We start from the raw sequence: 144179 nt of genomic DNA on the forward strand, positions 1-144179 counted from the left end.
AAAAAACATTTCATTACACTTTGCTACTTGATTAGCATGGTTCTGCTCTTAAAACTCCTGCCAGAATCATTATTTCCTATTTTGTCTAAAACCTTTATCATTACTCCATTTTACTAAAACCCTTAATATTCAGAGGCACTTAGTATTTTAGGAAATTTGCCTGCACTGCAGAGGTTTTGAGAACTGAAATATCCTTCTGAATGCATATGACAATTTGAAAAGAGCAGCACCCACATTCCAAAGCAACAGACAAGCATGCCTCCAATTGTACATTGAAGAATAGCTTATTACAAAAAGGACTTGGAAGTACATTCAAGTGTGTTCTAAGATTGCTCATCTAAGAACAAGAAAAATAATGTAGCTCTGGGTGGTTCTTTTTAACACTTCACAAATCATACATGTTAAGCTTAAAAAAAGCAAATAAAACCAAAAAACATATCGCAGCGCAGAATGTAGACAGAACAGCAGCTGTTCACGGATAAACATGTTTGTTCACATCAATTTAAAAGTTTTCCAGTTCTGCTCATTTGCAGTGGTGCTGTTTGAAGCTGCTAAGATGTATGATTTTGCCTGAATGATAGTACAGCATTTTATAAGCTTTCTTTTATAAAAAAAAAACATAGGAAAACACTAGTGGCTCAAAGATCTAAATTATATCTCTACAGCTTGTGTATGTGTTATCTTGACATATTGTGTTTGCACCAGTTTTGAAAAAAAAAAACTGCAAGATGTGATTTTGCAAGCAGTGACACTAATATAATGCCCTTCATGTGCTTCATGTGACCTGAGCGGCAGCTGTACTTCTCCCACAGTTCTAACACATTCATTTAATGGAACAAAAACAAAGCACAAGTAATACACTGTAATTCAAATTTATTGACAAGGTCTATAAAGCAGCACACTCGCAAGTCTTGTACAATCTTACAAACAAGAGTGTGAAGGCAGTCAACGATTTAGCTCGCAAAGAACAAAACAAAACAGAGTTAGTGGTGGTGGTGGGGGGAAGCAAATGCATTATTCCTTCACAGAAGGATAAAAATATTCCTATCTGACCTCTTAAAATGACCGAATAGTGCAACCTTTACAAAATTACCAAAAAAGGGCACACAAAAATAAATTAAGGATTTGAAGCAAATCGATAGATGTGTTCTAAGTTGAAATGGAATTCTTAATTTTTCATCCTTTCTTAATTATGTAATCTCATTTAGTGTAAAATCTTTGTATTACCTATTTTTTCCCAATGTCCTGTATTGCTCCAGTATATGGCTAAAATCCAGAGAGTGTTGGAAAATCTGCAAGTCTGTCTCTTTAGTCCTTTGCACCCCAACGAGACATTTTAGGCAAACAGTCAAAGCCAGATTCAGTTTTCATTGTATACATATATAAAACCCTAACCGATACAATGCAGTTTTTTTTTAAACAAAGGAAACACTTTTTATTGGCATTAAGGAAGAAAAGAAAACATCGCATCAACCTGGCAGTCACCACGTTGAGAGTATCTGCCACAAGCACCGGCTTGTTCCTGACGAACTGCAACATAATTAGCATTCGCTCTGTTGAAGTGTTGAGGCAGATCGAGGTTGTTGTTTAATAACTCTTTTCCCTTGGGATCCTTCCGAAGAGTTGCTCAGGAGGTGCTCGTTTGCAAGCCTTTAGAAGCTGCCAGCATAGCTCGCACTTTGGCCATCAAATCCTGGGGGACAGAAAGACAGAGGAACATCCGTTTTGAAGAGGAAAGAAAAGTTCCTAACCCTTCCAAAACAGCTTTTAAAAGATTCTAGATTTGCTTCAGGTCCAGGGTTCACTGAGACACAAAGCCCACAAGGTAGACACTCCACAGATCAAATGAGTGCCAAAGAGAGATTTACATTTCTGTGTAAAAGACATTTAGTGTGTTTTTACTTCTTAATGCAGTCCTACGGTGACATACTGAAATTCTAGCCATTTTATTTTTATTTTAAAGTTAATGCTGAATAAATGTATTCTGCACTGCAAAGCTAAGGCCTTTAGCTTTATGGATTTGTAGAGAGCAACAAATGATATTAATAATGATGAACACCTGACAAGTCAATTAAGTTGAGTCAATTAAATTTGATCGGAAAATATAATGGATTAGCTACAAGAAGACTTCATATTGACTGCTAATGTTTAATTTATCTTGAGTTGATGCACTGAAATTTCTGAAGATAAAATAAATTGATCAATGAATTAAGCACTGCTAAATGGCAGTGTTTCTTCTCACCCACTCTGAGCTCTATTAATAACAGCCACAGTGCTTTAATAAAGGAAACTTTTAGTGGAGGCTTTGATTTGTTAATGCTCATAACATACATACATTGTAACTCATAGTTGTGTCCAAGATGTGAAAGACATTGACATAAGCGTATCTATTTTCTGAGAAGTATAAATGAACATCCACCCTAACTTAAGTCAACAGGATCAAGACGTTCAAGAAGACAATGTGGTAGGTAACAAGACATTTTTCAATGTGAAGATCATGGCTTTGAATGTGATAGTGTGTCTGAGACACAATCATATCTACATGTTTATGAAACAGTACTTGAGAGAAGAACAACAGCATGTTGTACAATAGCTTCTAAATCAGGACAGAGATGTCAAAATAAAACACAATAGTCTTAATATTTCCTTAAGACCACACAGCAGTTCCACGTGTAATATATGTACACAAGTGGGAGTTCTGTGATAGATAAGAGGATGGAGCCTCCACTTCTTCTAATTTAACATTTGTGAGTCATCCAAGAAGTAAGGAACAACTGCCATCATAGCAACCCACAAAATACACAGACTTGCTTTAATTCCAAACACATCCAAAGTAAAGCCATAATTCACTTTAAACATGAAAAAAAAACTTTCTCTGAAACCTGTGGCTTGGTTTAATTCTGCTATTAGTGTCTTTTTAAGAGGCATGCTAACAGGAAATAGAGATGCAAGGATTTTACACTTAAGCAACATGAGGAAAAGCAGACCTTAAGCAATCCATATTACATCAGCTTTTCACTGGAGAGATATGCTAATCTTAAATCTAAAGAAAAGAGAGCTGCAACATTCATTTTTCTAGAGGGTTAATCCTAGAATCATCCATCAATGACACACTGCAAGATTTTATGTGTACAAAAAAAAGTTTTTCTCATAATCGGGTATTGGGTTATCTTTCAAATCTGTCAGTAGTGGACAGCTTAATGCATTTCCAACTATTTATGCTAGTAGGCTTAGGAAACATTTTTACAGCAGGCATATACTGCAGGCCTCATTAGATGGGTAGTTTGACTTTGGAAAAATTCCAAGTTACGGATAGCACTTGTTAGTTAGATATTCAGTATTTCAGAAAGACATATAATGCAAAATGAAACCTTCGCCCTGAAATCAAATCATACTGTAAGATACTGGTAAGGAACATTTGTACATATATGGATTTTTTGGAAGGAAATCAATCAGTGGTGTCATATATCCTTAAATTGCTGTTGGGTCCTGTTGATCCAATTCAAGGAATATAATTAGTAGTTAAACTAAGCAAAAGAGTCAATCCATCTTTAACAAGAATTCATCACAATCAAAAGATGTAAACAAACCCTTAGAAATCTGCTCTATGCTCCAAAATCCCTGAAATGGAAAATACTCAAATACTACATTAAACTACGAAAGCATTAAAACATACCAGGTCCAGGTAAATGAAAGCATAAATCCTCCAGTTAATAGCGGGAATAAACTGCCTTCGTCCACAGAACTGTGAGCTTCAAATGATTCACATTCTTATATGCGTGACTAACATTTATCTGCAATTTACTTGGTACCTACCTCTAAACATGCTTCCTTGGCAAAGCAAGAAGAGTATCTACTCACAAAGGTTCAGTTGTGACTCTTTAATGCTCCTTTGAACAGTTTTATTGGAATGAGCAGTAATAAAGCCATTTGAGGGAACCATTAAAACACTAACACACAACTCATGCGACTGCCCACAAATGAAAGTATTTCAGGGGATTTAACTACCCAGCCACGTTAGTTATGAGCCTGAAAGAGCACACTTCGAACATTTTAAGTATTCAGAAATGCCTGCTCATTCCTTCTGCCTTGCATTCGAATTCCTACAAATTACTATGGTTGTGAAATAACATGCCGTGAACTGTAGCAGTTCAATTATTAGCTTTTACAGTAGATCACTGTGTCCCATGGACCTAAATAAAGAAAAGGCCTATCTTTTTCCCCCTTTTAAATTTTATTTAAATAAAATAATGTTGCAAGCATTGTGATGACCATCGATTCAATTATCAAAGAATCTAAAAAAAAAAACCAGAACATAAGGGACTAAGAATATAACTTTGAGGCTTGAGGCTTTGCATGTTTGGCAATGTAGCATATTCATGATGGTAAATAAAATTTGTTTCACACGAGAAGATGGAGACCATTTATGATATGCAGGATTAAAATTAAAAAACATCATATAAATAAACCACAGCTACGTTAGCAATTCCACAGGAACAGGGAAAACTATTACCGTAAATACAGTAATCACATAATCTGTGAAAAAAGAAGGACTGTAAAGGCAATTTCATTTGAGGGAATCTCACATTAATCTTTCCTTGTCATCATCATGTTATTTTACATCTGGGAGTAGGGCAGAGGCATACCAGAAAAGGCCGTTTTGAGATCAATGGTAATCCTGATTTAATAAGAATATTTACTGTATGTTTTCAAGAGACTATTCAGTATGAAATGCCAGCACTCTTCACAGTTAGAGATGATTTTCAGAGGTTACTGCACCAATTTTTTATGCTCTTCAGCTGGAAATGGGATTTATCCATTGCTTGAGGTCAATACTTTATCTCAGCTGCAATATTGAGCTTTTAGGATAAGGTTCACGAATGAAAACTATTGACTGAAGAAATCTAAAAACCAGCTGTTTTACGTACTTCAGGCAAGTGAAACTGTGGTCGAAGCTCTTGGCCAACTTTATCTTCAATTTTCCTCTCTCCATATCACAGTTGCAACAAGTTAAAGAACACATGCTGAATGTGTCCAGAGATAAAGTGTTATGCTTCAAAACCTTTTAATCATATTAACAGCATTTTAATCAGATCGCTCCCTGCCTTTTCTGCAGATAAAGTCTCAAATAAATGGGATTTATACCATCACTGAGTATAGATTTTATTGTATACAAAGCATTGGAGATGCTAGTTTGCCTGTGGATGAACATGAGACCTACACTACATCTCTATAAGTGGACCCACAATGTGCTTAAGAAAACTTAAAATAAAACTGACCAATAAGTTTGATAGCTAATGGTAAATTAATAATGGGAGAAAATGTGATGTTACCTTAAATAATTAAACTGTCAAACTATCAATCATGTGTCATAGTGTACTTTTATGGACAAAGCTCCCTTACTGAATCTTAATTTAAGTGGGAAAAATAGTTTGTTCTACTCCCTCAAGCAAACATTGAACTATAAAGCTGAACACATTTGCTTGCCAAGGAGATGCCTTACAGCACAGCTGATGGCTAGTTTCTAATCCCATAAAGGCAAATGTACTTTAATCACATACAAAACCTTAGGCCCACCTGGATGCCTGACGGATTTTCGGCAGGCAACGAGCACTAATGTTTTCAACTTTTAGATCGAACTGCTCCAGCCTCGGTATGCTCCAGGTAGTGCTAAATCTTTGAACCAGTATACTCATTTAACAGAAACTGAACCTGTTCACTGCAAACATGTCCAGGCAAGGCAAGGCTAATTTCTCAAATAAAAACTGGATCCTAAACTGCACTGGGAAGTGCATTTGAAGTGTTTCTGCACTGAGCTGTACTTCATGGTGATGGTGGATGAAGACTTTGCTAATCACTTCACTGTGCCTAAAAAAAAGTCAAACAGCCCAAAATCATGACAAATTAAATCAGAATTTATTTGACCTTTATTTACACATTGCAACACACATTCTCCAAGTGACAAGCAAATGCTCAAACATTCTGAAAAGTAATTAAAAATGGAAACAAATAGAAAAATAGGTTGGATAAGTGTATACACTCCTCAGTAACAGCAACTGTCAATTAGCTCAGGAGTAACCAATAGCCTTCCAAATCACAAAACAAGCTTACTTCGTACACTTATCCAAACCATGTTTCTCTATTTTCATTTGCAATTACTTTTCAGAATTTTTTGAGCATTTGTTTTTCATTCTTAGGGTTGTTTGTGACAATGAGTAAGTTGAATCCAAAACCTTACAACTTACAAAAAGTTACTATCATTCTTTGAAAAATCTGAAATGGGAATGCCTTCAGCCTCCACTTGCTGCAGTCATCTGGGAAGAGCCCTGTGACTAGCTCTATACATCACAGGAGAAACTGAGCATGAAACAAAGAACACCACAGTGGACTGGTGTTGTAAAATAAACTCGCAAATACTGCGTGGCCATTTGGGGTAGGTCTCAGCACACTGCAATCCTTACAATGTTTGTTACAACATTACAGAAAACATATTGCTGTACTGGAATTAGTCCAGAGAAGAATAACCAGGTACAAACTGGGACTAAAGGAAATGTCTTTCAATCTTGAAAAGGGAGAAGTATGAGGGGACGTGATACAAGTATTCAAAATCCTCCAAAGGAAGTGGCAAAGTCAATAGAGCAGCTTCAATCAGAGCAAGCTAAAGAACAGAAACGCGAAATAGAGGACACAAGTGGAAACAATGTGAAAGTACATTTAAAACCAAGGAAGCACTTCTTTACCCTAAGGATGGTGAGAGTCTGGAGCAGCCATGTTATTGAAGCCAATGACCTGGCTTCTTTCAAGAAAGAAAACAGACTATCATAAATCTTTAGCCGTAGGCACCTTAGCTATATTCATCCACTCATTTGGTGGCAACACTTCACAGCAGCACCTGCTCTGGAATCACACAGTAGATAACTGTACAAAGAATCATCATACAAGTCAGACACTGCAAAACTAATATTCACATCTACGAATTAACTGTGAATTTCAACTGCTGCACAGACCGGTCGTATAACTCTTAACAGCCTACAGCAAAGAAAAACATGTAACCCAATGAAAGCTACGTTTGTCTTCTGGTTTTGCCCATCAAGTGTCAGGTTTGATACATTTACTTTAATCAAGTTTCTCTACTTTTGTAAAAAGACAAATTTCCACCCTTTTGGACAGACAAGAAAGTTTTATCTTAAAAACACAACAAAGCCATTTGTTGTACTCAGGATCACACTCAGGATCTAGACTTCCTCTCTGCATCAATGCACCTATTAAATAATTCCACCAGTCATTAGTACCCCTATAGATTTTCAGATTACCACAGTTATAGATGCAACCTGTTATAGCAAATACACTGAACAATGTAACACCTTTGTCAGAATACAATGGTTCCGTCAGATCCATCCTCCATACCTGAGTTATTTTTGTTTGAACCGAGGAGACAATGGCGGAAGATACTTGTTTGTCTTTTTCCAGAGAGCCTCCCCTAGAAAAAATAAAAAAACACTTCAAAAAGAATCTTCATGAACTATTTATGTTGAGCATTCAACCGTGGAATAAAAACAGATGACTCACAACTAAATGCTATTTGGTTAACTGGCTTGAAAGCGGACATACTGAGGTCTAAACATGGGTACATAACAGGGAAGAACGAAAGGACATATTTTGCACGCTCTCTATAATATTTTACATTAACAGGGTTTTGTTTTCATTGATTTAATCTCTTTGCGCTGAATGTTCACAATGGAAAATGATATTTTGTGCAGATAAGTTATATACGTTCTTTTTTTAAAGAATCCAAGAAGGCCACATCTTACTGTTTCTGAAATTATACATTTTTTTTAATTTGTAAGCTTTGTACATAATATACTAATAATAGCAATTATAATAATAATGGTCATTATACTAAGAATTTCTTGTAAAGGACTTTACATGTGTGAGGAGACATACTTCATCCACTGCTGAAATGCAGCAGCCCCACTGCACAGCACATCAGGTGGAAAAGTGAGAAATGACTTCTCCAACTACACTGGAGGGAATTTTATGAAGGTCAGATGATTCAAGCCTGAACAGGAATTTAGCCTGGATTTAGGAACGACTCCTCTACTCTTCCGAATAGCACCATGGGATCCAATGACAAAGTACGGGTCATGGACAAAAATATGGAAACACTAACGTAAAATCACTGGATAGGGCGTTGTAGATGGCGTAGCATCCATGAGTGTCTGGATGTTGGCAAGAGGGGTGTGACACCATTCTCCCTTGAGAAAGTCAACTAACTCATTCCTGGCTGGTGGAAATGGAAAGCACTCAGGTGTGGATCTGGCGACTGAGAATGTCATGACGTACAGATAGCATCAACATCTTGCTCGTCAAACCACTGAGCCACCACCTGACCTGTCTATGGGGACATTGTCATCTCGGAAGAGACAAATGCTGCAACGTGGGGTAAATTTGATCATCCGGCATCATTAAGTATAAATGATCATTGACCTTGACTTCTAAGGGAATGAGGGTACTCAAGCCATGCCAGGAAAACAGGCCCCACATTACAGAACCCTACTGCTGGAAAAATGCATACAGGGTTACAGAGTTCACTAGGAACACGCTGAAGGGTGATTCATCTGACCCTATCCCATCGTCTCTCCACTGCTCAGCAGTCCACCGCCTGTGCTCTTTGCACCAGCTGTAATGAACAGTTTGTACACTGTACGCATAGCCTGTGGATCAAGGCAGACCATTTTTGATAACCCGCTCCTGGTTAGCCACGGTGAAAAATGCAGCAAGCCGATTTGCAGGTGGCTCGCTTGTTTCGCCTTGCTCTTAGAATTCATGCTCGAAAATCACAGTCCTGGAGTGTGTGATTCTATCCACTGTTGCCCTCTGCTGAGGATATCTTTGGCTCGGTATTCTATGCTGCCATCACCTTCAAGACAGTTGCTTATGAAGTACATGCAAGTTGGTCACTGAAATTTCTGCCAAACATACCCCAAAAATCATCCCTTGTTTAAAGTCACTGAGGTTTCCTAGTGCTGCCATGCCAGTTAAAATTGCAGGCAACCAGGCTTGCCCAGAATTTTTATATATGACCCTAAGTATGCTGGGATGTTATTTGCTTAATTAACATGAGCCATACACCTGTGTGGGAGCCCTTGCTTTCCATATTCTTAATGTCCCTCATTTACCCAAGTGTTTCCATTTTTTTATCTACTACCTGTACATCAATGTCTTGGTTTAACATCTCTTCTGCAGGATGGCACTGAGGCATCAGTGTAGAAATTCTGATCATGAGTGAAGTGTGTCACCTACTGGTCTCTTATCCCAGTACAAGCTTTAATTCCGAGAGAACTGAGAAAATTAGATAACAAGGTGCTAATACGATTCACTAAGCTGAGAAAAAAAACATTTCTAGCCTTAATGGGGGGAAATAAGGTCCACAATTACAGCACGATTGGGAGCTATGGAAGATCTCAGAAATGCCTGTGTGATTTCAAGATGGAAAGAATGGCTGATTCCTGCTGTACCTGGATCGCTCCTGACTGGAATCCCTGCTGCCTGCCGGAGAAATGCTGGTGGAACGTGCTGATGCTGGCTTCTTGTGTGAAGCTTGATTAGGTGAAGATGAAGGTGAGCAGGACTGGGCTTTAGATTTTATCTGAGATTTTGAACTTCGTTTTCTCTTCTTTTCATGTGGAGATCTGATAAAACGGTGGGGGAAAAAAAGCTTTAAACTTAAGGCAGTTCGGAAATAATCTTGTGAATGAGCATCAAATCATTTAAGACAAAAATGCTAGATTCTTGATGGTCAATTCACCATGTGCATTAATGTAAATGTTTCTGATGTCCTGTCACTCCAGATGAAGGACATTTTGACTCTCTGCCTGTTGAACTTCCAAGGTGTGTGAAATGTGGAAATTTCTCCTAGAAACCAGATACTTAAGCAAAATTATGAAAGTCATTAAAGTCCAAAGCAATTTACAGCTCTCTCCATCTACCACATATCCTGAAGCACCATCGTGCCACCTTGTTCCCAATTTCAATTACAAGGAATGACATGAATGCTTTTAAAAGAAAGTGATAATGTGGACCTTCGTACATGTATAAAAATAAGAACTGCAAAGCTAACATTGACAATCAGAACCAAAGATATTAAGACAGTATGACATTATACTCCTTGTATTTGTGGTACAGCTTGTCACCTTTAATTTAGTCTTTTCACCAAAAAGCTCATTCATAAACTGAGTACCTACACCTTAGATGACAAGTTCCCAACCATGTTCTGAATTCACTGATCCATTCAATGCCCTATTACTTTCAAAACAATTCAGTATCTTGTAAAAAGAAATTGACATTTACTTTAATGTTTTTTGTGAGAGGAAAACAACTGAAGAAAAACAGGCATATTACAAAGGGCATATAGGAAGGATTTTTACTTTTCTCGTTATACTGCGTTGCTTTGATTTACAAAGCATTTGTTGAAAAGGAAAACCTCAAGCAACATACTGCAATGCAAATCTTTTTTTCTCCAGCCTCCAGGGGCACTGACAGTATTTTCTGCATGTGGGATGCGACATCCTACATCATCTCGTTCCATATAAAATACCTACCTGTGCCATTTTTCTGATCATTTAAACAATTGGACTCATTCCTCTTCAGAGACAGCAGGAATTGTGTAATAGCACAATTATGTAAGTTGTTTTTACTGCACATGCAACTTCAGAGCTGTTGGTAACTAACTTATCTGAGGATCTAATACAGCTGTTTCTTGAAAGAACAGATGGTATTGGCTCCAATAAGAATTAAAATGGCTGAGTGGCGTGTTCCAGACTCCCACAACCTTTTGTGCAAAGAATTAGCTTTAGATTTTTCACGTCTAAATGCAACACTGCATAGCTGTACTTTTTGTATGGTGGTGACCACAACTGAACTCTAGATTCTACTATATACTACCTGCATGTAATACACTTTTTATATTAAATGTATTCTGCCATACCAAAAATGACCTTTGCAGAAGCAGTACTGTTAGCTAACCCCTATTTTGGGATCATTTGTGCACTCTTTTAGTTTACCCCCAATTTCAGCTTTCACAGGTGTCTTAACGTAATAGAAGTATGACTAACTGCTGAATAATTGCTTGATTCAGCTGACAACCTTTAAGGATGGGTGCTATATTAGCAATTGTGCTGTCAATAGCTACTACCATTATCATGAATGACTGTAAGAACTGGCTTACGAATACCATCACTTAGTTCTGTTTAAGTACAACTGGCTCTTAATACTATCAGGCCCAAGATATTCTGGTGTTTCTAATAGTTTTAGCACTTCTACCTCTTGATGCTAGTATTCATCAGATTTAAAAAGTAATTTATTCAGACATTTCTCATCATAAAACTTCCCCATTTTTATTTGAGATGCTTCACTTTATCCTTTATTGTTCTCTTGCTTTCTTAGTGTCAGAAATAAATATTTTAGCCTATATTGTAATATTCATTATTTTGCACCTGGTCTTGATTTTTACCCATGTCTGCCCTTAATATATTCATTTTCTTTGATTGCATCCCATTCTTTTTTAGGCATTTTAAAAACTGCTATCTTTTTGCATTGATTTTTCTTAACTGATTTCTTAAACCATTCAGGTCACTTTCTATCATTGTATTTACTTACCCCTGGAATGAATCTGTTCTTTCCCTCAGGCAGAGCATCTTCATACTGTTTCCATCCATTCTCTAACAAAACCATATTTATCCTATCCCATTCTACTTCTCTTCAACTCCCTTTCATTCCTTCATTGTCTGTTTTCCTGAAATTATAAACCTATATGGTTTGGGAGTCTACTTGAACAGTTTCTAAATATACCTCAAAACCTAATATATTATGATCGCAGTTCCCTAAAGGTTCTCTCACCTCTTCTTTCCTCCCTGTATCTTCTTGTTTGTATCAAAACACTAGATCAATACAGGCATTCCCTCTAGCAGGTGCTCTGACAAACTGAAAGAAGCAGTTGTTAGCTATATCTACCATTTCAGTTTCAGCTACTGACATCCCCGATGGATTTTCCATGATTACAATGGGAAAAAAAAAAACATTATAAGCACTTCCTTTACACATATGTTCTGTATTACATTTTTGAGACTGCACTGTAATTAATATCTGAATTTGATGGTCTGTAGCAGATCCGAAACACTAGGCCCTTTGAAGGATTTTATCTGCAAGTCTGACCCTTCAGGATTGAGATTAATGTCCTGTGCTTAAAATGTGCTTTTGGATGTACAGAGCTAAGCTTGCATCTCGTCCATCTTTCCTTTCTCTTTGGAATGCTATGCATCCACTAATGTAGTATTTGTCTCCATTACTCTCGGCTGGCCATGTTTCTGTGATCCCAATTTCAGCATTTAATTTCCTGCAGATTCTGTTCTTTTCTGTTCTTCTTGAAGCAGCCAAATCTTTTCTCGTATTTTGCTCCTAATGCGGCAGTCCTCGGACTTGGGTATAAGTATTTAATGACCTGGTGCTTTGACACTGCTGTTCCCCAGGCTGCTCTGTTTTTGGCTCCTTGTAAAAAGGATCAGATCCCGGCCTCGTTGGGCGTCCCCTCTTGTTAAAAAGTTTTTGAACTTCTCCGTAGATCCTTGCCCCGAGCCAACACATTTCAAAGTCACTCAAAACAGGGACGCAACACACTTTCACCCAATTTCTCAACACATTGTTCTTACGGCAATAGAATAGGCCAGAAAGAAATGGACCCTGAAATTTCTATTTTTATAAGACATTAAATATAGCGGTGTCAAAACCATTTCCTGTAGGACTACATGTTTTTTTTAGTCAGTTTAGTTCTAATTACAAGCTCAATTAGCCATATTATGAATTTTTCCAAGGCTTTTAACAGTTGAAATAAAAAAGATGCACTTCATTGAAGTAGGTATTAAAAGAAATTGTTCATCATGGATACCTACCTACATTTGTTTTTGCTAATCAATTGGTGAAACTCAGCTAGTGTGCGTCTGTGTGGAACACAAGCCAGAAGATGCTGTAATAAAGCCTGTTTTTTAAATATAATGTTTGCAAGCACATATAATTGGATATTAATTCCGGCTTTTTTTATACACCCTGTCAGAAATGGCAACAAAGTATTTCAGTCAGAAACACACAATTAGAGCCTCTCTTAAGAGTAAACAGTCAAATGGAACTGCTTTGCAAGCAAGCTCTAGCATCAAGAAATGACCACAGCCCACTTTAACATAAATAGTCCAGGTATTATTATCATCGACTTGAGTGGATTTAAGGAATCAGACATAAAATAAGTGTTTGAAAACGAATATTTTCACATTATTAACCATTTTGCAGGCCCTTTCCATTGCTAACTGGGTCAGACATCAAGTACTATATATACGTGTTCCTCATAGTTCTGTGTCTATACAAAACATACTAGTCACCAAAATTTGAAAGGATACATTAAAAATGTATCTACATATTAAACTACATATTAAAATAATAATTGCTTACGCTTATATAGCATTCTGCTGGACACTCCACTTAAAGCGCTTTACTGGTAATATGGACTCCACTCCACTAGCACCAATAAGCAGCCCCCACCTGAATGGTGTAATGGCAGCCCTAGCGCACCAGTATACTCAACACACATCAGCTATTATAATCAGTATAATATATTAATCAACTATTATAAATTAATTTCTCTGCTTTTTGGTTTATATTATTCAAGAAGGTATTGTGCTCAGGATTCATTGCACTCAGGAAACAAAACCTTGCTAAATGCTTTACGAGTTTTCCTGTGTTAGTGAAATATGTCCCTAACTGAAATACAGATCCTTAGGTTTACCTGAACTTTAAAACAGAGTTTGGAAATGTTTATTTGCTTAAACGTGGTACAATAAAGCTTAATAAACTATGCATAAGACACTTGAACCATGAAAGATGAAAGCAGCATTATTTTAAACAGACCCAGAAAACTCTGAGGTTCAAGAGAAGAAGGATTTCATTCTTTGGTCTGCCAGTTAGCCGTTTTGTCTCGCAAACTATCCAGAGAAAAAACAGAAAACTATACTCAACCTTTAGCTGACTTCAAAATATAGACTGGTAGACTTTCCAGTAAACATGCTGTAGAGAAAATTTACATTATGTTTGGTCACTATTGAGAAAAGTGGCGCCCAGCACCATTCATCTTTACTTTTGGAGATTACAATGAGTCTCTTCTATGGTGTTACTTCCAGGCCCAGTATACAGCAAAATGTGTTAGTCTATGCATATAATTTTCTTGTCTGACGTTTTCTAAATGCCAGCAATAATTCTTTACAGATAAGCTTGAAGCTTTCTGAAGCATGACCTGCACTGAGACCTGCTTTAGTCTCCTGTTCAATCACTGTTCAAAACAGAAAGGAAATGTGAATTAGGCCATTAAGAGGATTCTTCATCTTGAGAAGCACTCACTCTATTATAGTTTTATAATATGATATTTGACACAAACTTAAAAATCACTCTGATACTTAAAACTACGAACCAACTAATATTGTCTAGAAAAAGCTTTATATAGTGCAATCACAGAAACCACATTGCTAAAGACTGAGTCAAATGATTTGTAACTAATTTTGATATTAAGAGACTGTTTACCATAATAAGACACTTTCTGACAAATGCATGTCAATGTCGTTCAATTGGATAATTGTGAAATTCCACATATTAAAATGAATTTAGTTCAACGCCTTCATATCAAGAATGAGCATGGGGGAATCAGACTTTAAGAAGCACCAAGAAAACTGCCCCTTAGTCAGCTGTAATGGTTTAGTAATAAATAATAATAAGACTTTATATCATGTAGCACCCTTTAAAGTGGCTTCTCAAAGCACACAAGGAGGGAAGACAGCAGAAGTAACAATTACAACCAGCACTTGGAATGCAGTAGGAATATAAAGGGTCAGACACAGAACCAATTAAATAAAAGCCCTTCAAAAGGTTTTGAGCCTTGATTTGAAAGTGCTCAGAGAAGGTGATACTCTGATATCCTTAGGGATATCAATTCCTAATTCCAGGAATTCTAGATTTAAATCCATTTCACAGTGCACCACTGAAACAGAGATAACGTCATAGCAAGTTCATATAAGTGAAAAACAAGTGCCCTTATCTCATTGAGCCCAGTGCTGATCTTACGATGTGTATCCATTTGTCTCAACTGATGTAAAACAAGCTTTGCAAGTACATTTTAGCATTCACACAACAAAGACCATTTATAGCCCAATTAGCACTGAAAAAAGGAGATGTGAAAATGTTTAAAAATAAATGCTTCCTAGTAATTTCACAGGTGTATAACTGAAGTTGCATAGATAGCAAAATCATTATTCAACAGGCCTACATTTTCTGCTGTTTTGGACTTACTCTTCATGCGTTTTCATGTGAAATATCTTCATGAAACACTAAGTTTTCACAAGGGTCTCAATTTATTTTCAAATGAATTAAATTTCCAAAAGCATTATAGCATTTCAGTCCTATGAAGATATACTGTCAAATGTCCAAGACCATACCAAGAAGACCACAGCTTTGCAAAAATGTACTGAAAAAAGGAAAAGCCCTTTTTTTTACCTTGACCTTGACCGTTTCTTGCTAAAGCTGGGGTTGTTACTGATCCGATATGCAGTTGGGACATAGCGCTCTCTCTCCCTCTCCTCACGTCTTCGCTCTGGAGAACGAGCTCGTCTCCTGCTGGGTGATCTCGACCTAGATCTAATCAAACAAATATACAGTGAAATTGTTGACTAGATATCTTGGGCTGGCGTGTTCAATATCAAACATCTTAACCTCCTAAAAAATATACATCATTTGCATACAGTGCAATTGATCCCCAAGGATGTCAAAAATCTCACATAAAGGAGACTCCCTGCCATCCATTACTTAAGTACATTATGCATGGACAACATCCCGAATGTACTGATGATTTGATGGAGAAGTGAGACATTACCACCTGAATTAAGGCGAAAATCAGGAAGGCCAAACTGTAGAAGCCCAGAGCAGAATTGAGCCAGGCCACTGCGGTTCACACACCTACAATTACAATCTGTCTGACCAAACCAAGACCTCAGTTTAACCATTTAATCTCATGCAAAACACTGCACCTCCTACAGCGCAGTGCTACTGTCCCCTTACTACAGAGCTATGGCAGCAATCTAGCTTTCCTTAGAGATCAGTACCAGTACTCACCAGGCCAAACCTAGATGAGCTTCCAAGATTTGACAAAATCACTTAGAAGATGGTAATGCTGTGTTTAGTTTTAAATCTGTGGCTCTTCTTGGAGTTATGTATTTTCCAAGTGACATGCCCTTGTTTCTTAATCCTAAATTTATTCATTGCTGTATAACAATATTTACAGGCAGTGGGACTTTGAAGTCCCATTAGGGGTGTCTCTGCTCCCGTGTTGAATGTACCCATGAATATTCTGATGTTATTAGCTTGTCAAATGATTGTTTTATTAGATACATAAAACTATTAGTTTTATGATTTCCAGGGATGATCAGTGCAATACATTCATAGAGTAATGATTCATCTATAACCAATATCTCAATGTAAAAATCAGTTATTTTTTAATTTACACTAAGGAAAACTTTACAGAGCATTCATCATGAATGTGGCTGAGGTTAAATTTTGTAAGTGTCCCACAATTCACATCACACTTTAGGAGACAAACTTTGTCCACTGTCCACCTCAATTCTTTAGTCTCATGTCTTCTGACATTTTGCAGTCCTGGCAGGGCAGAAGCCCAGATTCATTCAGCTCAGAGAGGTTTTCTACTGGCAAGACCTTCAAGTCCCAACAGGACCTAAAGGGTTAAGTGTCATCTCTGCAGCAAAACATTTTTTTTATTTTCTTCCCTTAAGTATTAGTTTAGCGATGAATATAAATAAACTAACTTATTTTGTATGAACAGTTTTCCACTAAAGCTTAGATTTATTTTTAAGTGCCTGCAATCACTCAAGGTTATATAAATTGAGATGGGAGCTTTTGTAATGTGGTTATAATGAGAAAAACACTTATCTTAGGTGTGAGGTAAAATAGTGTACTTCCACCTAGTTCTTTCAAAACTAAATTAGAGTATCTTTCATTTATGTTTCTTTTAAAAGCCTGAGGGTTGATATTTTTCTATAGATTTTACACAGTCATGGACTTCTCCTATAAGAAACTTATTTACCACTGCTGTCATTGCTTGATCTAAAAATATTTCATATTTTTCCTCAATGATTCCATAATGCAGTTTGGGGCGTGACAATGTATTTACATACTGAGGTTTTTCGCAATTATCTGGGACTGATCAAATCTCTTTTTTTTCATATTTAATGAGCCTGGGCTATGCCACTAGCAGACTGTGTCCAGGGTTTCCCAAACAGCAGTGCAAAAATGGCTGTGTGCAGCTGAAGCAGAAAATATGGTCAATCATAGCATCCTTATCTAGCTGTATCCAGAGTGACCACAATTGTAACTGTGAACTTGTTAGTTCAAGCTCCCTTTGCCTCTCTTCAGCACTAGCACTGCTGTAGGTGCTCTAGGTTCTAAAGAGGAAAACCAGGGTTATAATAGTACAATATTTGATATATGCGACTCGAAGTTAAGAAGTGGAGGAAACAACTTGACAGGAAAAAGAGGATTAACACTGTTCCTAACAAAAGTGTAGAACGGGGATAGGGATCTAAGACAACTTGGAGACTGATCTAAGAAGCTCCAGGACTGAAATGCCAAATCAGGTAGGCTAAAGGACATTTTTCATTTGGCCGCATGAGCCATAGCTGTGACTTGCATTTTAGAAACCTTAAGTGAATTACACAGATGACAAAGGCACCCTGATCACAACAGCTTTAGTCTGCGTGAGTGTGAACGCTCACCTCAGAGTGAGGATGTAGCCTATTAAAAATTCAGTCAAGCTGGAATTTGAATTTGCACAATGCAGATTCTAAAATACTCAACTTAAATTGTCTACCATGCAATACTGAGCAATGATTCAGAGGCTTTTGGTAACATCTGTACCATATTCAGTTTTCATATTTCATTGACTTTGTGGAAAACAAACTAACAAACCTATCATTCCTTCAAATCAAAGCAAGACTCCAAAGCAATACTTGGAGAAGAAAATAAACCTTTGAGCAAGAGATAGACTACTACAGGTTCAGCAGTCCTGCCATACATGCCAGAGTTTGGCATATGTGTACTTAATTATTGTCAACAAAAATATGGGTTAGATATTTGAAAGATTCAACCAGTGTTTATTGAGGTAGCCCCCTGTATTTGACATGACACCTCCTTCTTAAGCAAGGTACAATTTGAAAAGCAGACAGTGCCTTTTAATGGCACTCTGCCCAAAAACATTAATGACCCTGGACTACACACTAATGTATCAAAGGCAACATTAAAAACCTGACAAAAGCAGCTGAAAAAATTACTCCAAATACACTTATTTCATGGAAATGACAAAATAATCAGTACTTTCATATAAACCATCCCTGTGCTTAAAAATACTTAACAGAGCTGCCTTTATACTGAAACAATTTCCAAAAGAAAGGAAAATTGATTCTTACATGAATACAAACAAATCTTTATTCCAAAAGCCAAGTCCATGTATGACTCAAGACTATGACAATCGGCATGTATATTTAACCAAATCCAAGCTAAATGCTTCACATATTCACATTGAAAGAGGACAGGTCAACTCGCATCCTGTCAGCCTGTCCTACAGTACTTCAGCAGTTTACAGATGTGACTGAGTCCGCTCCATTATTGTCTGTGCCTGATGTTTTCCCTTTTACATCTTAATTTTAATAATTGCACGCTGGCCTAAGAGCAACCCGTAGCAATAAAACCTGAACAGGAAGCGACATTTTAATACGGCTCTGGTGTCTAATGGAGATGCAGAGGTTGCCATTATAAGGCTGTCATTATTTATGAGGTTTATATTAAGAAATTAAAGTCAAGTTGTAGATACTCCTGAACCAAACTGACCCTTGAAAATGGGGTTCAAAGACCCTTTCTAAAAAATCCATTATCACACTGTCAGCATAACGTGGGATGTAATGCTGTATTTTTGACAAAGTTTGCATCATGATCAATTAATATATGAAGCTGTCATGGTCTTTACAGTGCCCTCATTAACCTTGAGGCTGTCTCTTGATAGATTTAACAGAAATAAAGTTCCAAGACACTACCAGGCCAAAAGGAAAATTAAAGGTTAATTTAAGAAAAAACTTTCCATGATGCTTTGTAACATGTATAATGCTATACTTTGTGTTTAGGTAAAGTACACTTTAATGCAAAGATAAATGAAAATAAACAGGAATGTCTGTTATAACAGAAAGAAAAATACATGTTTTTTAAATCATACTTCACAAGGTCAGCATGTTTGTAAATAGCTTAGCTTATCTTTTAAAATGAGCTACGGTTTCACTCAAGAACATGTGTTTTTTATTGATTAAGTAATTCCTGCTTATTATTGCTTGAAGTTAATAATTAAGCAGTCAGTGTTGCATGTGAGAACAATTCTCAGATTATGACCATCTTTAAGCTTCTATTAGCCAGGTGCCAACATGGATGAAAAGAAATGTGTTTCTCTTCAGTTTGATGGCTACAAAGCCCACATGTAATTTTACAGCATGAATATGTTATGAATATCAAGCAGAATCAGCTGAAAAATGACAGTCTACAATTGGGTTATAAATAGAAATTAGGTTACTGGCAAATCTGAAAACGATATTTAGATAATTAGGTACACTAATTCAAAGAAAAAAGGCTGGGGTTCTTTGAATTATAAGTGTAAAAGCTTGTCATTTATTGATAATTACTGTACTACAAAGGCAAAATGCTGGATCAGTGACTGTGATGGAATCTAACCTTCTGACTTCATCAAATCCTCACTAGCTAACACTTGATCCCTAATGGTTCTTCAACCAATTATTTACAAGATTCTGGGAGAATCTCTAAAACATCTGTCATTTATGATTACGGCATTGACACTGCAGTCACACAAAATATTGACAGGTACCATTGGGGAAAATGTATCCTGCCATCATTAAGGTATTCATTTCAGCTTTTCTAGATGGAGAAGACCACCATTCAATTTTTTTTTTCCATCTTGCAATTAAATTCAGACCATATCACAGAAAGCAAATGCATTAGACACTCTAAAATATTTCAATCTTATCTCAGAAACCGATACAGATTCTACTTCAATTTAAGCTTTTTTAATTACATAGGTGACTTAAGCAACAAAAAAGAGGAAATAATTTAATCTTTGCAAATTACATTTTAGCCAGTCAGGCTGATATACACACAGAATAATTACCACTTCTCTAGCAGCTGAACATTACAGCACTGAAGGAAAAAATAATGAAAAAAGGATGAACCAAATATCGATCTACAACTATGATCGTGCAAACAGGATTTCTTTCATGGTGTAGTGATCCTTACTGCTGCTCCTGGAAAAGCACAGGCTTGCATATCATGATGCTGCATTTAGCTGCGGTGTATTTTTGGCCCTCCAGTCTCACTCAAAGACAATCTATGGAATTAAACATTCTGCGACATACATTACAGTGAAAACAATAAAAACAGCAGATTTTTTTTTTCCTCAGGTGTGACCAAAAACAACCTGAATAGTTGAATTCTGTTGAAGAACAATGAAAGGGCCAAGACAATTACCCTGGCAAGCTGCGTCCATCATGACGGCTACAGTATATGAATTAGGTCCGCACTACTGTTGCTCACTATCCTGCACAGGAGATGAAAGCACAGGCAGAGGAACGGAGCAGCAGTAGGTATGTTTAAGGTGTGCATATTTGTTCATAATGAAATGCAAATGGCAAAAATTACAAAAATAAATGTTGGGGTATGTAGCTCAAAGTAAATAGGACTCTGAAATTAACGCATTGAGCTCTATTATTAAACAAGTTTCTACATCCCAGCTTATCAGAAAAGGCTTTCCCTCTATATTATGACATTGCAGAATCTGACATTATGGTGTGAGTGAAAATATTGCCGCAAAAACGCAAAAAACGAAGTCAGCATCTACTATGTATTCAATAAAACAGGAAAGAACAGTGAGCAATGAATTGATATAATTGATTCACTTAAGTCATTAAAAGCTCAGCTGGATCCCCAAGAAGGTGTCACTGTTGTAGGCTTGACCTTGAGTGACCTCATACAACCAAGATCTGCTTTATCCTTTGTCAAGACAAGGTTGCTTGCTGTCTGTGTGAGTGAGGCCTTCTGGCTTTATCACCAGATACATATGTTAAACACTTGACTAAAAATGAATATATTCTAAACAAACGAGTTAAGAGTCTCCCTTTGGAGACAAGATGATTGAATGCCTCCTGCATGATGGATGAGCACGGACCTGTGCACTGATAGCTCCCCTAGAAAAAAACTGAAAAGGATGAAGTTTAACTTCAGGTGGCTCTCTAGTTTGAGGGAACTGGACTCACCTTGACTTTCGGACTGTCCTGTAGGCGCTGGGGAGGGCGTGTTTGGCTTTGGAGCGGGAACAGGATCGAGATCTGGAGTGATGCCGCGTACGGGACCTCGACCGAGAACGGGACCTTTTCTTGTGCTTCTTCTTTTTCTTCTCCCTGTCGTGGGCATCGGAAGACTCGCGGCTTTTGCTTGCTGATTTTTCAGAGGCCTTTGACTCAAAGACTGTGGAAACTTTTGAGGCGACAGGTGTGGCAGTAGGCACAATGCTGATCTCAGGCAACTGGCGAAGACACAAGAGACATGAAATTCAATTTTAGAGTTCAGTTCAAAAACAAAAAGGGATTAACTACATGTGTATTGAAGGAAAGTGCAGAAAACATACTGTCACAATATTGGGATTTATTATAAGAAGTGAGGAACTGAAGCCAAGGCTCCAGAGCACTTACTCAAGGATCATGGGTTCAGAAATTGCTGCTACACAATTTACCTAGGCTGCTCCAGCAAACCTAACTGTACAGAAGAGTTCTAACACTGTACATGTGAAAAAAGGCGAAACGTTTGCTGGTTTACCAATTTAACTTACCCGCAAAACATTCAAAGACATCACAGGTCCTTTGAATAGCACATTTAATATGTAATCCCAATTCACCCACCAGAACACAGTAACTGTGTAGTATCTAAGAATATGTGCTAACTTAAGTATTAATACATTCATGTTAGGAAAATATCCATCACACGCTTGGCAATATTTTATCTATGGGGCAGTGTATATACACGATTCTTCTAAATTTAGGATCGACATTTAATATACACCCCAGTGTGCAATAGTCAGTTGTGTGTTTGTCATGTCTTGGCTCAGAGCTACAAAACCCGTGACCGAGGAAGTGGAGGCAGACTCTTCCTCTCGGCCCACCTACGAGCCGTTCGTCTCGTTAACACGTCATGGGCTACGCAGCGGAGGTTTGTGCGAGACCCAGGCTCAAACTCGTGATCAACCTTTCCCAACTGAACCACTTGGGAGGCCTCCGTAGGAAGGGGGGTTTACCACCGTTTCCATGTTTGTAGCTAATGAAACACTTCCAGGTCTTATACAGTTACATGAGCTACTGAAGTGAATAACTGAACCATTTTGCTACAGAGGAAAAGCACCCAAATTAGATTCTGTACTCTTCTGAGAATCCCTTCTTTTATCTCCTTTCACAACCCTAGAAGACATGGCATGAGAAGGACCTTTCGCATTTATGTGGTTCAGACATCATCAGACAATCTCTGGTTGCTTTATCTAGCAGGCAGAAAGGCAACTACTCCCTTCAGGGGGTATTATTTTTTATGCGAGAATCAAACACACATTTTGCAATCTTTTGTGTTTATCTGACATTTATTGTGAAGCAAACAGGTTAAGTGTTAAGGTTAAGAATTTCTCACAGAGCTAGTGTTCTGTGACAAGCAGGACTTAAGAAACTTAAGAAACAACTAAACAATTTTTCATTTTGTAAATCATCTTAACAAGGAAAATAAATACTGTTAAATGTCAAAGGGGAGCAATTTTCTCATAGCACTTGTAAGTTCTCCCATGAGTCACTTACAGTACTATTCTGCCACGCTGGATTTTTAAAATTTGTCCCAATTAAATTTTCACACAGTTCACATATCGTAGTGGGAATGACTTCATCTTCCTCATGTGACACATTAACAGTGCTATACTGCAAAAAATATGAAGACAAATGCTATCTGTTTTCTGGAAAACTTTTCTTTTACAACAGCTCTCATATTCTCCACATTCTATATAGGTTTTAAACAAGATAACTGAGCCTCAATTTTAAAAGCTTTCAGTTAAAAATAACTGTAAAGACTGTCAGGCTTATCCCTGAGGCTATAGGAAACATGTTGATTCCCCACATCTGTTCAGATGAGATATCTGAATCCACCAGCTCTTACCTTCTTAACATAAGATTCATGAAGGCAATATGGAAAAAAAAAAACCTACAAAGAGTAATACTCAGTTACAGCACTGAAGTCGAAAGTCTGGGTGGTAAGTTATTATGTACAGCATAACATTTCATGAGCTATGGACTCAAGTTTAGACCATGACTCTGTATGTATTTAATCCCATTTACATGAAAACACTTGAAGAACACAGCACTAGGAGGACTCTTTGACTAAAGAGCTAATTAAATACTCTGACCTGAGAGATACAGTACTTGCACAGGCTAGAACACTCTTCAGGCCTCTAAACTTACACACTATTAAGGACTAAAGTTCTGAAATTAACCACATAAATGCATCTTAAATTAAAATACATAATGGATGGGTAGTATTGTACAGAAAAAATAAAGTTTACTGCGGGTCTCTGAAAACTGACAAATATACATAAACCACTTGTCATGTAAAGAGTAATCAAGTAATTCAATATTAAACAAAGTATGCCAATTTAAGGGAACAAAAATCAACAGTATGTAAAAATATCCTCAATTTGAATCATTTTAATTGATCATTAATCTTTTTCAGGTTGCTACAGCCTCACTATTGACTTGGCAAATGAGGACACTTTGCAGGATAGCTGTGCAAGATATCCAAGGTCATCAAAACTACCCAGAGGCAGGAGCTACCCCTGGAATCAGTCACTGCAGTGCAGGGCTCCTGCAATGCCTGGAACACAGAGTGTTCAACACTCCTCTGGTAAGTGCTACCAAGTTGAGTGGAAGGGAATCTTCTGTTCAAGAACAGTGACTGACTACAGCTGGGAATCGCACCAGGAGATGCCGTGAGGACTAAACTCCTGTCTACCAAGACAAACTGCTGAAATGACCAAGGGGTGAGGAAGAGTGTGGCGGCGAATTTGTAACGATGCATCTACCTGTTAAACTGTACGGCCTTTTCTTCTTTTACCAGTTTCTTTGATTCTAAAGTTAAAAAAAAGGATGAGGAATGCCCACTGGGAACTAAGCTAAGACCATCTCATTTTGTCTCTCAACACTCTGATGAGAGCTGAACCAAACCAGTCAAAGGACAAAGCACAAAGACTCAAAAGACTTGATTTAATATTTTCTCCCTTCATTGTGCACATGCAGAGAGCAGAATTCATCTGCTGCATTCTCCACTATTTTTTTTTACATTATAAAGTATGTGATATTAAGAGGCTTAAATGTAAACTGATGCAACTCTCTTCCTGGAAAATAAATGTCTAAAGCACATTAAAATGTTTCTGCATACATTGTGAAGTCAGAACTCAGAAGCTAGCTATGAGCTTTTGAAATTGATATTCCTTTTAAAAAGACCTTACCTAGACTTTTGAATATATTCCCGAAACGTCTGAACAAAGTGCTTTATTTTGCATTATGAAATGCATTGAAGAGGGAACTAATCTTTATTCTTCTTTGCTATGTCGGCTTCCCTGATTTCAAAACCTCTCCTCTGCACCAGAACTGACCCGTGCTATCAGAACTGATTCCATAATTTCATTACTGCCTCTCCTTAAGACTCCAGCTCTTCTGCCCTGGGATTTGGACTGTGACCTGCACAGCTGCCAATCTAACTCTGAAACAAGTCAACCACAACAGTATAATACCAGAAAGCATGCAGCCTTGCCAATCTTTCAAATACCACTGTAGGAATGCATCTTCTCCTATAGCATTGCACACAGACACATTACATTAACTCTTTTACCATCACATATTAAGTGTCCAGAAAACAGATAGGGCTTAACAAAAATATATTAGATGTACTTTGTAGCTGAAGCAGCAAAACACTGAATAAGATTACATCATCTTATTTGACTTTCATAAGCATTTCTTCTCTGTACCTGGCAAGAGCCACAAATTTTGTCAGGCATTTAGACAGATCATTCTTTGACCTGTTACAAATAAAAGACAGCACTGAGAGCTTAATCTCATCTGGTTTTAACTCGGAATATTAGGATATTATTCTCTGGAATGGGACACGTGTTAAATTGGAGTGCCAGATGATGAAGGGATTTGCAGGGTCTTGAAAGCTTGCATGTTAAACTTCCATTACCATGCATATGGTCCAATAACAGAATTACAAAATTCTTGTTTCGAATCAGCGGGTCCAAGCTTGTGTTGCAGGATCTTTTTTGGAGCAGGCAGAGAGAATCTTAGAAGAAGACCGTCATTTAAGACACCGAGGAAACCCTCTTAAAATTCTCTTTGAGTCACAGACTTCAATAATAAGTTCAGCTATTATATAACTATTATTTCAGGAGACAGTTTTTGTAGAAATGTTACCTAAGGCTCACATGGACAGCTGAACACCCACCTTTTTTGTTGGGAAGGTCTTCTGTGGTTTTCTTGGCTGAACTGGCGAAATGTGTGGCTGGCACATATAATCCGACACGTCACAATGTGCGAACTTTCGGATATTCAGGACATTCATGGGACACTGAACAGGATGTCCACTGGACAAAAAGGTTCAGGCCTTGCCTAGCAATTGGCAGATCTCTTAGTTCAAGGTTGAGCAGCATTCCCAGAAAATGGGAAGGAGAATGCAAAAATTACTGCTAAACAAGCAACATAAATTAACAGTGCTTGCTTAGTTTGATAGGTAAATGCTTCACTGATGACAGTTCAATCCCTCTGTACTCTAATACAATCTTTATTTTAGAACCATTTAAAATATGAAAAAAGAGGACAACACAAACTAAGAATTTCCTGTGGTGCAATATCTAAATAAATTCAATAAGAGCTTTGGAAAAGTAATAGCTGTAATTAAAATCCAATTGCAAAGCAACTGGAAAAATTGAAAGTTTGTGAGCTATTTCTACATGCAGGCTTGAGTACAATTAAGTAAAATTATACAGTAAAACAGGGAAATCATTAAAGATTTAAAGTTGCTTGCACGTGTAAAGCAATTAAAGTCAATGGATCAAAAATGCTTTTCCACAACAAAAGGACAATATGACTTATTTTTGTTTCTGCATTCTATTTTAAAAGGACTATACTCATGTTTAAGTAGCTTAATATTCCAGCTGGATATAAATCCAGAAAGATAACACAAGACATACCAGGATTCAATAGCCATTGATAATATGCTAAATCCAAACGAATCCTGATTTCTCATTACTACTCTAGTATTAAATAACATGCACATTATCCTTCACTAAAACGCGTTTAAAATAGAAAAAGAGATAAAAGAAAGTGGCATGGATTATTAAGCTTTCTTTGCTGTATTAAAATTACCTATGTGTAATAGAAGAAATTAGCTATTAAAACATCTCCACAGGGGAACACTGCTTTAACAAAAGCATGAGAAGTTTCTGCTTTTAATTCTGTGAAGCAAATTACAATACAAAGCACTAATCAAAATATTATGAAATGGTCTGTGGTTCTAAAAAATAGTTAACCTTAACCTTAAATAGGCTCAGACACTGCAGTGTTCATAACACACATAGAAAATATAAGAGATTTTGAAAAGGGTATTTTTCCCTCCCATTCACTACTCAGCTGAGGAAAAAAAAGTTGTTTTTTTGCCATTTAACCAAATGATATGAAAAGAAAAAAGCTCACTAGAGAAACTACATTTAAAAGTAACTTGTCGATTCTAAGACAAAAGACCTAAATCAATTATATAGCACAACAAAATAAAAGCACACAAAAACGGGTTTTGCTTCCGGCAATTGGGGAATTCAATGCAAGAGCTGACATCAAAATAAACCAGCAGGCCCTGAAATGCTTGACAGTTATTTTCTACCTCATTGTGAAGATCAGCCACTCAGAAAATGGCTACATTTCTTGCATTTCCTCCATCCGTTTAATAAAATCTCTATTCTGTCATTGTATTTTAGTGACATATGTAGTTCTCTGCATCTCAGAATGGTGAAAAAATGTATCAGTTCCAGATCATAAGCTTCCATTCAAAGACAACCATGTGAATACACTATACACACACATGCATGCAAAATGCACTGCAGGATCTAAATGACATTGAATTAAAAAAAACACTTGTCAGAATATCAGAAGAAAACCACAGAAGCAACCGTCATATGTCTCCAATCCTGTTATATTGTGCTAATTGGTATAGTCACAAGGGAGCTATCCCCTTGATTACTTGTGTGGAGACACCTGGAAGACAAAGCCTCACTTCATTTCCTCTAATGTTTCCCTCTGTAGGTTGATGTTACTGCTCTTCATCAAGCTGTCAGAGCGAGGTCAACAGGAGACAGGTGAGGGGTTCAGAGTACACAGGCTACTTACTTATCAAATCTGGAATGAGAGAAGCTGCGCAGGCTTTAAGCAGAGCCAGGTCTGCTGTGCACCTGCTGCCTCTTTAGTAAGGAACCCTAAATCCAGAACAAATTTAAATGATACCGTTAAGTAAGATCTGCTCTTCCTAAAAATATTCAATGTCTTAAACAAGAACACAATTAATTTATTTGCAATGAATATTGTTGATGCTATTCTACTTATGCAGAGGTACAAGGTTCAAGTAACCTCTTCAGGCAACTGATTAAAAACACTTTTGTATGGATATCTAAAGGCTCGGGTCTAGTGCTATTCAACAGCTTTGTTCTGTTTTCAAAATTCAAAAAACATTTTTTTGGAGAGGTACAGATATTCATTCTGAGCGTTTTACAAATAGGTGAGGTGTATTTGAGACAAGGAATTACTTAAAGTTCATTCTACTGCAGACCTCTTCAATTGTGGTATGAAACAATGAACACTTATATTTTGCTGTACCGCCACATGTATTAAAACATTTATAGAATGTCTCTGTGAATCTGATGTAATTACAACGTTCCCTCATGAAACACTGCACTTTCAAGCTTATAAGAATTTATGGTCCCTTTTATAGAAATGTACTTCCCATTGCTAATGAAAAACACATTTTCTTTTCAATTTTCAAAATAAAGCTAGTTTTTTTTCTTTTAGTGTCTAATGAAAATGATCCCCTCTATCTGCAATAAAACTGACGTTTTTTTTAATTCTAGGTTCACTGAATGGATATTTTTTTAATTTAAAACAGCTTTTAGTGAAAGAGTACTTAGTGATTTTCTTTCCTGGGCCATTTTCCTTCCAACAGGAAGTCTGAGGGAATGGTTTTTAATTGTAATCTGTGCTCAAGTCTTCAATCCTTGTTAAGCCTGTGGTTAACATGGGCATTATTGAAGATTATGACATAGATGGCAATCACCATGGGGAAACATGACAGTCTGGAACTACCGTGAAATAAAAATGCCTTTTAGGAGGTGTTGGGAAACAGCTTTGCTACTTTAAAAAGAAAGGTTTTTTATGAATTTTTCTGACAATCTCTGCAATTTGCACATAGTTCCATGTCTTATAGTAGATTTTCACAGTGACCGATTTGACAGATAAATTGGTTGGGATTAAAGCAAAGGTTAAAGGTTAAAGCTACAGTACGAAAACCGGATGCTAGAGATTGTAATTACGGTAATGACCCTTGATGTGACCAGCAAAATGTAATTTACATTTCTGTAAAAAAGGAAATCACATCTTTTAATCTTTAAAGATGGAACATTAAGCCTACACAGTTCTTTCAGTTTTTTCTACAAAGTAAATAAAAAATAAAATATGCAAAGATGCATTTTACTGGGATTATCATTTGAAATATACCTTATTATTCAGGAAAATGATTATTTGTACATTAAAATCTCTCCTAAATTTCATCAGATGTAATCCAAGTATGATCACTCCCACCACAATACCTTCAACAAAAAGACTGTGATAACTAGATACATTTGGAGGAATAGCCAAACAGAGATTTGACCGACAAACATAACTAAACACTACTAAGCTTTTGGAGGGCTGGTTTCCTAATTTTGTATTGGCTGGTATCACTTCACAATGAGCAACTGAAGAAATGCTTCTTAAGATGATTAATCCAGGATCTATTATTTTCTGCTCCCAACAGCAGGACTAGTTTCCTTCCAATCCACCCAATCCTCAAAAACTCATTAGTCTCCTGGAGCAAAGTCAACTGTTTTCAAAGTCAGCCATCTGACATTTTCATAGACTTGAACCTATATGGAATAATTTCCCCTTACTGGATAGGTCCTCAGCGCTTTACCCATCCAATTTGGTCAACAAAAACGATTCACAATCTGGATGACCTTGGGTGTCTCTGGGTGCCTTGGGACACGAATTTAACCTCTCAGGTTCTCGTCTTCTCATACAGCATCAGTTCTCTCCTACGTATTGTTTTACGGAGTAGAGAACTAGGCAAGCTGGCTTGTAGCCCTGAAGGGGAGGCATCTTGCAACAATGATTTCTCTTAACACACCACGTAACCCATTTTACACTTGCAAAACCATACTGGCTGTTTTTCGTGAAATTTACTCTTGACCTTCCATCTCACAGAGAACTCAGGATGCTCCTGGTACTGATATAATATTGCTGGACATGTCCAGTGATGAGAGTATTTTCTTGCTTGTGAGACTAAGATATTTTTGACTACACCACCAAGTCTTCGATTTCAGGCACCTTGTCCTTTGTTTGCGGGTCTAACTAGAAACCTATTTACAAGGCTGGGAGAAGAGGGGAATGCACCTTAAACTGTAATTGGCTGCATTCATTTGCAGAAATTGTATTCTTAACAGAAATATGGCTAGAATACATTTAGCAAGTGGCAAAACAATGACAGTGTTTTCTCTCATCTTCAAAATATCCAATAAATCCTTTTTTTGGGGGTTTCTTGTGAGCTCCCATTTTGGGTTTTTATGTCTGTTTTTAATATTTTAACATAATTCAAATATTGTTAAAAGATATTAGATTGCAAATGAATGCAATGCTTTTTTAATTTTGGTTTGACTACTGAGCACAGACATTGTTAAATAGTTTTAAACAAAAATAAGTGCTGCTAGGCATGGAATATATCTAATTGCAATGTCTTTTTCAAGATAAAAGTCAGAAAAAAATACATCAATAAGAAGAATCATAATTCATTCCCCAAACTCCTACGCATCGTATAAAAGAGGGAAAAAATAATAATTACAAGACCTGGCCTTTGAAAGATACTAAATGAAGTATCTTCTTCCTATGTTTTTTTGTGAGCATCTCATGTACATCTCTCAAACTGAGCTTCCACAGCTCTCTTTCCAAAAATTTCACCAAAAGTATACCACCTAGCAGAGAAACCTTTCTGTCTCAGGAAAAATATATTAAATAAATAATGTATATAATAATGTATGATTAGTCTTAGTAACTTTAGAACCATAAGATTTAGGAACAAGCAATGCGACTTTGGAAATGTAGGGGTGAGAATCCTGGTGTTCTGTTTTAGGTTACACACAAGAAGTCTCCTTTAATTCAATCAGTAAAACAATTTCTTACTTTTCCTGCGATGTACTGAGTTTTTGGGCAGCTGGATCGTAATGACTGTTGTGTGGCATCCTGGTGGGTATTGCACTTCAGCTGCGTGCTTTTATGTAAAGTTCTGAGATACTTTGGAATTGAAAGCTCTTTATCATTATGTCAAATTATTCATGCAGTTCAAGCTTTGAGTTCTAACAAGCAGCAATTCCAATTTCTGGATAGAAGCAAACATAACCACAAAAAAGTCAATAGAAAAGTGGTGCTTCAAAAATAAAAAATAAACTCTGATAATTAAAGTTCTGAGAAACATGACAGAAGTAGTTTAGTTTATTAATAAAATGCAGTAACCTACATTAAAAAGATAAAAGAAAACAATCATTTGTAACAGATCTTTGCTTGGGAGATAAAATGTCCATACATTCCTTGACCCAAGAAACTTTTAAACAAGTAAATGAACAGAAAATACAAAGGTTATATATAATCCTGTAAATGTCAAATATTTAACTGTGCTTTGTAGTTTTAAGCTACTGTTATCTGTACCCTTTGCATCTACTAAACGTGATTTAAGTCACATTAGATAAAAGCCTACTAAATTAATAAGTGTAAATAGAGGGGCAAAACCCTGTATTACCATTCTGGACTTCTAACGCCCTGTAAACATGTTGCAGTTTCTCCCAAGTTCAAAGGAAGTTCAGGATAAAAGTAGAGAAATTCAGATCCACTGAAACAGAAGTTATAATTAGGCCATTACCAGTCTTCACCCAAAGTTCTAGCAAACATAGTGCTGTAGAACAGTTCTCCCAGATAGTGAAATAACTCCACTGGAATTATTCTCCCCTGTAGAGTTTCTAGTTAAGTAGTGAATTACTGTACATTTCCTCTACATTATTGCTGTATATACACATAAAGGTGGGGAAAAGCTAAAAGGTAATAGGGTAAAAGGGAAAAAACAATGTAATCATTAGGAACACTATTCATGAGACTATTTGACTCAGATGTAACTGTTTCATTTAATCTACAAATACAATTTACCAGAATACAGTGTGGAAGAATTCTACAATCTTAAAGTCCAGCAGCATTCAGAATGTCATTCAGCAATACTTTAACTCTCATTACAAAGGGGAAAAAATCATAGCTCTGATACACATCCTAATTACACATATTTTCCTTTCTCAGCCTCATTGAACTCATGCTGAATTCCATAGATACTGCAATGTACAATGACTCATTTAGCACACAGGACTTTTAACTACACTGATTAAACATTTTAATTATCTTCATTTAATTAAAAAAAACTGAGTTTTGAGATAATGAGATTGAGAGAAATCAATGCAGAAATATATTTAGCCTAACCATTTTACACTCTCAAAAGTCTAGGAACTAAATGAACACCAATAATAACAGAAATACTTATTTGCACCAAATAAGCAGTGTTGTCTGCATATATACAAGCAATTCACTGTGGTCAAATTATAAAGATGACTGTTAGTCTTTTGCTTGGATAATATAATGGTACAGGCAGGATACACAAAGAAGCAAACACCTACTGAAGGTAAGTGAAGGACAAGTGTTACTCGTGCATTAATTAAACAAATAACATCCTGGTGTACTTAAGTGTCACATATAAAACAGTGACACTTGGTTTCTGTAATTGTGGTTAGCATAGCTACAGGAGATCTCTTTGACCCTTGAAAGAGGGGTAATTGTTGAGGCAAATCTGCAAGGAGATTCAGTGATCAACCTGCTGATCTTTCACAAGCAGCAAAGTCTAAGGTGATGTCATCACGAAACCCCGCGAGAAAGACATCATTAGCCAGGGAAAGTGCATCCTCCAAGACTGTGATATTTGAGCATTAATTCAAAGTTGAAAGTAAAACATGCAATAGACTGCAAATTTCAACCTAGGGCATGAGCATCCAAGCAACCAGGGGCAAGTCAGACCATTTTCATGAGAAATGCAGTATGGTTAGATGAATCATCCTTCAACATGTATTCACTGAGGATTCTGGTGGTTCCATTAATCGCCAGGTGTATTTTCCTGTCACGGTTTGCATGCACCTAGTATCACTGAGTAGCAAGCATTAACATTGCCTTCCAAGAGAATAAGTGATCATCTGCACAATTTCTACATCTTTGGCATTTCTTTCCTGCAGAGAGGGTTATCTTCCCAGATTATAATGCCCCCATTCATAGAGCATATTTAAGACAGGACTTTCCACTCCATTGTGTGAGTGACTCACATTCTTGTGGAAGAATGCATCTACCTACATAATTATACATGTTGTTAAACTATGACATGGTGGCATACCATAACATGTTTGTAGACAGCATACATAGGCCATACTGGCCACATCTAATGGCTGAATGTCCTATTAACTAAATTTAAATGCCAATGTAAAATCCTTTGTCCACTACCTGTGCCTTTGCCACAGTAATGCAGCTATCAGGAGTAGGAACAGTAGATTCAAATGTTTATCAGCTTAAAATCTTTTATAAACTAAAATATGCAGAAAAGGTCCATTCCTTACATCTGTTGAAGGATTAATTGGCTACACCTCATCTGAACAGTAAGGTGGGAGTCAGAAGTTTAGGAACACATATGAAAGACCTGACAATACCATTAAAAGTGCCAGACAAGATGATAGACTTCAAACAGCTTCTCTGAATCTTATTTCCACTTAAAAGAAGTCTTATCTGCCACAGCTGCTTTATCCTGTAAGGAACCAACAGGACAGATTTTCCATAACAGATTGCACTATTTAATCTGCAAAGTCATTTCAAATAAAAGTTAATTTCTGAGTTTTTGTCAACATCCTGTTTGACTTAAACCCCAGATGTATTTTCCACCCTAGTTTTATCAACTTTTAAAAAAGTTTAACCTTATTCTTCTAGGCAAAAATGATCACTATAAACACAAAACCAAAAGAGGCTCAATATGAAAATGCAAAAAATGGGTGTAATATTTTTTCCATAAGATTAAGTCGTAGTAAATGGGGGGAAAAAAGTTTGTAAAACATTTATCAGTTGACACAAAAATAGTCAAAGACTATAGACGTTAAGTTTGAAACATTTTACAGGCTCTGTATCACTAACAACTTCTAATGTCTTCTAAAATGCTTTTTACAAGATACAACAGTACAATTGGAAAAGGTACTGATAATAACTTGTGGTGTCAGCAACATAGCAAAGATGCAGTAAATTATCTGATAATACTAGTATTATTTATAGTCAGTGAAACATTTTATGATGGAATTTTAAGTTGCAGATGATTTTAATTTAAATCTGTCTTATAACTGTTTTCCTAATAGTTAACCATGTTTTATATGCAGATCTCCATAGAGATGATTATCTTCTTGACACAAATAAAAAAATCACTAATAAAATATTTTATTGGGAAATGGTTTTAATAGTATACTTCTCAATAATTTACATTACAGAGAAGCACTGAAAGTTTTCCCTCCGTGAATTAAATAAAACATCAAGTGAGTGCTTTAAAAAACACATATGAATCGCCTTCATAAAACAATCAACTTTCCAATAATTTTCAACGACAAGTCTGCACTCCCTACAGCAGAAAGACAGGATATAACATATTGCATGACAGTTGTGAGCAGAAGATAAACTATTTACACAATGACCAAAATATTTGTACCTCAACACTGTTCATTTACCATGTTTCTATGAGCTGCCTCATTCACCTCCTTGACTCCGTTTCAAGTAGCATGTGGACAAGGACAAGTGAAAGCTTTATACTGAGACCTAAAAAACCCAGCTAATCTGACGTATGATGAACCCTTAAATGCATGAATATAGAAAATATGCTTGTTTTTTTAGATGTTTATAATTCAGTTGGAATTAATAGGATTCACGAGTCACTGAAATACATGAAAAGTTAGTTTTTTGGTTGACTTTCCAGGTAGGTTTCCCAGGAGAAGAGATGGCAATACATTTCCACGTTTCAAAGGTACTTATAAATCGGCAGTAAAGGACAAAATCAATTCAATTGTTTTAGCCAATAAAGAGACAATTTAAGACAACATCATCTTGACCAAATTTAATGGCTCCTAGTACCTTCCAAATCAATGGAAAGAATAATTCAGTGAACATGAAAATATATGTATTATGAGTTTCAGAAATGATTTTCACCTTTTAGATGTATACACCCACAATAAATGTTCATATTTTGACCAAAATAGAAGATATTGCACATATAAATGTTCTAAATTACACTGCCAGCAACTTTCATTTAGAATCGTATTCAACTTTTTTTTTAAACTTATTAAAAAAATTATCTCAATTTGATACTTGGCTTAAATCAATCAGAAACACACCATCGGAGAATTCTGCCAAATTCAGAAGAGTGTAGTTTGGGTTTGCATTGACATATAAAAAAATACAATTCATTGCCTTAAGGTGGATGAAGACAATAAAGATGCTGATCACCATCACTCTCCGTCCGGATGCCCTGCTCTTTGGAGATCAATACTCCATTATTTTCCTTGTACAACAGAGGTATAGAAAGACTTACAGTCAACATTCTCCACAAATAGCAGCTAAAACCTTGACGGCGTTTCATTTAGTGCCAGACTTACCTTTTCAACATTCAACTCCCTAAAACGCAACGGCAAACCGTGTTCCTCACAGAACAGTTTTCTCCTCACCTCAACCAGCAGGTTACAGAATTCAAACTTAATAAACCAGATACAGGCCTACAGCTTGCGAAGGAAATAAAGAGGTATTTGTTAAAAGCTCCCCTTGGCAATAACGTGTTAGAATAACTCGTCTTGGGCTTTAATGCCCAGGAGACTTTTGACAGGTTTTGTTATCAACTAGTATGAAACTGGTGTAATGAATCTGGTTACTGTTTTTTTTTCTTCTGTAGTTGCTTAAACCATGGCTGCTTAGAATAAGAGGTGAATTGATGGTGAGAGGCGAAAGCAAGGGATCTGGTACCTCTGATTGAGAAGGCATCTCTTCTAGTTTCTTGGCTTCCGCCTCCCCCAGCGGGTGTTTGAGGTTCTGCAAGAAGAGAGCTGCTTTCCTCTTGCGTTCCGCCTGCAGCTGCTTCTCCTTCGACTCCTTGGAGGCCTGGGCTAGCTTTTCCCTGGCCGCAGCCGCCAGCCTGTCTTCCAGCTTCTGTTTAGCTACACCAAGAACACACGATTTGTTATTTATTATGACTGCGCTGACAACTCAGACTAGAACAAAGCATTGCTGAGAAACCTTGCAGGCTTTTTTGCTTGGCTTCAGTGTGGCAAACTCATTTCACACACAGTTGGACAACAGGATCCCATACAGCCAACTACTGAAGCCATTATTAGTCATCATGACCCACTTATCAACACGACGCTTTCTGTGAAATATGCCTCCAAAACTCTAATACTGTGTGTTTATGTTTCACACCTCTGCCCAGTGGAACTGATCTCATCCTCAGAATTAAAAAAAACATTTAACACAATTAACATAATTATGGCTGAAAACAATTCTGAGGGTGAATACTGTGGTAGGCCTTTAGGCTAAGTGCTGTTTCTTTAGTTTGACATGATGTGCTGTGAAGAGGTCATAGAGAAATTCCCTTACGCCTCAAACTCCAAAGATCTTTTTTCTTAGAAAAGGAACACATGGATTAACCACTACAAATACACTGGAGATAAAGACCGTTCATTTAGGTGGAAGGGGCACATACAAAAATATCAGAAATCTATAAAATCTATGCAAGAGCACAATTTACCACTTAGTTCAATGCCTTGTGTAAATTAGACAGAATTGCTAATCACTGCAGTAAGTGGGAACTATTTCATCATTACAGACTAATCACCATCACAATATACATGTGAGATCTTAATGCTTAGATTTGATTACTGTTGTGGAATTCTTACAGTCAAATGCTATTTATTCTTCTAATTTAAAAAAGTAAAGTTTCTCCATCCTGAGACAATCATTAACGAACACAATGAGATTTTGACTCATGCAAGGTCTTGTTAGAACTTTCTATTACTGCAAGCTATCCATCTGTCAGTATACATATATATATTTAATAATATTCTGTAGGTTTCTAAGCAATTATCAAGCTACATTCAAAATTGGCAACAAATTGATTATTGAGCAAGCAAATACACTGGGTTGGCTTGGCTGCAGATACCTCAATTTAAATTATAACTACATTACTCGGATATTGTGCCAAGAAATACAAGCAAAGCTGTCTCCTTTCTAACCTGTTATTAGCAATGTACTTCAGTAATGAGAGGTTGTGTACTCACTTGTGACATCATAAAAGTTTTCAGAGGAGCTTCCCCAGCCATAAAGTACAAAGTAATCAGTGATGAAACTATCAAAATTTGTCATCACAACTTGTATTACGAAATATACAGCATTTACCAGAACCACTACAGGAAGGGAAAGTGTAGAGTGACAAAAATACTAACTAAAACAGATCTGTAGGATGTTTTTTAAACTACAAGTCTACATTGATTAACTGCAATTTATCTAAATGGACCTTATTTTCAAGAGTCAGGCGTCTACATCTCAAGGTGAATAAACAGACAGTCCACTGCATTTTTAAGAGATCACCGTTTTATGCTTTGTCATTTTAGACAGAGAGGAACTGGTAGACAACTTAATCAAAGTGGGTCACAGGAAGTCTTGGCAAGCCATTACATTAATTAGAAAGCAACCCATATTCTCTACTATAACAATGAAACTTTCCAACCTTTAAGACAGATTTACTGTACTGGAGCAAGTATCCCTGTAGAGCTAAGGAAGAACATGCTTTTAGGAGACACAGAACCAATTTAATTTCAAGATATTCCTATAGTGACAGAAGCATATTTAATTGATGGATAGCCTACATAATACAGCCCACCATGTCTTTGTAGCAGGGGTAAAAAGGGCATCTGGTCAACATTTGAATTAAGAGTCTTCGTTATATCAAAGCAAAAGTGCATCTGTAATCACAACAAGCACCTCTAATCCTTTTAAACTCCATCAATACAGATTAGATTTTGGGTCCTGGATCAATACCACACAATCTAATTGAGTTAGTGAGTAAATGACTGCTGCAATGCTATTTATTTTAGGTATTGAGGTCCTTTACTTTGTCTCATTTTATCATTCTAACTGCATAGATGTTTTGATATTACTCACATCAAAAAGTGACAATCAGTTTACTAAAAGTGTTAAGTTTGTTTTTAAATATATTTCTTCTTAAATATTTTTCTCTCAAAAATAAATGTTAAGCTAGTCCCTTCATTAAGAACACAGCAATTATAATTAACTAATGATAATATCAATCAGCTATGAAATTCAATGTCTTTACACTTATTCAAAAATAAAGATCCAGAGTTGTGCTGGTTCTACTACATAGAAAACGTTTCAATATGACAAAAACACATTTTAAGATTTGCACGAGACAAGTGCAAAATTCACATTTCTAACTTACACATTATTAGCAATACTATGACAAGTAACAATAATACACCAAAATATAATATCTATAGTCTTACCATAATGCCCAGAGGAACAGAATGATTCAATATTTTTCACCTCAGCATTTAGTGCTCTGATATTCTACCATTGCCCACACACTGCCTGCCTCTAGGAGATTAATAAGGTACTTCTCAGGTGATGTGTGATCAGCAATGGCACATTTATGAATAAGAAAAAAGCTGCCAAGAGTATTTATTTCTTTGCATTGTGCATACACGATGCTGGTACTAGTTTTCTTCTCCAGGTATACAGCATTCAATTACTGTACTCAAAATGGTGGGAGCTCAAGTTATTCCAATGCATATTTTATGGTTAGTCACATTACTGTTGATGTATTTAACATCCATGATGAATTACAAGGGTTAAAATAAAGCAATAAGAATTGCATTTTTACAAGGATATCTTTATACATGCATGCTAAAAACAAAAACAGCTAGGTTTTATTCCTGATTTATTAATATCAAGTGTACATATCCAGTCAGAAAATGATTAATGGGATATTCACTGAGCTATGCTCAAATCAATAACAAAAAGAACAAATGAATGTTGTACTTTTATTCTAATCTTTGACAGTGAAAGAAAAAGAAATAAATACCTATCCTAGAAATCAAATCTAAATTACGGTTTTAAAAAATGAAGTAATAAACATGGCAAGTTTTTGTAATTACAGAGAGGAATGTGGAAAATACCTTGCATCAATATCTTTTTGATTGTTAATGTCTTTTAAAATAAAATGATCATCTACAAAATTAAGATTTTAAGCATTATATGAATTATCCATCTTTTGTAATAACCAGTTAGCCCCACTGACTTTTTTATTTCAAGTTTGGTTTATGACAACTTTCAATGTTCAATGAAATCAAACTGCTCAGTAATTTGGTGTTTTATAGGGATCTGTGATCAGGGCTTATCTAGGAAATAAATTCTTTCATGCTAACCTAAAAATAATAAGATACTCTATTCCCCCAAAGTCTGTTAATCATATCTGTAATTGCACAATACCATTGTGAATGAGACTAGTAAAATATTTGAGATTGCACCCCTTTTGTTTTCCAAGAAAAATATGCAACTATCACATACTTACATTAAAGTGATATTCACAGCACTACCTTATAGGGGTACTGAGTGCTAACTTGTTAGGCTAATTTGAATTCAAGTTTTTCTGAGAAAGCAAGATATTCATCACTCACTAAACAGACATCCCAAAGACTTTTCTAGGGGAAGGAAAATCAGATAAGCAGTGGATTTTCAAGGTTTGTATATGTCTGAGCAGAACAAAACAAAATTGTATAAAAAATGCCACAAGTCCCCTTTTGAAGTCGTGGTTGGTAGCACGTCACAGCATAGCAAGTTCCAATTACTGAACAGAAAAGACTTTGTATGATTTCCCTGCGGAGCTTGTTTTCAGAACACTAGGGATTACTTCCAAGACAAGATAAAACAACCTTCTTGATCTCAGTTGCCTTATTCTCATTGTCCGTTAAGAAAAAAAAAAGTGAAAATGTAGCATCACTTCAGTGAAATGTTTATACCTCTTTATGTTTATACTGCAGACCTAAATAATTAAGCCGGAGTGTCTACCTGACCCTAACAAACTACCATGATGAGTACTGAAGAATGAAAGGAATGGCTTTTCCTAAGAACATTATGTAATTCTTTCATCTCCACCCAAATCACTTCAAAAACAGCACAAAGGCTCTTAGGAAAATATGAAGACTTGTTCCTTCTAGCCTTCAAATACAAGGCACTGGAAGGAGTCCAAACCACCGGATCATCTTTGGAAGGACTTCCACACCACTGGCGGGTAAGCTGGTACACTTATAATTCCCTGTGTTCACAGAAACTATATCTGGCACAATGCTCAAGATATGACAGTATAAGCTCTCATTATTTACCCTGCTTTGCCTCCAGCTCCTCCTGAGTCAGTTGGGGCTTCTTTTCCTCAGGCACTGGGGCCACAGCCTCCTTGACTGTAACACTGCTAGTACTCTCCTGATCTTCCCTCTCCTCCTCATCCGTGTCGTCATCCAGCTTCACGCGGTTCTTTTCCAGAGGAAGGAGGTCATTCTCTTTCGCTTTGATCGCAAAACAAATCGGGGCAAAGGAAGCTACCAGAAACGGGGGAAAAAAAAACGTATCAACAGTCAAACTATTTTTTGTAAAGAGTCTGCTTCAAAAAAGCAACTTTCTGAAACAATGTGATGAATTATATGTGTACCTTAATGTCAATATTTCCAACTACAAAATTATTAAGTGAGGCAGATCCAATAGAGTACTGGCAGTGTACTTCAAAGTTAAAACTTTGTCTCGTACGTAAGTAGTTAAAAGGAAGTGTATTTGCAGAACAAAAACAAAAGCTGAATTGAAAAAGCTAACAATAAAACAGATGGGAGACCATAAGAATAACATTTGTTTTTTAAAAACATGTTAAAATTAGGATCTATCCCACCAAAAATCAACGTTTAAAAAATATTTAAGCCAACAAAAATTCAAGTAATGAACATATGTGCAAATAGCAATTTAATCAGAATAACCACACCAAGCCGATGTGAGATTCACTTAATCTTAGTTGTTTGGACTGGGTACTCAAACATACTTGTGTCTTGATTAAATGAAAGTTGTTAAGAATTATATTTCAAAATTTACAAAGTGCAACTGAAAACAAAGTAAGATCACAGCATGTTATATCAAAGATTAAATAGCATTCAGAAACGTTTTATTAGGATGTGTCTACAAAAAACAGAAAGGTTGTTTTGATAACTGACAGTGAAATGAAAAGGGAAGATGGATAACCTACATTGTTAAAAACATTGATAAAATGCAGGACTAAAAACGTTTTTGAAAGTTAGTCACACTATAGAGTTTTCATACAAAACTTCACATTCTTACCTTTAATTAGTCTCCCTTCGTTTGGTGGATTGTCAGAGGAGCTGTTTGCTGCCTCAGTTATCAAGTTTTCCGTTTCTGAGGAACCTTTAGACACAGCACTCATATCATTTGTTTTTCCGGCTTCTGAAGAAGACAGATTCTGGAAAATTAAGACATTTGTTGTCAATATCACATACAAAAAAGAAAAAAATCAGATTAGACAAATAATTAAGTGCTTTTAAGTACTAAGATGTACATTTTAGGATACCTAATGCATCACTAACAAAGTTGACATTTGTAAATGAAAAGTTAACTTTCTAAGAACTTCCAGTTTGAATATGGTTTAAGTTATGTGGAACTTTCTCCATCTGTACTGTTGTTTGCTAATTTGAATTCAATAAACAATGAAGACTTTTCTTGCCTGCACATCATTCAACATAGACACTGACTGATGAGTGTAATTGTAAAAAGATTTGCAGCACAGAAAATGTGATGTGCTTTTCGAACTCAGAGCCACTGCCTGTTCAAGTCTTGATTTTTTGTGTATAGCAAGGATGGAAGAGAAGCCAACTGAAAAAAGATGGATAGTGAATTGAGTATCGCTGTCTTAGTTTCGCAAGGTACTCAACATTCAAAGCACTTTGTGGATGCAAGAAATTCATTAAAAAATTATGATGGCTCATCAGTAAATTTAAAATTTTATGCATGATATGAAAATCGATTCTGAATATGCAATATATGACATAATATTCTATAAACATACCTTTATTTGTAAACAATTCCTCAGTGACTACTAAAGTATGACCAGGGCAAATCAGCACTTTTAATGAGGACAGTGAGAAAGAAGAGTTCTCAGTTTTATTAATGGAAGTTATTAGTATTATTCTATTTATTAAAATGTCTTCTGATGATTTTATACCTTTTCTCAAAAATTCTGAACAGTGTTTAAAAAACCCTTGCACACATTATATAAGGTCCTATAAAACTTAATAGCATAGGAATCGGTTTATCAAGTTCAAAATTCTTTCATTTCAGCTGCAAAAATGCAGGTACATCATTGTACTTCTGTGTGTTGATACCACTAAACCATTACACAGCCCATTTTAGATAACAAAACAGTTTTCACACTTAATCTTCATGTCAAAAGACAATGCAGGACGAACCTTTTCAGAAAGACTTTTTAGTACATATCGAGCCTTTTCACACAAAATCCCAGTCACTCGGCCAGTGAAGATAACATGAAAAGTCTGAGACAGTGAAAGACTTCAAGTGGCACGCTTGCAGAGTTTAAAGTTTAGCTGTAGAAGCAACAAATACAGCAATAACAGTGCCAGCTGCCTAAGTGATTTTGAACACTGATAAACTGTTCACCTATATTCATGGATTTGAAAACGCAAAGCAAATTGCACACTATTTCTATATTCCTTAAGGCCTATGATATCGTAAGAACTTTTAAAACAAAGTCTGATTTTCTGTAAAAGGAGCAATCCACCTAATGGCCTAAATGTCTCACACAGAGCAAAAAAGGCTTTAAGGAAACTTATCATAATTTCATAAATACCCAGGTAAAGTATTAAAAAAAAAGTTTGATCGGATTTATAGACTCATTAGTGAATCCAGGCCACAAATTCTAGAAAGTTTCCATACAAATGTGGGTTAGTATCGGGGAAAAAAGCCAAAAAACGCCATGACACAGGGACAAATTATGTACATATTAAAAAATGATAATTACTTCTCTGTTGCTAAATTGCTTTTTAAATAAGCCAATGTGCAAAATGATGCATTGGATTTTTCCCCCAGGCTCTGTTGGTGATCTTATACATTACAGATCTTTCTCCATCATTAGGAAAAACAAAGGATTCTGGAAAAACCATGATTCTTCATGCGCTTTGGCATAAGAAAGGCCCAGTGCTCTACAAGCAATAGCCAACGTCTCAGTGACCTTCCGAGAAACAGAATGCCATGGGAATTATGAGAATTACAGGGTCTGACAATTGACTTGAGCAGCATTTGTATAAGCTTTAATTTAATTTGTATTTAATCTGCCAACCTTGGATAAGTAACAGGACAACCCTGCATCTTCCATGAATAAGGCTTTTCTCAAGCAGTGAAAGGCAGCATGCAACTCATTATTCTCAACATAAAGTAAATCAGCGCTTCCTTTCTCGGAGGCACACCCCGAACATTACAGAAATAACTGACTTAACCCTTTTTTTTGTTGCTTTTTGTGTAGAACTCCATTATGCAGGTCCTGCTAAACATTAATTCTCTGGTTAACTGTCACGAAATATTACATCACAAACACAATTTAAAAATACCATTGCTGTCACTGGCATTGTCACTACTCCTGATTTTTCATCCTAATAACCACTGAATTGTTTTTACTTTGGAACAAGGAACGTTATGGGATTTTCTGTAGAGATGTGACTCATCTTATACAAGATTTTCAAAGCTTGTACAAAACCACCCCCTACTCCCACCAAATAGAGTAAAATTAGATTTATTAAGCAGTTTTTCAGTAGGCTACCTTTACTGTAATTCTGTGTAGGAGAGGTCAAACCACAAAACTAGCATCATGAAAAAAATTAACTAAATCTCACATTTTCATCCTGAATCTTCAGTTTAAAGTATCAGATGGTACTAATTCGTAAGCATTTATCTATTTCCTTTTAAATATCATTCACTAACCTCACACCCTTCCAACAATTTACAACAATTAAGCAATATATAAGTGGTCATTTAATTAATCCATTCATCTATTATCGGAAAGTTGCTTGTTCCTGGATAGGGTTGCAAAAACCCAAAGCCTTCCCTGAGGAATAGAGTGCAAGGCTGGACTATACCATGGACACAGATGCTTGTCAATCTCTGGGGGCAGACACAATCACCCAGATGCAATTTACAAATACCATTTAACCTAGTCAGCATGTGAGAGGAAACTGGAGCCCCCAGAGAAAACTTGGCTAGATATAACCCAAGAGCTATAAGTCAACATCACTATCTGCCAAGGTATTGTGCTTTGCTATATTTATTTCACCCTTTGAACAGTTTTTTATTTTATGGAAGAAAAAACATTCATAGCAGTTAATTAAGACGAAATAATGTTTTATATATTGCATAAAAATGCTATGCCAGTTGAAACAGCTGAGGAAAGCAACCCTCCAGTCACTTGAAGGGAATACAATGGAATACTCATTGACAACACTTATTTACTCATTGACACAGTTTCTAGTGGCTTGATGTAATACAAGTCTTCTCAGACTCTTTACAACAATCACCCAGATCCAGAATTGTAATAGTCTCATGTTTATGCCAGATTGATTTTTGTTTACTCAACCAGTTTTTACTTTCAGAGTACAGAAATGGCTGAATTATCAGATTTTACCACATACCCCTTATAAGCTGTTAATAAACAATGGTTGGTAGTAACTCTGACATATATACCACCCCCAACAATCACTTTTACACAAGACAACGAACGAACCTTTGAACTGAGACTGACTTGTGTATTTCTGGTGATATGTGTACCATAACTATTTCTGATAGACTATAAAGTCTTTTTTTTCTTTATCTTCTTTTTCAACAAACAACTCAAACACTTAATCAAGCAAATAAATCCCAAGATAAAAAGAACTAAAAAACAGGCCAAAGAAAATAGACAATAAACAATACAAAAGACAAGAAATAGGAAAAGAGACAATGAGGTGGAACAAAAAACTAAATGTGAACCACAACTTGTTTTTGAAAAGTGCTGTAAAAAAAGACTTATAGACACCAGAAGATCAAAGCAGTGCCTTACCTTTAAGGCCAAAACCACTTATTTCCTAACAATATGTTTAAAAAATCCATTAAAATAGTAATAAAAACAGACTGATTTGCTATTACTTGCTGTACACAATAAACCAAAATGTTTTGCTTAAGGCCCTATATTCCTATAATTATTTACATTAATGAAGTGATTATCAGCATGGCATATTGCATATTTGTTAATCACAAGGGACCTTAATCTCTCTCCCTGGAACAGAAACTGAAAGTTAACATCTGTCTGTAATTCAGGAGGGTACTACACTGCATTTGGAGTGAACAAAACAAATATTTTTAATGAAAGTGGTTTTTACAGGAACAATTCAATTTCATGATAGATCCTATAAGAAATGCAATTGAATAATCTTTAGGTTGTCCAAAGTCATTGAAGACAAGATGCTGTGCTAAAAAAAGGAACCACTTTGATGAGGGAAAGCCACAAATATATCCTATACTAAAAATATCATTTATGTGAAGAAAACTCTCAAATTTAATTTTTTTAAGAGATAGCCCAGGTGACAAGATTTCTCAAAGAAAACAGGAAACCTGCAGCAGTAACAAAGCAGAAGACTTTTCCTTTCCGAGTTAATCCTGCATTAGAGGCTAATGGCAAATGGGAGAACTGCTTTATAATTTTGATGAAATGCCAAAACAAACTGAGAAGCAGCAGCTCAAATTAAAAAGGAGCTCATAAGCAGCATTTCCAAGCCCTGTAAGTATAGTGAATAATCTTAAATGAAATTAGTGAATAAGGGTAAATAATCTTTATTAAATAATAATGATATACCCAGTAAACTGGCATTATTAGCAATAAAACTTTTTCAAATGCAGATCATCAAATGGGGTGGGGAAACTTGGATTCGGAATCTTTCCAGGAAGGGACCAAAGCAAATATGTTCTATTAAGAGTACAGAAGCCATATTTGAATGCTTAGTTGATCTCGATTTCACGTAGCAAGTTCTCAATTTCTTCTATTGATGGCTTTTTTTTTAACACAACAATAACAAATTCACAACATGTCTGAAACTTGCACCGCCTCCATTCTGGAGATCAATGCATTGACAGCAATGGTGTTCCAAGCAACTGCTTCTGTCATATTGTGAATGCTGATCTGCTCTGGTTGTCTGAGCTAATAACATTATTCTGCTATGCCAGATTTGGCCTTAAGATAGCCCTTCCTTTTGTAACACTAGCGTTGGGATAAGGTCGGCTTAACAGAGAACTCTCAGAGAACAGCTCGGTTCTTCAAAATGGTGAAATGTTAGCATACACTGTACGGTTCTCAGAAATGAATTAATCCGAGCAGATGATCCTTTTATCATTCCAAGAGAGGTGCAGAGCGAATAAATGATAATTAAAGAAAACAAAGCAAAGCACAAGCTTACAAAGAATGAGAAAAGTACATTTTCTGAGGCAGAACCTCCAAAAAGATTTAGTATAATTATATTCATTTTATAATAAATCTAAGCTCTTGAGATGGTAATATACCCCAAGAGATATCTACTTTACAGCTGTATTTCCAAATACATCTAAAAAGCTTGTTAAACAAAACATTCAGATTTTAGTATAATGCTTTAATGTGAACTTTTTTTCTAGTTCTTTCTTCCAAGCAGCTTCTCTAGAAAGAAGTAAGCATACTTCTGGGTAAAAGTGTCAGAAAAACTACTAAAATCTAAAAAAAAAAAACAGTCCTTCATACCCTAATGACAACCATCAAATTACTGTGATTTCATATTATTCACCTCATTTCATTTTTTGAAAAAAATATACTCACTATTTTTTGGTGCTTTAAAAAGCATCAAACAGCTTGATAATTTTATTTTTCATTTTAGTATGAAATGCGATTTCTCCTACATCATCCCCAACCATTTATAAATCTTACCGGAAGGAGAGAAGGATAACAAACAATCTGTTTTTTACTTGCAGGAAATGCAAATAAGAAAATCCTTTCGGAAAGAGTGACATTATATTTCCGAAAAGGAGGGGGCTGAGGTTGTGTGCTTAACCCTGGAATGCAGAAGCCGTTTAATTAAATCACTTTAACAGTACCTGTCCACTTCTACTTACTTTGCCCTTACTGATACTAAACTGCAAAAGACCAGAACCTCAGAAATATAATTTAAAAAAAGGCTCTAGGTATAAGTTATAATGTGAGCCATAACTGGTAGCCATAACAGTCTCATACAAAACACTGAAGCCCACCAAAAATACTTAAATACTCATGAGTTTTATTTATGTATCACTCGTAATGGAAGCACAGTTTTTGACGATTGTTATTCTATGATCCAGCGCAAGGGCTTTCCCGTTACTTAGCAACAACATACATACACTGCAGTCACACAATAAAACGAGATTGCGTTCAAACATTGCTCTGTTCCATTACAGAACAACACTTCGAAGGCCTAAACAGTCACCTTTAGACAAAATCCACTCCCTCGTGAGAACGAATCCCTTAAATCGAGTCCATTCGGTTCTAACAAACCAATCAATTTTGAAGGTAAAAGCTCTGGAAAACGATTGCACGGCAGTCATAATACGAATTTAAGGCAGTCTTCCAGAAATGACCAGAAATCGAAACAATTTAATCCAGGAGTGTCATCAGACACTCCTTTTTACTGGGTGTCAAAGGTCAGTTATTTTGTCCTTCTGTCTCTGGTGGCTTTTGTTTCTTGTGCAGATGTGTCAATAGTAAATGGAAACCTACGATTTTTCTATCTTTTCAGTTTCTGTGCCTTCTGGTTGTAATGGCTTATAGTGCTACTTCATCACCTCAAAGAGAACATTTTCTGGGCAACAGTGGCCTTGATCTTTCTTCCCTGTCTGGTGGCTAACCTAAGCACTACTTCGACAATGAAAGGACTGACATTAGATCTTAATGTCACATTTCAACAAAAAGATTAGTTTTGGAGAATACATTTGCCACAGGTGCATTAAATACCACAGGGTTTAGCAAGAAAAGGAGATTTCAGGACACCTATTATTACATATAAAGGTAAGAATAAAATTACCTATAAAAAATATAAGGAGTTAAAAGGGAAAAATAAACCTTGATAGCTACCCTTCAGTTTGGGGAACAATTTGATATTTTCCAAAATACATTAACAAACACCTCCATGTTTCCAGTCCTGTACCCTTTACTTCCCATTAAACTATCACCCAATATACCCATGGAGTATTTTTATTACTGAATCCAAAAATACATAGTTAATATAACCTGACAGAATGCACGTGATTCCCAAACAAACTCCATTCCTATCAAACAAATGTTTGGGGCATAGTAGTTGTACAGTATTCCGGGAATCTACAACTGCAACTGAATTTCCAAATAAAAGCTGAGCTCATTACTTTAATAAGCCAATAAACAATCTTTCAAACCTCAAAGGAAGACAAAGCAGCCAGAGGATAGGTGCTATGAATCAAACTAACTGCATGATTGGTATCCAGTTGACACATCACTTAATTGAACTGGATGCTTAATTAAAGTTTAGAGGCATTCAAAATTAATTAGCTAATTGTGAGCATTAGGCTATAAATGCCCTGATCGGTAGGAAAATTACTAATTTCAGCAGAACACGAATAGCTTGTTCATTTAAAAAAGGAACAATTACAAACATTACAAAAAAGGGGAATGAATCTCCTCTGATGAAACTGGTGATCATTCAGACATATAATTCGTATTTCAAACCCCACAGATAAACAAGAATAAAAGAAGATAATATATTCGAGGCTGACATTTACTGAAAACCGAACTAGCAGGAAATATAAATCAGACCACTAAGAATCAGAAGGAAGGTTTTTTTGGGGTCCTAACTATAGGAAAGGTTTTGGTTATAGATCAAGTGCATTTCGGCAAGAGGTGTGAAGGCATAGAAAACATCTTAGAAAATTAATCCAGAATTACAATCAGAGAGAAAATAAGAAATGTGCATCTGAAGTGCAGCTGATAAGGTAATGTTTTCTTCCCCTGAGGTCTAGAATATCCTAGAGGGGACAAAAAGCTCTAAAGAGCCCAGAGCAATATACTGTATGATTAACCCTCAAACAGGGAACAAGATTATTATGGTTCTAGTTCAAGAATTAACTTCCAATTACCTGAGAAATCACATAAAAGCTTTCCTTGATCTCCTGAAAAAAACAACTTAGGAATAAAATGTCAAATGAAGGTGGTGGAACCTGCTGCCATTATTAAAAAACATGGTCTTGTGCACATTTTCTGCACCTGGGATGAAATAGAACTGTTCTGTCAAATGTATTAATGTATAGAGGTGAATAGAAGTTTAAAATAATTTACATAAAATTGTGCATTTTAGGCAAAATTGTTCAAATCCTTATGCAAAGGTCTTGATTTGTGTTAAAGGAAATGCTAAAGTGCAAAAGATTTTTACAGGCATTGTATCTTGAAAGCGTAGCAAGTTAGACAGATGAAAAAATATGGTTGTTTATTTAACATATTCCCTTATGATTGAAAATGATGCCACTGTGCTGACACATTCTTTGGAGTCAAACTCCTCAATCTTAACAGGTAAATAATCTAGCAAGTAAAGATATGCTTAGCAACAAACTGTTTGTGCCACATTGCTCACCACATAAATTCAAATTGCCCAGTCCAGTTGTTCATTCTGTCTCTTTTTAAACTTTAGTTGCTGCTTCCTCAGTATTAACTAATCCTTGTATTATGATATCTGCAAACTTCAGTAGGTTTCCAACTTTACCAGAATGTAGATCAATTGATATATATTAAGAAGAGCCGTGGTCCTAATACGGGATCTATATCAATCCAACCAGAGTTTTTGCCCCTGTTGCCCATCTGTTCTCTCCGTTTTCTATCCATTGACCACTCAACCCAAACACACAGATTACTCCGAATGCCTACTGTCCGCAATTTTAGAATTATTCTTTTATTAGGAACTTTTTCAAAGCTTCTGAAGCTTAAAATACATTGTATGCTCTGTGCGTGTCCATTGCTATCTATAGAAGACTATCTCTTCTAAGAGCACACCGACTGTCTCCTAGGACTTTAATTCTAATTATTGTTTTAATAAACTTACAGTTTACAGTTACAAGACTTTGTAGTAATAGGTAATTCTACCTTTACAGTTTCAAAATATACCTCAAAGCATATTGTTTTGATCACAGTTCCCTTATAGTTAAGTCCCCTCTGTTGTCCAGTTTCAGTCTTGACTGTTTGAATATATTAGATTAATCCTCCCTTGTAGGTGCTCTAACAAATTTGATAAGAGCCTGTCACTACCATTTGTCTGCCATTTCAGTTCCTGTTGCTGATACTCCTAGTGGTATTTCCATGTCTTTGTAAGGAATGTTGAAATATTTGAATTAGTTTATTTAATTATGCAGTGTTGAGTTTTTATTTTCAAAGTTAAAAAATTGTAAAACAAAACTGCTTACATTAGCAGATTTCTCTTTATGGAAGTTAGCTCACGGTAACATTTATTGCCCCAATTGTCCTTTTACTCCTTATAAGAAAAATACACTCATTTACTGCAGCTCACAAAAGAGCTTCAACAAGTTCTTTCCCCATAGCGCACAGTATTTATTTTCTTTTACAAGTATAATAACAGCCTTTCTTGTTTTAAAAGTAATAAAAGGGTTTCTTTAAAAATGACACTTTAATGGCATGGCTCTGATGACCAACACTGTCAATACATTTTACAGAACTGAATAAGGCATTTCTACAATGGAAAACAAAATCCTACTGGCAAAATAAAAAGTTGACTAAATTTAATAATGCCTACATTTTGTTTGGCATGCATTAACATTGCCCTACAGCAATACATTGGACAGCTCTATATGTTACTAAAAACATTCTATTTTTTTAGAAAAATACAAATAAGCCTGGAAAGGCAGTAAAAGCCTTCCTACATAAGCAGTAAAAAATAGTGCACAGAATACCAGAATCATATGAAAAAAATGGTACTGAAAATGAAGTTTTAACTCCAGAGCGGTAGCACAGAACTATAAAGTTAAACCTAGGTACCCAAATCCTTGAATCCAAACAGATGAAGGGAAATCACCGGTTACGTACCGTTTTTATCAATTTTCCAAGAACTTGTACGATTATTCCTTGCATTTGTATAGCATTTGTCACTCCAAAATATCTCAAAGCTCTTGACATTATAGGAAAGGACACACTTCACCCACTATTGAAGTGCAGCACCCAGCTGGGTGACATGGTACAGCCATTGTGCACTAAACACCCCACGACACATCACAAATTTAATTCCATCCATATTCTAACTGCTTTACCCAAAACATAGCCGTGTGAAAAATTAAATAAGTATGAAATAAAATCTTAAAATAATCCATTTGACTTGTTTAATTTGAAGAAGGCATGATGCATGAAAGTAAAGACGGCAATAACAATATGAAGCAGAAGGATAAGAACTGGAATTTACAGTGCTGTATTATTTTTGTACTGCGAGAGACTCTGAACAATGAGAGTGTGCACAGATGTAATTAGATAATTATCCAGGTTTCACACAAAAGCTTTAACATTTAATACTGAAAATTACAAAAATACAAACAGATAAAATTGTCCTGGGGGCAAAATCAGCATTGGATTGTTTTCACATCCCCAAGTAAAATTAACAAATTCTGCATCCATGGCCATGAATTGTTTATGCAAAAGATTATTCTGACCATATTCCAGTCTATCTAAGTGGCTGTGTATCTTAGGGGGCTAGGATTACAAAACTGCACCATAATTATAACACACATAAGGAAAAAGCACTGATCCTACGTCATGCGAGTGAGGTGCATGGAGACAGAATCACTTACAAGTTTCCCTTAGCAAGGCAAGACAAAGTGAAACCGATAACACAAAGAGATAAAATTGATCATACCTCTGCGATGGTGCCTCCATCCTTCTGTACAAAATACTGCTTCTTGAATTCATAATAGGCATTGTACTGGTGCCAGGACTGCAGGAAGTCAAACCTAAGGAAAGACAAAAAAGAACAGTGTGAAGCCTCTGAAAAAGCTCGTCGTGTAGAACAGGGCTTCTTCCTGAAGGCTCAGGTTTTCACCACGGAAAGAACAATATCCAGAGTTCATTTCTTTAAATCGCCCAAACGTTAATACATTTTAATAAAAAATAAACAGGACTCAAATAAGCAATTATTACAATAAGTGCAATAAGAATATAAATCCGATTTTCAACACTATGCAGATTGCAAAATGTAACAGTTTGTGAGCAAGAGGCCATTAATTATTAACCGGTAACACTGACTTTAAATACAGCATGGTATAGATTTAAGGTGCTAAAAGCATCCAATGACATCTAAATCCTTTTACCAATGAACTTTAATCACAGTTACAATGAAGTGAATGCAAAACTAGCACTAAAATGAATGGTACACTACCAAGTCTGACTACATACTCCTTATAAAATAAATTCTGTAGGATAAACAAGAGTGTAAAGTTTCATTAAAAAAAGCTTAGTATAACATTAACAAGTGGCTTTGCAGTTAGTAACGCTATAAAGCTCAGTTTTAGTGCTACTGTTTACATAAGATTTTTTATTAAGTATTCATAGTACGGATGTTTTTCCCTTGCTAAAATAAAAAAGGAAAGGTACTGATGCCCTTTGAAAGGAAACCTTCCTGAAATATCCATCTGTGTGTTTACGAATCATCTTCTGACAAAAATCTCATGGCCCTTTGCCTTCTAATGTTTTTGAAGTGGGACTCCTGTGCTGCAAATATTTTTTTGCAATATATAAATTTAGCAAACACACTGACACAACAGCACTGATCACTAATCCAGGAGTAGAAAAAACGCTTCCAAAACTGGCAGTAAAGAAACAGTTGTTTGGCATTGAACAATATTTATGGTCAATGAGAATGCTCCTGTTTGCAAATCGAGAAAGGTTTACCCTCCCCCCCAGGTCTTGAACTGCCATTAGAGAAAAAGAAGTATTTACAAACGGACAAAGGTTATCCTTACCTTGGATCATTCTTGGCACGGACACTTGTCTCAAATTTGATTCCATTTCTAGCAACGTACTCAGCTAGCTTGTCAATGACAGGTTGGATGTCCGGAGGTGGAGGAATAATTGTAGCAACAGGAACTTGAGAATGGGAACTAAGGACACAAACAGATGGAAAAGAAATAGGGATAAGTATGATAACAGCACCAATTGTAACTCATGAATTTATACATACATCCAGTCCATGAATGTCATTACCGATCTCTTTCCACAAGTGTTTATAACATTCTCAGTGTTCATCCATATCTGATGTTTTTGGAAACATCAATATCTGATGTTTCGAAAATGAGGCCCTAAATTCTATTTTAAAAACACTGACCTTTTTCAAGGGGTGCTGAATTTAACTGCCAAACTACACATGCTGTTTTGAGAGTACCTAGTGTCTCAAAGTGGATTATTACAACCTCAGAAAAATTTCGCACTAAGATTTCCCCAGAGATGGACAGATCTTTTTCTGAATCTGCTTAAAAAGCTCTTTAGTTTATCTGTGAACCTTTTTGTGTCAGCTATCACTGAACAAGGGCATTGCTCCTCAGTCAGTTTTCCTCACCTCCAAAGCCATGCTAACATATTTATGCCTATTGTAGTTATAACGCAGACGTTTTTCTACAAGATTCCAAAAATCATTGGTGCCTTTTTTAAATTTTTCCAGTAGAGAAAGCAAAGAAGAATTTTGAGATCGAATATGTGATTCACACGACCCGTGCAGAAAAAAGAATCTTAGCAAAATACACTATAGAACTAAACAGAATTAAAAGGGTTCCTTAACACATCATCCATAGAATTTTAAACACGCCATAATAAAACAAATACTGTTTCATTCTTGCCCTGTGCTGTAGCCTCTTGATCAGGTCATTTCACTCAAGGAAAGCTAGTGTTGAGATTAAGATGGTGACTTGATTTGATTGATTTACGCGATGTCAACATGCGTACTAAAAACTCCAAGCTTCCAATACGGTCTGCTGTATGACAACGATAAAAATGTGAGCCATGTTATTTCAAACAAATAAGAGGAACAGAACTCTTACAGATACAGTAATTCCAATTGCACCTAGATTCATTTCCCTCACGGGATCAATAAATTATCTATCTAAAGACCTGCAAGGGCTTTGTCTTCTTCTTGTCCTTCTCTAGAAGCGAGCTTCTCTATTTTTCTCTCTTGAGCAAAGGCAGTGCTAGCTGCCCCCTGCAGTGCTCGTGCTCCCTGCCCTCCCAGTGACACACCTTGTGGTGGTGGTGGTGGTGATGGTGGTGGTGGTGGTGGTGGTTCCCGCTGCAGTAGACCCCTGGCTGCTAGAGCTGCTGGCTGCCTCTGACGCTGGTGGGGGGGTGGTCCCAGGAGGGGGCGGGGCAGCTGCACCAGAGGCGGTGGGCAATATCCCAGAGGGCAAGGAGCTGTAGTAGGCGTTGGCATCAATCCCTGGGGGAGGCGGAGCTAGACAGTAGGTCCCATCAGGCAGCATGTAGTATCCGTAATACACTGTAGACACTGTTGCTGGAAAATACGAAAACCATCATTTTTAGGAGCAAGTAGACTGAGCAAGAGTTGCAGTTGGAAGGAGCAGATAATAATAATTAAGAAAGTAAAAAGCACAATATATGGAGTCCATGTACAATATTAATAATATCGTTATTAAATAATAAATTATTAAATTATAAAAAATATATAAATTATAATATAATAAAATAAAATGAATGGAAAATATTTTAAAGAATATTTAAGCAGTAAAAAATACAAAACCTTATACTTCGTTTTTTTCTTAGCTTATTTTCCAAACTTCAACAAATACCATAAGGCCGCTTTAAATTGAGAAGCCTGATGAGAGACTTTGGTAAAAAAAAAACATCAATAATGGGATAAAATTAAATGCAGAGGAGTGGCAAAGCAGAAGATTAATGATTATGAATCTGAATAAGAAATCAGTTAATTAAGATTCGTTACTTGAGCTCATTAATAAATATGAATAAATGTTTGATCTTATTTTACATTTACCACTATGGTATCTTACAAAGCGTAGTAGAATACATATTTGATCCAGCTACAGAAGCAGTTTATGCCAATACATTCTGACAAGGAGTAGGTGATATTAGTCAGTGCAGTGCTTATTTGCAAAACAATATTTCATGAACATTGTCCAAATACAGACATACCAGACATCTTAGCCAATTAAGAAAGGTTAACTAAAGGCACACATATCCAAGAGTTTATCAGAAAACAAAATGTTACCAGTGCAATACCTCTGAGAGATGTTAAAAGCTCCCCTCCAGAGGCAAGGGCATTAAACCTTTGCATGTTAATGACAAAAACTGGGTTTATTAAAAGGCAACAATGATAATGAAAACCAAACAGAACAGATGTCTGCAAGAAGGGTAAACTGGCCCTTACTGCAAATGTGAAAAAAAACACATTAAAGTGATAGAACAATCACACCAATAGCTCTCCTGATTATTCATGTGGTAATGCAAATTAAACCCCATCAGAAAAGGATTCAAGGGACAATATAACCAACAGCACCACCAACTATAAAGCTGTAATACATGAAGGGAAAAATGGATGTTATTTTTGCTAGTGAAATCTATTAAGCCAATATGTTTTATTTCTGTGCTGAAAAATGAAAAGGAATATTTTCAGTAAAGCTTCTGTAGCTTCTATCATCCAGACTATTCAAGTAATTCATTATACCTAGGCTTGAGAAAAATTAATAGCAAAATAAATGCAGTTTCTTAGTATAGAGAATTGATAGTTATACAAATTTAAAATCATTATAAGAATCTCAATCTATTTCTTTCTGCACAGGATGATTCTCACCTTTACACGTCACAGCTCAAGAATCATGTCAGTCACGCCTGGCTTCTCTGGGTTTCAATCGATTAAGCTTGTCTGGCCAAAATAAGCCTCAAAGGGAATTAACTCTATTGCGTAGTATATTCATGTAAAGGACAAAAAAAACTAAATATTTTCAGGTTACTTTCCGGCGTCTCAAGTTACGTACCAAATATCTCGGTAACAGAAATACTAAAGTCTAGAACTGCATAGATGAAGATCGTAACCTGCTTAAATGCATTTTCCTTTTGGATAACTAATTAAATAGGGTTCCAAGTCATCATTCATGCCTCTTTAAATTGGTAACCTTTTTTGTCAAGGTCTTTTCCCTTCATGCCATTTAACCTAAAACAAAATAAAGTTTGTTGCATTTCAATTCTCAAAATATTATTAAAAAAATATAATATTTTACTATCACTTTAGGATTGATATCTGATGGCTATTTTTAAGCTTGATGGAAATCTTTCTGGAACACAAACTGTGCTGACTGACATCAACCTCTAATGCTCCAAGATGGAGTGATTGTCATTCAAGCCCACATCTGCGATCATGGGGATTTTGCATTGCTCATTTGCTTCTCAATATTTAAGAAAATAAATTCATTATTTAGGGTTCCAAAAGTTACAGGCTCTGCAATAAACTATAATAAGCAGCCATAATAACATGAAAACAAATCATCTGCTGTCTCAAATGATTTAATTAACCAGTTTTGTAGAAAGAGCTTTCAAAATATACCCTGGGAATTGCTGCAAATGTAAATGCAATGAGAAATTTGCGTTTCCTATTACATACAGATTTTGAAGAATGACTTTCTAGAGATTGTATTCAACATGTTTAGGCAATCTACCTTAATCAATGAAGTGATGAAAAGAGCAGCTGGTTTTAATACAAAATAGATCGATATCAAATTTGCTAAGTACAGAAATACAATGTCACATTGTCAAGAGCGGGAGCTCAGGCACTGTAGGATGCAAAGCACATCGCCAACTTATTTTGGTAAGCCACTATTAAAATCATGTTGCACTGTTCAAGACAGGCCGAAGCCTGCTCTCCAGGGGCTACTTATCTCAAGTGATGTTTAAGAAAAAGAAAGAAAATGGGATTTAAAGGCTGACACAGAAGATTCAAATTATTTTAGCATTTTCCATTTTAACAAAGTCTTTGCAGATTTACAATGTCTGATGTTTGCGATTTCATTTACTATTACTATTTGACAGTTATGATAAAAATGTGTTTGTTTTTTCATTTACAACAGCAGGAATGCTTGTGAACAGCCCAGTATGTTTAAATGCTGCTGACTATTATCTGACTCCTCTGTTAGAGTCATTTGTCATACATTTCACTGTACAAACAGAAAAAGTGTTTAAAGCAGCAGCAGAAAATTCACACCTTAACAAGCCAAAAGAACCTTTCAGTTCTGAGCTCTCAGTTAAACTATTCTTACTTTTACAAAAAAAAAGTCTGCTGCACTACTGAATTCTGGAAAAATCAGCAAAATCAGCCCTCCAAGGGCAGCTGCTCTTGAAAAAATGTCTACTTCAGACTTGAATAACTTTAACTGGCTGACTGCTTCTATTGGAAGAACTGGTACAAAGGCTAGCAAATACCTCTCTTTAACCTGTACAATAATTTGTGTGCAATTGTATAGTGTTTTCCATCCCAAAGAATCACAAAATGATCACACGTAGGAGGGAACCCACTCCACCCACCACTGAAGTACAGCACCCACACTATACAGCAACTGAAGCAGAGACGTGAGAGAAATTAATTTAAATGAGGGGGAGGCTTTAACTAGATGAAACTGCGGCCCAGAGAGAAATTTAGCCAGGGCACAGGGGTTAAAACCCCCGCTATTTATTTTCATGCCTCATTCAAAGGATGAGATACAGTATGTTCAGAAAAGCTACAATTTTGTAACTCAGTTGCAACACACTTGCAACTAAATTTCTGGACTAAGTTTCTAACTAACTAAGTTTCAGGAGCAGAACACCTTAACCCCAGAATTAAGCCTTTCTTTCAATAACAATAAAGCGGCTCATAACACTAGTTCATACATGAAACAATAATGTCACTGCACAACAAACCAAAACAGGTAAACAGGTTTTGCTTACTTGTTTTTTTCCCCACTTTGTTTTTGTGTACAGGAAGGATAAGACACGCATTAAGACATTGGTTACGATCTCAGAAGAAATCAAAACTTAAGATGTTTCTCAGCACCAGATAAAAATTTGCAGGGCCTCAATTAGAAATTTAGATCAACACCCTTTGCATTTAAAATTCATGGAATCATTTTCCACAGCACTAGAAGGCAAATCAGTTTTGCAAGACTAAAACAAAGATTTTATCATTATCTTGGGACATGTTTATAGCAGACCTCTGACTAAAGACACTATCACAAGCTAAATCTCACACTCCTTAAAACTCCTCCTATGTATGAGAATTAAATTATAATTTGTCATTTAAAAAATGCAATAAAGATAATCACTTGCAAATAACTTTGTCTTTTCAATTACTATTTAGGTGATGACATTACTAGGGAGGAATCAATACATTAACATATGGATAAAAGAGCATGTTAAGCTTTTCTTTTGTGTTGAGCAATCCAACAATCCATCTTAAGAGTTTTTGAAAATCTTTGGAAAGAAGACTTAAGCCAAGTCCTCCCAATAGGAAAACAAAATATTGAGGTGGATGTTGATTACGTTATGTAATCATTTTGTAAATCAGTTTAAAACATTTTGAGCACAAAATGATTCCATAAGTTGGACAACACTCAAGAGATGACTTCCAAAAAGTTTGTTTTTTTTTAAAAAGCAAAGATTTAAGAATATTTGGACTAATAGCTCGAGTATATTTGTGAAATGGTTTGACAAACTTGAATATTAGTATGTTATGGAACGTTTGGGCCTGTTAATAATAATAATAATAATAATAATAATAATAATAATAATAATAATAATAATTGCTTACACTTATATAGTGCTTTTCTGGTCACTCCACTCAAAGCGCTTTACAGATAATGGGGATCCCCTCCACCACCACCAATGTGTAGCATCCACCTGGATGATGCGACGGCAGCCATAGTGCGCCAGAACGCTCCCCACACACCAGCTATCAGTGGGGAGGAGAGCAGAGTAATGTAGCCAATTCATAGATGGGGATTATAAGGAGGCCATGATTGGTAAGGGCCAATGGGGAATTTGGCCAGGACGCCGGGGTTACACCCCTACTCTTTTCGAGAAACGCCCTGGGATTTGTAATGACCACAGAGAGTCAGGACCTCGGTTTTACGTCTCATCTGAAGGACGGATAAGAAACAAATGCTGGTGATTTTTTTTATTTTGATTTTTATAGACACGTGGTTTGGAGCTGCAGATTACTTGTTTAAGTCTTGGCTCCCAGTTACAACTCTTGTACTGCCCAGACATGCAGCTCAGACCCTGCCGACCCATCGAGCCGTCAGCTCCATAGAGCCTCGCTGTACAGATGGTGCGTCTCTTGTTGCCATCACTGCAAGCCTGCAAGTGTCACTGTTCACTGGAAAGCACAGACAGCCCTGGCCAACTAACCGCAATCACACAGCTGACAGGCCCTTTGCAAACCGTGGACTGCTGCTTAAGAGAATCCCAGGCACAGCTTCAATTCACAGCATGTGAATCAGACCCATCCTCCGTTGAGAGCAACCACCCTTAAGGATGAAGGCATTCTGTAGTTACCTCAAGATCTGCTTTTTAAAAAAGGGTGTAATTCCACTATTACGTACATTTATTTCTTCAGTGTATTGCCACTTTGGTCTTAAACATTTCTTGGTCCCACTAAAATCTGCCGTTTGATTAATATATGCATAACTTTCTTATTTAAGCCTAAAGATTCAATTTATATCTCATAAAAAACCTGTCAGCCACAAATTTTGAAAATCAACTATGAAGACTAGTGGGGGAAAAAAGCTTTTTTAGATTACATAAATTTGAAATGTATGGATTACACATGCTTATTTAAAAATGTTTACAGGTCTCACATCAAAATGCAGTGGTATGAGCAGATCTGGATTTTCGAGATGAATTAACCCATAGTGACCATTTCATATTTATACCTTCATAAATGGAAGTCTGTTGTTCAAGAAACCACTGATAAAAAAAAGCAATATTCTAAATGCTCTAAAATCTCTGCAAAGCTATTTCACTGTGCCTGTGGTGGGTTCATACTGACTGCAATCAGGCAAGACATTCTGCACAGTCACTGATTTTTAGAAGGGAGGAGAAAAAAAAAATCAATCCTAGTTCATAAAAGGACCTGGCAAAGCAAAATCAAATTGATCCAGCTTGAAAGTAAAAATTTAATCATCTTGTTTTGTCCAGCTTTTTCTTACCTCTCTGAGGAGCACCAATTTGACAGTTTCATACATAATAGAAGAGTCTTTTCAAGTAATTAACTCAATTTAAAACACAAAGGACAACTACAAAAAGAAAAGATTGAAAATAGCTATAAACTTAAATGTAAGCCTCAGGTATCTAATAATTTAAATTGATTCCAGGTTAGAGGACTGTATGACATTATAAATGACTGTCTGTATAATGCTACTGAGACACAACCAAATGTTAGATCTGTGATTTCTGATAAGAATAAGGAATAGGAGACCAAAAAAAAATCACAAATACTACGACATTCAATCAATTAAAGATTCAAGCGTACATAATGTTTATACATTTTGATCAATTAAAAAAAGCTACAAAATGCTACTGGACAAAAAAAGTAAAATTTAGATGGTGATAGTGCTACAAAAATGATGACAACCGGGAGGTGTTTGTCTATATTATACCAGTGTGAGCAAACTGCAACTTAATTAAAATAAATATTTCCTTCACAACTTTCCTACAAGTAAATATACTATCAAAATGGTTCAAAAAAGGTTTGCTCTCTGAAGAAGACTAGATAGTTTTATGGATTGCATCTGCTTTGCATCCTCTGGCTGGGCAAGTTAACAATGAGGCACTTACTATCTGTGGGGTGTTCTGCTGCTGCAGAGGTTGATGTAGCAGATGGAGTTCCTGCTGCTAGACTATCTTCTACCTTCTTGGTCGCTGCTCTGTTGTCCAGCTGGACTTTCCGGACCAGTGCTGCCAGAGGGTGATCTGGATCCATCACTTGCAAAGGCTAAAATACATGTAACATGTACGCGTTACTGGCTGAAGATCCAGTGTTGGGACAAAAATGTCAAAATTAGTCATTTTTTTTTAAAGATTGTTCACTTAAATTTACACCCTACTATTCTGACGGGTAAAAATCCTACAACCGTAAGAACTGCCATCAAGTTTATCCCTTGTCCATAAACTAAGTAATACACTTTCTTTTAAAAGAAATAAACAATTCGATACCATTTGAGAAGGTCTTAAAATCTCATTCTCATCCTTCCTAGATTGATGGAAACTTGAAGATTTAGTTTGAACTCATGTCTAAAAAGCTAATAAGCAGATCATATAGATTCCTTCAAGATTTACAGCAGACAAAAAGTATGAAAAGGAGAGTTTCTGAACATTTTCAAACCTAGTTAAGTTTTTTTTCCCCAATGCAGAAGAGCATCCTTAAATGACATGAATTAAAACTTTTGTTGCTTATTAAAAGCACAAAAATGTCATTGAGACCTGACTGCAGCTTATATTCACCAAAAGGAGGTTTTTTATGTAATCCTGCTTGATTTCAGGCTTAACGATGCTAAGCAATACAACTACTTAAAGGACTATAAGGACTACTTAAAGGACTATAAATCATTAGGATGTTACACTGGAGGCAAGAAAGATACTGTATGTTGCCTGCCTGACTGCGATACTTTTATCATAGTACAAGTGTGGTGTTAAAACACACATCATGCTATGTACATGTCATAAAAAGGCAACAGTAGCAGGAAAAAAATCACATGTTCAGAAATGTCTACTAAAAAAAACTCTACTGCCACATTTAACAAAACACAGACATTAATCATTTATATCTTTCATCTAAAATGTCAAACTGCACTTTTCAGGAAAAATGGAGAGCACAATTTTTATTGCAATCCTCAACAAAATTGTTTAAGTGTCACAGGTTTGTAAGTCAATGTCTCAGATAGCATACAGCAAGGGAGAAAAAAAACACTCTAAATATATACTGAAGTATTCACCTGATCAAATTATTTGATTAATCAATGGTGATGTGAAAAAGAAAGTACACCCTTCCGAATGATCAACTAATCATGTGCACTTGTTTAGCAGCACCTGATTCTCATTACCTTCTTCCATGACATGGAAGCAGTAATGACGCCCTTACTTTTTCATACAAGGATACTGAATGTAGGCTGATTGTTTTGTTTGATAAATGATGAAAAGGTAAAATCTGAGTGTTATCTGTTGCATAAGGTCGGATTTATCTACTGTTAGGACTTGGTGAGGATTAGATACATCTTAATATGTTAAAACATAGAATCGCACATTTATTTTTCACATCACTGTACATTGCTAAATAACATTCCACTCAATTCAAATAACTCAACATTCTCCAAAACTGTTCTAAAATATAATTTAAAAATGAAATGTCACACTAACAGGCAGCTATGGTTTGTTATGGTTTATTATTAGCAGTATTATCTTTTTAAACCTATTTCATTTGTCTGGATTATTGTATTCCAAATCAGGTTGTTCATCCCAGTTTTTTTTTTTAAGTCAATGTTTTAGATTGTGACTCCAAAAGTGCCAGGAAGGACTACAAGAAAAAAAATAAATCGACCATTGTTTGCTGCAGGAGTCAGCTGTCCTGCATTGCAAGAGATACCACGCATGGCAGTATTATTTAGCACAGGACACGGTACAGGATAAGGTATAATCTTTGCTATACACTAAACCAACAGAAAATATCTAGCTTGACCTGCAACTAAATGTGATTTCTATAAATTCTAAAACTAAAGTCCACAAAATATTAAAGAACTGTTTAGCCAAAGACATTAAAAAGAAGTGTCAGAAATTATTGTTTGCTTTACAAAAACATCTATTTAAGTCATAAAAGGCTGTGGTCAATGTGACAGGTATACATTAAAGTAGGGAAGTGTTTTAAAACAGCAGGACACAGTGCTACATGAAGTTGTGTTGTTCTTTGAAAAATATGTTCACTATTATAACAGGGACAAACTGGATGCTTAATTTACTGAAATTAAAATGCAAAATAAGAAATGAATATTAAAAGAATATCAAAAAGGGGATCATTTAACTGCTTTTGTTTGTTATCACAATGCATCCCATTCAAATACTTCCTTTTTGATGTATTGTTAGACTCACAATGCAATGCATGCTAATATGTAAGAGAGATCCATGAAGATGATGCAATGCATACTGATGAATTATTGCACTACTAGCAGGAATCCAAAGAGAGGTAATTGAAGTTAACTCAATTCGTTACCTTCATGAGTTCTTCTAGCCTGCTACTCTTCTTGGTGGCAAACAGGCTGGGGTGAAGATAATTTCCATCGTTATCTTCATCCGAATCTTCTGATCCAGAATCTTTTTTTTTTTAAAGAGATAAATCACAAAAGGTTTTATATAAATGTAGATCGCTATTAAAATTAAAGATTTTTACATTAGTTTACAAATAAATTAAGTGCATTATTACCAAAAGAGAATGCATTGAGTAAGTTTTACCATGTTAAAAAATGACACGTAAAAACAAGAAAACAGAAAAGAATGCCTCCACTCTCAGTAACATCAGTAAGGCAAAAAAGCCTATTTAGAAGCAGATATTAGAACTTCTCAATGTGCAGTTCTTTTGTGTGACAATACAGTGAAACTGGATGACACTTTATAAAAATAACTGTCAAGCAATTGACAAAATTAAATTAAACTCATTTTTGAAATTTAGCCAACATCGTCTGGTATATGCACAAGTGACAGAACCGTATTGTTTCCCTGTTTGTCTCATATCTTAATTAAACTAAGGAGGACTCTTTCCCCATGACTGCACTATTAAATTCCTAGAAAATCTTATTTGTTGTAGTGGCAGTGACCATGTAGAACTCCAATTTCCAATGGTATGCCAATTTGCTTTTTAGCAAGTATGCTGCCAGTCCTTCCAGGTTTTTTTTTATAAATCAGAGAAAATACCTCTCATCGTGCATGCTGAGTACGCTATGATTTTAACTTTTTAATCAACAGACAAAATCCTATTTGATATGAACAAGGACGCCTGAAGTGTAATAAGTAGCTATTTTTAAACTGTTACATTTACATGACTGTACAAAAAGCCAGTTTCTTAAAGTATTTTGTATTGCAGACAAAAGACTATGGAGAAATTTTCCTTGCTTTTGTCATATCTTTGTATCATTTTAAAAAGTGTACAGCGACAATTTCAGAAACAATCAAAAAACTTATGACATTTTAACAGACATCGCAGCGACATACACTATATGATTTAACACTGCAGCAAAGCAAAATTCTTTCAATAATCAAATAGATTCACAGCAGAAAATTACCTCTTTATTCTTCGCAACGCATTGCGGGATTTTATTTGTAATTATGTTAACACAGCATTGAGAGAAAAATGGACACTCTCTGCTAAACCACAATGACAGGCGAATATAAAAATGTGCAGAAGGCTTAGTGCAAATGAATAGCTGAAGCCATATAAAACACCATCTTAGTCTCAAAATGTGAAGGAATACACCTTTTAAATGACTGGTCTGATTTAAATCGCTGTCTGGTTAGCAGGGAAAAACATCTTTAACAGATGGCATGCTGTGGCATTTAGCATCATCTACAAGCTCTCCTCACATTCAGAAGCTGAATTTTCTGTGCACTGTTGACATGAAGCACTTAGACTATTCGCTTTTCTCTGTTATTTCTGTCAGTTCACGCACCCTGTCTGTGTAAAAATATTGTTTGCTTTACTTTTATTAAATACCTACGGTATGCCTAAGACCCTGAGTATACTATGTTGGAACATAGTAATTATTTTACCAAAAAAACTATCATTACTTTTTCCAATGCATTCTAATCAAAATACCTACAATTCAACTGTGAAATGTGCTTACAATATATACTGGAGAACCAATGATGAACAAATTACCTGTTGTGTTGAACAGATTGTGTATACCACTTAGATAACACAATGTAGGACACAACTGTAATAAGTGTAACTGACTGCCAACGGATTACAAAATACAGACAGAAGCTGAATATCAGCTGTACTGATGGCTAGCGGGAATGAGTCATCAAGCCAAAGCTGGAAAAACACTTACTGTCTTTGTCCTCCGGTTTAGCCTCAGAGACAGAGGTGTACTTTCCATCCTTCATGGCTTTAAGGATGTGTTTGTAGTAAGGATTCAGGTAGTGATCAAAGCGCAGGAAATCAAACTGGGAATTCTTTGCCTGTTTGGCTTTCAGCATGATCTCAAACTGGGCCCCTTGCTTGCACACAAAGCTGGCTGTACGCTCAATGATGGCATGCGTTTTCGTTGTTGCAGGCTATGCCAGGAGAAAAAAAAACAATTAACAAATTTTTAAGTTAGACTTTTTAACTTGAAGTTATAACCTTTAAAATTGTCCCGCCTAAAAAGTAAATATAAATTAGCAACAATAAATTATTTCAGTAATGATCATCTGACAGAGAACACTTAAACAGAATAAAATGATTGCCCATTTACACTTAACTATTTGTTGTAAAAATAAACTAATGGCTTGTGCTGAACATGTACTAAACCAGGAAAAAGTGTCACAGAATGAAACAAAAACATGGGTAAAGTGTATTTCCATATTGATATTATGGCACAAAAATCTTAACTTCAAATCATCTTTAGCAAAACTCATTCAGGACATTGGAAGAAGTGCAGAATTACAGTGATTCAAAAACACCACCACGTTAAAATCCCAGTCTTTTCCAAGAAGCCGAGAACCTTGATTATATTCACAAATTGCTATGGCTTTGTACCACTATCCTAGCTCCTGTTGCCTCACAATTAAGAAGATAAATACTGAAACCATACTTTTTCATTATTCATTGTAAAAATGTGCAACACGTTTTATCTTTTATTCCTGTGCTTCTCTTTATTCTAACCCTTATAAAATTGTACATTAATAATTCATAGCGGACATCTAAAGAATCTCACCAGCTTTACTAATTGGATGTTTCAAGTACGGCAATTGAAGGTTGCTACAGCTACTATCAAAATCCCATTATAAGAACTGCAGGTAAGATCAACAGTTCAGGCTTAAATTTCCTTTAGGACTGATCCCTTGGGGTGTATTTAGCAAATCCCAGATTTAAATTTGATCAGGTATGAAAAGCTAACAAGCAAGAAAAAGTAAAAATGAAATCGCAGTATGGTTTACTTTGTGTGCTTTTTGTCATGAAGATTTCCACACAGTTTAGCGTTCTGAGATTGGGTTGACTGCAAAGGTGATAGAAGTAGGCCTGAACTTTATGGAGAAAAGTCAACAAATAAAATTCGACATGGTGCTGTGATAAAGGTGCAGATGCCTTAAGAACATGATCATAGGTTTCTCAAACTTTATGCAACAATGTTGGTGAAGCAGGATTAATGGCAATAAAGGCATCCTTAAATCATTTATACAGAAAAACACACAGAGGTATGACTTTCCATAAATATTTAAGCAACCTTTCTAAAACACACACATGAGTTGGATGAAGAAAAACATTGGATATACTATCAATGATAATATAAGATGAATAAACTAAATTATAAAGGTTTGTTTCAGAATATCAAAAACAAAAAATATACCAATTAGTTGAAATTTATCATGCATGAATGGCCCGGGAATACTTCTCCCCCCAGTGAATAAAGACAATTGAAGTTCTAACAATATGTAGGATTAACTACTTTTCAAATAATTTGCACAACCCTATGGTCTTAATTACATATACCCAAAATTATTCAACACAAATGTAAAACATATGAAACTTATTATTTATTAAGTGTTAGGATTACTTTCCTGTTACACGTTTTAATTTGTGGATTGAACATCAAGAACAAAAGAGTTCTGCATCTGCCCTATGAGAGATGGGATAGCACAGCTGTTTACTGCCTTCCTAATAAATATTGCTACACTAGCTAATCACAGCGAAGATTAAACACAAACAGATTTTCCAAGGCCTCAAATCTTCTGAACAAGATCACACTGTTTGCCAAAATAAATATTAACCAACTGAAGAAAAACACTTCCCTGATATGCTCAGCTGACAAGATCAAAGTTTGTAGAACTAAAATGGGTGAATTAACTAAGGTTCTAACGTTGTAAACAAAATGAAAATGTACTTTGCAATAGCTTTTGCTATGGCTACTGAACACCTTTCTACATCTGATTAGTCAAAACATGACAGTAACAAATTAAATATAATACATAATTGTTGTGTAAAACAACCACAAATCATTTTGTTTCAATGAACTAGGAGAAAATACAGTAACCTTTTATAAAAGTTATGTTTTGAGGCAAATATCTCAAGGACTTTTGTTTCTAAATAATGATCAGTATCTTTTTTTCTGAATGGCTAGACAGTCCCCAAGGCATGCCTGTTGAAAACCTAAATGAGACTGAAATCCAAGAAAAGGCAAAGACCCACGACAAGCGAAGGAAAATTCAAGATTCGCAGAATATTTCCTTTAATAAAAGCCAGAATGTAGACTGCGTGACGATATCTTTAGCTCTTTGAATGTGCAACGTGGGGAAAAAAAGCAGATCGAACTAAAAGCCAACGGGCACTCACCAGTTCCACATCAGGGGGCACACTGAGCCCAGGGGGAGCAACAAACGGCTCTTCACTCTCTGGCTGGTCGGCCTCCCCTGTGGATACAAGTTCACAAACAACTCGCTGAGGGACACTGCTCATAAAAAAGGAAGTCTGCTCACGACTTCAAGTGTACACAACACATGCATACAATCAAAACATCACCACCATTATCACCACAATTATTCCCTACACAGAAGCACAATTTTCCCGTTCCTACTCTCTCTCTTTTTGCTTCCTTCTTCCACTTTTAATCATCAATCCCAACACGGGGATGCTTTTGTTTCACCCAGATATGTCACAAAACTCGATCTGTTTCTTTTGTGTCCTTATCTCTCTGTCTGTCTGCATTTTTACACAAATAGAGCATTAAGAACCAAATGTACAATAAAAGGAAAAAAGCATCCAACAGTTTCTGTTAATAAGAACAAATGTTAGCCTTTAGCAAATCATAAATACATATTTTAATACCTGACTAGATGTCTGTAATGTGCCCGTGTACAAACATTTTTAGGTAGGCGTTTGTGACGTTTTTCATGTATCTTTTCACGTATCAATCAAAAAAAAATGTCAATTATTTCTATTACACCCAGACGGTTTTTGATTTGGCCAATTTTGTGGTTTTCGCCCAGTGACAAACCAACACGCGTGACAATGAGGAAGCGAAAGCTGACGGACCGGCCCACCATGAAGCCAGTCAAACACGGGTAGAACAGCCCTGTGCTGGAGGTTCGGCGCCAACTGCCAACAGCACAACGTGCCTCCAGGAGGGGTGCAGGGGTCACCGTGCTGCCGAGGCTCATGAGCGCCATGGCTGGTTACGCCCATTGTACTCCCTTTGGTGCGCTGCTGCTTGGGGAGTCACAGCCAGCGGACTGCTGACATGACCTAGACTGGAACCCGAGTGTCACTGTCTACAAGCTCTTCCTGTCCAAACCTCAAAACAGGTCAGATGGAAGGAAATGAAAATTGCAGGTGGCATCCACTGGGGTGGGGGGGACCTTACTTCAGATAAGTGCCAAAATATTCTGAAGGATGTACTGTGTGAAAGTTAATGGCTATTGTGGAGGCTGTTTAAATATCAAAATTCAAAAAGCTTGAAGAAGTCCATTACTCCTCTACTTAAATAACATTCACTAAATGCCAAAACCCAAATCTTACAAAGCTTCATTTTATCCTGCTTACTGAGTTTTAATTACCTACCACAAAAGTAATAAATACCATGAAAAGACTCAAGATATGTCAAAGGTTTCTACGTCATAGCTCTTAAGGGACTTTTTATTGTCCTAATGAATATTACTTATTTAAATCAGTTGCAAATTATTCAGAAAATATCCAAGAATTAATACCTCAATTAGCGGAAACGCCCATTATTGGTTGTGCAATGATTACATTAGCTGTGAGCTAGGCTACTGAAACAAAAATACATTTTTAATCCCTATTTCGAGATCTCAGAAACATTTACAATTTCCCCCATCTGTCAATTACTGCAGCTATTCAATATTTATTCAATCGAAGAATGGCTTAACCAAAACCATCTCTATGTTGGTGGCATTTGTCCAGCTGCTCCATCAACGTCTGATTTCCAACCATCTCATAAAGGTTCCCCTATTATGCAACATTGTTCAGTGAATATGGGTTTATAATAAAATACGGTCCCCGACAAAACACTGCATTTTTCTCATAGAATTTCAAGTATTAAAATGCCCTAAATAGTATGTACTTTTACCGCATGGTATCTCACAATGAAAACTGTTTCTAGACTTAGAGCAGTCTTAGAACAAATGGGAAGGGCAGAAAACACCAGCTCTTCTTAAGCAACAGTGAAGATGATACCTGATAGGGGTACTGAAGTCATTAGTCAAAAGTCTATAAGAGTAGAAGGGTATGTGTATTTCATAGCTTTCCAAACCTGTTTCTTTTAATGATTCCTCCTCTTCCGTAGGCTGTGAAGGATCGTAGTAATCGGCGCTATAGCGAAAGCCCACTGCGTTGTAGGAGCCCTCATCAGCCAAGGCCTCACTCAGACGTTTGTATTCTTCCTCTTGAAATCAGAAAGAAACATCAAAATCAGAAACTTTAACTAGCAACTCACAAAGTCAACCTGGAAGGTCAACCTAAATGGAAAGTGCTCAAAATGCCTTTCACGTGTTGAGAAAACTTGCCGAATAAAATTTAGACACCACATTTCAGTCCAATATTTATTTTAAGACTGATAAATGACTGAGCAACGACATTTCTCAAAGTGGGCCTGAAGGAAATACCAGGTTGAAAAATGGCTACTCTGCTCAGTATCAGGGCATTCTCCTTTCCAAAACTCCAGTGTGATGGAGGCACCTGTTTGTAAGACACCTAACTATTAAATATTTTTTTCCTAATTAGAGAAGCCAGTTCAGAAACAAAACCCATTGAGTTTACAAAACCCATTTACTTCACAACGTTAGTTATGATACAAAATGGAAATACAAGCAATGTGTGTTGTCAGCTTCACTAAAGAAAAAAATCTCAATCATTTTGTGCAGTTTTTTTTTTGCTCCGTGGAAAAATGCATCTGTTCTTCACTTTAAGAATGCTTAACAAACCTCTTGTACAAGTGAGTGATTTTTCCTGAAATGCAGGAAATATTTGTTATATTTTATGATGAATCAAGCAAATAAGCTACAAAGGGTGGAACACCACTGTTTTTACTCAATGACACAGGCCGAAGATTTTTACAAGAAGAGAAAACAGGTCAAAACATCCCGCAATCGCCATTAAGAAACAAAGGCTATTTTAGTTGAAACTTTGTTGTGGGTATAAGACTTCTTATTGATGGATTCGGCTGTTTATCTCTACTTTGTAGTAAGTTTTCTAGGTGAGAGGAATTAGTTATTGCCATTCTATTGGAGAAAAAAAAACATGATCATAACAGAGAAATTAGAAGTAGATTCTAAGAACTTGAGAAAGAGCCTGCCTACATCTTCTGGATATCCTGTACAGGTAGGTTAAACATCTAAACACCATTTTTCTTGCTTACCAGTTCTTATTACCGCACAGGTTTAGTCAAACAAAGAAATGTGGAGTACCGTATTATCATAAGTAGTATTTAATACAAAAGCACTCCCTTTTTCTTGCTACAGCAGAAGGAGGGCTTGCTTTGCCTAAAAAACAAAATCCTGATGTCCACTGGGATTTGCAAGGACTCCTTCCCATTCCCAATGGCTACTGTTAACAGATCACAAACAAGTGAGTACATCAGTCAATGCTATGACAAACAGATGAAGAAACATAATACTTTTATGAATCTCTTTTGCTGGAAAGAAGGCATGCAAGAAATTAATTTCTTATTGTAGTACCTTGCCTCGCCTCTTCTTCAAGCAAGTCCGTATGCAAGGCTAAATACCTCTCCTCGTCACACAAAGCCTCGATCCTGGCCTCTTCCTCCGACAGCTTGTAGTCCCGATTCCAGGATTCTGCATCGTACTCCGACAGGTCATGCAAATGACCGCGCCCATCGTACCTGGAATACGAATGTAAGGGTTAATGATGGGAATCCATCCGGGTTCAGAAGAGACATACTTACCCTAAGGGAATCCTAAAAAGAACAAATGAGAAAAATACCACTTAAAATAAGCTGACTTTCAAACGAAATAGATGTTACAGATACATACGATTCAATCCCTTGTAAGCGCAAGACAGAAAACCTAATTTCAGAATTCGAGTAGTACATTAGCAAGTGCGAACAGTACGATTTACTGTCGTAGGGGTAAAATATTAACTGACTTCTAAGAGAATCTGCTTCCTTCAGTAACCCTGTATAAAAAAACATCTCACTTCTTACCTTACATGGTTCAATCAACCATTCCTGTTTTACTTGAGACAACTGATATTCTTTCCTCTACCACTGAAAAAATGTACATCCACACAAGCCCGAGCACATAAATACCTATCCGTAAGAACCAAACGGACGAAATTTTCCTGCGTTCGCTCCGCTATTCCACCTCTCAGTCCAGAGTTCTTCGCCAAAAGAAAGTAGGAGGCGCTGGAGTGGCAATCAGGGCTAGGCTGGACCCCTAGCCATTTTGCTGAGGAAATAAGGTCTGGATCATGTGATAGAGAGACACACACATACACATTGGAAACAGGTACAGGACCATGCAGATTAAGAAGGTTCACTACTGTAAAGGGAAAACAAATCCAACACAGCATGACCTGTTGGACCCTAATGTTGCATTATTATATTCATATGCAACTTCGTAACCCTTTGCGCCAGTATGAATTTTAAGTGCGGACATGAGGTCGTGGTGTAAAATGCCAAGCTGATTTGAGTACACTGACTTTTGCTTTACCTTACAAGTATAGCAAACAATTTCTGCAATTGCCACTACAGCAAGTGGCCTGTCGAATGGTATTTTTGACACCAACCCAAGAACCAGTCCTGGTGCCAGCAGTCCTAAAGGTTTTGAGTCAGACTAGAACTTACAAGTGAGAAGTCAAGAGAGTCAAGTGAAGTAACAAGTGAGGTTTTCAGATGCAAAACCCAACTTATAAAAGGGCAAGAAAAGTGTATCCTGTGCAAAAAATATTACTTTGTCAGAAGTGATTTATTGAAAACAGGTTTGTACACTTAAATAGAATGATCAATATTAAGGCAAACTACAAGAGCCAGTCTTTTGCACACCTTTAGGATGATTTTGGTAGGTAACTGCCAAGTCAAATAAAAATGTTTATACATTCTAATACAGCACTTAGGCATCACTGGTCACAGACATCAGAGAAACTGTTCATTTGCCTTTTGGAGAAAACCAGATAAGGGTGCCATTGTCTTGACTGAAAGTCAAACACAGTGTATGGACACCTCAGGTGAGATTTGCAATGTCAGTGAACCACCTTAATTTACAGTTTTCATAAACATTTCTTTGGGAAATTTGATCTGGTTACATTTCAACACAGCCCAATAAAATAAAATAAAAAATTAAAGTATTTGGAAACGCCTTCAAGTGGAATAAAGGGTTTTTTTAAAGCTGCAGACAATACTGTCTACTGTGTTCTATTTAGTACATGATGGCGTTATTTAAACGCAACTTCTTACATTAAATTCTTGTAATCACCCTGTATTAGAATTAAAAACTGAGGAAAATAATAAGGAAAAACGAATATGGGAATACAGTTAACGGTGGGCTAATGTTGATGTTATCAGAGCAAATGTTTTGATGCAAGATGCAGAGTCATTTTCAAACAATGCTCAAATATTCTGAACTAGAGTGCCAATTTAGTAAAACCTCCGAAATCACAGCCATAGTTTTATCACGGCGAAAATAAAATATGGAGAGATGGCATTAAGGAGGTCACCCTGGTAGCTCAAAGAGATAGAAAACGACGCTGCATCTTAAGATGATAGTACATTTTCGTTTGGGTAATAATTGCACTGCGTCTTCGGCTGTTTAAAAGCCAGGGCCAGACACTGGTATAGTTGGCCCGCTGTAAAGTGGTTTATATGACAGAATCCCTTCTCGAATTAATAGAAAACAAAAGAAAATCCAAGCGGTCCCTTCGGAAGACATTAGTTGGTTAGGTATTGTTTCCCTTTCGCGTTTGTTAAACCGACCTATCAATCATGATCTTCTTGTCCCCCATCCATGGGATAAGATGTTTGCCCTGTTCGTGGAAGAGAGCCCTCTCATCGTCCCGGAACACCTTGCAGGCATAGCCAAACACCAGCAGCTCGGCGTATTTATTGCTGTCACTCTCCTCCTTCACTGCCTTGGACTCCTTGGTTGCACCGCGGCGATACATCTCCAGAAGGGATTCAGCAGATTTAACAAAATAAGTCCGTTAATCTATTAAAAGGGAAACGCACCGTTTCACCACAAACATATCACAAACCATTCGTGAGCACACAGTACATACCAATATGGCGGAATAAGTATATTCATTCCACGCTGTGATAAGCAGATTCGTCTATACTAAATAATCTAATTTAAAGTTATTTTTACTATTGACGATTTTGTTTTAGTTCAAACATATTTGTTTATTTTATTGTTTTAAAAGAGATTTTCGGATTTGGTTTTGTAAGCTATTTTTTTTCTTGTGTTGAAAGTGCTGTGGTAAATCGGTGCTAGTTACTTTTGCGTAGTACATTTTGAGTTCTGATAGGGTGGGTTTTGTTGTTTGGTTTTACGTTATTTGTAGTTTTTTTATTGATATTCTGCTAACCTCTTTAACTAAAACGACACATATTAAACCAAACTATTGATTTGTAAGAATGTGAATATCATGCGGTCACATGATATTCACATAAATAACTGGTAATTTAAGTAGTTTCCATTGTGGGCATCACATTGCAACTCAATTTATGTCAAAATATGGAGACTAATAAACGCATATTTTAAAAACAGCATCTTAAGGTAAGAAAAGTAAAATACCTAAGGGGTATGAACAGGTAGAAATGTATGATGCTGTGCATAATGGAGAAATGTGAATAGTAACCAATCATAAAATACCTAATGTATACTGTGGTAACAGTTGTGATAGTTGTTTTCCTAACAGCAGTATTTTCTTTTTCGTGTTGTATTTAATGTTTACTTATTTAGTATCACAAATTTCCTATTGCTTTTCTGAACAAATGAAAAGAGAGGTTCCTTGAAAATGATTGTAAAATACAATAGGCCTAATTATGAACCTTACAGGAATCCTGGGGTGAGTTATTCAGAGTTGTTTAAAAAGCACCTATTCTTCTATGACGGACATAGAGTAAAATAATAGTTGCATTATACTTACTCCAAAGAAAAATGCAAACAAAATATTCTGAATTACTCACAGATACTGTTGTAGAAAGGTCACATTGAGCCCAACATGAATATTGAATGCATCTTTCGTGAATTTATTTTTCACAATTACATTAATCAAAAATATTATGATCAGTTAATATAAGATATTTTAGGCTGGAAATAAAACTGAGTGCCAGCAGCTATATCACCCTGCAGCTCTCAGCCAGCTACCCACCCAAGCTCAGCAGGGTTGAGCCTGGTCAGTACCTGGATGGGAGGACTCCTGGGAAGCTATGGTTGCTACTGGAAGTGGTGTTAGTGGGACCAGCAGGGAGCACCACCATGCAGTCTGTGTGGGTCCTAATGCCCCAGTATAGTGGCAGAGGCACTATCCTGTATATAGTGGATAGATGTCAGATGAGACGTTAAACCGAGGTCCTGACTCTCAGGGGTCATTAAAGATCCCCGGGCATTTCTCGATAAGAGCAGGAAGTTATCCCGGTGTCCGGGCCAAATTCCCCGCCTCAGCCTTTACCATGGCCTTCCTCATTGTCCATGTGTATGAGTGGCTTGCACTGGCCCTGCGATGGACTGGCGCCCTGTCCAGGGTGTACCCTGCCTTGTGCTTGTTGCTTGCCGGGTAGGCTCCAGCTTCCCAAGACACCATATGGTATAAAGCGGTTTGGCAAATGACATGACATAAAACTATGAGTTACATGTTGTTTGATTCTTAATGTTATACCATCCTGTACAAACAAAATATTTCACCCTTGGGATGTTATTGCTGGGCCAGCACAGTGGTGCAGAGCTTAGCATTGCTCCCTAGCAGGGCCAGCAGGGCTGGGGCTCTGGGTTCAATTGCAGACCTGGGGTGTTACCTACTGTACATGGAGTTTGCATGGGTTTCCTCTGGGTGCTCTAGTTTCCTTCCACAGTCCAAAGCTGGTGAATTGGGTTTTGTGAAAATTGCACCGGATGTGTTTGTTTCTACTGGCATCGTGTCCAGGGTGTAGCCCACCTTGTACCCTTTGTTTTCCAGCATAGACTCTGGATCCCCCGCAACACTGAGTTGGATGAAGCTGTGAGAAAATGAACGGCTGGATGTTGCTGCCAACAGGTTCAATAGAAAGTGGGAAGAACTAACAAAAATAAAGCAATAACTCAAGTCAGGAAGGGTTATACTGTGGTTGTATATCGTCGTCAATAGATTTTTATATGGAATACAGTATTCCGTTCTACCCACAAAAGGATTTTTAAATTTTGGAGGCAGTTCAGTAAAGGGCAAATGGTTATGACAGAAGAATGATTAAATCATCTTAGTCTTAGCAGAAGATGGATTAGCTAAGACATGACTAAGGAATAAATTATTTAATGGAATAAACAAGGTCGACTCCAGCAGTAACTGCAAATATATCTTTTTTTTGAGACTGTCAGAAAAAAATAGAAGAAAAGCACTGGAATAAGATACAAACTAAAAAAAGTTTTCTAATCTAATTGAAAAAAATAAATGAAGTCAATTTTAAAAATGTCCACTTTTAATAAATGAAGCTAGTTCAAAATGCAGTGATTTCACTTGCATTTTTCTCATCTCTACCTTCAGTGTTCAAGGTCCTAAGGTCTTTCACAGCATTAACACCTTAAATTTCTAAAACTAGTTAAAGTGGTTGAATTAAATGAATAATGTATTAATTCAGTTTCTAAATCAAGAACCGGAAGGTTTTGAGCAGTGGAGAAGAAGAAACTGATGTTGATTTTTTCATTTTGTTACAGCCTTGGGGAAAAAATGGTACATTCAATAGAAAACAGTAATGTGTTTACACCTTGTCAAACACATGTAGAAAAAGTAAAAGAAGAGATTTTTGTAAAAATAAGCTTTTACAATGACTATTATAAAGTAATGATAAATATCTAAACTAAGGCAATGTAACAATTCGGTTGTCCCCTGACAGTTATATTTAAGCCAGACAAGAGAAGCAGGTCAATTGTATTATTTAAAGAACTAAAGAAAAGAAATAGGGGACATATATTCTTCCAGCTGTGAGCTTGATGTAGCCTCAACTTGTGTCCCACTTGAATGTTATTAATGACCTGTGCACATCATACAGCCAGTTGTTGACTGAAAAGGATTGATGAGATTAAATTACTGAATGTGCATTTTTTTCTCCCTATGAATAACCTATGAGTAATATGACATCTTGAGCTTCAGAGTGAACAGTGACGTCAGTAGAACGCAGGCTATGGATTGGAAATGACAGAGGTAACTACCCATTTACTGGACATGGGGAGGCAATTTGTATTTGTCAGTGCTGGAGATGGCAGCAAGATTTATCACCAATAAATCAAAATTGAGACTTGGAATCAGGCCTTTCTGTCCCGACGAATAACTTCCATCTTGGTTCAGCTTTGTGGTTCGTTTGACAGGCTGCTATTAGATTTGTGGCAGACATCCTGCACCTTTGAAATAATTTATATCTACAAAGATCATGGAATATCCCCCCATAATGCTCATAAAAAGCACCCTGTATAACACTGAAATGCAGATTTGCCTTAATGGAAAGTCAATCCATTTCTACTTTTTGAGTAGAAAACATCACTTTAAAATGATTTATAGAGTGTAAAAAACTAGATGTTAGTTATGTGCAACCTCGGCTAATGACAGTATATCATTGTTGTTGGAAATTCATACTGTATGTTAATCTACAGTACGTACATGTTCAAGTAATTCGTTTCTCAATCTGAATGCCTATAGTACTCAGCTGCCTTGCTCTGTGTGAAAGATTCTCATGTTGAAAGTCACGCACCTAATTCTAATCAAGCTTTCAAGCGAGGGCGTTTGATATTATGGTGCTTGTTTGTGACCACTGACCTTGGAGTCTGCAAGCCAGGTTATATTGCCTGCTCTCATGCATGATTAAATGTGGAATCTTCAATTTGTTGGTAGATTTGGAAGCTATCAGCTGTTCAGCTGTACCCAGCAGTGTGTGGAAGAGAGTTTGTATTCATTAGCTTGACGCTTTACCCTCCAAACAGGGATAAGCTACTCTCTCCCTGACACAAAACACACACACTGGCGCTGCAAGATGGCTTCAGGCTTCACTTAATATGACTGTCTCATGAAATGATACTTCCCAAAATTATACTTAACAAATATGCATTGGTAGTGCTGTGATACACCTGAGTGAATACTTCAACATTCTGTTCAATATAACAGACATTACCATAGCATTTCAGGTGGGTAGCTGCGTCAGCATGCGTAGGCTGCAAAGGAACAAGTAATAGGTTTATTCCATGCTGAAAAAAAGAAGAAAGAGAACACAACGTTTCGGCCGTGGAGCCTTCTTCAGGTGTGAGAGAGACAGGGCAGTAGGCAAAGGTGAAGTAGCGGGAGAACAAAGGTTGAGAGGAAGGAGGAGTGAGAGGCGGGAGCAGGGGACAGAAAGAGAGGCCAATCAAGAGGTGTGAAGTCAGAATGGGTGCAGAGAGGTGTGAAATGAAACTTCCAATGAATGGAGAAAATTTAAAAGAACAGTAATCTGTCGTTAAGGGAAGGGAGAATGTGTGATCCTAGCTGCAGAATAATTTTAGTTTCGGTGGTCTTTCTGATGTATGAGTTCGGAAAACCGTCTTTGAGAACACAGACGGAGAGATTAGAGTGGTCGTGGCCGTCAGAGGTGAAATGAGAAACAATGGGCTTGGAGAGATCTTTAATCTTCACAGCCCTGACGTGTTCTCTGAAGCGGTCTCCGAGTCTCCTTCCTGTTTCCCCAATGTAGATGGCTGGGCATTTACTGCAAGAGATACAGTAAATAAGGTTGCTGGAGGTACAAGATGCTGTCTGGGTGATCCGGAATTGTCCTGAGGGGCCTTGAATGAGTGTGGTGGTGGCTGTGTACTTGCAGGTGATACAGCGAGCTCTTTTGCAAGGGAAAGTGCCTGGTGTGGATGGTTGCTGAGGGCAGTCAAGGGAGCTGTGGACAAGGAGGTTACGCAGATTAGGTGGTCGGCGATATGAGATGATAGGGCGATCAGAAAAGAGGGCCCCAATGGAGGGATCATCCTGTAGGATGGAAAAGTTCTGGTTAATGGTCCTGGGGATAGGAAGTGTGTTAGGGTGGTAAGGAAGCACCAAAGGAATGCGGTTGTTACGGCGGGAGTTCCTGATCGGGTTGATGGTCCGGGGGGTGTTTTTGGCTCGGGCAAGGGCCCTGTCAATCACACTGCTGGGGTATCCTCTGTTGATAAAAAATGAGTACATTTCGAGGGCTTGGTTTTCGAAGTCGATGTCGTCGCTGCATAATCGTCGTAACCTAAGGAACTGTGAAAAAGGAAGAGAGTTTTTAGTGTGGTTGGGGTGAAATGAGCTGTACAGGAGGTAGCTGTGTGAATCCATGGTTTGTAATAAACTGAAGTGGACAGTCGGGGGTAGTTGATAGACAAGTGGATGTCTAGAAACGGAAGAGTGGTGGAAGAAATGTTAACCGTATATTTGAGGGACGGGTGGAAGTTGGTGAAATGGTGCAGGAAGAATTCAAGCTGATCGTTGGAGCATGTGGCGGCACCGACGCAGTCATCGATATATCGTTTGTAGAGGTCAGGGACATAGCCAGTGTAGGAAGCGAAGAAGCGTTCTTCTACCCAGCCGACAAAAATGTTGGCATAGCTGGGTCCCATTCTGGTGCCCATGGCCCATTGTTCAGAGTAATTCTGCAGGGCCAGGCAGTTAATACATAACATAGGACTGTAACCATCACAGAATGAGTGCATCATGAATCATAAAACAGGAATAGTACCACAGGACTGATATAACAAATAATGCAGTTTCTACCACAGAAACACAGGTTTACTTAAAGATTGATTTTTAGGGTTGGGTAACTCCTGACTTAAGATGTTCCAAAACACCATACACAGTTTGTGATAATGTGTTGCATTTGATCATTTTAGTAACAATGGACATTTTCATAAAAGAGTGAAAAAAAATAAATACAGTTATATGTCATATGGTACAGTATGTACAATTTAATTCCTTTTTGCTGACTTTTTTATATGTATCATAATTTAAACTCACTGATATTATGCTGTGCATTTTATGAGGTGTTAAGTTTATATTACAAATATTCACGCCACATAGAGACTACTTTCCCTGCTCAATGATGTTTATTATAAATCTTATTATGTTAGGAATCACTGTTTACTGCAGTAGTGACATTTATTGAGAATTTAATATTTTCTTTGTGCTTTCCCCTGTCCATTCCGCTCAGGATTATCATTATATACATTGCATGAGTGGCTTTAGCACATCTCATTTCCCAAGTCCTTAATTACTGTATAGTAAAGGTAGTAGCCAGTATAGAAGATTATAAAAGAATTTGATCATCTACAGAGAATCTCACTGGATTGAACTAAGCATCTGTATTCAATGGTTTTTTTTGTTGTGCTTATGCAATACAACACTCTAATATCCAAAATATTTAAAAAGTTTTGTGTTTATGTTAATTGACAGTGCAAGTCTCTGTTAAGATTCCATAAAAGCACAGGGAAACCTGTTACAATTCTTATTTCATTGTACCCAAAGCCAAAATACTGATTACAAATAGTCATTTAACACAATCACTGACAATGCAGCTAAGAATATAAAAATATGATAATGATTAAAAAAGAAAATTACCTCTTTTTCAAAGCACAACATGATACATTTTTTGACAGCAAAAATGCTTATATTGACACATCCCCTACACATATTTTACTTGGGAGTTTGAAGTCTGACAGGAGTTACTCATGGACCAGTCCCACATGGAATCTGAAAGAAATTGCCACTAAACTGTATTATTTTCAATTAAAAAAATTTTTTGGAAAGTACATAAACAGTTGTATCATCTTTCTAGATGCTAACTAGACTTTAGCGCACTGAAAGATGCTTGTTACTGCCTTTGTCACATAAGCAGTTTGATTTTCCCTTCACAAACCTTTAGTAAACAGTTCTGAGCTAATAACACATTTCAGTATGTCAGTGCTTATCTGCAAACATCCTGCAATACTAGGCTTTTGTTCACAGCATGCTGTCCATATTAAAACAAATCTCAATCTTGAGATGGAATGACTCATTAAGATGAACATTTTTGGCCTGCTTTCCTAATTTATGGTGTATGACATCCTTTATGCTGATCATTGTACCCATTTAGAACTTGACCTTTAAAAGTATGAACAGAAATCTGTAATTAAAACAGATCAAATGAAGATAAATCTAAGCACCTGGCTGAGCCAGTACATGTTAATGACCTGTCTATTTTACCTGTTCACAGTGTTGTCAGAATGCATTTGATTGGTACTGTAGTCACTTTGATCCAGACTTAAAGCAAGACCTTTCCTGTGGTCCACACTCACTCCAATTTAAAACGCACACAGATACTCTGCCCACTCTTTGTTCAGACAGTGAAAACTGCCCTCTATATCTCTCAGTGTTCTACTGCTTTTCTTAACTATTTTTACTGGAGCCTTACATTATCAGGGCAAAAAAGTGACTAATGCAGAAAGAGAGACAGACTGAAAACGGCAGATTGAATGAGAATTGTGTCCAGACAAGGAGGGAAAAAATCAGTCACAAACCTCCTTTAAGAGAATACTAAAAGTCATTCTTATGCAAAATGCTTTCTTCTTATTTGGTCTGAGAAATTCAGTTAGCCATTGATCTACTCAATGAAGTGATAATAAAAACATTCCAAGGCACCTTTAAAAGCAATCATCTCAAAGCACAACACAATAAAACCAGAATCAGATGAGCACAGGTCACAGATAACATTCTGGCTAGAAGTAGAACCTTGAACATAATCTTAATTGAAGGATTTTAAGACCAAGTTGAGACAGGAACCTCATGCGCGTGACCTCATCAGATTTCAAGCTGCCAGGTTCTGAAGATATTATAATTTATGTGGGGTTTTAGATATGCTCCCAAGTAGGTCCTTATACAGTAGTATTGAAGAAATATATAAGATGTGCACAAGGACTGGACTTCTTGTGACACAAGACATTCCAGGCTTAGAGTTATGGCAGAAAATGACATTTTATTGTCATTAATCAAATTACAATACATATCTGAAATAATTTAATTCTGAACATTTGCCTTTTTTGTAAAGATAAAGAGTCAGTATATCTTTTGCTTAAGTGCAATGGAATAATTTATGCTCACAGAGTGAAGAATTACCATCAGGTTTTATACAGCCACAGAAACAACATGAAATATTTAATACAACAGACTCATGGAGTGCTGTTATAGTCTTGTTTTGTTAAAGTTTATGAATGTGTAATGTACAATGGCGCATTAAAAAAGACTGGCAGGGCACAATGTCTATTAGATATTTCAGAATATATTGGTTACTATAGTAATAGTCATAATCATAATCTCAATGATAATCATCTTAATGCAAAAGACACAAATGCAAAAAGTAGTATTAAAGATTTGTAAAAAATTAGAATGACTATAAAAAGGCCCTTGAGGAGAAAATTCTATACAGGGTTTGAATACTGAAACAGATAAGAGATCATTTGAGTATAGCCTTGATTAATTATATTCTTGAAGTCAATAATAATAATATAGTGTAACGCTGTTCATTTTAGATAATGCAGTACATCTGTGCGTTTTATTTTACCCCGATTAAGCCTAGTAATTCAAATAAACTGCGTTCAAATGACTGATTTGTTAATCCTCTTCTCTCAATTGTAGCATTCTGAATTATTTTCTCCCTTACTTAGAGAAAACATACCAAAAACATTCTATCTGAGGTGTTTTATGCAAACTATTCAGCATAACAAAGGGTGTCTATGATTTCTGTTCACATACACACTCAGTCTAGTTGTTAAGTGTATTTATACCGTTTTGGGTTTTATCAGTCTTTGCACTGAAATTGCCCCACAGATCATACTGTACCCTCAGAAGCTGTACTTAAGTCCCCATGAGTTGTGATAAAGAAAAGCTTTCAGTAATTAAGATAAGACACCTTGGATGTAACCTGCACTAGGAAAATGAATATTCAGACACTGCATGTGCTCCAATTGTAAAGGGGCAGGGGTATGAAAAGATTAATGAATAGTTCATATGAGAGTAGCTGACAAAATTAAATGAAGAGAGAAATGAAAACATTTGCTGCTTAGTTTCACTGTGGATACAGCAACCCAGAATCCAATATGACAACAAAATCCATATGACATCCCAGAAGAACTTTAAGTCTTGCCTCTTTTAAGTATGCAGGCTATGATGTTAAGTCCTGTATAATCTTTTATTGGTATTTGAATTAAATCAAGGTAGTGGATCTAGTCAGCAAGTAGTTGGGTAATTAGTGTCCCTAGTTTCAGGGGTATTATTAAGAAACATACACAGGTATATGTTAAATGGTAATGGTACATATTACGTCACGAATCTGACACTTACCTTGTATGTAAACCTGACAAAGTATAGTATTAGGTTTATCATAAACTTTTTATAATAATGTAGATTATGCAAGAAGCGGTATGTCAAATCTCATTTAATGGTTTTATTGATCCTATATTGCACAATTGTGTCTTAAATTCATTTTCACAATGAGTGGAAATAAATACTCGTTGAACTGCAGCCTTTTTTAATTCTAAATAGCACTAGCAAATATATGAAACTCATAGATGGAAAAAAATAAAAATGTTGGCTGTTCAATACGGTATTTGAAAATTGTAATAATGTGTACTTAACAGAATATTTTCCAGAAGCTGAAAGAAGAAGTTCTAATAACTGTGAAGCACATTAGAAGATAAATATGGGTCTTTTTCACATATACTTCCACGAGTATTACACAATGATTCTAGAAATATCTGTTTATCTGACTTTAGTGGCCTCTCATTCTGTTTCACCTGCCTTATATCCAATGCCTCTCTGCTTTCACTTAGTACAATATTGGAGATTAAGATTTCATAGCATGTATATACCACTGACTCTGTATCCCTGTGGGCTCCCTCTATTTGAATGACACAACATGCATATTGCAAATGTTTTCTGGCTTTCATTTTTTAGCAGAATTTATGCTTTTACAAAAAAAACACACACCACATTAACCCTGCTGTGAATATCGTCTGCACAACTTTTGGAATCAGGATCAATAAGATAAATAAGCGCACAGAATATTCATTAATATTTTAGATAGCTAGTGTCTAAATACCTCATGGATTCCAAAAGAATTCTAGGAAAATGTCAAGCGAATATCCTTTTCACTTTATGTGAATTGCCAGTTAATTCATTCTGAATTCATCACAGTTCATGTGCATGCATCAGATTGAAAATCTGATCAAAGCGTTATACTGTTGAGAAAAAGAAGTGACTGGCATGGAGATGCTTGTGAACCAAATGAGCATAATTTCAGAGAAAGAATACTGCATGCTTAGTTGAAATTCCTTTAATGCCATCTTTGGATATTTGGAAATGCTGAATTGAAAATTCATTAGCATTTTACAGATTCTGAACATATGAGGGAATTAACATAATATAATAATTTTATGTGTTAGAAAGTGTACTTAATTTGAACAACTTTCTTGCAGTATGCTTTATGGTTCAATATTAAGAACACCTGCAGTGTTATATCCCCAGTGGTGAAGAGATGACTTCAGATAGCATTAACTTGCAGAGACAGCATTAACTTTAGGACAGCTATTGAAAAGCTAATATTGTGTTCTTCAGTCTGCAAAGTTAAAAATATATATCCATAGACTGATTTTTGGACTACACAAAGCATTTTCATTTGAGAGTTAAGTATCTAAAATATATGGTACACACTGCTCCAAATCGCAGACTTCGTTCAATGCCTTAAAACCCTTAGTTATTTAGTACAGACCTTGTACTGTCTGTAAAAATGAAATTATACATTTGCATTTACACTTACACCATTTTAAAGATTATATTTCAAGTATCATTCTCACTAAATTGTAACAATATGTATTCTAAATAAATCAAATGTGTATGAAAATGCTGCACTTTTATGAGTGTACACACTGTTGCTTTAATTATAGCAAGAGATCTTTTATATGTATATTATTTAGTGCAATGTATTATTTTAAGATTGTACAAAAGACAAAAAAAAATCTAAGCAATCCATGATAAAGTAAAATAAAATGTTAGTCTGAGATTATTCTCATGGCGCCTCACTCGATATTATCCTTGGGGTGATTCATTTACTCCAGCCTCTGAAACCCATACTTGTGTGCACGTTCTTCTGGTATGTTATGCTGAAGTTCACTGAATATTTAAAGGCAAGGTAAACAATGCATGGTATTTTAAATACAATATCATTGAGTTTTGCAATAAAATATTAACTTTTGCAGAGGCCCACCCAAAAATCAATTCCTAGCTACGCCCCCATAAACACTTAAATAACTGAGCTAATGCGCTGGCATTACACAAAGTATTTTTGTAAAGAATGTTAAAAAAAAAACAGTTTAAGAAACACAGCCGTCTCAGACTCCACCCCCATAACCTTTTGACCCCCCTCTAAATTTTTCCTTTAGATTCCCCAGAATCAGGGCTGGTTTAGGTTCTTCAGAACAAATTGAAGAACTATTAACCAGACACAAAGATATGAAACATATTTTAAAAAAGCTATGCTTACCCTTCACCAACTAGATCCTTATTATATTAACAAAGGTTTGGAGTTACTCCCACCTTCTTATTGTTCTCAAACAGATTCAGTACCAGTATGGAACAGCTCAGTCAGTCACTGAGATGTGCACCTAACTTTGTACACCCCTGTAGACCTTGAAGGTTAGGCAGCCTATTATATCAATATGATACAGAAAACTTTATTTTCCCTACAGGGTATGTAATAACACTTTCTCTGCCATGTCATTTTTTTTCTTTTAGCTAATTTAGTTTCATGTCTAAAATGTTCAAAGGCACCATTATAAGAAAGAACATGATGATCTTGAAGCAAAGGTCTGACCATTTAGATAGTCTTTAAATGTAATTCAATGTACTGTATATCTAAATAAGAATCTTTGTGCAACAGGACACTTCTGGAACCCAAGGTCAGCTACAAGTTCTCTTGAGACACATTTTGTAAAAACCTGTGTTTTTTAGAATTTTGTCCATTTGCTCTTAAAATACAAGTACTCGGTTATTGTTTTGGTAGAACATTGTGCTATTTTGACTGAAAATTGCTTTTGTAAAGTGGTTTGAGATTCTTGGATGGAAAACACTATGTATTATTATTTCACTGTAAATACATCTATGGCTAGTCTAGAATGCTACACAAGGAAGGTTAAATTGGAATAAATCATAAAGAAATGAAAACTCGCTGAGTAGCAGAATGTAGTCAGTGTAGGTGGAAAGAAGAATATATGTTTAAAACATCTTTTAACTATGGAAGCTTAGAAATCATTTATGAACTATACATATTTATCTATTTTTAATTAAAGTACCCTAAGGAGTAATGGGCCATCTTAATGAATATACAAGAAACAACAAGCCTATTCAAAGATTTTATAGGACAGCAAACTTGCAACTATTAAAATTCTAATCTTGACTATTTGCATTTCTTTTTTCTTATTTAAGAGAGAAAACCACATCCATCCATTTACTATTTGCTTTATCCAAAACAGGGTAGTAGAGAGTCAGAGCCTATCCCAGCAAGCAGAGTACAGAAGACAGGGTACACCCTGGACAGGACACCAATCGATCACTGGGCTCTCATTGACCACGCACACACTCACACTAGGGCCAGTTTTCACCTGCCAGCATGTTTTTGGACTGTGGGAGGAAACCGGAGTGCCCTGAGGAAACCCACACAAACGTGGGGAGAACATACAAACTCCATGCAGATAGTACCCCAGGTCCGGAATTGAACCCAGGGCCCCAGCACTGTGAACCACGGCACCACTGTGGCGTTCTAAAACACACATAAAAGAGAGAAATATTACTCAGGTTAATCTTACACTTTATGTAAAGTTTATGTAAGGAAAGGAGAGAGAAGCAGTTGTAACCAAAATTGTTGGCACTGGCATTCTAGAAAATCTCCACAGCCTTTCAATTTATCATATCTCTTTTTGTCAGAACAGATACAGTAGTTTCCTCCATGTGGGAATTTTGAAACCCAGGGAAAGACAATGTGTTTCATTGTAAATGAAATTATTGATCCAATTTCAAGTACTGTATATGGCGGACATCTAGATTTGTGTAGGCTTTACTCAAAGCTCTTCTATGCTCTTGGTATAATAAATTACTCCATGATCTGCTCTGTCAGATAGTGCTTGTGTATGCTCCTTTTTGTGTTTGAGATTTTATCACATTCATATTACCTTCAGCCCATTTTAACATCACAGGAACCCCAGCTGTGTCAAGTCATGTAAAGAATCATAGTGTAGGAATCTGTATCCTCCCAATGTTTATTTTAACGTTGTTACATCCTCGTGTATGTGTTTATGGGGACATAACAAACATAAGCAAAAAAACAAACAAATAATACTACTAACAACTTCTTAAAGTTGACAGGATTTTGTAGGTGTACAGTAAATAAATGAGTGTCTATTATTTATCAATAGAATATGCACAATATAATGACATTGCCTTCATTTGCATGCTATAATCATTGTTAGTTTTTTTATCTGCCTTTCAAAATGCACAAAATGGATTTTTATCACAGCAAGCTCCAGGCAGCCACTGAATGTGTAAGAACAATATCTCTATCCTTAGCTTTCCTAACACCTGAAGCAATTGTTAATGACTCATTGTAAATCCCAAGCACCTCAACAAATTATGTATTTCTGTGCCCTCACTTGAGCACTATAACAATGATATCTAACAGTCTGCAGAGCTCACCAGTTTCTCCTAAGGCATTAACAGCACAATTGGAAACCAGATTAAGCCATCTAAAATTGCATCTCATTTAAAGATAGAACACTGAATGATAACACCCACTTCATAAAAGAAAACTGTACATGCCCTTCTGATTCCTATAGTTTACCAACTAGAGGCTAGAATGTCTGTTCACTGGGAGTCCTACAGTACCATTAATTTCCTGGTCAGCTGGACAGTACAGTATGTAAAATTGCACAAATGCAGAGGCTGACCTTTTCATATCTGAGATTTGTTTCAATAATAAAATAAAAGAAAGAAAATAATACACATTGTTCTCTCTAAATAGCATCTGGAAGTTCTTTGTCTTGGTGCTAATGCCTGCGGTGGATGTTAATTGAATTTCTCTGGAATGAAGAGGACAGATAATACAATACTTTTGACCTCATTAAATGTATCCTCCGCAGGTTATAAAATGCATCAGTGTAACACATATTATGAATAGGGTTCAGTTTGTAGGTTTTCACAGGGAGAGTTTTTTTGGATTAATTATTGGAGTTCACAGAGTATGTTCAGACAAACATGGCAACGAAATTCATGGAAATCAGATTTTCCGTAGACAAGAGCCTGGCCAAGTGAACAAAAATGCATGACTTCAACACTGACGCCAATACAGCGAGGGACTTTTTTAGTCTACATACAGTAGCTACAAGGCTACGTGCCCTTGTACAGTACCAGGGCTCACTGACTGTCACCAACACACAATAAGCCTGAGGCATTTTCTCTCTCACAAAGCTCTGCTGTGCGTAAGCACTAAGTGCTCCTGTCTTTTAATAACAGCCCTCTTCTCTCGTTTCATTTACTTACTAAACCAAACATTTAACTGTTGTGACTGAGAAAGGAACCTGCCATTGATCTTAGGAAAAAGATGATATCCTTACAACCTACTGTAATAAACAGTCAGACTGTTTCAAAGGTTGTCAATGACTAATGGTATTGAGAATACTTTGGTCATAGACAAAAACATGGGATAAATGTTGTGATACTATTTATAAAAAGGCCAACATAGACTTTTATTTTAGGAAACCCAACTTTTTTAAGGTAGGTAAAAACAATGTTATCACTTTTCCACAAGTAATTTATTGAAAGACTCTTAACATACTGTCTCACTTGATGGTTTGGCAACATTGGAACTGATAATTGTAATAGGTTGGGAGAAATAGTGAAAATAAGCAGTAAAATAATTGGGGCAAATCAAATCAGCTTAAATATCCTTTTCAAACAGAGGGCTGTAAAAGAGGCCAAGAGCATTCTGGAGAGGGTCCAGAATGTTATCTTCCCGCCATTGGGAATTTACAGTACTCCGATCTGAGAAATGCTTCTGTGTCTCCAGGTGTAAAAGTAACAAACACAGGAAATCACTTTCATCTCTACAGCAATATTTCTCTCAAACAATGTAAAGTAACTCTCTTACCTCCTGTTACACTATTGTACTGTCTTCTCTGTAGGTACTGTTTGTCTGTCATTCTTGTATTGTTGTATACTGTAGGAGTGTGCCGTAAAACGGATGTCCCCTAGACCACTGTGCTAATTATTAATCAGCTCTTTTTGGCACTTTTAACTCAACTCAAATTCTAGATCTGGAGCACTTGATGTTACAAGATGTTACATGATCTGAGATTAATATATATATATTTTTCAATTGTATTTAGTATTCAAGAGCTGTGAAGCTGGAGACTTGCTGTACTGCCTTCTCACTGGTAAATTGTCCTACCATAACTACAATTCTCAGGTTATGTGGCAAATGACCCCTAAAAAGCAAGAAAAAGCTTGAGATTGCAAATATATGACACTTCCTTAAGGGTATATATTTGGTTTTAAAGTCCATAAGTTGAAATTTACAACTTGAAAAAGGGCACTAATTATTTTTTTTCAGTCTCAGACAGACTATAATTTGGCATGTCTCAGAATATTATAAGAATATTAGAGAAGTCTCAGAATGTTGTAAGAATAATGAAGAAGAAGGAAAGGAAGCAGAATAAACTACAGACTGATATTTAATGATTTTGTTTTGCTATTGTGATGACACAACAGACAGTTCATGAATTAATGGGGTCTGAAATGAGCTCACACACAACCCCTACATTTCTGAACAGTGGGATACTCATTAAAACTGTCTTAACTCACTTTTTACATGCATGTTGGTGAATTTTAGAAACCACTTCAAATACTGATTTATATTAAAAAGGAGAAAAGAAACTGAAATACATTCTAGATTCATTTATTTATTTATGTACTCCTCCTGCTCATTACTGTTTAAGATAAGGGCCATATTTTAAAAGTTCAGCACAAAGCATTATCATCTTTATTCACAGGCAAAAACAATAAAGAAAAACATGTTTTGTTAGTTATTATTACTGGAGTTAATTTACATCTTATAAGCATAATTCTAATGTATATATGACCCAACAACATTAACACAAAACATTTTAGATCATTTTCACTGTTTCTTCTGCACTGCAGATGATAGAATGGAATTCTTCTTGAAGTCTTTACCGTTTTAGAGCAATGGTAAAGCGATACACATTATAATGAATACCAGTTTATATCAGCAAATACTCACATGCAGTACTTAATATGGATAAGTACGGCACAGAAACAAAATTGCTTGGTGCAGCCCAGAATATAATTATTTTACCAAATCACACACTTTTAAAACCATTAGAATCCCTTTGACTGATTCCTGAATGTGTCTGAGGGGAAGGTGATTGTAGATGTTTCAGTGTTTAAAATAAGGGTTTGTGATTATTACTATAGAACTGCATACAACATCATTCTGACCCTGCATCTACAACAGAATTTAATTTCTCATCTCTACTGCTTGGTGTGTAAACTCTTTCAATTTTGAAATGTTGAATTTTAAACACTTAAAACCAAGGAGTCATACTGAAGCTACTGCACACAATTAGAAATCTCTTTTGAATAGGTTACACAGCACTGTGTGTTAAATGGGATGGTAGAATTGGATTTTGATTGATTTCAACTACTGAGGAAATGCTGGTAGGGATACAATAATAGATAATTTCGCAATTCCTCTTTCTGTAGTCTGAATAAAAGAATAAAAAAGACATTTGAGTGCAAATGTATGTTTTTGATTTATTTTGGGAAATCAACTTTCAGAACTTCCTATGATATTACCTCTGATATGTTCTTTAAAATGACATCACAAGTTCTGAATAACAGAATCCAGAACAAAGCACTTTGATATTGGAATGAGAGCAACATTGTTCTTCTCTGTGTGAAAGCAGCTGCACAATCACTGATCTTTGGTTCAGGTGGCACTTGTAACAGAACTGAATGCAACATACAAAGGCTTCTGCTTCAAATCAATGTTTAATGGCACCAAATGTCAGGAGGGAAAAATGAAGGTCATTTGTTAAAGCCAAGCTGGTCTGGCTTTCATATTGCTCACCTCATTAATGTCGCAGCAAAGCTCATATTGCCCTAACTATCATGTGGCTGGGCACAGAAGGAGGAGTGCTTGGAATTGAGGGTCCACCTTTGTCAGTCGATGATCATTTGCATGTCACGCAGAGGACAAAAAACACTTCCATTTTCCGTAGGGACAAAATGGAGATGAACTAGTTTTAAAAATTGAAGTTGTTTAAAAAATCTTAGCAAGTAAATCAAATTAAAGCATAATGTTATCACATTATCAGCTGTGTCTAGTCAATAAATGGGGGAATAGACAGTATAGATAGATGGAGTTATGTAAATATAGAATAGTAATGCAAAATAAATATTTTGACTCATATCACATATTAAATGTAAAATACAAACATCAGAATGATGCAGCCACACATTAGTGACATATCCAAATGCAATGAAAAAGTGATGTAAATGGGTATCTTTGTGAAACAAATTTTCACTCAAGTCAAATCAAGAAAATATTAATTGTTAATTGCAATGCTGTTGAATTTCATACATGAAAATTAATTACAATTGCTCCTGCTATGCAATTTTGCCCTTTTAAATGAATCTTAGAGATTTTAATGTATTAACGTATTAGACTAATGTTTTAAATATTACAGGAAGAACTGCTCTGGCTACAGACAAGACATGATCTGTGAGGCGGGTAGACTAGTCTCTGGATATTGCAAGGTCAATGTCACTCTCTGTTGCTCTGTGTCCTGGACTTTTCTTTTTTCTCTCCTCTGTCTTCTATGTCTCTTTTGCCCCACAGTTTTCTGTGTAATTCCACTCAGTGTGATGTCTTTTGAGTGCAAGTTTTCAGAACAAAATCCAGAATAATTCCAGGAGCTCTCACCTAGAACACCTTTCTCCTCGGAGGCCTTCAGAACTTCCTGTCAAAAACTGATTTAGGGCAGTTACATGCAAGACACCACAGCCTGGACTGAATGTCAAGCTGTAGCGTGGGGGCTATTGTGTATTAATACCAGTCACACAAATGTTAATTGCTAAAAGTGTTTTTGAAAGACAGCAATTGTAAAAGTTACACACAAAAAAATATTACTCAAAGAAAGCTATAATCATTAGTTATACACTACTGTTCCATTTAGAACTGAGCCTTAATCAATGAGGTGGTCACAATGTACAGTAAGTGTAGAACTTATTTTACTAGTCTCTTTAGAATTGCAGTTCACAAATGGTTAAGGATACAACTCTCAAAATATTGCTAAACTCATACCCTGCAAGGCTTCCACTTGCTGAAGTCTGTGGTTATAATTGAAGAGCTTGTGGACACAAGCTGAAGCCTACACACAGCAGTCAGATAATAGGTGTTCATTTTCCAGTTGAGTGCTTGCTAATTTTGTAACCTTAACTGTTTTCAAGCAGAACTGGGTGGTGCATTTTTTAGTATGCTCTTTTATGTACAATATCTTCACTCCATGAAAAATTAACCAAGTCGGTGGCATAAGAGACATGCAAAAAAAGCTTAAACCTACAGAAATTCAATATAATATTTTTTAAAACCTAGATACATTGAGTTAAAGGTTTAGTTTATACCTTAAGTTCATCTTAGAGCCCCTTTGTCTACTTTTAACTTTTACAGTTTAATGAATTGATTTTCCTTCAGCAGATAAAAAGATTTTTTTGTGCAGGCCAGAAAAAAGAAGAAATGTTCAACATAAATCATTTTGACATTGATTTAATCAAAGACATTTGTAGCTTTAAAATTCAAAATTTAAACATATTTGCAAGTAAAATAAACTTGAGAGTCCCATCTCATATTTTATGGTACTTTAGCCCTGTTGAAAAAAACATTTCATTTACCTTTTGCCATTTTGCCTTTAGAATATTATAATAATAATAATAATAAAGAATTTTACAGTAAGAAAAACAGGGAGAGAAGATAACAGAGTAGCAAGGTTTTAGAATTCAGTAGAAGACCCAAAGGAGAAGACACCATCATCAATTAAGTGAAAGCCTTTCTGAGAAATAAAGTTTTGAGTCTTGATTTGAAACAGCTTGGGGAAGGTGACTCTCTGATATCCTTGGGGATAGTATTCCAGAACTCTGAGGTGTAGCAACAGAAGGTTCTGTTTCCATTGGTATATTGTCAGTCAAGTCTGGACAAACTGGAGACCAGAGTCAGGTGAATTGACCAAAAAATAATTGTAGCCATTCTCCCATAACATTATCTAGACAGAGATATCATCATTCTGATATGGTCGCCTATGTCCAGTTGTGCATTTACAGTATCCAGAATATCCATTATATCTTGAGACTGTTTGAAATAGGCCTAGATTAAACCAAAACCTTCACACAGAAGCCTTTTGTTGAATACAAACCATTTAACATAAATGGAAAGAAGGACAATTGCATTTAATTTTGAGAAATACAGAAACTTCTTCACACAAAGGGCTGCAAGCATCTGGAGCAGGTGAGGTGCACAATTTACATCTAGCCTGAGCACTAGAATGGCATAGAATTCGTTATCTTTGAGATTATGTTCCACGTGAAATGTTGAATATTTCATTACACAGCTGTTATTTCAATGCAGAATATGTGATAAAGTCAGAATTCATAATTACTAATAAGCCTTCCTCTTAGAATCATATGGTCTGTTTCTGAAATGATCCCTTTCAGCATCCTGCATCCTTAAACAATTTTTACAGTCCAAAATAAGCATTCATAGTCTTTTATATTTGTATACCTTATACTGCACTGCACTGTAGTCCAGTTCCAAATATGCTACAGCAGTTTACCACAATCCAAGGCTGTAGTTCTACAGTAGAGATATTTATAGTACAATTAGTATTATATATAGTACATAGTTTATTAAATCAAATTTAAAGGAAAAACAATCTGGATGCAGCAGGGCTCAATGCTAACTGACTCACAAGAGTGAATTTCATGCACCTTAGCAACCATTGGCTAACCACAGCACTCTTAAACATGTCTTCACCAATCCCATGCCCACCTGTGTACAGTGTGTTAGGGTAGCTATGTCTTCTTGCTGCAGTGGGTGAGTGAGTGCATGCTCTGAATCTACAAAATGTCCTAATCCAAGACCTAAAATACTGTATATACAGTATGGATCATTTCATAAAGTGAGCTGTAAATGGCTCGCTGAAACTGTACATAGCTTGACATTGGGTATCTGATGATTTCTTGCCTTTTAGACCTGTCTTTCTATACTTACTGAAAGTGTGTCTGGCTTTGCTTTTTGGAATCATTTCAATCCTGCGGTTTGGAGAACATTTCTTGCAAAACTGCCCCGGGCTACATGTCAAAAACATGTTGTTTTTTCAGAATGACCCTGTCAGCTCTTTCCTAAATCGGGTGGGTTGGTTCCTGCTTGCAAACAAGGAGCCTCCTATGTATTATCCAGGGCCACAGCTGAACTCTACCTTTGATCACATCATTATTGAAAGCCCATGACTAACAGATATGTTTTAGAGAGCATGCATAGCATGCACAATTCCTGATCAATGTAATGAAACTTTGGTGGTGGTGGTGGGGGGGGGTTATAATCAGGCCATTCCTTCCCATTTATCCACTTTTAATACAGTTATTACAATTCCAGCAATGCTCATATTTGTTACTATTTGGCCATAAAGGTCAGCTCCATTTCACAAGGTGGCTAAGTACTTCATGATATTCAAGTCACACAATTCGGAGTTGCCCAGACGTCACAAAGAAGCACCTCTAAACATTGCTTAGTTCATTCAGAATCAAACACAGATTAATAAGATCATCATCTCTAACATCAAGCCTATCAAGATCTACTACAATTTCAACTACAATACTGCATATATAAATTATTTCTTTTGTTTCTGTAACTGCATACTATTAGAACAGTAGGTGTCCTCCTGTAAATGTTTTACAATTAGTGTAAAGAAACAGGTGCAATTTTTGGTCCAGAGCAAAAGACTGTGAAAATCGAAATCATGATATATTGGCTCTGAGCTTTCTTTTTTTTAATTTAAGAAGGAAACAATAACTGGGGTAGATACAGCTTTTGTTATTAGATTTAACCAAAAGTTGTGGTCTTCACTACCTCAGTAGACACAAGTCACTTTTCCAGCCAACAAACTCTCACAAAACTTCATACTTCTAGAATGTATAACTAGTAATCGGGGGACCCAACTTAATTCTTATACAATATCTGCAGTCCCAGAGTTATATTAAAATTGTCAAAATAAAAAAAAAACATGATGCAAAGGAGGCAGACTCTGAGACTCTATTTTATATTTTAAAAAAGTACAAAATACGTATTACAATGCCCCACTACTTTTTATATTCCACCATTGTTTTACTTAAAATGTCTAAATATTTCAATATTTGTAATTAGAGATTAACTCTGGTAGTGTGTCTGCTCGTTTATCATACAAAAATAATTATTTTCCCTTGCATTATTTTAGGATTTGTATCCACGTCCATGTTTCAACACGCCAAGGGATGGCTACCTACTCCCTTGAATCAGAATGTTGCCGAGTAAACATAACAGCATAACACCTTAGGCACAGGGCTTTAAAGACTGTACTACAGGAATTTCATGCTGTGTAATTTTGACAGAGACCTTATATTATTCTACAGAGCAAAATGAAAACACTTTTTGAGGTAGCCATTCAGCGGCCTCTGAATTGTGTAAATGGTGTTGTGCAATCCTTCACAGTGCAGCAACAGTATATACTGTATATATAAAACTGTATTCTCATTTTACAATTTTACAGTATTAAGTACAAACATAGCGGAGTAAGTGCCACAGAACACATTACGGCAAAAATATACAAATGACTATTTTAGAAATCATGTCTGGAGGAATGAAATTTCCCATTTGCAACTCATAATGGTAAATTGAAAATGAAAATATACAAAATATCAAAACAGTTTTACACTGGTACTGTCTAACATCTGTATGCATGGCATTTTTGTAATCCAACATGTGCAGAATGCAATTCAGATTTTCAGGTGTATTCTGTATGTACAGGACTATAGCAAAGCTGAAAATGTCTCCTAAAAGCCATGATGCCAGAGGCACATTCTACTTGTTTCCACTGATCTGAAGTCAAATTGCTACCTTTATTTAGTACCTTTATAGTAATTAACAATAACAGTCAAAGAAATACCCGGTGTGTACTAAATATGCTGCAGCACAAACACTACTGTTCTTCAATGTGAATGAGGACATCGCTTTAAAACCCCACAATAAGGCTGATCCAATGAACTATTCATTCACTAAATCAACAATTAAGCAAAGACATGATAAATCAGAAGAAGTTGAGAAGAAGCAGATTTACAGTAGTATTGAAAACAGTAGGAACTTTTTCCAGAATGTGTCTGGGAAATAAAAAAACAGTCAAACTTAAGTGGATCCCCTTTATAAATAAGTATTAAAATAATTAGTAAAAAATAAGCAGAGCAGGGGATACATGGTCTTCCAGACTTGCAGTGTTCAGTTGCTGTTCTTATATTCTTATGATTATTAGATACAGTCATAAGAACCTACTACATAATATATATATATAATTTGATATAAATTATATATAATTTATATAAAGCTGTATAAATATTACAGTTTTGTTTTCCATTCCTTCTGCACATACTATGAACTTTTTGTATTTTTGTGTAATGTATAATACATAGAAATAAAAATAATATAGTAACTATACATAAAATATTAATAATACAATTATTTATTAATGTTAGGCCAAATTCAAGAAATGAGTAATTGCATGCAATTCCAATCCATACAATAACCGGGAGGGGGTATGAGCACATCCACATCTAGGGCTCTTCTGACATAGATACAGAATTTCAGTTGTGATATAAATGAGAAAGCAAGTACCATTAAACATCGAAAATTGAACCCTGATTGCTGTTGCAATACAGAGAAGAATAATATTATATGAAACTTTTTTAATGCTGGCTGGCTGGTAAAACATTTGTTTTACAAACTTTAGTATTTTGAGATCTTTTACATAAAGTACAATAAAATGTTTAAATTGCCATGTAATTGAGGTATTTTCTTTCCGGAAGCAAAACCTAAAGAAATCCCAACAGAACTGCCAAATCGTCTGTTACAATATTAAGATCAAAACACACACAGTGGCTTCTTGAAAAAAGTGAAACTAGACACAGCTTTATTTTTGACATTTTTCAAAGATAATCAGAACTCGGAGAAAATTAAAACAATACTCTAAATTAAACAAGTCTTCATAAGGTTTTGAGAGTGATGTTTTCATATTTGGAAATTCTGCTGAGGCGTAAGACAGTGAGGGAAGAACATCATGTCTGAAGCAGAAGGAGTATTCCAACATTGCTGGGAATTTGGCTTTGTGTCTTTGATGACTAATATTTGAAGAAATCAATGTTATACATCTTTTCTTAAATGAACTTAATTAGATCTCAACGGAATTTTATTAACGGCAGCACTTCAACTTCATTTTGCTCTTACTGTTTTTTAGGTCTTTTTTAGGTCACTCTGAACATTACTTTCACAATGCCAGACAGACAATGGGATTTGAATTAATTGGGCGTGATATGCACTTGGTAGTTCCTTCCCAGGCTCCTAAAAGATTAACGGCTCACATCTCTATAGTCACACTTGCCCCTGTTACTAGGGAAAATATACTGAGCATCAAAAGAAATCTCTTATCACTGCAAAAAATCATAAAAAAAATAAACAAAATCTTTTTTTGTTGTTGTGGGTGCACTGACATTTTGTTGAAAACACATGGCATAAGTAAATTTATTAACATTTGCCATAAACACAGTTGATCAACAGGGCATCTACTGTGAAAGTCATAGTAGCATTTATGTCCCCTGTTGGAGGAGGCCAATCTGCACATCTGTGATGCAAGCTTTGCACCAAGTTGCAGTTGCAAAGTTGCTATGCTGTGGGACTGTGTCCAATGCCGCTCATAGAGTCTAGACAAATACAGTAGGTGCCTGTTCACATGCACCTCTGAACCCTAAATGACCAATCATTTCAGCTTATTCCACTGACGTTCACTGTCTGATAATCTGAGCAGTGTCCATGGAAAACCAGTCACAGTCTGTGTTGCATAATGTAGGAACGCTGAAGGAATACTGTCATGTCAGCCAGCGAGGTTTCAGGACTGGAAGTATCAATGCAGCATCACTGAAGAATCAGTGTAGCACTGGGCAGTCAGATTGATATCGATCACTACAAATAGAACCTTGTAGTGACTGGACATTTCTGCCCAAACCTTCTCACTTGGACCCTGGCAAAGTGCTTGTTCTGGCATTGAGAGAATATGTTTTGACTAACAGTATGATGTCTTATCGGGTTATTGCTGGCTTTGAGCACCCCATTTGGTGGACTATAGTCTTTGATAGTCTTTGAGCTTCTAAGATGTAGCAATGCTTTTCTCTCGTTATAACCCTTTATCAATAGGACATAAGATTCTTTTTGTGTTTTTTTTTCCTGATTATCACCAGGATAGCATTCAGCTGGTTAAATCACCTGCACTTAATCAGCCCTTTGACTACTGAAGTGATTTAGTGCTTATGCAACAAAGTCACTCAAGTGTATAATGGCCAGTCATGAATGATGAATCAAACAAAATACTGCAAAAATATACAGTAAATCAATATCCAAAGCCAGTATATTATACTTTAGCCAGTATGCTAATACTAGTTTAGCCAGTACACTACAAAAGCTCATAAAACTTATAAACTGCATAAATAAAGTGATTTATTTTGGGGCTATGCTTTTAGGATTTTTGATACAGAACAGGCTCTTAGGGATTACCACATACAGGCTATGCAATTCTGCATATTGTAATAACATGCAATATCGAGACACAATATTACATAATAATATGTAATATTGAGACACAATGGAATTAAGACGGGGTATATATGTGGAGTTCTTCTGTGAATTTTATATAAACAGTGTTGTTCTTTCCTAACACAACAGCTATTTATATATTCTATGAGGTCACCAGTTGAAAACACTCTTACTGTCGTACAATTGTAATGTCTATAAACACTGATTGCTGCAGAGCAGTGAGTCACATCAAGCATAAATTACAGGGATTTATAATTTATGTGCACAATTAATTTCTAATCAAAGCTCTTCCTTGAATGCCTGTAAGAATTGAATTGTGTGACTAGAGCATGCCACACTATGTTACTGCAGTGCTCAGAGACACCAACAAATTAAAAAAGGTATGTATAGTAGATCATCAGAAGGAAGAAACTATGAAGTTGTAATTGTGTGTCTACTGGAATTGCAGAACATTCGGAATGTACAATTTCAATAACAGAAAGATGAGCTATCCTACAGGTTGAGAGCACTAAAGAGGAAATGGAAGTGGCTCATGGCCTTTTGGCTAAGATCAAGTTCAAGTGGCATGCCTGCAGGTCTTGTCTTTCCGAAGGTCTAGAAGGCGATCGAAGATCCTGAAGAGTGCTTGAGCTGGTATCGCTCTAGGTTGAGCCTAGGGGGTTAAGGCCAAGCAGCAGTTGAGCTGGGTGGATCCAGCAGCAACGTTCTCTCTCTTTGCTATCTCCTCTCCTCCCCCCTCTACAATATAGAGTATGTAAGAGACTTTAGGATCATTTGGAATGGTAAGTGCCAAAAAGCGAATTAACAAACAAACATCTTTCAGATATACAAAGTAGGAGGTTTAACAATGTTCTTAGAAAATTGTCTGCATGTCGAGAGCTAAAGAATGCACTCACTGGGGTTCATATTGGATGACTGTACTTTAGAGACTCCAGGAATCGCCAGGGTTTTATATATACTCACTTCTGGATGATAAAGCATGCTGATTGTTTTGGCAGTGTAAATGGCACATCAGGAATAGACTTCCTCTCTGTTCCTTATTCTCTACAATCAATAGCAATTTCAGGATGCTAGTGTGTACTAGCGACTCAGTTCTCTTCATTTTGACCGTCCTCACAAGTAGCTTAATTTCTTGTTTGCTTTGCTTTTCATTGTAAGGATTATGTTACCTTTTCCTCTGCATGACATGCATTTTTCCTTACTTCAGCATGATTAACCTTTGTGATATGAAATGACAGTAAAACTGACAGTCAAGCACAAACCTTGCTCACAGTATATCCTGAATTATGTGGGAAAATTATATTTGAAAAGCTGAACACCAGTAGGGATGACTGACATTTTATTATATTGCTTTCTACAGGGGCTGCCTGCTCCTGCCAGACTTGCCCTCTTTAGACAGTCCTCAATCAAACTCTATTTGATCACTTTCTCAATCTTATAAACAGCTCTATAATTCATTGCTTTCTAATGGAGTGCTTAAATGAAACTGATATTATTTTCGAGCCTCTGTACTCTTATGCCATTACTACAGTAGCTTGAGTGTAGAGCAGCATCTTCCCAGATATATAATTATTCTTGTTATTCACACTACATGCATAGAGTGAAGTGATACAGCAAGACTATAAATAATACAAATAAAAGGCGAATGATAGCAAAAGACACTCACCCTCTTTTTGTGTTTTTTGCAGTGTACATAAGATCACTTTTTATTAACAGTTACATTTATGAGCTGTTAAATATGTTTCTGTATTTTCTACTAATACTTTGTTTTATTGAATTTAGCGCTGAAAGGCTGAAGGAAATTAACCTTTTAATCTTGAACAGAGATGATTACGAAGGGACCTGATACAAGTACTCAAAATCCAGAAATGACCAAAACAACCCGGTGGACTACTTCAGAATGAAGTGGCGTAGTGAGACACAGATCTGTGGATACAAGTGGAAACTATATGGAAGTGCGTTGTTGAAGTCAATACCCAAGCCTTTTTCAATTATGGCTGGATGAGATCATTGGATCAATTAGTTACTAAATACCAAACAGGCCCTTTGGCCTTCTCTCATTTGTAACCTTTCTTATATTCTTTGTTTTTACACTCTTGCTGCCTGCATGCAGGTTTGTACCAGGGAGAAGAGCAAAAGAAAATGAATGAATTTTTAAAGTAACTAATCTATCAATAACTTGGTGTTTAGTGTACCAATCTTTTTTATGGATTCCCTTTTTGACATTTCTCAATGTTGCCAATTTCATGCTTCCCATCAGTTTTGATATGATCTAAATCCGTTCATGATTTACTGAATCCACTTATCATGAATTGACCAGAGATACCTTCTTACACATTTTCCTTTTCAAAGTCTCCAGCTCAGCTTCCAGTCTGCTTTTCTCCCCAAATAAGTTCTCCTGTCTGACCTATCTTGCTGGGAGATGACAAAACTGCCTTGGGGAAATTTGTTGAAATATCGTGCAGAATGATACCAGAGAGCATTAGTAGCAGCAATCTTGTTGTCTGAAAACAGCACCCAAGCTGAGAAAACACCCACTTTACAATAAGACTCTCCCTATTCTTTCAAGCAGGGCCAAGAGGGCTAAGAGACAACTTTTTTATAGTCTTTCATATCATGGCACGCTAATATAACTACAAAGAAAGAAGCTAGTATACTGATCATGTGTTCTCACAGTGGCGAGCAGATTTCAGTGTCTTAGTGTACAGCAGCAACTTATGCTGAAGATAATTTTTAAAGACATACTGCCTTCATAAGTAATATGTATGCTAGTGAAATTCAAGATAAAAGAAACAAGTTAAATTAATTTCCCTTTTGTCCTTCAAACACTATTTTAATAGTATATGATTTGTAGTGGGACTTGCATTAATGGCATTTTAAATTGTGTTCTTTATAATATAGTGCAGCTTTTTTGCTTGTCTTTTAGTTCTGCGTGCTGATGTTGTATAATGACTGCACATAATACTTCAAATGGACATCATTAATCCTGTACTCAGGCTTTTAAAGACAGATTCATTTGTTCACTTTCTGTGAAAGGAAGGAATGGGTCATATAAAAGCAACAGTTAACTTTGAGCCCTTTAAATCCTAAAAAGCATTTCTTTCAAGATCTATTATCTAGTGCACTCACAATATACATTTAGCTTCTTACCTACGTATATCACTTTGCATACAAATGAATTCTACAGTATGTATGTCTTTTGCCAATACCTGAGATAAATACAATTTCTTTCATGACAGACCATTATACATGATGTATAATTTCATGATCTTTATGCAAAAGAAAAATATTTCAAAGCATGCATTGTGACACAAGGGAAAGATCTTTTTTCCCTCTTTTTTAACAACGCTTAACAATTATCTTTGGAGGTTGTAAAACAGGTACATGCTGTAGAAAACTTTGGTATTGTAGTTGGAAAAAAAGATGTAAAATCTAAAGTTACTTTAGAACTGTGAACATGATTGCTCCAACATTAATATTTGATTAAATTTCTAGAGGATATTGAAAATCAAAATACACTGCAGTTTCAGTTAATTTCAGTATTGCATCCTCATCAAATTTATCAAAATGAGTGTCAGTTGTTCTCCTTAAGCTCTCAGTGAGTGTATTCCACCTGTGCATATGTACAAACTGAGGAAAAAATGCACATTCATCATCAGAATGACAATATTCATACTGTTGACAAAATCCTGTATATTGCTAGATCTAAATACATTTTAGAATATCAGTGCTTGACACCAGCTATTCATTATTCTTATAATGATTAATTTATAGCAATTTGGTTTAATGATTAATTTATTTATAGCAAATTATTAACTTACATTACTCTCACTTGACAGAAAATACCAATTATTAACATATTACTGGAACACAAGTTTTTTTTTTTTAATTTCCTGCAAATTATTTGCAAACTATTCTGTACAGGTACGAACAATCAATCAAAACAACTAAATATTGTATAAGGTAGAACTACAAACAGCTGTTTCTATACTGATATAATGAGTCCTGGAGCTGTAAAACATTAAAAAAAACTTTTTCCATTAGTATTCTAACATCAATTAAGTTTTGAGTGGATTGGAGTTTCTGAAAGAAGTTAGATCTCTCTCCTACACGTACTGTAAGTATCTAATCTCCAGAGAACCCTACTTTTCTCATGTGCACCCTCCATCCTGGCTCCCTGGTTCACTCCCTAAGAAAGTGAGGGGGTTCCATTCAGCTTCATCATTACAGTAAGGCTGCTATTCCTTCAGCAGGGGATTTGAACATTTTTAAACAATTTGAATACATTTTGAGGTATCCTATTAGGATTTGACTGAACCACTGAAAATAGAAATGTACACAAAACAGTTGCACAAAAAAAACATTTTCTCATACTGATAAAAAGCAGTTCTCCTTTTATAGCAAGTATAATCAAGAAAGTGATGCACAAAAAAATAAAATGACTTACAGCATACCTGGAGGATTGAAGGAAATTAAAGCATCCAGTGTCACTTAAGTGTCCATGAAGACAAACTGTTGCATTTGAAGAACGTCTCAGTATCTACTGTAACTACTCTTCATCTTCATTGACTCTCTTGCTTTTAAATAATAAAGAAATAACAATAGAAAGGACAGTAATCCTAGGTGTGATTGGTCAAATCTGTTGCTAGTAGGACGTTAAGCTTGTTAATCATTTCTTTTTATGGGCTTGAATTTGGAGCAACTTACTGAATTGTTTCACGAGCCCAATAACTCATGGGCCCACATCCGAAAGACAATGGGCTATGGTGAGCAAACCCAACATAAAATGGTATTTGTAAAACATATAAGTAAGGCCATTCCAAGAGATACGTACAGTTCATGGTGGGAACCTCTTGGTACAAATTGGTGATTTGTATAGCAAGGCACTTCAAAGATGCTTTTGGCTTTAAAACTCATTATAGACGTTAATAACAGAGCACACAGTACTTGAATAATTCTATATGGTGCTTTAATATTTGGCTGAAGTGTATATTAATTTAATTTAAAAAAACTTCCTGTGCACCGTCTCATTTGACAGCACATTGGCTTTCAGCAGCATTTTTCCTTCTACGATCAGAGCAAGAAGTTAAAATCTGAAATTGTCTTGCTCTTTGTACTTTAATTCCAGCAGAATGTACTGTAATTGTGAATGTATTTGTGAAAGTAACTTCACTAATTTTTGAAAGTTTTTAAAATTTCACAACAGACTGGTGAGTAATGTGCGGGTTTGAAATGTAATCAACAGTCCAGGAGAGGCCAACAGGAACTGTTCAGAGATTAAACTGATCTATCACTCCAGTACTAAGAATATCAATGCAGTGAAATCAGTGAAATAAAGAAGCTGATGCCACAGAAATTTGAATTAATTTACACAGTAAAATATAATTAAACTAAGGAAGGGACATTAAAATAAAAATTAAAATTAAAATCTTTTGTTATATTGCAAGTGCTTCCTCTTAATCCAGAAGCCTTACTTCAATATTTGCCATTTTCAGCCCTGTTCTAGTGTCTGAGGGGCATTCATATGTTAGTCAGAAAAAAATAAATGAAATGTTCACCAGATGCCTGGCTTTCTTTTCTTCTGCACCGATGAAGACAAGTAAACAGCAATTAAAGGCTTAAGTTTCCCTGGTTTCATCTGCAGACAACAGTTCAGTATTTATGCAGCTCGTGATATAGCAAATACGTGGATTGACTTTGATTTGAATGGCAGCCAGGTTTAAATACACTTGTATTTAATTTAACAGAAGCAACACGTGGGTTTTGTTGATGATAGCTTTCCAGACTTCATAAATGCATACAGAGTGTGAACCTAAATATTTTTTCTTAAAAAAAACTCTTGCACAATTTTGTCTTATAAAAATCAGTCTATCCAATTTAGATGTCATTGCAATGAAAAATAAAAGATGAGCTCCATGGAATTTATTAGGTGAAAAGCCTCTAGATTTTAACTAAAAAAAGAAGGTGCATTGATTCAAAATGCTGCATAGTAATATACTTTCCATATTACTGATTTTTATCTATATTGTATATATATATCTTAAAAAAAATAAGCATGGGGTTTGTGACTAGTTCACCACTCCCTCTAGAGTATCTTAAAATATGTCTCTTCAAATATGTAAAAAATATGTCTTTAAATACCAATAACACATATTTTGTGACAATATGATTATACCTGATAGATTTTAAAAAGAGAGAAATTATATATCTGTGAAATAAAATCAGGCTGGCAAGATAGTTTTACTGGGCATACTGTGAACCATATTGTCAGAAACCCTTTTAAGTACAAAAGAAATGTCTATTAGATATTCACAGTACACATTTCTAAGTATAAATATCTCTTCTCATGGAATGTGAAACAGAATAACATTCATGATAAAATTGGTTTTACTCTTGCATTAAAACTGAAAATACTACTGTCCCAAAGATAGAAACTAATCATTCTATGATGCTGACATTCTGAAATCTTTTTCCATTGAAACGATGCTGAAATGTTTGTATAACACTGAGACATTAGGCATTGTGCATTGCACTACTGTAGAAACGTATCGTCAATCTTTATTGATTAAAATTCTGAACACACACCAGACTGAATACAATTCCTTAATGAACTAAGCTTAGGTCCCCTAAGCTACTCGTAAAGCCAGCACTCATAAACAAAGAGCACTGTTTACATCCACAGTTTGTAGGAGAGATATAAAACACTGAAACACTGAAAAAAAACACATTTTTGAAATAATCTTTCATTGTCAAGGAAAGTAAAAATATTTTGTGTTAATGAAAAGTCCCCGAAGTAAAGAATGATGCTCCATCTTTCCTCATAACCAGTAATCACCTTCCTTAAGGGAGGACAATAATAATAATAATAATTTTGCTGCTAAATCTTCACTAAACTTTGTCCATTTAAAACAAGGACAAATATAAATGATAAAGTGAACTTTCAATAAAGCTTGAGTAAGGACTTAGTGGTGCAGTTTTCCCATTTATACCATTTTCATTTTTTAATTTTAATACAAACGTCTGTCTGTTTGTTTATACTTAACTGGCCACATCACAAGTCATCAGGTTTACAACTACTAGTGAAGAGTGACAAGGAAAAGCCAGAGAAATGTTTTGTCTGCCTAGAAGTACAAAGATTGACTGGCAAGGCAGTGAAGTAATAATCTGAGAAGATCTGAGTGTGAATCTGAACCAGCCTTTTCAAATCAAAGGAAGGGTGCCATTTGGACTTAATTTGGAAAGCCACAAGGTTAACTCGGGCTTTGAGACATGATTTTGGAGGACTATGAAATAATTCCTCTTTGATAGAAGGACACTCATCCAGCATACCAAAAACTCTATCCTCATTTACAGGGAAATATCAAACACTTTTACTCTTCAGTATAGGATTAAAGGATTTCCGTTCTAATGACTGACCAAGGATGTTCTCTCTGTGTGTGCGTTGTTTTCCTCCAGGTGCTCCAGTTTCCTTCCACATTCCAAAGATATAATTGTAGGTTAATTGACTTTGGTAAAACTGCTCCTGATGTGAGTGTGTACAGTACATGTCTGTGTGCTCCTTGCAATGGACAGGCATCCCACCCAGGATGTATCCTGCCCTGCACCCATTGCTTGACATGGACCTACCAAGATGCTTCTATTTTTATTCAATATGTTTATTATGTTTTTACAAGGATACCTTCAAATAGATAATGAAATACAAAAATAAGAGAGCAACGCGTATCGATTTCATTCCACCCAATCTTCCTCTCTCTACCCAAGCAGGGCGTTTCCAGGAGCAACATAGTATTATTTAAAAGAGAAAAACAAATGTTGGTGCAGAAAAATGTATGTATAAAGAGTCTCCAGGGTGCTTCTTCATACAAAGGTGTAGCAGGTGTTTGTAACACAATGCTGAGTTGTGTTGTTGAATCTCATTACTATGGATTTTTTTTAAATAAAAGGCTGGTGATTTGATCAACAACTAAATAGCAAATAAAGAAGCAAGATTGGCCAAATGTTTCCTCTCGTTTTTACTCCTTAGGTTCTGGGACAGGACTGTTATATTTATGTCCTGGGGGTCTGCAGGAATTCTGGTTTATGATCTATTTCAAACACCATTTAATTAATTTGTCTAATTTTCACATTAAAACTGAAAAATATTAGCAGCTCTATCGTGCCCTTAGAAGAGTTTTATGTTCATAATACTTTGATTAAGGCTTAAATCTTAAATTACATTTCCTAATGTTTCACCTAAGTCACACAACGAGGACAGGTAAAATGTACAAGGTCTCGAACAGCCTAGAACAGCCTTAGTTTGGAAAATACTTGAGTTACAGTACTTTGGCAACTGAGAGAGGGAAAGTAATGTTTAATAATTACACATCTGACGCTGTATATAAGGAAGTAATATTGGTAAAAAAATAATTTCTTGTGCCAGTAGGTCCTTACTTGCATGACTTATAAATGAATGATTTTAAAGGATTCTTTAGAAATTGAATAATCTTCTCTCATATGCAGAAAAGACGGAATCTGTATAGTAGGTCTAACATATTTGAAGGGGTACCCCACCCTCACAGAAGCACTGTAGTTCCAAGCTTTTTGAAAACTATTTTCCACAAGTGTGAATTAGCTTCTAACCTTCTAACCCAATAACTTTATACATATTGCATGGTACTGTCTTGCTTATTCATTTCAGATCAATGTCCTTATCCATGTACAGTAACTTCACAATACATTGGTTAGCTCTACTTACAAAATATAGATTTGTAATGACATTTGACATTAACATGGTAGCTTTTTTCTGGTCCTTTTGAACAGAGCAGTGTAAACATTAGTAGACAAACTTTAATTCCAATAATAGACAGAAAAAACAAAACTAAATTGCTAAAACTATGAATGTATAAAACTGGAAGGCCCAAACTAGACTTGCCTTTAGTGCTTACTGAAGTTGAAATCTGTTGGACCAATAAATGAAAACTGAATTACAGACATTGATGAGTAAGAGAGACAAACTAGTCCAAAACATTCACATTTTTGGTAGCCCCTAAATCAACAATGATTGTTCATTGAAGCATGTTACAGATTTTAAAGGGTTTACTTCTGCTGTTTGTGTGTCCTTTCACCAAGTGCTCTGGTTTCCTAAAAAATTCAATAAACATGTTGGCTAGCTTAATAGGTGTCTCTATATCGTTTTGCACTAAGTGTACTGTATCTGGTTAAGGCTCCAGAGAGCAGGAAGCCTTACTAAGTGACAAGTGACTTTTCAAGTGACTTTCAGATGAATTGAAGTTCACTCTGCAGGAATGTTCTGTGGAAGATTTGTAATGGTGTGCCGTCAATGACAGGACTATAATTTCCATATCCTTGACTAACATTGAAGAGCCTGCTCCAGGCCTATATCTGATCCTGCATGTAACTGGTTATATGAAGTCCATGCATAAGCTTATTAAGTTTTACAAATAGAGATCATCATAGCACTGAAGTTTATGTGTATGGAAAGACTTGTGCATCTCTGATTATATTTACTGTACACTGCACTGGCCTTAGTAACAAATAAAGCCATAATGCATGAGGTAGTATTGATTACTACCTTAGTTAGGCCTGCAACCTCATTGTGAACACCATTCAACTCAAAATTTTCAGTAATGGAATAATTTTCAAAAATGGAATCTTAACATTGTGGATGCGTTCTCTTGTGGTTTGATAAGGTGGCAGTGTTATTTGTCATTATAAATTTAATTCAGTAAAGTATTTCTTGCAATCAAACCAGTGGAAGACTGTGGGATCTGTTTGAAGAACATCTGATCCCTAACCCTAACCTGACCCAAACCCGTAGCTAGGGTTAGGGTTAGGATTCGACAAAACATACAACGTTTTGGATTGCATGGCTGTGTTTTCGGACAGAAATGAAATTTAGGAAAAGTGATGTTTCAATGTTATCTTCGCTTTTTGTTTTTTGTATACACTGACTGTATACACTGACTTGGCCTGAAAGGAAATGCTCTCTTAAAAGCCCATTGATCAAAAGTGAGAAAAACGTGATTATAATGTTAAAACTCTTGAATTTGACATTGAATATATAAGCATAGTAACAAATAAAGCCATAATGCATGAGGTTGTATTGATTACTACTTTAGTTAGGCCTGCAAATGTCCTCAATGTGGAGACAGAAATGAAATTTAAGAAAAGTGAGAATTCAATGTTACCTTCACTTTTTATTTTTACATATACTCTATGTAGACACCTTGCTAGTAGTAGTGGTTGCTGCAAATATCCATTAGCTGTCTATTGTCTTCAGCCCTTTTGGAATGTAAACACAGTGTATCATTTTAAGCCAACTGATCAATAGACATACAGTACAGTTTCAATCATTATAGTACAGTATGACTGATCCGTGAGGGAAAGCTGAACTTTATTAAATATTTTTATATTTTGACAAATACCATGTGCTACAGTGTCAGGAACATCTTCTATTTAATACCACAATACAGAATGCATAAAGAGTATAGAATCTTAAGGTAACAGTGACTCTGGGATATAAATCTGATGGATAAGAAAATTCTAGGAAGATGCATTTAAATAAGATAATGACATTTCCATCTACAGCACTGTCCTGGCAAGCAGCACTGTCAGATTGCATTTCACACCCTGGTCTCTTTGTGTTCAAAAGCCATAAGCAGCATGAGAAATATTCCATTGGACACTCATTTCACTGGTTCACACTGAAAAGTAAGTGCACTTACAACAGGCTACACACTCAGCACCGGGACAGCTCCAGTCCCACAGTGTAGAATAATGAACTTCAGAAACCAGGAAAGGTCAGAGAAGGCATCTTCTGTTGCGTAAATGTTGTGAAATGCAGCACTGTGGCTGACAGGCAGTCAGTGAGGTTACTGGGAAAAATACTGAGGGTCAGTTTGGTTAACCACTTTCAAGACTCACTAGAACTATTTTTTTATCAAAAGAAAACAGAATTAAGAATTTAGTTAAAACCTGAATCTCAAAAAGAGGGCTATTGTAATCTCTCCTCAAGACGCACCTGAACAAACTGTATTAACTGGATGGGCCAAAGAGTATAAACAGCCTGATAAATGCTTTTTTCTTGCCTTCCCTCAGACCTTGCATTCAATCTCGGAGACACTATGCAAACCACATTTTTCCGAACTCGATTCCTAATTAGTGTGTGGGAGTTACAGCCGCCAGTCATGTTGACAGCTTAATCCTGGCAAGGTCACACAACAGGCGTCAAAAATTCAGACAACCCTGAAACCTCAGAAAATGACCAGACCTCAGATGTTTAGTGATCCCGTGAACAGCGCTGAGACCGTTTTGACAGGACTGCAATGAAATCATTGTCATGCTGCTAGCAGAGCAGGAGAGAGAGTGGGCTTTTTACACCTCCCGAGGCAAAAGGATCTGATAATGGAAGCAGAAGGCCGAATTAAGTGCTGTGTGTTGACAATTATTTGTAGTGCAGGTTTAGAAACAAGAGGGGAAAGCACATATAGCCAAAAAAAACATCTTCAGAGTTTAAAAACCACTCCTGCAGTTCAATTTGGAAAGTTCTTTTTTACCCATTTCAGTCTTGATGGTTATGATTGTTTGCTCCAAAATATTTGATTGGGGTAGAAAAAGATCTCTGTCAGAAGGTGTCCAATCGAAGGGCATGTTTATTTTATATAATTCACTATTTTATTTGAGTGATATACAGTACATGTTCTTACTCCCCTTTGTTCTCAGTATATTTTTTCCATCTAAATTGAATATACGTATGGCAGGTCGAAGTGCAGAACTTTCAAAATAAAGAAAATCCCTTTTCTTTTTAAATTCTCAGCATATTTTTCCCTTGGATGAACTGGTTATCTTTTAAATAAAAATAAACGGTTTTCTTTCTTGCTGCAGTAGCAGAGCAGGGAGGCAGCAAATGTTTCAGCAAATAAAAAGTGACATAATATTCTAGTATTATATTTTCTAAAATTATTGTTTTACATGAAATCCAAGCTAATAAAACAAATAATTGGCCCTTGTTATGATTGAGGAAAGAGAATTCTGATCTTGTGAGTTTGCACACGGTGTAAAACAAAGCAAAAAAATCAGTTTGTTACCTAAAATGGTTTATTATTCTACATACCTGAATGGTATATAGTATAGTTATAGAATTGACATTTTGTACTTTCAGATTGGATTAAACTGACATTCCTGAAAGTCTCAATTTCAAAACTTCATACATAATTGTTGTTTTCTATTTGTCGCAATCATAGTTGCTTTAACTGAATGGAAAGGTGCCATCAGAAACTGAAACGCAGTCTTTATCATCACAGAGGGAAAGTGATTGTGGAATACACAAATGTATATTATACAGCAAGAAAAACAATCTGTGTACTAACCTGCAAACTTTGCTGCCACTTGATGTGACTAATTTGGAGACAATGTCTCCCAGTGCTTTATGATTATGCACACAAACCGTGATGATACAGGGCAATGTGGCCCAGCTCTCCTCTCTTCATTTTATTATGGCTTTTTCTCCAAAACCTCTTTTTCGAAGCATTCTGTGGTAAATCAAGATACGTATTTGACATATTGCTGAATGGGAAACTGCCATCTCTGACATGCTGTTCTCAGGCAACATTAAAGTACCCTTCTGTTGCAGGTGGTACAGGGCTATACTCCTCCTGACTTTCACCCAGGGCAGACAAGAGCTTTTGCTTCAGAGACAGCTGGGGCTGGTTGCTAAGGAACCAGCATATTTTCTCAATTACATCCTCAAAATCGTTCCTTCTGAGATCCCATTTAAACTATGCTGTGCTCTATATTTTTAGCCGCCTTTTCCTGCCTGTAGCTGAAAAACAGTATTTATTAACATGTTCTCACACAGGCATTTTATGAGACCACCCATTCAACAGAATACTGTACTTCCACCATATGGGTGTTTTGTGCATAATTTGCCAGGTCACAATAATGTACGTTTTTGGAGCCTTTGAAGTACTCACAAGGTATGTTTCTTTTTCATGTTTGTAATATCTTACTCTGCTCTATTCTTTGCTCTTTCTATTCTATTTCCCTTTGCAGTATAATAGTGGACAAGGAGATAAACAAATATTGTATCCAGACTCAACTTTTACATTAGAATCAACAGGTCAGGTTGATCAGTAGTATTATGAGAGACCTCCAAGGAAACCAGGTTTCTGCTTGGAGTGCTGAAATCACAGAGACAGGCCGAATTGTGTAACTCATGAATGTAATTTCGTAACTTAATTTATGTTTAGGTAATTTGGCAAAGACCTTGAATACATCTGTTATCACAACTTGTTAATTTTTCTTTCGTATTAATCTATTTACTGTACTTCTTTGAAAGTACATACAGTAGTTGGTTGTTTAAATAACCAATAATATTGCAACTTCAAAGTCTTATGACTGCAAGCTTTAAAGCAATAAAAAAGTGAAAATTGAGCAGGGTCTGAATACATTTTGCAAGGCACTGTATATGTTAACAGTCTTGTAGGAGATATCTGTAACTTGTGTTAAGTACTGTATATGTCATATCAAGCACACAAAACACCAGACTTTTTTAACTCTTGTACTGTGTTTCTCTGAACTACATCCAATAGATAGATCAACCTACCAACAAGATCTATAATATCATCTACCATAATCAAATAGTGATATAGTTCAACATAAATACAGTATTTAAGTTTAAGAAAGCCCAAGATTTGGTGGATGCTATAAACTGTAAATGCTTATCTGACCTTGAGGCCAAGATACAGGTATTGAAAAAAAATCACCTGGCATTAATGAACACTCTTCCGAGAAACACATCGATTGCTTTTTGAAAGATAACATTCAATAAAGTGCAGATGCTTGCTGTAGCAAGTTCTCCTCTCCATCAATCTGATCGCATTCTCGGCAGCATTTTTAATATGTACAGTAGTTTAATGAGTTTAACCGGGAATGTTTTTCATTACATATCTAAACAGCTCTTTTTAATGGATATCTCAGGTTCCCAGCAATGGATAAGCAAACATAATGAATATTCAGACGAAACGAACAGAACAATGACTGTAGCAATAATATATACTGAGTGTGAAATAATAGATGCTGTTTTTTACATACTAGTTAAATTCATAGTTTGAATGCTCATTGCATTGCTTTTCTGCTTTATTTAGCAGGAGATAAAATGATAAGGTACTTAATTTTATCTACTTTAACAGCTTTATAACTTTTTCATTAGGGTCATTGGGACAGTTCAATCAAGTATGGAGTGGATTGAAATAACAGGAAAACAACATTTTGTAAATTCTGACAAAAATAATCTCTATGAAAGCTATAGCTATAGCTAAGACTGCTTCCATATAACTGCTGTTTGTCTGTTCCTTCTGATGATTTCAGGGTTTCTGTTAAATATTGACCAACCACTGTCAGTTGATTGCTGCATGGAAAAGTACCTCAGTCCCTTCAGAAGTTTTAATCATTCTCTGCATAATGCTGACAACTGATGCTTGCTATAGCAGTGTATTGTAGTACCTTTTCAATTAGATTTGTCCAGTGCGCCAGGCTCCATCAATCTAAAATTCTTTTGTTCATAGGAATGCATGTCAGCAGTAAAAAATTAGACAAAGCGGAACTCAGAGACTATTTCCAAAACACCAGCTGTGATCAAATCATTGCCCAGATTATATCCCCACAAAGACAGAGCAATCAATGGGGTTCTTTCAATGCCTTGCAATAATTCATTGAAAATGACCCGTAGGGAGCCCGATTATATTCTATTTAATTGGTCTATGAACTTTTCTTCTAAAAGCAATGGAACAATCCCTCAGACCCCTGATAAACATTCATTAAGAGCAATATAATAGAATCATGAAACCAAAAATCAATGACTCTGGACACAATTGACAGATGTTTCAGATTCTCTAACAAAGTTGAAGGTGAATTTGAGAGTACTGTACTAATATTTCCTTATTATTTAGCTGTTTTTACTTACCCAGTTTGGAACTGTTAAATACCAATCAACAGCATGGGCAGGAGAAAATTAAGGGCTATGCAACATTTGAAAAATTTGAACCTTTGTCTTCTGTTTGCACACAGAGGTAACTGCAGGGTCAGATGTTGCAAAGTAAAACCAGGTCTCTTTTTCTGACTGACGTCCATAATGTCTAGAATTACAGTAATCTACTGTACCATAAAGGAACCCCAGTCACATTTAGCTAATGTCCAGACTCAATCCATGGAAGTATAGGGCTCAGCTTGTACTAAAACAAGCTCCTAAGCTAATAGAACTACTTTAGAATTCCTAAGAGACCACATTTAAAATAAACCTGATGAAGGGTGTCTGTGTTAAAGTGTGATTGGGAATGATTTGCTAAATCTTTTAGTCTGTATGCTTTATTTCTGGCCCAAATAATGAACCTACAAGTGCTTCACAGATTTAAGCCAGAGTACATGTGCCTTATTTGGTTGCTTTGAAAAGAAGACCATGGCACAGCGGTGTCTCACCATTCTCAAGCTGATCTTCACTCAAGCTTTTCTTATTGTAATAAGCTGAAACATGTGCTCAAAAGCCTAAACAATGATTGAAGTTTTAAGACACTGGCATTTCATGAAATTCCAATATCAGCATCACATTTCCATCTCCCTGTGGTTACATTCCAATGTATAAGCTAATATGCAATGGTTCATTCAGACTGTAAATAAGAAAAGATGCATTAAGAAAACTTTAATCGACTGATTTATATGTTAGGAAATGAATAGTTCAGGGTTTCTGAAGAATATCTTTAAACACTCAATTTTGGTTTATACATATATTAAATAGACGTACTACCTGTAGCTAATGATACAATGTTACCTATTATTCTGCTGCACTGAAATGCAAGTGAATGGCTTGTTTTTCATGATAATTAATATTTATTCATATTATTAATATTTATTATTATTAATTCATTTTATACTTTGATGAACTAAAATTACTCAGTGAAACAATGAATGCCATAAAATATTAAACTGACTCAGCTGCACAGAGCTAGGGTTTAATACAGTATGTATTCTTGTGTACTGTGTCAAGCATGTGGTGGCTTTTAGCATGATCAAACGCTTTGTAAACACTATCATGGAACCCTGCAACTTTCAGTACTTTTTGTCAAAGCAGGAAACTTTTTAGAAATAAATTGTCAAAATACAGGTTTTTAATAACATGGGGAGAGGTGAACAGTGGCTGGTTTAGAATTTTTTTTTATCTTCACCAAGAACCCTCACAAACAAATAAAGTGATACCAAACGCAGCTTGAACGCTGTGCACTTTTAAAAAATGAGCCCTGGGCATTTCAGATTTTGAAAAATACCTGTGATACTATAGTTTTAATTTGAAAATGTATACAGTATGTATAGAGTGCTTGGCATTAAAGACATTTTTCATCTAAAACTACAACAAATTCGTTATCTAATTACCAGGAGGAACAAAAGAAAAGAATCATTGTCAGGTGGATTGACATTGTACTGAAGACATGACACAGGTATACAGGCCCACAATAGGATTGAGCAACATTGGACCTACTGTCTTAGATCAGATCACTGGCTGGTAGCATGTGTGGCCACCGTTGGAAGCATTCAAGCTGCACATTGTCGACAGATAATTTGCATCAGCCTGCAGATGTCCTGTGCAATTCTGTCCTTTTCCTCTTTCCTCTCAAGGATAAGCATGTGCCTGTTTATTGCTCTCTGAACCACATCACAGACATTCAGTGGGGCTCCAGTCTAGAGAGTAGGGCAGTTCTTACCTTGCCAGAAAGTTGTTGTTACACAAGCAACATGAGAACATACATTGTTTTGCTAGTATATTTGTCATTCAAGGATGAGTGCTCAAGAAAGGCAGCAAGTGAGGTCCCATGACTTCTTCACTGTAGGGCCCTGTGATGAGGTTGTCATCGGTCACTACAAATGGAGTTGTGGAGCAAGTAGACATCTTGTCCAGACCATTGGACTTGGACCTTCCAATTGATTTTGGTGAATTCCCAAGGTCTTTCAGCCTGGCCTGTGTTTGATTATAATTTCATGCAGTTTTAGAAATTTCCGTGTCAATCTCAGATGTCCAGAGTGACAGTTCACTGACTTTGTCCAGTCTCCAACATACCAATGGTATGAAGGCATTGTTCTCTTGATTATCAGGACAATTGATTTTTTCTATGTTTTTCTTTCTTGATTTTCACCAGAATTTAAATTTTCTGGTCTAAATCACCTTATCACCTGTGCCAAATCAACGCGTTTACTTGTGAGATGAATTAGTGATTTCGTGAGGTGCAACAGTCAAAGTCATTTTGTCTGGTATCATGGTCATAAATTATCAATTAATTAAAGTTATGCCAAGACACTTAATCACTTTATCTATGTGATTCTTATGAAAAATGTATGTGCTGTATTGGAAATGCAATCTACCCAGTTCTTGGTATTACATTGTGTGATTGTGCCTCTCTGGCCAATCCTATTTCCCAGTATTCTAAAGAAGTAAAGCCATTTTTTTCATTACAGCAATGCATGACTAAACATAAGCCAAATACCTTCACAAATGCCAAAATCTGTCAATTAGTAAATAGTTAAATAACTAAATAAATAATTTCCTTGGATGTTGAGGGATTTCTAATGTATTCCAAAGCTTAAAAGTGTAATAATATAACAGATTAATTCTTTCATTAAATACAATCAAATGAGGGCATCTGCTGTTAGACACAGAACATGTATTTATATGTATACAGTAAACTATATACTGTATAAATCACACTATATATATATGTAAAGCTTGGTCATTTTAAGCTACAGTATATTCTAGAGTACAACTTGCTGATTGCTTTCTTATCACGGAAATTAATCTCTGGAATAGGATTTATAAAATGTTAGAAGTTTTACATTTGAAGTTAAACATGTGCTTTGCACCATAATCTGGATGAAAAAACACAATCTTGCCATAAATGTCAAACAAAAGATCAAAACCATTCTCAAATATAATATTTTTAAAAGCAGAAACAAAGAAGGAATAGGTATACCTTCACATGTAATATACTGTACATTATTCACCAGTATTTTCTCATTAATACAATCATTTTATTTAACTTTTTAAAACATGTACAGTAGCTTTTTCATGCTTGTACTGTATGTAACGCTCATTACAATATATTTTCTAACAGCTCTACGGAGGTTTGCCAGCACATGCACTGTTATCACTCTCAAGGAATGTCTCGATAAGTGTGTTTTCATCTCTGGGAAGGATTAGTGAGATAGGAAGCACTAAACTTACACTTATGGCTTACAGATAGGAATGAGGATTGTGGGTCTCACAGGACCTGCAGATGGACAGGGTGAGTTGAATTGACTCAAAGCTGAATATGCCAAAGCAAAATCTGAGTTTCAAGAGATACAAGTAAGTCTCATGTGGACAGAGGGTGTGAAAAAATCGCTTCACCTGCTTGGTCATAAGGACAATTTAGTGTGACTCCCCCAAGTGATCCCGTCCAAGGTTCTGTTGTAAGGCTGATGTGCTGGTAAGAGTTGGAATATTAGAATACGCTGGAGAAGAAAAATGTATGGAGGAGATAGCAGATAAGAGGTTGAATCTACAGTGTCTTCTAGCCTGTTTGGAGTTTCAGCCAACATAAAGAATTTTAACTGTGTTGAAATTATTTTTGACAGACACTTATTGATATTCAGCACTGGGAGGACATTGAATTCAGCAGAAACCAGAGGTAAACAAATCACATGTGAGGGAATGAAAAATGGACCTTGCCTCTGGCATTGTGGCAGGTCATTGAAATATTGGCTTGGGGCATAGATTTGATAAGAGATGCAAACATTTAACAAAGTAACCTGAAAATGGGAGAAAACGGAACAGTAGAAAGACTTTGAAATCTTGTTTGATACAGTGGCTCTATAAAAGAAACATCACAGATTCTGCCGTTTTTTTAAAAGGTCTTGTTAAACTCACGCAGTTTTCATTGATTTTGCAGCTGATCTTCGTTTCTGTAGTATTAAAGCAAAACCTAAGAAAAAATATGTGAATTACTCATGTGAGTTCGTATTTTCTGTTTGAAACTGAAAAGATACTAAGACAGCATAATAATATTTCCTAAAACAAAATAACTAAATAAATTAAAAGGAAGAAAATTCAAGAAAGTTCTACTTCCTCCAGGGTGTGAATGATGTTAGAGAAATATTCTTGCTATCATACACACTCACAGTATATTCTGTACAGATGTGTGTGTAACAATTGCCAGTCCTGCTGGATGAGTGTTGTGGAATGTTTCACAAGGACAAGAAGTGAATAAAGAAAGACTGTGCCTCAGTTTTGTTAGAGGGGCTCACTGGGAATACTACCATGAGATGTTAAAAGAAGATCAATTTGATTCTTTTTTTTTACATTAAGAAATAAGACTTGGGAGGATCATATTGTTACAGTAATTTATTGGGACGTGTAGACTGAGGTGTCATGATCTAAGGGACAGAATCTGGTTATTGTCAACATTTCCAGTTCTCCGGGAGCTTCAGAGCAAGGAGATGTTTGCTGATAGGTAAGGGTCTGAGATTCACTGATCAAAGCAATTGTAAGGTTTATCTTGGATGACCTTAGTTCAGTTCTGGGTAATCATTAAGGGTGTCATCAGCAGTCCAGGAGCAGGGCATAAAAACAGGCAGGTACAGAGAAAGACAAAATGAGAAAAAGAGAGAGGAGAGGAAGACAGAAGCAGGAAGGTCCTTGTCCTGATACTCCATAAGAACCAGATTTGATTTAGTATTTGACCCTTCCTAGAGCTTGCCATACTGTTATTTTTACAAAAACTCTGAAGCCGACAAATTGTGTTTCTTTTCTTCTCTTTTCAGCATATTAACACTTACTAATATTAGCCCTAACAATAGACAAGCACCCATTTTATCTTCCACAAATTCTTGTTCAACATTTGTTGTTACATGTTTATATAGTCATCATTTTCAAGATGAATGTCTAATGGTGATTTTTAAATAAACCTTTTGGATTAAAATACATTGTACAGCTGTGAAAACTACAAGGTGGCCAGTGCAAATGTAATTCAATAGGCCCTGCTGGGAAGAAACCTTCTGCTGTAGTGTCAGGAGCTGATCTGACATAACCACTATGCCAGCTTTGCATCTGAGCTCTAAGCTTGTCTGCTCTGATGATTCCTTGACAGAATAGTACTGCAAAGCCATCTGTAGTTTGCCTGTGAATTGTTTGCATATTTCTATTCTAGTTCTTTGGCAGAACAGAAAGGGCTGTCTGTGTTTGTCAACAGGGAAATGAGTTTGCAAAGCAAAAGTCAGACAAGAGGCTATTGGTTTGGGGTGGGGGTGGGTTATACAGTAGCTGGCAGTGATTGACACTTAATGCAATAGTATAATCAACTTTCTTCACAGCATCTGCCAAAGGCTGCTTCTTTTCACACACACGAGGAAAGCTGCAACACAAATCAGGTGTGAAATTGGAACCCTTTCATACCTCAACAAAGTGACATTGTCACCAAAGGTTTTGCTAAAAACAAATACAGTACAGTATGTCTGCCAGACAAAAGCAGAAATTCTGCTGCCTGCTTTGGTGCTTTTTACTTTTTGTGTTTCCAGGGGATTTTTTGCATTTGTTTATTTTGTTTGTTAAATAATGTACTCCATTTTGTCTTGTGCTTTATTCCAGACAAACAAGCTTTTCTTCAACACAAATCAATTGAGAGAGCTGTGGAAGAGCAGCAAAGAATGGTTAAACGTCTTAAGTGGATTTGAATTTGATATAAAATGAAAACATCAGCCTTCATCAGTTTTCTTCTTTTACTGGTCTAATCTCTGCGGCATAAAAAGGCAATTAAAAACAAAATGCGAAAGGCCAGGCAGTCAATATTTTAATGAACCTCCTGCAATTATGACTGATCATATGCACTTTCTAAAAAGATGCTTTTCAAAATCTCATAACAGGTATAACTTATGAAGCATGACTATTGTCTGGGGAAAAAATAATGAGGTGCCAAAAAATAGAAAAAAGAGAGATTAATGTGTTCTCTTTCACTTTTAACACTAACATTATCCAAATCAAGTGCCAATACATATAATAGCAAATTTGATTTGATATAAAGCACCTATTAAAATAATTCATCCTTATTCCATTGTTGCAGATGATGGACTCAATGTTTTTAGCAAACTTTTAATTGAAACTTGATTGCTCAAACTTAATACTTTTACTAGTGAAAGATGTTAAATGTCAGCAAAAACTGAAGAATCACGCAAACCTGAAATCCAGTATGTTGCATAAGTATTCACCTCATGATTTCATTACACACGTGAAACACTATAATAAAGAAAAAGACTAGTGTGCAGCATATGTTAGACGAGAATTATGGAGATTAACATTAGCCGTGAGCCCGTCTCTCACAGATGCGTGCCAGATGAAAAAGTTATACCAGAGCATCCATACAGCCTGCAGGAACTCTTGAGAAAGTGAGAAATACAGACAAGAAAGGAGGGGGCTGGGTGCAGCGGCACAAGGCACACATATGCTTCAGGGTACTGACAAGCATAATGATGACTGGATTTACTGTAGATTTGCTCTACTCAATATCTGGGACACATTTTGTTTTGCGATGGAATCACCCAAGGTAGCACCACTGCAGAGAAAACTGGACCAAGACCTTGAGCCAAAAAAAGACTATGATTTCCATTAAACCGGTTTCAAATTTCCACTTCTGTCCCATGGATCTTGAGGCCTGGGTTCATTTCTGCACTAGGGTGCTTTCTGCATGGAGTTTTCATGTTCTTCATGAAGCTACAGGATGTGGGCTTTAATCTAGTTTCCTCCCATCTTCCAAAGACAGCCTCAGTTGATCAGTGTCTCTAAACTGTCCCTGTGAGTGTTTGTGTGTCCTGTATTGGACTGGTAGACAGAACAGGAAGCACTAGGCTCACTAGGCTGTGTACCTACAGCATGTTGGATTAAATAGGCTCCCCCGTGCAAGAATCCTCCATAGGATGATGCCGCTGTAGACGATGGATGATATCTGTGAATAATATATGGGAAACTTATGAATATTTTATGAAAGACTTCTCTTATAGGCTCTTGTTTGTAGCATATATTCAGTAGTAACATTATGCAGCAGACAGTATATGAATTTAGTTAAATAAAGCTCATACAAGTCTCTCTGCCCTAAGAAAACATTTCTTAAGTTAAAAGTTTTTCTTTTACAGTAAGAATGTATTCACCTTAAGGTTTCGAAAGTTTGTAGTGTTTAATTTATTCATAATTTCTTACTTCTAAAAAACGTGCGTGGATTAAATGTGCTTACTTTTAAGGCATTATAAAATAATTTAATTACATAAGTACGTGACTTCAGGCTTAGTATCCTCCCACAGTCCAAAGGCATAATGGTAGATTAATTGTCTTCTGGGAAACCTGGCCCTGAAAAGTGTATGTGTGTGTCTGTGTTTGTATCTGTGTGTGCTCTGCAGTGGACAGACAGCCTGTCTAGGGTGTACCCTGCCTGGGATAGGCTCTGGGATAGGCTCTGGCTCCTCCGCAACCCTGTTTCGGATAAAGTGGTTCGAAAATGGATGGTTGGATGCAATTCATGCATTCTGGGCTGTTCGTATTCCTCTGAAGGTTTTTGATGATTCATTGCAAATTACTGCAAAATGCAAATTCAGATAATTTATAGGAATAAAATGATATTCATGCTGGAATAAAAATAACAAAACAGCCTCCTTTCTTAAAAGCTTTTTCAGCGTGCAGTTTCTAAATCATGACAAGTAAATCACACTGAGGAAGATAAAGTAACACAAAGGTCTATAGATTTAAATAGATCTACCAAAGGCTTGGTACTGAAAATTAAAGTAGCTTGTCTGCTTTTGGAGGAAAGCAATTTGTTTCGATTAAATTAATTCAGAGAGATTTTTATGACATGCGTGAAGTTTTTATTAAAAAGTATCACAGTTTAATAATTTTTGTGCTAGTTTGATTTCTTTTATTTTGTTTAATAGCAGAAAAGTCAAGAGCCCCCAAGGAAATCTTTTTAGCTTGTGTTTGCCATTGTTTTTTCGTCGAGTACAGAAAAAAAGTTTTCTTCTTCTACTTAACAATTTTAAGCAGTTATTTTCAACAAAATACATCAAACCTATGACATTTGTTTTAAAAATGTCTTGTGTGTCACATTTCAACAAGCAATTAATATACAGTATGCAATGTCTATAATATACCTAATTATATTTTCTCAGTTCAAAGACAAAACATTTCTTTTCACAACTGCAGAGATGTGCAGATTTCTAAGTTACTAACCCTATGAGCTCCCATGATGGTTTTCTTCTTGCACTGAAGAAGGTTATTAATATTTACCTTAATTACCTCTCTCAAGGTCACAGTTTGAGAAGCTTTAAATTGCTGACAGTCAAAACACAGATTGCAATCAATGCATAGCTTTTCTGGGAATATAAAAGTGCCAACAGTATAATGTTAGAAATGAAAAAAGTAAGTCAATTTCAAGCACACATGAGTAAGCATTTGCAAATTCATTTATTATTGACTGCAAGACAGGCTTTCGAATGAGGCTTAAAACACGCCTGACTTTTTTAAAGGCTAAGCACATGGATTGAAATAAGAAATACATTGAATACTATATTATACACTTTTGAAAGTGCTTGACATGTCTTACTGTCCTTTTTTGCAAACTTCTGTAAAATTAGAAGACAAGATGTTATATAGAATGAGCAAAAACTGAAGAGGAGTAAAGACAGCAGGGAGCAGAACTCTTGGCTATAACTGGTTTCCTGTAGTTCATGTATTTTCAGAAAGAAATGACAATTTCAGTTCTGCAAGGGCTCACACACTGTCAGTCACAGCAGTAGTATCTTATAGTATTCTCAAAATAGACTACCCTGTGTGATCACCTGGGATTTTGTGAGAGTTACAGTGTTTTAATTCCTAAAACTGCGTCTGCCTATTGTTTTACGACAGGAGGATTTGACAATCAGAGTGTTTTGTCAGCATTTTGAGAGAATACCAACTGATATTTCTATATTAAAAAAAACAAATGCTTTGGAACAAGTTTATCTTAAAGGTACCAATATACAGTGTCTTGCCTGAGTAAAGCAAAAATCCAGGTCCTTACATTTTGATGTATTCCTGAATCATAAACTTGTCTTAATGTGCAACACATTGTAACGGTCTAAACAAGCTATTCATATTGTAGCGATGTACCTTTTTATTCACTATTATATATTGTACATTTATAACCACCAAGATACTCAAAATAAAACAGACAAGGTAGATGAAAGGTACCATACAGCATGGTTTGTGAATAATCAAAGACAGAGGACTGAGGGTCAGATTTATTGACTTATTGCACATTATTGCTGCATAGCTCTATGCCCAAAGGCTTTCTAAACAAAAGACTCAATATGTACAAGTAGTGCGATGGGCATGATACAGGGTATGTCAGAATGTGTCATTACAAGTACCTCTTCTTCTTCTCATGGTGGAAGGTATTCTCAGTGCCTCAGCAGGCCACACAGCAAGTACTGAGTTTTGAGATTGGCGGGGTGGCATTACAGAGATTTTTTGGAGAGCACAATTGACTCACTAACATAAAATTCTCTGAACTGCAGTTTGGAATACTTTATGTTTAATTTTGGTTTGACACCAGATTTCCCCTTTTAAGCAATGTTACAGTATTAAAGTAGATCAACACATACTAGGACAGAGGTTCCCAGTTCTGGTGTTTAGGAGGCTTTCTGTGTTGCCTTAACTTATGTACAGATCTTCACCTGGGAGAAGTCTTAAATTAATCAAATTAAGGTTTGACTGGACCAACTTATCCCTTTTTTGCATGGCCTAAAGCTGATGACAATTTAAAGAGACACAGAAGCCCAGTTGGGAACCTGCAATAGGAAACCGAAATGTTCATGTAACTGCCAGTCAAGGGGTTCCTCTACATATTCCTCAGAGTTTGCCTTCTGAACTCTGAGCCAAGAGTGGGAGAAGATAAAACCCCCTTTATCACCTCTAAGCACTTGTTCTTCTGCGGGTATGACAGACAGCATTTGCTGCCCACATTTTTGTTTCTTCCAAACCAGAGAAAAAAAAAAACCTGTGTGAGACTATGGTGAAAGAGCATTCTTGATGTTAGAAATGTATCCCTGCAGATTATGAAGTACCTCAATGAATACCAAATTGATCTTGAAAGCATACTGGAGAATACTAATGTGTCTTTTTCCATCTCTATTATGTAACATTTCTTTGGTGAAAACTTAAACTGTGTTCATTTACTTCTGGTAAGGCGCTGTCTGCAGAATACAAATAATACAGACCGACTGGAACTACACCCTCAGAAGAAAATGAAAATGTTTCTTTGCTTCAGAATACTTGTTTATGATCTCGTCTGCACGAAACGGAAAGTGTATCTCATCTGTCATAGTCATCAAATGACTGCATCTGCATTTCTCTTGACATGTTGCTTTCAATGTTTTTCCCTAAAGTTTATTTCTGTATTTTCTGAATTTGCCTTTGTAGCACCTTTAACTGTTGAAATTAAACCTTGTGGATTTGCATGGTGTATCCCCTGACTGTCACCCAATTTTTCACCTACTTGAAAAACCTTGTACTTTCTTCAGTATGTGAATCCTCAAACTATAAAAGTCCTCTATAATACTAAGTGGCATAATTGATGTAATTCTTCCATTTTTTAATTACAAGCTAGAGCATACCCACTATAGATACATCTGTTTGCCTTTTCTCCAAAAGACATAAAAAGCATCTGAACGAGTTGTTCTAATGTTATTGCTCCCTCATTAAATGAAAAAAAAGACCCATTTATTTCAACCATGAGCACATGGATTTTGCTATCCTACAGTACAGTAAGCTCAGGCAAATGTGAAACTTATAGAAAACATTTGTTACAAGCACAAATTCAATAAATTGATATACTGTATACAGTATCAGTATTATTTACAACTGCAAAGTTAAGACCCCATCTTAACAGAAGAAAATTGTGTTTTCCCAATAGAAATTTCAAGAAATTTGAAACACTTTAATCAGCAAACCTTTATATACAGTATAACAAGATGATGTACCCTGCTGTTTGTGATATGTGATATTTCTAGTCCACTTACAGTTCTTGTAATAGCGTAGGAAAAACAAAGATGACTTTACCGAATGCTCTGAAACAAATGCAACAGGCCACTTATTTCATTGTCACATTGCAGGTCCACAGTGCCAACAGGAAGGTCTAGCTATTGATAAATTTTGCTCCTTCTACTTTCATACAAGCACCTTAAATGCACCTGTCAGCAAAAAAACAATCTCTGTCTTAGGGCATTTCAATACCTGGAATGAAAAGGGACTGTGATCCATGGCTGAGCTCTTGCACATAACTCAGCTTCCCCCAACATTGTGAATTCCAATACAATGGCAGGATCTTGCCTCTCTTGAAAAAGAGGGATGTAGACGTATAACTGCCCCTGACACAGAGATACTCCCAAATGAATAGTATTTAATACGATGACTACATTCCAATATTGAAAACACTTGAAGTTCTTAATTATTTTATATTGAACCTGTAAATTCTTGTTCACCATGTAACAAGCCTTAATTAAAAAAAGATGTCTGATTATAAGGTCATTGCTTTAGTCAATCCAAAATTGCCATGTGGATTCCGGTACCTTTGAGTACTTTGTTAGAATTTGAATATGCTGAGCAGCACAGCCTCTCTATCTGCCTTTAATTGTGAGTCTTCAGCTCAGCTCAGCTCAGCTCAGGCTGCAGTCCTTCATTTTTAAGAGACATTTTTGAGAGACAGAGGAGAGGGGACAGGCAGAAGGATACTAAAATGACATGGATTTGAATGAACTTTGAAAAAGTTTTCCTTAAGAAATGATTTGACATTGACATTGACAGTCTTTCTATTTAACTCTGCATGATTTATTGTTAGGCACAGACTTGGCTTGACTACAATTTCTACAAAAATGCATGCTCGTACTGACACTTTCAATGCAACATTTAAGACTTTTTACAGTGAAGCTTTCAGCAGAGGACTTTCCGTTGTGACAAACTCATCAATCCTGAACAGCTTGCCCACTAAAATGAGTGCAGTATGTCAGACCATGATGTGGCTCGAAACTGATTACAGTGCATCACCCTCTATGAGTTCAGTATTCACTGCACATTCCTATGTGTTGTGTGTGTGGTTTTATATGGCTTTAAGATAACAACCAGAAGAAATAAAATGACTTATAGACTGAGTAACATACAGGATTATCCTCACAAACTTTAAAATACAAAAGGAGAAATAACTTTCTATTAAATGAAAAAGACAATGTAATTTAGCTTTTCCTATTTAATATCTATCTTCATATTTTTCTATTTAAATTGTTTCTCATGAACGTCAGATAGAAAAAATCTTCTCAATAAATTAAATGTTGTTGAACTTGTGAATGGGTGCAACACTTAAAACTTCATATGGTTTTCTTTTGAATTATTTTCATGCATCCTTATGTCCTTATGTTCAACGGGATTTCTTTAGCTTTTAAATAAAAACAACTTTCATATTGAGAACATTTTAAAAATAGTATTCTTCTGTCTATAATAATCTGCCTTCTGCATGTTGTTGTCTTGTGCTAGGCCGTTAAGGACATCTTTGATCATATGCACAGAAAACAGAACCACAGTTGATCATCAGGGACTAATAATGACTCAATTATGATTACACCCATTCATAATGTGATAGTTATGTACAGTGCTTCAGTCTTTTTTATGACCAATGTGCAACTTAAATGTGTGTTTATGTCACACTTAAGGAACTGGAGAGCGTTAGTTTAGTCGTGCAATGTGACATTTAAACTGGAATTTTCCTATTGTAATGCTTCACAATGGTTTGTTTCTTTGTACTTAGAGGAATTCTGGCAAAGACTGTAGGCATTAGAATTGCTAAAAAAAAGAGTCTTGAGCAAACAAACGTTAATGCAATGTTATAATCTTGCAGTTAAACTATATAAATGTAATTCATATCCAAACTACAGAAATTAATTATTCGCTCTAATTTATTGTGATCCCACTACAATGATTTTTATTGGTTATAGAAATTTGTGTTAGACATGATTTTTTTTTTCCAAATTCAACTTATTTGATTTAGAGTGCTGGAAATTACGATTAGAAGACTGGTTTGCAAGGTACCAGCAATGAGTGCTGCATAACACTGTGCTGGTTTGGGGTACAGGGGGTATAATCCATTACTACTAGTACAATTACTACTACTAATATGTTGGCACAGTAGCTGTCTACTCTGGTCACATTGCTTTGCCCAGTGCTTCAGATTCTAGTTGAGATCTCACTTGCTTTACTGAACCTTTTTTTTTTGCACTAATAATTTGCTTAATTTCACCTTTTTAATTATGTTCAGCCCATCATCTGTTGGAGATGTCAATTTAACTACTGTACACAAAAAAAGCAATTTGATATGTACAACTTTTTTGCACATAGGCAAGTTGTTATTTCAATTAAGAATTCAATTAAGTGAATGATAGCTCGGCAGAGATTAAAACCAGAATGCTAAAAAAAATTACCTGAACAGACATTAAAGGCGTTAAATCGTTTCAGACTTTCATGACCCGATAACAAGAAAACTAACCATGCTGTTGAAACTGATACCCTGGAAATAACTGGATGAAATCCTCCAATCATGTAGAAGATAGCAACAAAAAGAGATGGATGAGCTGACTGTGACAGGCCACTCCAGGAAAGAACTGCAATAACAGCTGATACTGTATGTCGCTAGATGCTGCCCAAGAGCATTTACAGTATGTTCTGTAAATAGCCTCACCGGGTGTCACCTTATTAATTAATTAGAATGGTGACAGATAGAGATGCACATTCTCACATAGATTTAATTAGTAGTGTTTGGTATACAAAGGCCATGTGCATGTTGAAAAAAAGCCTGTAGAGAGTCTCAATGTTGAAAATCTTGAAAGAATTCTCCAGTAAAGTGTCGTGTACAGAACCTTATTTTGGTTGCCATTATGAGTTTTTATGTGTACAGATCACTGGGACCCCAGCCCAGACAATCACTTGCTTTCTTGGGTATAAAGGCGTTCAAGACCTTCCATTCCAGATAGCAAAAGCTTCTTTGCTAAAGCACCACCCACCAAAACCCCCAGAAGTGCAGCAACTCCTTGGGCTGATTGGCAAGGTTGTCTTTCTTCAAGTCAAATGTGGGATAAAACTAATACACGATAACTATCATTCATTTACCATAAATGCTTTACCTGCTGGAGATTATCGGCATCCTCTGACATGATATAGTACATTTCAGATGAGATATACCATATATGATATATCAGGTATATCAAATTAGAGACGTACAGAAAGATCCTTGCTTGTCTTTGTATAATTGAAGATATTTTATAGCTTCATATCACTGAGTGGAAACTGGTTCACATTATTTGATTTTCCACATTATGTAATTGTCAAAGAGCAAATAAGTAAATTCCACTTTTCACTGTCATGTTCAATTAGCAGAATGGGAAAAAAATCAATCAACTGAATATGCGCACCAGAGTAATAAGACAATACAAAGTAATATTTCTTCACCACATTGTCACACTACTGTGGACATTTGGTCATTCTAATAAGATAAAAATAAAAAAATACTGATTTCCAATTTAACAGCCCATGGTTGAGTACAGATTTTGAAGAGGAAAATGCCCTCTAAACTGACAAGAGACAGTGACAACCTTAGACAAACTAATGAAGCAAAGCTGTGGAACATTTTAATTTAACCTAGCCATATGCTGCTAGTGAAATTGTATTGTAATTTATAAATAAATCTAATGTAGTGCAAGACTCATGGTATATCTTGGAATGACTAATTGTGCATTTTTAGAATCCTGAAATCACTCTGCACAGATTTCTCTTTTCCAACACTTATTTTTAATAATTGATAAATACTCACAGTTTTATACCAAAAAATAGATGTGTTTTTTGTGAATTCTCCCTGGGTACTAGTTTCATTTAATTCTTGTAAATTGTAAAACAAAATGTATGAGAGAACTATAGGAAACACAGTATGAAAACCAGCTCACAGATCAGGGAATAAATGCTTAGCAAGTATAAAATCACCTATGTAATAAAAGAAAATTAGCGATATATCAGACTGACTGTTTACCGAACAACTTAAACATCACTTTAAAATAAGTTCATAGTTTGTATGATCATCATCCTCTTTTGGTCTCGAAAAAGCACAATGTTTTTAATATGTGAAGTTAAAAAAAAAACATATTGAAATTAATTTAATTTTTTCTAGGTCTGTAAATTAAACCAAGATAAAAAATATAATCTATAGCAGAATCCCTTTAGACAGGAAATAAATATTGTGGGAACGGAATCACAACTCGAGAATAATTTCAAAAGAGAGTTTAGTTATTGGCGTGTAACTCTCATGCCAGATGATAGAGATACAATAACTATTTTACTATAGAACACATCATAAAGTGTTGTAAAACATTAGCAGGCTACTACAGGCCAGACAACTCCACTGCATAACAGAGTAACGTGCTGTTGCTCTCTGACAGTGGAAACGCCAGATCTCAGAGACAGGCTGGAGGACAGTCACATGTCAAAATGCAAAGCTCAAAGAACCACTACCTACAGTGTATCATTTCTTACCCGTGTTCACAGCACAGACAGAGTTTTAAATAGCAGGTTATCCTCTCTCACCTTTAGCACAAGCAGAAGATTTCGAGCACTCCTTCCCCAGAATGCTTTGCATTCCTCCTTCCACCCCACCATCGCCCTTGCCGCCCCCTTTTGGCTGTTTCTACCTCATGGGATGGTCCTGTTGGCCTCATCCTTATGGCTGGGCTGTCGTTTCCTCAGTCGAGCGGGGCAAGCCAATAAATCAAAATCTCAGCCAATTACTCCTTTGATTCCATCTTAATTAGGACTGTCTAAACCACTGAACTGGAGACTGAGCTCGGGAAAACACAAGCAGAGATTCAGCTAAAACAGTTCACGTCTGTCTGCTGTCGGTCTTTCACAGTTTCTTTTTTTTTTGGGTGTGATATGTGATACTTCTTTCAATCAATAAAGAGAGTTTCAACGAGATGAAAATCATTTTCATTTCTCCATACCAAAAGATGTTAATGAAATTCTAGTGAAAAGGGTTATTAGACTTGCTTCATATCACCTGGATTTCTTTAATTCTCATAAAGATGAAAAAAATGGTAAATAATAGTAAAAATACAAAACACATGCTTGTGTTGAGAGTTGTAATTCTCTGTGGTCATAGGCTATTCCTATTCATTAAGTTTTTCCTTCATGACACTGTATTTTGGAAGGCGTTATTGTTTATTTGTAAAATTGAAATACATTTCCAAACCCACAGCAAGTTAAAGAAACTCTTTAAAAAAACATGCTGTCAATGTTGTTTCCTTACCACTCACTGAAGGACTGTTGGGAGTTTAGGAAAGTGTTAAAAAGTTCAACTCTATGGGACATTGTCATGCTGTACATTTTAGTATTTTCTTGAAGAGTGTGAAATGATTTCAGTATAGTTGAAATAAGTGATTTTGCTTTCCAATCATATGCAAATTGAGTACTTTTTTGTAAAAGAAATGACATATAAATGAAGTAAGCTTGGTGGACATTCTCACAGCTTCCAATAAAATGTTCTTCTGAAAGTTGAATTAGCATTTTTTTCTGTGTGTTGTAGGCTGTGCAACAAGAAAATTAAGCAAAGTGCTTGACATTGCATGTTTCATGAGATTGGATTATGCACTCTTTATCTCGTCTATGCGGGTATGAGGTTTTAAGTGGTAATCTGAATTCATTAAGAAATGCAAATTCCAGATCAAAGGGTATAAGAACAGAATGGCTATTCCAAGTTTTTTTTTTAAACAGAAAACAATGCTGCAGCCCCTTCTATCTCATCCACAAACACTGCAGATTAATTTTTTATCAGAAAAATATTTCTTCTCAAAACCTAACTTGCACAACACAGCTTCTTTGGTGAACAGACTATACAAATGATCAATGCTTACAGCAATGCAAATCACTATCTGTTCTACTTCCCCTTTCTTTAATGCCTACTGTTTAGGTTTTAGAATTCCCAGGAATGGGAGGTGGAGAACTGAAATGGGAGATTATTGAAGTAATTAAAGCTTGGGGATGAAGTCCATCATCTGGCAAGGCTAACTCTCTGACATGAACTACTGTACTTATCAACTAATGAGCTGAAAAGAAGAATAAATGTTAAAAAGCAAAAATGTGGAAATCAACACAGCACTTTATTGCAGTGTTGTAACTGCATGCAGGCTGGGACCAATGTAAAAGATGGAAATCAGTTCCACTTTACTATTTCACTTTTCCCAACTCCCTCAAGTCTTATGGTCTGACTCTGTTAATCACTGTGAATCTGTGTTTTGCCAGGTGCGCAGCAGGAAGGCCAATCAACCAAGCCTTAATGCATACATGCAACAGAATAATAAAACTTCAAGAATGATACTGTACAATAGAAAAGAAAACAAAGAAGAAATGCTATGTAGAATGGCAGAAAATATTGTATTTTCTATATTTATTCATTACAGAATGTAAAAAAAAAACATTTTACTTAATTGAATATTTACAGAAAATTATAACAATGTTACAGTTTAAGAAAAGAAAGATAATGAGAAGAATAAATGAATGTTTAATTTCAAGATTTTGAAGTAATTTACATGCACCTACGCTTTTCAGATTAGGTTATTAGAAGATAGGCTGAAATTAAATGCAAATGTTAGCATTTTGTACTTTATTCCTACTCCTGCAACTCATTACATTTGCTTAAATGTTAGAAAAAACTCCTGAAGGAGCAAGACTCCTTGAAGAAAGAACTGAAAGACTTCATTGGGCAAATTTACCTCAAGCCACTGAGTATTGCAAAATGAAAGTTTAATCATTAATCACAAAGCACCTCACATCCTTAGAAAGAAAAAAAATACAATGAAATCCCGATAAGAGCAAAACATTTACTCCACAATTGCAAGATCTTTCTTCTTTTTTAGAAAGAAAACATTATTTTTCTGACGCAAAGCAAATTTGCTGAATCTGATGCTCATGGGGGAAAAAACAAATTGCCTGCTTAAAAACAGTGTTTTTAATATATTTAAGAAATGCAAAGAGCCAATGATACGTTACCTTCTCATATATTATACTGTGTCAAGTTTTTGTGATGAGATTACTAGGGTTTTTCACACTGCTATGATAAATTGATACACTGTTTGTCATCAGGCAAACTCGGGGACCATGCTTGGATGAAAGGAGCCTCACAAACAGCATGGGACAAAAATCCAAACTTCGCCGATACATTTGCCTTGCCAAGATGGCAGTGACAACCTCTGACAGACTTTCACACTCCACTCCAGTAAACCACAACACTGTCAAGACATCAGACCTTTTTTTTAAGAATAGAAAGTGAGTTAACATTCTGCTCTGGCTCTTTTGATGTGAAATTGATTAATTGTGTCTCTTATTTATTATTCTAATTAAGATTATATAACATATACAGTACCATAGACATTCATGGAAAACATATTCATACAGTATATTCACTTTATGCTGGTTGACACCTTTTCTGTTTTTACATGATCAGTATCGATGAGACTCTGTGTAGTTTTTAGAAGACATCTGCTTTATCCGTTAAAAGTTTAATGATTAGAAATTAGGATGAGCAAAACAATTGGATTTATTCATTTCTTCACAGCTTCCTCAAGGCAGTCTAAGAATAATTTCTTGCAACTGAATATTGTATTGCTTTAAGGTAATGTCCATTTTGCATTTTGTACACATAACAAAAGACACGTACATGCTTATAAGGTATGTTTATTCATTACCTGTGATGTACCCAAAAAGATTTTAAAATAATTTAATAAATAAAGTAAATTCTTAGAATTATCAGAAATACCATTTACTACTGTTTAAAACTTTTTATTTTGCATTATAGCCATACCATATGAATCACTATATATAGAAAGGTTAAACCTTAATCATGTTAAAATTGCTGCTTGTTTTTAGTCATACTAAACACATAATGTTCTGATTCAGGTAGGTTATTTATTCTATTTTTGATTAATTGAAAATTAATATGTATGTTAATCACAAACAACAGACAGAAAAATTAGTTGTCATATAAGAATAATGGTCCTTCTCTAAATGCGTTTTGAACGTAATTTTGACTCGATTCTGCATGTATTGATTGCAAGATGTCTGACTGTACAGGCTTTTTAATACAAATGTGAAGTTTAAAACACTGACTGTACTAACTGTTCCCGCTCAATGTCAATCTAGAATTTAAACCATTGCTAAAGGCAAAACTGAGGTGTGTTCTTCTTTTTATTCTTTATTAAAATATAGATGCAAACCTTTGGCTATCTGAATAGCGTAGTTTAATTCTGTAATGTATCCAGTTATTCAAGACATATTGACTGTGTTAATGAACCTGATCCCAGAATGAATCATACAATTAAGGCTGTTCCATCTGAGGCTTTCCTTTGAATGCAGTGACACCGGTGATGTCCTGATTATATCAGTGAGGAGGACGTCAATACTCTTGCTGTAGCTGCAGATGTGTTGCCATTAAATGTCCTCATTAGGCCAACCACATGCCTAGAGATTTTCACAGTGACCTTCTGTGGCGTTCTCAGAATCCACAGTATTTTTACTTTCCAAGAACGTTCTCAATCAGCTCCAGATACAGTATGTGGACAGGCAGATTCTTCATGTACTGTAGCCTTATTTCATATTTTTTAAAGAAATATTTGCAAGTGGCTATTTAATACAATGATCAGGACACAAGAAAATTAATTGGATTTGTCTATCGGTTCAGTGTCCTTGTTCCTGGAAAGGTGCTTTAGAAATAAAAGTTATTATTATTATTAGTTGAGTATATCCCCACCCCTGTACACAATACACCCCAAGGTGAAGCTGTGGTTGTGTTTAAATTGATGTAGTGTTTAACTCTAGATGAGATGGGCTTAATTATCATGACACTTTACCACAGAAGGGGCGTATACACAAAAGAGCCTCATTGACACAAAGGTGATCTCGTGGGCACAAATTAATGGAACCTGATTCATCATCCAATTAATATTCGCTAAACATCTGTTACCATGGGTTGATTTCACACAGAGGAAAACAATTAAGAGCTTTTGAAAAACTGTAGGATGTTTTCTTTTTAATTTTGATGAATTTTAATATCCTAAAACACAATGCCATTCAGTGCCTGCTGGCAGAGGTAGGCTGATCTTCACAGGGTAAGCACAACAAGAGACTACCCATGTGAAAGAAACTACATTATTTACTGATAACCAATGAACATTCCTTTTTTAAAATTGATAATGGTGATTTTTACGGTACATCAGAGTGAGCAATGACACTGCCGCTACTTTATTTGTGATGTCGCACAACCCATCAATGTCAGTAATTCTTTTCAGTTGAGAGAACTGAACAAGACAACCTGCCTGTGTAGTTCCACACATTCACACATATTACAAAGCCAAAAAAGGTAAGGAATCTTTTGAAGAAAGCGCTGAAACTGTTCAAATTAAATCAGCACAGACCAGAATGTGAAACCATAAAAGGGCAAACGAGCAAGGTGTTAGATAAAAGGAGTAGTGTGGTACCACATGCCAGAGGGCAGGGGGGAGAACAGTTTGTGGCTGAGATGGCAAGGATCCTCTATGATGGATTGGGCTTTATTGCGACAGTGGATGTTGTGAATCTCACTGACTGGTGGTAAATGACATCCTATAACCCTCTGTGCTGTTGCCACAACCCTCTGTAGGGCGTCTTTCTTATGCACGGTAGTATTGCTTTCGCACACAGCGATACCACTAGTAAAGAATAGACTTATATGGTAAAAGTTCATGAGTAGCTACTTCCCCATACTTGGATCCTCTTCCAAGTTGCTTGGATCCTCCAAGATGGTGCCTTTCCATGGCGACGTTTCATGTGTAGCTTTCTCGTGTCCCTGGGTAGTCGTGTTGTCAGAGATCTTGAATGTGGCTGGGTAGCTTGTTCCATACTTATAACGAAATGTCTCCTGCTTTATTGGCTCTAAATGCACTTACTGTTATTGGTGAGTCTGGCTGGATAATTAATTGCCTTTAGTCTATCTATGTTCCCTTCAGGACAGGAATCAGTCTAGTTTCTAACTCCTTTGTACTATGTCTAGAAGCTCAATATCTTTCTTGTAGTGTGAAGAGAAAAACTGAACTCAGTGTTCCATGTGAGGTCTGACTAATGTACTCTATAGTTTGTACATGACTTGATTTAAATTGATTTAAATTCTACACTCAACAATGCATACACGAATTTTCATTATTTATTTCCAGTGGTGCACATGAGCCAATCTGTGGTACTGGAGTACCACAAAATGGTTTAAATGGAAACATCTGCCTTAACCAGAAGGCACAACCTGCTTTGCCTCAAGGGTGGTTCTTAAGTGTAGTTTATCTTGTGAAGCAAGCACAGCAATTAAAACCCTTCTTCTTTCACATAGGTTTCCAAACCTTGACAATTTATCTCCACCCCCATCTAACTCAGAGTGGGGCTATTAGGCTGATTTTTGATTGCTTATTTCTAGGAAAAAATACATTTCTGCAGACAATTCTGCTGATGTGTAAAATCCATTCAAATTAGGCAGTACTACATTAAAAGGGCATTAAATTAAAATACTCAAGATTCTATCTAACTATCCATATTAAACTGACTTCTGCTATGAAGTCCACAGTGAAGCTACTGTATCCTTAAAGTTTAAAGGCTTTTGTTCGAGATTTTAAAATAATTAGCACTGAAGCAGAACCATTTTGCCCATCGCAGGGATGCAGTACTAATGACTTTGGCACCGTTCTCTTTAAGGATGTTCTATAACAATACAGGTCTAAAAAAAGACTGAAATTACAAATGCAAAAGTGTTACACCATTATGTGGGCATTACTGCCAAGGACAGTATTGATCCTACAAACTTTACACATTTAAATGTTCTACCAATGTAAAACGCAGTATTAAGCTTCATTTTGTACTGTGAAGATCTTTCAAAGCAAGCGTCCAAAAATTCTTTACAATAAAAGCATTACAGTGCACACAAAGATCAGAGTTCAATGCAGTATTGAAGATTCTTCCCTGGCCTACATGAGGGTTTTCTTACAGCACTGGGATATTATGAAGTTGGACTACTATTTGGCAGAAGCATTAATTAACATTAATTGTTTAACTTCTCTGCTGTTGTCATATGAGATTTCCTTCTAAGGAGTGCTCACCACATAATTATAACTACCATGCTGTTACTTTCTACACTTCTCTAGGTCTTGAAATGGTCTTGTACTGTACATTTTGATGAGATGCTTGACATCTGTTTTTTTGTTTGTTTTTCCCCAATATTCTTTCAGTAAAGAGGGTTTAAGCTCCCTCAGGCTGTGCGAACCTGGTGCTGAGTTGTGTCTGAGACAGTCCTGCATATTTCAGATTTCAGGTCCAACCACATTACGGTAAAACGTCCCCTTTTCTAGCTTTATTTCAAACTACCTGTACGTCTTGGAAGCTTTCCATACCAGAGGTGGGATTTAATATAAAATTAGAAACTATAAGTGTTCCACAGATGGCAGTTTCTTGCAGTTTAAAGTTGAGTTCAAGACATATTTACATCTACAGTTAGTCACGTATTAAATAAATAAGGATTATCTCACTAGACTGCTGTTTTATAAACTGAACAGTCACTGGGGGCTTAGCTTAAGTCATTAGCTTTTAATGTGGTAATGCTACACCATGCTATATGCTGGTTCAAGAAGTAACTGTTCAAACATTAATCACAGAAAAAGCCATGCTCTGACTCTGCCTGCTAAAGACAGGTTGTTTTTTTATGTGTGTTTTGTCCCATCTTACAGTTACACTTCTAAGTCTCCTTCTCTTCCCTGCTGTCTGGTGGTTCAGATGATTTTGTTACTTTCATTAAATCAGGAGGTAAAACGCTGTTAATTTTATTACTGTTCACAACCACTGGTTAATTTTTACCTCCTATAGAAGGTATTTTCCCCACTGAAACTGGGTTGCTGTGTTTGCTGGGATTACAGACTGAGCACCTGAATTTATGTGTAACACTGGTTTAAGTCTGTCAAAATTAATAAAAGGCACTTTTTCAATCACTTCAGCTTCTTAAAAATAACTGCTGAGCTTTGGCATCATTTTCTTTGAGCTTTCAAATCCCAGTTTACAAATTATCACGCCTGCCTTTTGATTCATTCCTTAAATTACAAGGAAATGCGACATGAAAATAGAAATACTGCCTCCGAGGCTAATGGATCTAATTAGAAGCTGCCCTTACTGAGCAAAATTAAATGGTTTTATTTACCAAAAAATGGAGAAAGGAATTAATTTTTTGTAAGTATGAACAGAAGTAGTCCAAGTCATGGGAAGATTAATACCCCATATAACAAGTCATGTGTAATTTATATTAAAAAAAGGTATTATTTTCAGTTGAAACAGTGTTGCTTGGCAACATTGCAGTGAAACAATTAAAATGCTTAACTTTCATTTCCCACTGTTTATATAATAAAGACTTCAAAGGATAATAGGAAAACAAAAGTCTATTCTTTAAGTCTCGTCCGCGTATTTAACAATTTTTATATATTAATTAGTAAAAATGAAACATGGCCTTTTTTCGAGTATGCACTACAATATAAAATAGCATATTCTTAGCTTGACGTAAACAATGCAGTTCTCAAGAATTACTCCACCTTGAGACAGATTTAGTTAATCCTGTTCTGTAACATTACTTTCACAACTCTGCCAGCATTCCTGAGCCGTAAATTCAAATTGATTCATCTTCCGGCTCAATGAGGTTTGTTTAAAAACAAGACTGCAGCAAAAAATAGAAATAAAAGAAAAATTGCCTGGGAGGCAGATTTCTCATAGATATGAGAGTGTTTTGGAAATGCAGGTACTGTATTTGTAGGCAGTGGGCAGCTAATCAGTACTGTTGGGATTTTCCATATACCTGTACATCTGAAACAGAAATCTAAAACTAAACCTCCTTATAACTATAACACACTATTAGAGAAGCTGTAAACAATGGTAAATGTGCACTAACATTGGGAGTGGAATATAAGAAAAATTCAAAATTCAAAAGTATGATGGAAAAGTATCGCTCGATGCATTGATATACAGTGTCAAATCCACAGGAGAGATACAAGAAGAGAAGTAAAACAAGCTCTTTGGCAGCTGTGTCTGATCAGGGTGTACAAAAAGATCAGCAAGAAATGAAGAGAATGAAGATTTATGAAGATGAGTAGTTAGAGTGAGAGATAATTATGGAGGTACTGATAGACAGGCTACAGAAACAGTGTCTTTCATCAGAGGAGCTCAGCTCTCCAGGCTGGGGGAGGCAATATCATTAGCCTGCACTGCAAGATCATCCTCTGCCTCTGCAGCACAACTTCCATTATAAAATTAACTCAAACAACAGATGTTCTGCCACAAGACACAAACTCAGAAAGTGGAAGGAGCCTTTTTTTCCTTGCTAATTAAGACATCCAGTCGTAAAAATGAGAAAGGCTCAAAAACAAATGGATTTGACTGAAGTGAAAATGGAATTATATACATTTTGTTTTCCATGTCTTGTATTTATCACATATAACTGTTGTGTCAGAAGTAATTGCACAATCCTCACTGCTTTTATTTCTTAATTTTGAGAGCATTGATTCCCATTACGAACAGCCGAGTGGTTTAAATGAAATTCCCACATCAATAAACTATATTCCCTCTTCCACCAGGTAAATATCAAGCACCAACTAGGCCATGAGATCAATTACTGTGAAGTGCAGATGATACGCGGTGCTACTGTAAACAAAACACGCATTATGGCTCCCCAGTCTCATTAAAACAAAACATACCATAAAGTAATAAACCCCCAAAAAGCTAGATTTACTTTAAAGTTTGCTTTCTGAAAAAACAAGTAAGGTACCTTACTCAGTTGCTTCAATACACTTAAAAAGTACACAGAAGAATCTCTCATTTGTTTGCTACTGGGAGTTTATAAAAAATTGAGCTGCCTACAGTACTAATTTTAAACAAAGGTCAGAAGTTTCTATATAGTGGGAAGCAATTATATTTGGCACATTATTACTGACTAATTAAGATATACAAACTCTTTATACATCTGGGCTTTGATAGGAGGTAAAGTCACACACAATTTGTCAGAGCAACTCTGGTGCTGTACCAGGCAAAACGAACCAGAGCACAGTGTGGACAACAAGCAGTACAGAAGGCAGCCCAGTGGCCTGAACTCCACATCATGCCGGCAGCCATATCACCCTGCATCCCACAGCTGGCAGCCCACCGAACCTCAGCAGGTGTGAGCCTGGCCAGTACCTGGATGGGAGACGTCCTGGGAAAGTTAAGGTTTCTGCTGGAAGAGATGTTAGTAGGATCAGTAGGGGGTGCTCACCCTGCAGTCTGCGTGGGTCCTAATGCCTCAGTATAGTGACGGGGACACTACAGTATACTGTAAAAGGGTGCCATTCTTAAAATGAGATGAAAAACCAAGGTCCTGACTGTCTGTGGTCATTGTAAATTCCAGGGCATTTCTCAAAAAGAGTAGGGACCAAATTTCCACCTCTGGACTTTACCAGTAATGGTATCCTAATAATCCCCATCTAGGAAATGGCTTCATCACTCTGTTGTCCTCCACATTGATAGCTGATGTCTAGTGAGCATACTGGTGCACATCCAGGTGGGGCTGCACATTGGTGGTGGAGGGGAGTCCACATTACCTGTGAAGCTCTTTGAGTGGAGTGTCCAGAAAAGTGCTACAGAAGTGTAAGTAATTATTATCTACAGTGAGCAGGAGCAACGGGCAAACCACGCAGCCAGCAGAAAAACTGTGCTGTCTCCGTTTTTGTTTTCTCTGCAGTATTAAAGCTGGCATGTGAAGAGGCATGTTTGTCTAGAAATGTTTATGGCAGAAGATGGAAAGCACATGGTCTCCACACTCCTGCTGGTTTACCTCTGTTTTTTTTTCATGGAGTTTATAACAAAGGTTTGGGAGGGCTGACAACATCCATGTTCAATCAGACTCAGCTTTCAGTGATCTGACTGCAATCACTCCTCACATCATTTTCTCACCTTAAACATTATACAGTAAGTACTATATGTGATCCCCTTCTCCCAGCCTGCTTGTCCTGTGGCCGGAGGTTGGCCCTCAGCCAAGCAGGTTAAGCCTGCTTAATGTTATTGACAAAAACACTCCCTAATCGTTTCATTATGCTTAATTCTTGAGTGTTGTTATTCTTAGTTTGTAAATGATGACACTCGTTAATTATAGTAGGAATCAAATGTTCAGTTGTTCTAATGCGTTCTCATCTAACACAAGGTGTTCATGCTTATGTACTGTATACTTTACACACATACCTCTACACACAGTAATGGGCTTTGGGTTTTACTGTCTTCTGATATGTCCCCATAATAAAGTTGAATGCCGTTAGAAGTATTTTTACTGTATTAATGTTTAATACTAAAGCCAAGATCAACAATAAAATGTGTCAAATATTGTTAGATGTAAACACTAATATTTTACAACACTGTAGGCCAAATTCAGTTAGGAAACGTTGCAGTTTTAGAGATTATTTACGATTATTTGTCTTATTCGTATATATCTGAGCCTCAGTCTTCTTGCTTAGCAGTTGTATTTTTAAGTTTTATTGAAGGAAGTAGGGCACTGTTCCATCTTCTAAACAAAAACAAGCCAACAAAAAGTATCTTTAATGAGCAGCTCTGAATTAAACAGATCTTAGTCCTGTTTGTCAGGACAGTAAATAAATCATTTAGCTGAGGATTTGGAGCTGCCGAAGGGAGAACAGAGACTTTCAAATTGCAAGGGGTTTTGATTAATAGCCTAATTTATGCTACCAACAAACAGGATGAAGAAGTCTGATTGGGGACAGAGTGAGACAAAATACCAGGTTGTGGTTGTGATTCATAAATGAGTATTGTTAATACCATTATCCACAGATATCCCATAATAGGTTGTATATTGATTAAGTCATTATTTCCAAGCCAGACATATGGCATACATACCATCGCTTACAATGTTTCTTGGATCACAGTGTGCTTTCAAACCGTTTTTTACATTATACATGGATTTTAACTCTTTGGATTCTTGGTATAGTAGTAAAAAATTATTTCACTTTGAATTTTATTGAGAAAATGTACCTTGAAGGAACCTAGAGCATTGACTTCAACAACATGGCTTGGTGGCTTGTTCCATATTCCCACACCCCTTAAGGTACAGAAGTACCTCTTGTTCTCAGTTTAAAAGGCACCTCCATGTAAATTCCACTTTCACCCTCAGCTTCGTGTTTCACTGTTAATTCTCAAGAAATCTGCTGGGTTGATTTTGTCGAGGTCCCCTTGTAATCTTCTTTGTTCAAGACTAAAATCTTTCAGTTCCTTCAGAGTGTTAGTGTGGGACATTCTCTTATGTCCTGGGCCAGACTGTATCTGGCTGCTCCTCTCTGGACTGATTCCAGAGCAGCAATACCTTCTGTATAAAGTAGTGATCAAAACTGTACATACTGTACTATTCTAAATCAAGCCTTACTCTCTATGCTTTCCTTGGTATATTGTGGTAACAAGAAAGCCTTTGAGGTAATGATGTTAGAGAGCATCTAATCAACATCATTTGTGACTGAAAAAGTTTATTTGCAATTATTTGCAAGTATGGTATATGGAGTCCCTGCCTAGAAATTGTTTAGACAAAAATACATCAGAATACTTTTAGACCATGAAACTGATTTTTTTTTAATATCAATTAAAACGTTTCCTCGATTAAACAACATACATCTATGAAGGTACACCTTTGCTCTTGTTGCATTTGATCATAAGCCTTATTAACCGTTCATTTGAGAAGAAAGAAACAGCTGATGGAAAAAGTTGGGTATTGCATAGAAGTTTTTAAGCTGTTGTTATAAGCTTCAAATGAAATGTTGTTTAAAAAAGATGTTTTTTAAAACCTTTTTGTGTCACCTACAGTTTATGCATCTCAGCATACAGCAGTTAGTACACCTTCACCCACAGATATTGTGACTGCTTAGTAAGCATGAATGAGCAGTATGTGTACTACACAGGAACATTATTTTCATAAATTGTGACTCTCGGTTACAATTTATGTAAAAATATTTTAATCAAACTTGGAATTTCAAAAAAGCCATCTTTTCAATACAACGTTCTCTCATTACTATTGCATATTATATAGTGTTAGTGCACTGACATCAAAAGATTTAATATGGCCTGATTGCGTTTGTGGCCTGTGAAGCAAACAGTCTTCATAACGGCTTTCTTGGCATTAGTCTGCCAGGGATTAGGCAGTTTACATTTTCTTAATCTCCAGAATAAATTATATCAGAACTACAGTACCTGTAATTGTACCGATACTGTATTAAGGGACTATTACATTTTGACAATAAGACGATTTTTTAACAGGTAACATAGCATATTAGTGAGTTTATAGGGAATAGCATGTTATTTATTTTGTTGCATGCTAATTGTCATTGTGAAGTGAAGGATATCAGCAGGTGACTGATCAGAGCAATACAGGACCCACATGCTGCCAGCAGGGCTGTCTAAACTGTGCGGATTAAGCAACACAACCATGACTGGTAGGGTGAGATCAGTACCATCATTTCCCACTCCCATCCTATGAGGGGCAGCAGTGAGCTGCAGCCCAACTCAGCAGACGCAGGGCACAGGGCAGGACCAATTCTATCCGTCACAGAGCTTAATTCCAGTCACATTTGTTAATTGGTCATTGAAAACCATAATGGTATTTCATTTTCTTTGAACATTTTATTTTCAGTGGTCTTTTGATGTTTCATTTCCTCCTGAATAGAACTCAGACAAACCTGATCTTTGTCCCTTGGACCAAATCACAACTTCCGTAAAAATAATAAGGAACTGAAAAATTCACTAAAAAGGAGGTCCGTAGGGCAGTAAAATGTTGCAAAATATAGCTCTGCTATGTTCTTATTCTTTAAAGTCTTGGAACACCCAAAGGGTGCACAGCAGTTTTCTTTTGAGGGGTCCTGTCAAGTGATTTCCCTTCCGTAATCTGTTGGATTGACTGCAACGTTTCTTTTTTCAAGTCAATGCCAGAGGCACCGCAGTGGAATTTCTGAGTATTACATGTAGTGACGGGACCTCATTTCACAATGCTATAGGTATTAGGAAATGTGACAGGGCTTTATTAAAAAATGTGCCAAGGCCTTATTACATTGCTAGGATAGCTATTACTGAATGTGACATTGTTACAAAATAATGTTTCAAACCACTCCTTAATGGTTCAGTGGGATAGCCTCAGAACATTCTCTGAGCTATAAAAAAAAGCTTGTAAACGGCTACGTTAAGACCTTACAGAACCCATGTTCTGTTATTAAACTAATCAATACTGTATCCAGAAATGCAACATATCCCATCAGGGTACAGCCTTTAGACCACTGTGCTGTCTAGATGTAGATTAAAGAAAGATGTACAGTAATAATATGATTTAAAACTTAAGTCAATTAGGTTATCCACACACACACACAACAATAAAGATATAGAGTGATAGATATTATCTTATTTTTTAAATGCTCATCTCTGCTGTTGTGAGCTTTTATGGATAATGTCTCAATAAAGGTTACATGTACATACAGGTTACTGTATATACAGTAAGTACTTACATCCACTAATGCAGCTTTAAAGAAAGGTTCTGGAGGAGACAAAACTCTAATCTTGCGAATTTCTGCTCTACTAAACCACCTGAAAGTAAGACCAGTGGTGGTTGCAAAAACACATATGTCTCACAAAAATGGTGCAAAAAAATAGTATATATGAAAAAAATTCAAACGTTTGTTGATTTTTCCAAGGACAGTCCTACTAGCAGTCCCAAACAAGCTCACAAACACCAGGTTAAGTCACAGTCAGTGGTTTCTACACTCAGACAATACTAAGACCACACTAACACGCTATGCCATTTGTGTGAGGTCATACAGCCTAAGCTCAGCCCACACATCCTCTTGATGGACAGATAAACCTCCATTTAAACCACAGGTTAGTGAGAATCTGTTACTTGGACATTATGTGGTGGAACAACCAGATAAGGGCAAGATTTACAATGATATACACTGTACAACGGAAAGAAAATGTACAAAGAAAATGATTTTATTCCAGAATATGTAGGAGTACAGTTCATTTGGTCATCGTTCATATGAGTGGGGTGTTCACCAACCCTTTGGCACATCTTTTACATTCCTCTCTACATCCATCTTGACACGCACAGTGGCTCCCTGGCTCATTCCTCACACACTGAGGTGGTCCTGTTCACCTCATTCTTACAGGCTGCAGTTTCCTCAGGAGGGCAGGTTAGACCAAATAAACTTTCAAATGCTCTTCGCCTCTACTTCATATTGATTAGGATTTGACTAAACTACTGAAACACTTCTGTTATACATCTATGGTCAAAATGGATTTGTATTATAAAAAATGTTTTCCTCAATGAAAGTGTTTTCCTTTGCTGTTACTAAATGTATTTGAATGTTACTCAATGAGGACAATGGTCTGTTTCAGCATTTGAAAGTAACCCAATAAATATGAATGAAACATTTATAAATGTTTGACAATTCAGGGTAAGTAATAATCCTCATAACATTGAATATAAGATGGTTTATGTAGTCTGGAGCAAACTGCTTAGTCATGTTGTTGTAGCATTAAATTATCGTGATCTACCAAAATAGTTCATGCATATCTTCATCAAGTTTCATTTACAAAATTAAACTATCTTAAAAGTTCTTGGTGTAAATGAAGAGACAATGAAT

General features: G+C 36.1%; 1 protein-coding gene and 1 long non-coding RNA gene across 4 annotated transcripts; one reads left to right on the top strand and one right to left on the bottom strand.

Annotated features, from left to right (window-relative positions):
* Window positions 1-856: 856 nt before the first annotated feature.
* Window positions 857-73378, bottom strand: sfswap (splicing factor SWAP). Of its 3 annotated transcripts, none has more exons than XM_015366276.2 (18): window positions 73065-73378; window positions 70813-70976; window positions 69390-69521; window positions 67457-67533; window positions 64974-65199; window positions 63143-63243; window positions 60718-60874; window positions 54121-54391; window positions 52854-52991; window positions 51752-51845; window positions 41109-41247; window positions 40115-40327; window positions 35688-35878; window positions 21462-21730; window positions 15586-15726; window positions 9519-9692; window positions 7408-7480; window positions 857-1693 (listed from the first exon to the last, which is right to left on the bottom strand). In XM_015366276.2, the coding sequence occupies exons 1-18, from the start codon at window positions 73250-73252 to the stop codon at window positions 1628-1630; spliced, it is 2814 nt and encodes a 937-aa protein (XP_015221762.2). In that variant the 5' UTR covers window positions 73253-73378; the 3' UTR covers window positions 857-1627. The 3 variants fall into 3 exon arrangements, with proteins under 3 accessions (XP_015221762.2, XP_015221761.2, XP_015221763.2); XM_015366275.2 differs by having other exon boundaries at window positions 71403-73158; XM_015366277.2 differs by lacking the exons at window positions 7408-7480; window positions 9519-9692 and having other exon boundaries at window positions 71403-73158.
* Window positions 73379-73603: 225 nt separating this feature from the next.
* On the top strand, window positions 73604-75399 carry LOC107079762 (uncharacterized). Its single transcript, XR_001480674.2, has 2 exons — window positions 73604-73863; window positions 75266-75399. It is a non-coding gene; the product is annotated as an uncharacterized lncRNA (long non-coding RNA).
* The last annotated feature ends 68780 nt before the right edge of the window (window positions 75400-144179 follow it).

Source organism: Lepisosteus oculatus, chromosome 22, assembly GCF_040954835.1.
Source record: "Lepisosteus oculatus isolate fLepOcu1 chromosome 22, fLepOcu1.hap2, whole genome shotgun sequence".
Taxonomy (NCBI): Eukaryota; Metazoa; Chordata; class Actinopteri; order Semionotiformes; family Lepisosteidae; genus Lepisosteus; species Lepisosteus oculatus.

What these genes read in the sequence shown, in the direction of transcription:
- sfswap (XM_015366275.2), bottom strand. Translation starts at nt 71,665, where the DNA reads ATGCTGTGTTGGATTTGTTTTCCCTTTACAGTAGTGAACCTTCTTAAT. An exon ending in AAGAAACGGTCAAGGTCAAG is followed by an intron (nt 9,693 to 15,585) that starts GTAAAAAAAAGG and finishes CCGTTTTATCAG; the next exon opens with ATCTCCACATGAAAAGAAGA. An exon ending in TCCAGTCAGGAGCGATCCAG is followed by an intron (nt 7,481 to 9,518) that starts GTACAGCAGGAA and finishes TATTTTTTCTAG; the next exon opens with GGGAGGCTCTCTGGAAAAAG.